Source organism: Platichthys flesus, chromosome 14 (genome assembly GCF_949316205.1).
Source record: "Platichthys flesus chromosome 14, fPlaFle2.1, whole genome shotgun sequence".
Lineage (NCBI taxonomy): Eukaryota > Metazoa > Chordata > Actinopteri > Pleuronectiformes > Pleuronectidae > Platichthys > Platichthys flesus.
This window is the reverse complement of record NC_084958.1, coordinates 9241929-9363824: the sequence shown is the minus strand read 5'-3', so window position 1 is coordinate 9363824 and position 121896 is coordinate 9241929. Positions and strand designations below refer to the sequence as shown.

The 121896-nt window shown below is 40.9% G+C and overlaps 6 protein-coding genes and 1 pseudogene across 8 annotated transcripts; 1 reads left to right on the top strand and 6 right to left on the bottom strand.

Annotated features, from left to right (window-relative positions):
* Positions 1 to 9312: 9312 nt before the first annotated feature.
* cdc73 (cell division cycle 73, Paf1/RNA polymerase II complex component, homolog (S. cerevisiae)) lies at positions 9313 to 30771 on the bottom strand. Its single transcript, XM_062404236.1, has 17 exons — positions 30617 to 30771; positions 29856 to 29961; positions 29654 to 29723; positions 29414 to 29476; positions 29129 to 29181; positions 28575 to 28663; positions 28242 to 28455; positions 25895 to 25993; positions 25508 to 25586; positions 22799 to 22863; positions 14853 to 14910; positions 13655 to 13690; positions 13415 to 13502; positions 11856 to 12017; positions 10557 to 10657; positions 10271 to 10412; positions 9313 to 10170 (listed from the first exon to the last, which is right to left on the bottom strand). The coding sequence occupies exons 1-17, from the start codon at positions 30745 to 30747 to the stop codon at positions 10134 to 10136; spliced, it is 1593 nt and encodes a 530-aa protein (XP_062260220.1). The 5' UTR covers positions 30748 to 30771; the 3' UTR covers positions 9313 to 10133.
* On the top strand, positions 11889 to 22248 carry LOC133968278 (beta-1,3-galactosyltransferase 2). 2 transcript variants are annotated; one of them, XM_062404238.1, is made up of 3 exons: positions 11889 to 12020; positions 12461 to 12508; positions 20189 to 22248. In XM_062404238.1, the coding sequence occupies exon 3, from the start codon at positions 20356 to 20358 to the stop codon at positions 21628 to 21630; it is 1275 nt and encodes a 424-aa protein (XP_062260222.1). In that variant the 5' UTR covers positions 11889 to 12020; positions 12461 to 12508; positions 20189 to 20355; the 3' UTR covers positions 21631 to 22248. The 2 variants fall into 2 exon arrangements, with proteins under 2 accessions (XP_062260222.1, XP_062260223.1); XM_062404239.1 differs by lacking the exons at positions 11889 to 12020; positions 12461 to 12508 and adding an exon at positions 17402 to 17867.
* Positions 30772 to 31127: 356 nt separating the features above from the next.
* ro60 (Ro60, Y RNA binding protein) lies at positions 31128 to 38721 on the bottom strand. The gene is made up of 9 exons (XM_062405299.1): positions 38582 to 38721; positions 36708 to 37314; positions 36092 to 36312; positions 34305 to 34451; positions 34066 to 34203; positions 33840 to 33956; positions 33410 to 33526; positions 33076 to 33222; positions 31128 to 32696 (listed from the first exon to the last, which is right to left on the bottom strand). Exons 2-9 carry the CDS (start codon positions 37294 to 37296, stop codon positions 32544 to 32546), a joined length of 1629 nt encoding a protein of 542 aa, XP_062261283.1. The 5' UTR covers positions 37297 to 37314; positions 38582 to 38721; the 3' UTR covers positions 31128 to 32543.
* Positions 38722 to 40495: 1774 nt separating this feature from the next.
* On the bottom strand, positions 40496 to 42134 carry LOC133968998 (regulator of G-protein signaling 8-like; annotated as a pseudogene).
* A 3807-nt stretch (positions 42135 to 45941) lies between these two features.
* On the bottom strand, positions 45942 to 47374 carry LOC133968887 (regulator of G-protein signaling 13-like). Its single transcript, XM_062405128.1, has 5 exons — positions 47218 to 47374; positions 47074 to 47127; positions 46919 to 46980; positions 46656 to 46822; positions 45942 to 46570 (listed from the first exon to the last, which is right to left on the bottom strand). Exons 1-5 carry the CDS (start codon positions 47298 to 47300, stop codon positions 46385 to 46387), a joined length of 552 nt encoding a protein of 183 aa, XP_062261112.1. The 5' UTR covers positions 47301 to 47374; the 3' UTR covers positions 45942 to 46384.
* A 4315-nt stretch (positions 47375 to 51689) lies between these two features.
* Positions 51690 to 53234, bottom strand: rgs1 (regulator of G protein signaling 1). 2 transcript variants are annotated; one of them, XM_062404886.1, is made up of 4 exons: positions 53188 to 53234; positions 52811 to 52890; positions 52550 to 52716; positions 51690 to 52290 (listed from the first exon to the last, which is right to left on the bottom strand). In XM_062404886.1, exons 1-4 carry the CDS (start codon positions 53196 to 53198, stop codon positions 52114 to 52116), a joined length of 435 nt encoding a protein of 144 aa, XP_062260870.1. In that variant the 5' UTR covers positions 53199 to 53234; the 3' UTR covers positions 51690 to 52113. The 2 variants fall into 2 exon arrangements, with proteins under 2 accessions (XP_062260870.1, XP_062260869.1); XM_062404885.1 differs by lacking the exon at positions 53188 to 53234 and adding an exon at positions 53101 to 53168 and having other exon boundaries at positions 52811 to 52895.
* Positions 53235 to 59730: 6496 nt separating this feature from the next.
* rgs18 (regulator of G protein signaling 18) lies at positions 59731 to 64882 on the bottom strand. The gene is made up of 5 exons (XM_062405050.1): positions 64713 to 64882; positions 64087 to 64191; positions 63812 to 63873; positions 62909 to 63075; positions 59731 to 61590 (listed from the first exon to the last, which is right to left on the bottom strand). The coding sequence occupies exons 1-5, from the start codon at positions 64832 to 64834 to the stop codon at positions 61330 to 61332; spliced, it is 717 nt and encodes a 238-aa protein (XP_062261034.1). The 5' UTR covers positions 64835 to 64882; the 3' UTR covers positions 59731 to 61329.
* Between the last annotated feature and the right edge of the window lie 57014 nt (positions 64883 to 121896).

Genomic DNA, 121896 nt, shown 5'->3' with positions numbered 1-121896 from the left:
AAATGCAGGAGTCCGAAGCATTGGACCCTTTGACTTTATTAGGTCACAAAGCCTCAGAACAAGTTGCTCCACTCTGTCCACCATCTAAACATCTAATGTTTAAACCAAAACAATGTTTGCCACTATGAGGGACATATGTCTAATCACACATGCATGTAACTTATTGTCCAAATTGTGTTTTTGGGTTATTTGAATCAGCACATAATCCGATCTATCAACCCCTGAGTCAGTGATATGTAATGTAAAGCTATTGCAAAGCTATTGCAAAGTTTACATCTCTTATATAGCTGTATAGTTTACAACGTAAATTATGTATTTCATGTGTAACATTTAAATTGCTGCTGTATTCCCCTTGCCAAGGAGTTAATTCCTACCTTTAGGACAGGTATGAGTGAAACAAGGGGAGTAGCCTTGTGCTACAGTAGCGTTAGAGGCCTGTTGTATATATAGATTGTCACATAGCTCATAGAGCTGAATATATAATACATATAATTTAACATATTTTATATATAGAGATGTATGATGCATGTTAGAGACATCATCAACACACTCATTCACTCTCTGTGAATCCTCTGTAGGATCTCCTGCTGTATTCTCACATGGGCTCATTGAAACATTCAGTTTTTACCAGGAGCCTGGTCTGAGAATCTCAGCAGAAAGTCTAGAGTCTCTCCCCTCCAGAGAATGTCAGGAGATGTTTGGAGTTCAGTGCATGTCTGTTAGTTGCCATATTTTGCCGTTGTATGCCGTTGTGTCAACCTGTTCTCAAACCAGGAGCATCAAATTCTGCTGCTTAGTCACGCCCCTTGGCGTCTCCTTCAGACGCACAAGGTATCCTTCCATGTCAGCTTTCAATCAGCTCCAATGTAAACCCCCCTGTGTCACATTTCAACGCCATCCACTGCATTCACCTCATTATTCTTCAATGAAACCACTGATTTACAATGTCAACCAACCTGAATCATTCTTTCCCCCTCACTCATGTTCTCATGGATTCATTACAGTTATAATTCATAATGTGACCATATACTGGTCATATACACTACAGTTAAAAAAAGACAGATATAAGAGGGATCCCAAATATGTGTCCATAGATGTACATGTACACATCTTGTGTCATTGGGAACTTCTATGTGACGTCATGTGTAAGAGCTCGCAGTGACGGACGAATGCACGAGCCCCCTCTCCCCCTTTCCAGGTGTGTTTTAGTATTGATTCACTGGCCATGATGATTTTATATTCGTAGGTAGGAAGCCTGCTGGGTTTTATAGAGCTGATTGTTAGCCTATCACTGTTTAAACCATCAATATCTACCTACTTTTTAACTGTAATCAACAATCAAGCCATTTTTACAGTAGGCTTTCTGTAGGAACTGTACACTATCCAAAACCGTTCTATTAATTCCAGCTACATGGATGACTTACATTTTCTTGTTTTCTACTGGTCGTTGTTTTACCAGAATTTACAAGCCAGACAAAATAGCCACTGTGTGTTTACATCGAAATCACAGAGTCATTCTTGAAAACTAAAGTTGCAAACTCCAGACTGTGACAGGTTTATTCTATGTCATGAACATATCTTAAAATGAACCAGGATTTACTTTCGACAAAGTTGGAACATTTCATTAAGCTTAGGAAATGTGGATTCAATGCAGACAGGTTCTCTGATTCTTCAGTAATTTCGTCTCCTCAATTATAGCATGAATGTTAACTCTCAATCTCCCTTCACAATTTCACCTTTGGCTTTGTTCTGTCTGTTAAACTCTATGTCAAACAGTAGCAATATATTTTCTGAGAAAGTTAACTTGTATCACTTAGTGTTTCGCCTTCATGAAGAAATGGTACTTTCTTGATTCTTGTTGTTCTGGGTTGTACCCTCATGGTTGAATGCACTTGTGTAAGTCGCTTTGGACAAAAGCGTATATTAAATGAAATGTCAGTTTCATTTAAAACGCTGCGACAAGTTCCCCCCCATGTTGGACTTCTCGGAGAGCAGCAACTCGTCATGTGGTGGGGAGAGCGGTTATACCACGTTGTCCGACACAGATCTCTGAGTTGGATGGAATAGTGTCAGAACTGAAAGGATAGATCAGTGCAAAACAAAACTGAATATAAAGAGAGACACAAATGAAAATCACTGAATACAGCAATAAAACTGCAGTTTCACTTGAGCATTATGTGTTGAGTCAATAAATCAACCTGTGTTTAACGCACAAAAGGGCTTGGCGGTTGGTAGCCCATAGTAAGGGTGTGGATGACCTCTCCGTCGCCATGGAAACCAGCTTTAGATTCCAGGATGTATAGGCCTTTGAGGAGGTCAACGGTGAACGTCTCTCTGAGCAGGAGAGTCTGAGGAAAGGTCTGGAAGGGTTGTCTGTGAGAGAAGGTTGGGTTTAAAAGTCAGCAATTGTTTTAACCTCCACTGGAGAAGTAATGTTTTTAATCTGCATTTGTTTGTTTGTTAGCACAAGTATATCAAATATACTGGATGGATTACCACAAGTTGGTGCAAATTCAGGAACTATTTTTAACTTTTTTCAATATGATGTTTTTCATCTTTCTACTTTATTTCTCTCAGAATAATTTTAGGGGAATGATAATTCAATCTGAGTGGGTGTAAATTGGTGCAGATCGAAAATAAAGCATAAAGTAATCAACATCCCAAAACACACCAACAGCTTCATTATCAGTGAATCAGATTGAGGCGGAGACCTGAGATGGAGCACTGCAGTTTTCTGATACATCCTTTTGTCCTTCCTCAGCTCCTCCACAACCCCCTCAAACTCCAGCTCTGTGGACGGACTCTTAGGCCTTGAGAACGTCATCTTCAGCGTCGCTTGCCTCTTTTTCAAATTCTTAAACAAGTCAGTTAAAAAGATCATACATTTTTCAGAACATCACAAATTTAACACATAGCATACCAATGAGACTTAAAAAACACACACATCCACTCACACATCATAACTTTTTTATAACCCTAACCCTAACCCCTATAATAGTTTCACAATACTGTCAACTGGCACCTTCACATTGACACAAGTCCCTGTGAGATTTGGTTTGAATCAACTTCAGGATGTGACGGAGCTTGGTAAAAAAAGATTATATGGTGTTAACAGATATCCCTTTGATTCCTCGACATCCTGTTATTTCTTATAAGTGAGTTTTTTTTTTAGACGAAGTATTTCCGGCTGGATGTTTTTCCCGAAATTTGGACGGGAGATGGCTCAGGATGTAGAGACGGTCGTCCACTAACCAGATGGTTTGTGTTTTGATCCCCGGCTCCTCCAGTCTGTTTTCCATAGGGATCTTGGGAATGGCGAAAGGTGTGTGAAGAAAATAAAAAGCTGTACACAGAAGCCCTGTAGGACTGTGTGTGTGAATGTGATGATGCACTGTAAAGAACTTTGAGTGGTTGATAAGGCTGGGAAATGAATACAGACCATGTAGCATTATTGTGTTGTTGTGTCTTCTGATTTGTTGGTGTGTTCCTAAAATAATGCATTTTCTCAACGTGTTGTCATCTAGATCCGATCTGTGATTTTCTGCATCACTGCGTCTGTTACAGAATTTCTCTTCTAGTTCTTGTGTGTTTATTTAACATTTCATCTTCAGAGCTGACAATTCATGTGATACTGCCACGACTGCTCAACTTCCATGTGTCAATTTGAGTTCCATGGCCACAAGTTCTTACTGGAAAATGTCTGCACTGGACAGATTCCAGGAACTGAGCCATGGGGATTTTCTGCATCACTTCCAAGAGCGACTTCAGAATTGACCCAGGGTCGAAGGGTCAGATTGTGTAAAAGACGACTGAGGTCGGATGCTGATTCGTCTTTCTACTGTCTCATCATCCCCTCGCAGATGGATTCGTTTGACAATTTCCTCTGGAGTTTTTATTTATCCTTGATATGTCACAGTACCCCTCACACCGTATACCAGTGGTTCTCACATGGTGGGTCGCACATCTGTGTGTAAAAGGAGAAATGGAAATGCTTCCCATGAGAGCAACAGTAAGCATTAAGGTAAACAGATGTAAGAATTGCAAAACCAAAAAACCGCAGCAATCACATTAAATATGGGTTTTGGGTCCTAAAAGATGACAGAGAGGAACCAAAACCTGCAAAAAAAAAATGTGGTTTCTATTTTGCATGCAGTGCTCTATAGGCAAGATGTAAATGTGCATGTGAAACTATAGTGGCTCATGAAATCAATGGAGAATATGGACCAAATAGCACGAAAAACATCCGGGCCACCTTTGGTTGACAGGCATTATTTTTATTGCTCGCTTGTGTCCAAGTTGAAAAGTTACCGAAAGCCACGTGTGTTACTGCAGTTGAGTGGTTCAAAGATGTGGGTCCATACTCAATGAACCAAGAAAAATGAGGCTGAACTAAAAGAGAATCACTGTCATATATGATCCGTTCATTATCACATGAAAACAAGTGAACTGAAAGAGGATTTAAAAAAAGAAAGAGTGTTTACGCCAGTGGGAAGAATAAAGAGCTTGTTGTCATAATGATATTCATTTGTCTGCTTTAGCTGAAGAAAACATGAATCATATAATCTTGAGAAAACATCTTCCATTTAATTTCGCTCCCTCCTAATTTGTGCAAATTGCCTCCAGATCCATCATATCTGCTTTTTTACAGTTTCAGCCAGAAGCCTGAACGCAGCTACTTAATCATCCACTGTGCAGAGTGAGCGCCGCCGCTAAAGAGCTCATTACTCTTCATTTAGGAAACGTCCCCCCCACACACACATCAGATGGTAATATACAGCTGCAGACGTAGGACAGGACACACAGGATCAGATACACGCACCTCACAGGGAACTTCGATTTTCTGAGTTTATTTTCCACGAGAGAAGAAGTTCACATGTGGAAGGTTCCTCCTGAGTTTCTGTTTGAAAGTTGTTTCACTGAGAAGTCCGAGTTTTTCTTTATTCTCTGAAGATCACAGAATCTGTGACACCTGAGAAATGGGGAGAACACACGCATTCGTAAAAAACACACAAACTCACTTCTTTCTCACTCACTCCCACTGAGGGGTGGAATGGAAAATGAAATGGAATGACCTGAGCTGTCTTATGGTCTGCGCTGTGTTGACCTGAAAACTGTCAGACCCTTTAGACTCCCCAAATGACTGAATGTATGTCTGCTTATGTCCAAAGGAAACACATGTAAATCAGTCTGTGTTTAGATTCCTCTCCCATCCAGTCTGAACTGGTTCTGAGAGATGGCCTTAGTCCTCCTATATAAGATCCTTGTATTTGACTGTCCTGCGTCTTCACTCTGAGATCCTTGTGTTGATCCTTTCTGCAAAAAGCCCCTTAATAAATACACAAAGACAAATATGGTGTTCCAGTCTGTTGTATTGCCAGATTTCCATCACAGGGGCCACCGAATTGTCCTTGGGCAAAACACTGTACCCTACATTGCCCCTAGTGCTGCCCATAGAGGCACTGTATGAATGTGAAGCCAGAGAAACCCACTCACCCCCCAACAGACCACACATTTCCCTTACATACACTCAGAAACTCACTCACTCCCCGAAACACTATCACACAGACATGTGCTTTTTTTTTGTTGTACTTTTTAGTTTTTTCCATCATAAATGTGATTTGTTAAACTCAGTTTCTCAACGACATCACCCTCCCATCAGTCTGTCATGCTCTGTACTTTGGCTCCTGCACGTCTCCATATGTCTAGGACTTGTTTACACTCACTGAAGTTCTATTTATTTTGTTACAGTAAGAAACTTGTAATCTGTTGCCAGGGAACTCGTGAAATTCCACATGATGCTATTGGCTGCAGCCAGTCGATTCTGAGCAAGCTCTGCTGCTTGCTTCCACTGCCTCCTTCAACAAAAGGCAGAGCCTGGTTTACCTCTCCCTTTCATTTTCAATGTACTCCATTCGGTTAAAGTGGGATTCCATCACCTCCTTCGATGTGACCTTCTCAAATTCCTCGTGGATCATTTGGACGAGAGCATTAAAGAGACGGCCCATCTTTATTTTGAAGGAGCCGCTTGATGCAGCTGTGCATCACGGACTCCTTCAAGCTGAACAGTCCGACAGGGAGATGGACCTGGAGAAGACCACAAGAAAATATTTAGACATAAACAACTCACATACTCAGAAAAAAACATAGTGATATTTAAATTCAACAACAACTCATAATTTGAGCAAATTGAGGTTGGAACATGCAAAATAATTACAAGGTGCTGAGTTATAAAAAGATTATAAAAGAAGCTTCCAGTCATCGAAGCATTACTTACCGTTAGGGGCTTTGGCACAGCTCAGAAGAGACTCCAACCAGAGTCTCCTCCCTCTCAAAGACCATCTCAACACAGTCCTGCTCGTTCTCCTCTGGGTCCATCATCTGGTTCTGCATCTGAGTCATGGGAGCAGGACAAACCTTCGGGGACAGACTCTGGATTGACCTACTCTTTCATCACAGGCTGTTGGGAGGGAGCAGGAGGCTGAGACTCTGCATCCTCAGTCCTCTGCTCGGTGCTAAATCTGAAGGCAACATGTACTTTTGGCTGCTCTTTGCAGGACGGGCTCGGTTTGAGCGGATCCTGTTTTGTCGCCCACGGGTCAGGTGAAGCCGTGCTTCTTGGCTTCCTGGAGTGGGCCACAGACACAACCATTCGTCTCCTCTGCTAACAACAGAGGAATTGGCATGAAGGTCAACGTGGTGTTTTCCTTTGCTCCTGCCATCGTGTCGGTGCAAAGAAATTGACGAATTTCCCCAAAGAATTATTTTTGCGAGCGAGGTAATCCAATCAGTTCAAAGTGCAGCTAAGCAGGTAACCCAAGGAAAGCTAGCTGAGGCTTGAGCTGCACTCACACACTTATGAACCCTCTGCATAAAATAGCCTTTGATTTAACTGATAGAAGACAGGGAGGTGACATGCAGTGAAAGGCATCATAGAAATGCCAGAAAAGCCTCCCATAGAAATGAATAAATCCAAATACTGCAGAAAAGGCAGATAGAGATAATAGATGATAGAGAGATAATTGAGAGATAATCAATCGATGGATAGACACACACACTCCCACTATTTTCTCCCTTATCACAGTAGTATCACCTTTGCATTTTACATTTATAACTGCAGTGGGCTGAGGGTTTGACCTACACTGAGTTTGTTACATTACCACAGAATGTTGGTGAGGAAAAGGAAGTGAAAATGGGCTGAGTCTCACTCAGTCAGTGACCTGCATTGAAGCATTTGTTTTTGATTCACCACTCAGGTGTTCAATGGTTTCCTCTCTATTTTGTCATGCATCTCTGAGAATTTACTTATAATATTATACATATTTTTTGTTCCTGTCTGAATACGTGATACTTTGCATACAGAAATTGATCAAAAAGTGTATATATATATATATATATATATATATATATATATATATATACAGTGCTGTGCAAAAGTTTTAGGCAGGTGTGAAAAAATGCTGTAAACTAAGAATGCTTTGAAAAATATGAATAATAATTGTTTATTTTTATAAATTTACAAAATGCAAAGTGAGCGAACAAAAGAAAAATCAAATCAATATTTGGTGTTACTACCCTTTGCCTTCAAACCAGCATCAATTCTTATAGGTACACTTGCACAAAGTCAGGGATTTTGTAGGATTGTAGTCAGGTGTATGATAAACCAATTATACCAAACTGGTGCTAATGATCATAAATTTCACATGTAGGTTGAAACATAGTCATTAACTGAAATGACAGCTGTTTAGGAGGCTAACAACTGGGTGAGGAACAGCCAAACTCTGCTACCAATGTGAGGTTGTGAAAGACAGGTTGATGTCACAGGTCAAACACCATGGCAGGACTGAGCACAGCAACAAGACACAAGGTCGTTCTACTGCATCAGCAAGGTCTCTCCCAGACACAGATTTCAGAGCAGACTGGGGTTTCCAGATGTGCTGTTCAAGCTCTTTTGAAGAAGCACAAAGCAACGGGCAACGTTGAGGATCATGGACGCAGTGGTCGTCCAAGGAAACGTAGTGCAGCAGATGAAAAATACATCAAGCTTATTTCCCTTAGAAATCGGAAGATGTCCAGCAGTGCCATCAGCTCAGAACTGGCAGAGACCAGTGGGACCCATGTACACCCATCTACTGTCAGGAGAAGACTGATCAGAAGTGGTCTTCATGGAAGAGCTGCAGCCAAAAAGCCATACCTCCGAAATGGAAACAAGGCCAAGCGACTCAACTATGCACGGAAACATAGGAACTGGGGTGCAGACAAATGGAAGCAGGTGCTCTGGACTGATCAGTCAAAAGTTGAAATATTTGGCTGTAGAAGAAGGCAGTTGGTTCGCCGAAGGGCTGGAGATTGGTACAATAATGAGTGTCTGCAGGCAACAGTGAAGCATGGTGGAGGTTCCTTGTAAGTTTGCATTTCTGCAAATGGAATTGGAGATTTGGTCAGGATTAATGGTATCCTCCATGCTGAGAAATACAGGCAGATACTTATCCATCATGCAATACCATCAGGGAGGCGTTTGATCGGCACCAAATTTATTCTGCAGCAGGACAACGACCCCAAACATACAGCCAATGTCATTTAGAACTATCTTCAGTGCAAAGAAGAACAAGTAGTCCTGGAAGTGATGCTATGGCCCCCTCAGAGCCCTGATCTCAACATCATCGAGTCTGTCTAGGACTACATGAAGAGACAGAAGGATTTGAGGAAGCCTACATCCACAGAACATCTGTGGTTAGTTCTCCAAGATGTTTGGAACAACCTACCAACCGAGTTCCTTCAAAAACTGTGGGCAAGTCTACCTAGACGAATTGATGCTGTTTTGAAGGCAGAGGGTGGTCACACCAAATATTGATTTGATTTAGATTTCTCTTCTGTTCATTCACTGCATTTTGTTAATTGATGAAAACAAACTGTTAACCCTTCCATTTTAGTAATATTTCTATGTATTTTGACAAGAGAATCTGCTGCAATCACGATGCTTTAAGGGCCTAGAGAAATGTCACTACTGCTGGTTCACCTCCAATTGGTACGCGTGTCCCGCCACCATTATATTTACACATGAAAGGATGAACACAAATAAAAGGGTATTCTGAGGTCACACTGACTTTGACCTATAACCACCAAAATCTTAATTTGAAGAAGTTCCCTCAAGGGACATGGTCATTAGAGATCATGTTCACAAGAATGAGTTGGACAGAAAGAACGCCTCTGGCCACCAGGTGTCACCAGCAGGAGGCATAAAAAACCTTTAAGGAAACTACCGAGAAAAAAAGTAGAACAAAGTAAACATTGACAAACTTCAAGAGGCAGCAGTTTGTTTCTCTGAGGCTTTATTGTCTATTTTTATGTGATGACTTAAAGCAATACTTGCATCGTTTCTCTCCTCTAGCGTGACACCAACAAAGAGGAAAAAGAAGACTTTAACAGGGTCATTGCATGACCCAGATGTGCTGAACCGCCAAAAACTGAACTAGAAACTGGCTGCTAGACTGAGATTCTTTTATTGAGCCCGAGGAGAGTAGCTCTCTAAATTAAATCCCTTAACTGCATCTGCCTCTCTGCTCGAACAGGTTTCATCATTTATGTACATTCAGCCCACAAACACCCAAAATGGAAAAAAAATATAAGTATAAGGGAGTCTCTTTCCTCAAACTGAGTGGCTGCACCGAGAGATCTTATCACATGTCTCTCAAGCTTAACATTTCTGAGCTGAATTCAAAATAATCAGTTATTACCACGGACAAACTCAGCTCCCCCTCCAACCCTGTATGTTGCTTAACATGTCATTTAAATTGTTTCCACAGTACGTTGCCTTTTTTTTATATAAAACATATTTTGGTATTTTCGTTTAACTACATGAAAACATTAGAAAACAATTACAACAGAAACACAAATCCCATAAATCTCCTCCCCAGTGTCCAGAGCAACAAATCCAGCACATTGCATTAGGAGTCCCAGAGGAAGTGCAGGAGGAAGAGCACCGGACGATCTGTCCCCCTCCTCCTCCTGTTGTCATGGAGTTTGTATTCGAAGATGGGATGGCAGCTTGGATGAGAGGGGATACCTCGGCGAGAGCTGGGTCTGGAAGAGAATGTATTTGTGGGGCTTTCGGGGATGGGCGCTGTGATCTGGGTCTAGAACCTGAGGTGAGCTTTGTGTTTCACCAAGTATCTGATGAAGGAGAAAGAAGGGAAGAAATGTTGTGATCAGGGTTTGAAGGCAAACAGTGGACAAACAGCTGTGTATATAAGAAGGTGCATGAGATAAACACCTGTCGAGGGTTTCCCAAAAACGCAGGAAGACGGGCCGGTCCAGATGGCGCCTGTGGTGACTCAACTCCAGGACGGTCACATCCCACTTCTGCACATTGGGGTCTATCTTTGCCTCGTCATACTTGAGATGAAAGGCTCGAACTGGAGGGAAAGCATCCGCACATTTACACAGAAGAATCCAGGCTGTGTGCAGAACTAAAAAGTTCATCTGCCTTTTACTCCAGTGAAAATTGAGATGTAAAACATGTCCTCCTTGTGCCTTTTATATAACAATAAATTGCTTACTTTTGGCAAAAATGTCGACTGGAGATCCATCGGGCAGCAGCCACGGCCAGCCCTTAAACTGCCAGGCAGGTCCCTGCACAAACACAGCCACCACTCGATCCCTGTAAGAAGAAACATCCTCCGGTTGGTGTCATGAAACAGAGGCAGATGTGCTTCACATCACAGCTGGATACAACTGGGATTACTGCCCAGTGGACGGATGCCCCACTAACCAGAGCAATGTGTTTTTTTTTCCCCAAACTCAAAATGAAAGGCAGATTTGAGATATGTTCAAGAGGCCAAAAAACGGTTTGTGTCCTTGACCTTTGACCAGCCAAATCTAAATCACTTAATCTGTGAGTGAACATTTGTGCCAAATTAAAAATAATTCTCTGAAGGCGTTTTTAAGATTAAACGGCAAAAAAAAAAAAATAAACTTAACCTTTGACCACCAAAATCTCTTCGGTTCATCTTTGAGTCCAATTGAACATTTGTACAAAATCGCATCACACAATTCTTGAGATATTGTTTTCACAAGACTGGACAGGGATGGACGTGAAAACATGGTGCCTCTGTCTGGAACGGGCGTGGAGACATAAAACCACGTTAACCTGCCACCAGTTCAAACTACTGGGTAATGTTTAACATCATGCTGCTTTTCATGCTCATTTTGTTCGTCTTGGCAGTGTGGGGTTCCTTGTAGATTTGAATCATTTTGCAGTGCATGGTTTATGCACTGAGGTTTGACATTAAAATGAAAGAGCAGCTATTGTAATATCATGAGATATGCACAGGGCAGGGAAAACCCTGGAACAACACACCCACAGGAAAAAATAACAGGATCCATTTCACCAAACAATAAAAAAAGAAACCACCTGCTCTTTTTACTCTTTTACATTTAAAATCAATGACTGGGACGACAGGGCGGTAAGGGTTTTGTAAGAGATTAGATTAACACTTGTGGTTCTGACACAGGCTGGCATTTGTTACCCCCATCCGATGTGTCAAACTGTAATTACTCAGTCTCATAGATGTCAACAGCTGAGTCATCCGGTGTTCTGACAAGTGGCTGCTTCATGTTATGACTAGTGCGAACAACCGTCTGTTGAGACTGCTCACACCCAGAAAGACTTTGGAGCTAAGAAGACCTAAACTTTTGGTGGGCAGATGACCCAGGAATAAACAGCGTGGGATTATATTTAGCAAACAAATTCATTTTTTACGGCATTTCATGACAACCGAGATCAAGCTCGACACTTTGAGCTTGATCATCTCTGGGGGACTCTCTGGTTTTTTGTAAATAAATCATGACGTGCTAACCAGTCCTGTGGAGCCAGTTTGAGCGGCTGGTCGATGATACGGTACGGCACAGTCACACTCAGTGTCGCGCCGCCCGGCTGGATCTGGTCTTTGCGTCTCTGGAGCAGAACCTCGTTGTCGCGCTGGATGCCGCCCTTCTTCTTTTCTTCTGATGTGATAAACCTGGTAAGACACAAACAACATTTTGAATCTTCTCATTTTCTTTTGCCACCCTCTACTTTGGACAATGTTACATTTAACAATTTCATATAAATAACAGTGATTTGAACGAATGGGTCCACTTGTTAAAAACCACAGGAAAGCACAATATACAGCATCCAGTCTTTTACTATAAGTTAAAAGAGAGATTTAAAATGTTTTAATTTGAATTTGTGAATTTCTCCCTCCAGTGAATCACTTCATAACAGTTAGTTACTGGCATCAACACAGTATCGTATTGTTCAGTGTAATGCTGACTGAACCTGTAGAAAGTTTGTGAAATTGAGAAGGTGACAAGTTCGATCATGTTACTCAATTTGTTTCCTCAGATTGAAAACAAAGCGATTCCCTGATACTGCTCTGTACTGATGGTGAAATTCTTCTTCTTTCTTGTATTGTTTTTTCAGAACCAGCTGCATAATAATCTGACCTTTCCTGAACCAGCCTCAGTTCAGGTAATAATCCCCGTTATTAAAGTGAGGAGATAAACGTTGTTACAATCTCAGTCAGGATGGTTTCGACTGAAGTGTAGTATTTAAGAGTCGTGATGTAATGATGTTGAGATATATTCTTTTAAAAAGGTTGAGTAAATTGCTTTGTTTAACATGTAGATATAAACAACTGTTGAATTGTTGCTGCAAAGTGGTTCATTTACATAGAGTTCATTTACATGGAGTTCATTTACAAGAACTCTTCTCACTTCTGGACTCAAACCTTATCACAGTTTCAACGTGCATCGCATATTATACTTCTTTAAAGTATAATGTCCAGGATTTACTAGCAATTACATTTGTCTCTCATTTGCCTCAATGAAAACTTGTTGATTGTTAAGTTCATATTTTGTCATCTCGTTACATGAGTGAGTGCCAGTGAGTGGGAAAGAAATACTGATCTAACTTTGTACATGTCGGTACCTGAAACCATTTTATGCTTCAGTTGAAAAATGTAATGTTGCCGAGCTTTGTTTGCTGTAACATGTAGTGAAATGCATTCTGAGTAGTTTGATGATTTAAAAACAAATCTTGTTTAACCAACTTATTTGATACTTTGTAATTTGAGAAAAAAATGATTCAGGTTACCCAGGCCCATTCTGTGCTTAATTTTATATTTTTTAAATCTTATAATCTTCTTAGAAATAATATTATCATATTGCAATTGCTGTAGGTCAATTTGTTTTTGGACCTAATTAATGCGTTTAAGAAATACTCATTGAAATTTTGGAATGAGCACTCTGCTCTCTCAGTATCAAGTTACTAGACAACGAGAACTAAGGTTTTTTTTTTTTTTCAAATTGCCACAAAAGTGCAGCAGTGAATGAAATAAACACAATTTTCTAAAGTGCAACAGGAGTGTATGCGTACTTCAGATCCTGCAGAAGATCCTTAGCATTGAGCATTGTGATGAGTGAGGTGGTGGCAGCAGGGATGATGACGATGGGTGTCCGGGAACCTGTAGGAAAAAAAATTGATGAAGAGATAAAATTAGATATTGAGTCGGACAGACAGATCAATAAAAGGAAATTATAAGAAGTAAAAGCAATAGACATAATGTATACACTAAATGGCAGCATTTTATATCTATATCACAAGTAAATGATGTACCTTTCTTCTGATTTGGTGGAGGTCTGGCTTGTGAAACTTGATAGGAAAAGACAAGGAAAATGTGAAAGGTTTATGAGCATGTCCATGTAGAAACAACTGTAATACAGAGCAGATAAGATAAGGGTTTGATACCTAAATTAACTACTCAGTTAGAGTGACGTTTATGTGCAAACATCAACTCTCAATAATTCCTCAGACAGTATAGCAGATGCCTTAATTAAAATGCTAAATACAATTATAGATGTAAAATATCTCTAATCTGCAAGTACTGTCTTTAAAAAGTATCTTTGGACTTTTTATCGATCATCTATTAATCTGTATTACAGCTTTAGGGGAAATCATCAGTTGCAACACAGATCGATGCTGCTAAGTTGTTACTCTCAAAATAAAATACAAACAGCGGATGAGCATCTTAAGGCGGCGTGAGCTTTCGGGTCAAACAGGAGTGTGATTCTTCTCAGCAAGATAACGACACATCTAAAAATAAACTGTGTGTAAATAGGCCATGCGTAGCCAAGCTCAATCTTACAAATCTATAACCTGGCCACTGGCAAGCCCAAGATCATTTTTTGAGAGAGGTAGCAGTCTGATCAAGGGCCAAACCCTTGAGGATGTCAGACAAAGGGGGAAAGCATCAACCTGACTGTGAAACATGAAGAGAAAAGCTGCTTTGTTACAGCGCACACTGTAGTTATTCATCATGTGTTTGAACCTGCCCTGCATGTCCAATATGCAAAGGAATGCAAGAGAAAGAGGAAGGAGCAGATGGGGCATCACAAAAAGCAACATAAAACAAGACTTCAATTTGTGTCTGAGAAAGTTACTCAGTCTGTTGTTGATCTCAGGTCCTTTCGATTGCAAAACATCAAGATGAATCCAGTGGAGGGAGACCCTTATACAATTGTACATCTTCACTCATTACTGGCTTTCACACAGTCATGGAAGATCCTTACACTGCTTTATTACATTGAACATTAGCGTTAGCCTCGACTCTTCATTACAAACAATTCAAATATTCAGTGTTGGCAGAGCTCTGCATAGACTTTTAATCCTCTGTTAACTGTGCTGTTCTATATGCAACCCACTATTTCTCGGTCCTTATAATGTATGAGACAATTAATGTGAGTAAACTTTCTCTCAAACAATCTCAGGAAGCCTGTGCATGAACATATGTAGATATTTGGAAATAAACACTTACCAGGACGAGGGACAGGCTGCAGTGCAGGGGTCTGGGCCTTCCGAGCAGACGCTCCTTCCTGGAAAACATAACATCCTAAGGTCAAATACATGCAGCAAACATACCATACAGCAAATTGCATATGAATACAATTTATTGCAAAAATATCAGGCTGTGTTGGTGTGAGTCCAAAAGCTTAACCTGGTGCTTATGGATAATTTGAGAATTGCAAGTTTTAAATGCCCAAAAAAACCTCATGCTCTAAGTGATTGTCCTTCTCTCATTTCAAGTCCCTATTGATTCCCTGTGTGTTTGTGTATGTGTGCATACGCAAGCATGATTATGTGCCCGTGTTTGATGAGGAGGAGGATTTAAAAAGTGGCCACACTAGAGGTCAGACTCATGCAGTTATCCATCATCCAGTGACATCCCCTCAGGCTGAGCTCACACTGACAGCAGTTCAGTGTCTAGACCGTCACAGTGTTGTGCTGCACAAAACCACACCACCAACAAAATGCTAAACAGAAACACATAAACCTAAGAAGAAAACTTCTTAATACATCAAAATATCAGCAATAGCACCATGGTTTCACAGCAATACTAATGAAAAGCATATAGATATTTTATACGATTCATTGGCACCGTCGTCCAGCATCGTCAATTAAAACCCTTCAGAAGGAGTCAATAGCCCCAAGGCTCAACTCAATCTAAGATATCATGATGTCAAGAACAGTAGAGCATTGGAAGAGATAACATTTGCATATCGGCCACAGGTCTAACGAGTTTTAATTAAACGACTGAACACTACACGAGTTCTCACCCAATGACATCAGTTCTTTTTGGAAGGATATCCTACACAATGAATGACCATTCAGCTTCTGGAGACAATTCATTTGAGTTATCTCCAGAGGCTGACTCAACTGAAAGATATGCGACAGCCCTGACAACATATTCCATGACTACGTCGATCCGCTGCTGCCCACCGGCTTCACCTCTCTCACACTCCAATTCAGAAGCTGGCAGTATCTGCACCAAAAAGCTGTTAACTGCTAACCACCAAAACACCAGTACAAGTAGAACCTTTACCAAGTTGCTGAAATGGCAGATGTGGAAACATCCTGCATAAGTTTGGACTTTCTGTCCAGAGAAGGAAAGAAGAGCCCTGCTGACGGAAAGGACAAAGATGGCAAGAGGAAGAGTGATAGAAACCAAGGTACAACAAGAGTGAACCTTGGACAAGTATTCTTGAGAGGGTTCAAACCAAATGTTTCGCTGGCATCATTTCTACGAGATCATTTACTAACAGAAACTGCCTAAGTAATAACACGACCGGGTGTGGTTGCTTTTTAAAAGAAGATGGTGTGCCACACACACTTTAGAAGTAGATCTGATGACGTTCACTAGTTTGACCAGTTTAGCATTTTGGCAATATGTTTAGCTTTGTAGGGCTTGCCATGCATTAGTTAAAATTACTTTGTTTAATGACTATTTCCCAACATAAAAACAGGTACCCCAAACAGCAGCGGGGTGTGGTTACAGTCTGTGTTTCTGACATCAAATAGTTTGATGCAGCCCAGGTTGAGAAGCAGATCTGTGAAGATCCACAAAGAACAGGAAACAACCTTTTCCGTTTTTAGAGTAAAAATTTGAGCCAGCGCAAACTGCTTATAGTGAACATGGATATAATGATCAACCATTTATATGTAACAAAGGCTTTGGACAAAATCATTCATTTACAAATGCGGTTTAAATTATTTGGTTATAGTGATAATATAATCAGCCTAGAGTGTTCATTTTGGGTCTTTTATACACGCTTTAACGATTATCTCATCCCGTCCGGCTCTCCATACATTGTCTAAGTTTACAAATACTGTTGTTTTGACAGTTCCAGGACTATCATGTAGAAGCTACGAAATTCGGTTACAGTAATCTACCTGTATATATTATCATGTTGAGATTTGAACTTTAATGCATCATGGAATTGAGCATGACTTGATTATGAAAATCTGTGGAGGCCTTTTTAAAAAGGTTGGCAGAATGCAACACATGGGATTGTGACTGAAAGACAAAAACATGCACCCCTCTTCCGCTCCCTTACTCAGGCGCAGGGCTGCTCCCAGACATACAGTAGTTGAATTAAATGACAATGTTTTAATATGAAAATTCAGGCAATTAAGTGTCCTAATCATCGCCCAACATAAGAGACTGGAACTAAAATGAGGTTTTGAGCTGCACTGTCCATGCATGCACAGGTTTAGAGGAAGAGGTTGTGGAGGCACTGACATGATTGTTTCACATCCCTCTCCAATTAGTACAAATCACGACAGATTGAGATAATGCTTTGTTATCCCTTTTGAAGAGTGGTCAGGAATTCATATAGGTCAGGAGACCAACCCCTCCCCCCACAACGGAGTAGGCAGCAACAGCAGCAGATACGGCATGACGTGGTAGGAGAGCGTACTGCCACCAAGCCTGGAGCTGCCTTGCAGAATGAATACAGAATTCACAGCGCTGCCTCCTGCTCCATCTTTCTCCTCCCCCGCTGCTCTCACCCTCCTAGCCTTAGTCCTCTCACAGACAACGAGACGGCACAGATGGGCCGCTGAATGAGGTGGGTTAGACGAGGAAAATGGCAATGAAAAAAAGGAAGAGACGCACATAGGGGGAGGGAAGATATTACAAGAGCATGTGAATCAGAGGAAAGAGAGAAGCAAGAGGAAACCAGCATTAACCTGGTTGTGAATCATCCAGAGAATAACCCAATCTTTCGACTGCTGCAGTGACATTCACAACATGGAGTGAGAGGACAGTGAAAGGACCCTCGCTAACTGTCAGCTGCTGACTTTCTTCTGCCTTCGGCCAGAGGAAGCATCGGCAGCAGCACGATTAGAGTCAAGCCACTGGGGACAATGCGCCAAAGACAGAGAGACTGCAACACTGGAGCTCTGACACATGTGCGGCTGATGCACACAGACGCACGTTTTCTTTCATGCATGTGGTAGATTACTGCAAGTTCCTGGAAGAGGACTACTACTGGTAAAGAACCCAATATTTGTACCTTCTAATTATAATAAAAGGCTGATGTCAAAGTAAATAATGAGGACCTAAACTGTACGTGAGATCAATACCGACGGATATGAGAAAGAAAGGAGTACTTAAAAGAGAACAGGTACGATTTTGATGGGAAGGTTTAAATAACAAATGCATGCCAACAAATAGTGCCACGAAGATATAATGTGAAGGGGTTTCCTGTTTTTTTACAGGAAACATTGGCTTCAATTTCTGCATTCAAGAGAGCCAACATACGTCTTTTCAGTGCTTCTGTTCTCACAAACCGGTCTTTGTCTTGTTGGGGTCCTCTAAGAGGGGAAGTGTGTAATTCAGTAAAGAACTGAGAGAACACACTTCACTTCATAGTCCAGCATGCAAAGATAGGCTGTTGTTTACCATCTGTGTTCTGTTCAACACCAAAGGAATGTCGATTTGTGAATGTAAAACATAATTCAGTTCATTTTTGCAATGAAAGCAACAATGTAAAAAAAGGTTTCAGGATGTGAATCAATCCCATGTACAAGATAAAGTGTTGACAAAAAATTAACTTTATATAGTTCTACATTAGCTTGCTTTAAATAACTTGCACCATCAATTTTTCATGGATGGTAGTTTAGAACATGCCAAAGACACAGAACAGACTGCTGACTTATCATTATCTATTGCAGTCAGTTTTCCAATCATCTGTAGAGCCACAACAGAAAAGCAGGAAGGAATATGGATTTTAAATCAATCTTCAACCTATTAGTGTTTAACAGTGGTCACCAGCATTTCGAGTCCAAGATAACTTTAATTCCAAACGTAAGCCGAGATCTACCACCCTGGTATTTTCCAATAAACCCCCTTAGGAGGTTAACACTTAAGATAAGGTTGAATGTACAATAATTAAATCTACACCAAGAGAGATGTGCAACTTATTCTACTCAATGGACAAAATTGAAATTAATATCAATTAATATTTACAAGCAATATATGTAGCTTCTTAGTTACACAACATGTTCTGCACGTTTTTACATATCTGCTTTGATTTGAATATGTCCACTAATATGAGTATTTCCCTGTATGAAAGAAGTACACTGTTATCAAATAAATACCAGTACTACACAGTATGAAGCTGTGCTTCATCCGCTCATTCAAATATTTCACGATAAAAACCAAGGGAATGGATTCCATCAACAGAAACACTGGACTGGTTTTATACAGAAAGTGTTGCAAGCATTTGTTTGTGACATAAATTCATCAGATAAACATTCAAACTCAGGTGAAAGATAATTTTCTCTGTTTATTCTGCTGTGAACCACAATGTTTATCTCTTTGACACATATGTATTTACAACTTTCCAAACCCATTTCAAAGTAAAAGCACTCCAGCGTTTCACCTTCTGAGTCCACTCATTTGTTCCAATGGGGCTTTGATTGTTATCGACAAGCCGACAGATGCGCATCTTCATACCTTAGAGTCCTGACATTTACTTTAGTACATAAACCAACTTGTTCTTGAAGGAAATGCAGGAGATAAAAATGCAACTCCACCGCGAGTAGTGGACACTCGTGTGAACAACAGTCAACAGACACACGGACAACAGACACACAGCTGATCATTACAGAGAATGACATTTCATAATAATATAGGTTGAAGGGCAACTGTCTCTATAAATGCAAATCCCCAAATTCAATTTATAATCACCTACTTATATTTATGAGGTTTTCCTTGTGACTGTAAGTGCAACTGGTCCCAGTGATCATGTTTGTCCCAGGCCAAATTAATCACTATAGGTGGTTGATAGTGACTCGGTAAAAATAACAGAATTTGTCAACTTAGACAAAGTATGGAGAGTCGAAGGAGATGGCAGGGCGCTCTCGATTTGGCTCGATTCTGTTAGCCGTTAGCATCGCGGAATGATAGAGAAAGAGAGTGTCCTAAGCTTTATCCATAGACAATGTTATCACTATAACCGGATGCACTGTGATGTTTTTGCTGTAAACAGGTACTAGAATTTTATCGGGAGGAAAAGACTCTTGCTGCTAAATGTGTACTTAACACATTGTGGCTTAATAGAGCTGCCTGATAAAAATAGTAGACATTAACCCAAACAATATTGCAGAGCATGAAACCAACAAAAATAACAAGGACCACAGTATAACGGCGAAGTGCTTGTAGTTCTGTGTTTGTCACAGAACAACATCTTTAAAATCCAATAAGAAAATCCAGCCAGTCAATATAAAATTGTTGATTATAGGTGCTTTCATGTGATATGCTGTATCCATTTCATTCTCATTTATATTCTCTTATCTCCTATCTTCTAGGACATCAACAAAATACCACGTGTATATGGAAATAGGATACCAACACAGGGACCAAGTCCATTCACCACGTAAACTTCCTTTTGTCTCTGGGATCAAGACTTGATCAAATGCTGCTGACAAGTGGACCTCAATGCCTCCTGACTGAGTAAACTCCTGCTAACGGAACTATGCAGTGGAGACGACGCCACTGCTGTGCACACACAGCTAAACTTTTGTATCTCCTTTCACTGTTGGGCGTACTGGTCTTTCTGGCCCACCAGGTGTGGCTGCCTAGGCTTACGGGTATGCCATGGTGGAGAGGCCATCCAGTTGTGTACGGAAGTGGGGGACTTCAAAACACAAAAACCAGACTGAATATGAGCTCCAAACATTCAATTTGGAGGTTTGACATCGTTCCTCAGCAGACTTTGAAGGCTGACGCCAACATCAGCCTCCATGAGAAGGAAGGCGTCTTTTCTTCTCGAGGCCCAAGTTCTGAGAACACCCTGGCAGCTAACACAAGCCAAAGTGGAGAGGGAGATCTTAGAGGACTGATAACTCAAGGGCCTTTCTCTTATGTTATCAATGAGCAAGACAAATGTGTGGAAAACAGACCTGCCCCATTTCTGGTGTTACTAATAGCCACTGAGGCTCGGAAGGTGGAGGCAAGGAACGCTATACGTCAGACGTGGGGGAATGAGAGTGTCGGTCTGGATCTGGGAATCATCCGTCTGTTCATGCTGGGGAAAAATGAGGGAGAGCTAGGACTTTTACAACAAAGGATAATAGAAGCAGAGAGCAAAAGGCATCATGACATTATTCAGCAGGACTTTGAGGATTCCTACAAAAACCTGACAATTAAGACATTGATGGGAATGAACTGGGTGGCAATGCACTGCCAACAGGCCAGCTATGTCATGAAGACGGACAGTGACATGTTCGTCAACACAGAGTACCTCATTTATAAGCTTCTCAGGCCAGAGCTATTTCCCAGGAAGAGTTACTTCACAGGAAATAACATGAGAGGCTTTGCACCTAACCGAAATAAAAACAGCAAATGGTACATGCCGCCAGAACTGTACCCAAGCGAGAAGTACCCCACCTTCTGCTCTGGGACTGGTTATGTCTTCTCTGGAGACGTGGCGATGAAGATCTACCAAGCATCGCTCAGTATCCCTCACCTGCATCTGGAGGATGTGTATGTGGGAATATGCCTAGCCAAGCTCCGGATCGAGCCCACACCACCGCCCAATGAGTTCCTATTCAACCACTGGCGGGTGTCTTACTCCAGCTGCAAGTACAGCCATCTGATAACATCACATGGGTTTCATCCAAATGAACTACTCAAATACTGGCATCACCTGCAGACCAACAAACACAATGCCTGCATCAACGAGTTTAAAGAAAGAGGGGGCAGGATGCATGCAGTCCAAAGGAATGAACAAAACAAGCTCAATAACTGACACTTTTTCACTCACACGCTCTTGTTAAGCCTGTTCACAATGGACAAAAAAAAATAAATAAAACACATAAAAATCTGGGTTTTGTCTTTAGTGGCGAAGGTACAATCGGCATATTACTCTGCCATAGTCACTGGTAACTGTCTACTCCAGCTCTGATTGGCAGTCAGGGGTGAACATAGACATTTTTGCCCCTTTCTGGTGTTATCACATTCGTCATGGCCATATCCTTGGTAACTCCTGTACCCTCTCAGACACAAATTCCACCGCAGTTCAAAACAGAGAGGCAAACTTGTCTCCTGGCAATGAGAACGGAGTAAATTATCTTTGTAGTGGGTTTGGTAAAGTTTAAGAAACCTGCATAACCATGTTAATTTTGATATAAAAAAGGGGACTGGATTGAAATAACTCTCATACGAAAGATTTGTCCACACTTTTCATATGGGAGCTCTGCATAAATGTGTAAAAACTGATGTGTGTGTGTGCTACATTATTGTCGGCAAGTATGTACAAAGGAAGAACACAGTTTCTATGTCTCGAATCAAACCACATCACCACTGTGATACTACATGATTTATATGTGCAGATACAAGTTCAGTGCCAATAAACGTTTAAAACTTGCATATCAAATAGTCAGGGGAGTCATTTTTAAAGACTATACACAATTAAGTAACAATGGACTTGGAGTTAATGTAACACAACAGATCCTCTTGTTGATTAAGTAAATTCTTGTTGGGACATGACAATGAAACCTTCTAAAGACATTATACAGAAAAATATTTGCTGTCTGTGGCTTCTGCTGATTCTCTTTGATACGGTGAAATGGAGTAGGAAAAACCAGCAGAATTTCTTTGTAATAGAATATTGAAAATAAGAGTTGGTGTACAAAGAGAACAACAGGGGTGCACTCACAGGCAAGCAGATGCAGATGAAGGAAGTATAACGCCAACATAAGCAAGTGCCAACTGAGTCAGGATCATAGCATTATGTGTTTACTGTCATAAAACACATAAGACTGAACTGTAAATGACACACTGAAAACTGGATTAGCGGCTTCCAGCACATACCAATGATTAAAAAGTGTCTCTTTCTACATACTAGCTAAATGAAATATAAACATGCGGTGTAGCGCTTAGGTAAATCCTCAGCCAACAAGAAGCCCAATTCTTACCGTCACTGACTTCAGGGTCATGCCGTGGTAGGTGCCCATGGTATCGATCTTGAAACCCTCCGTTTCTGAGAAAAATACACACAATGAGTTAAGACTGCTGGCAGATTTATTTTTTTAGTTTTTGTTGCATGAAAATATTATGCAATGTTTGCATCTTAATTGTTACACTTATGCTTAAGGAAACTTTGCAAATGCTCAACATTATATCAATAAAGTGTTAAAACAATTGGGCAAAGAGTTTAAACTGTGTTGTGACTACATTTGTTACAAATGGGGAAAAGAGGTGAGAGTGTAAAAGCACCAGTAAACCACAGTAAAATTCCTGATAGTTAGTACAGCTGTGTTGAACTTTACAAAAGCTGTGTTTGCTTTCCACACTCAGGTAAATGTTCAGCATCAGCCAAAGTTAAAAACCGTTCCCCAGACACAGGGGAGCACACGCAGCATGCAGTTTATGTTCATGCTTCCGGAGATTTTCAGCCTTCAAAGACAGATTGGGAAGTGTGGCTGTCTGTCTTTTCATTTTGTAACAGAGCTGAGGGAGGCCTAATTGAAGATGCATGCCTCATCTGCAAACATGCACAGAGTAAATCTCTGTGAATGCAACACTTTGAATGCAAGACAAGTTAACACCGGATGTGGGGGACTTTTTGAATGGGTGGAAATGTCATGTTTTTTCTGTATAACTTTCAAATTGCTTGTCAATGATGTAAACTGACTGTTTCCTAAACAATACATCATACTGTGCTGCTGTTGGCATTGTGTCTGCAGACTCTATCCACTCAAAACACTCACTAACACATCATAAACACAATATAATTATAAAAAAATTTCACACTGCTTATTCAGATTGTGGGAGCTCAGATAGCTGGTGTTGACAGTAGCTGGCTTAGCTCCAATAAAGATAGCATCTGTGACCTCTGTGTTGCAACATTTTAAAAATGTCAAGAGATCGTAAACATGCAAATAATTATTAAATCAAAAAGGCAGATGCCACTGTGGTATGGTACTTGGAGTTATCTTGTTTTAATGTTTTGTAAGCATCATCATTTGAGGTTCTGACTTGAATAATGTTGTTAAAGAAAAAATGTCTGGATCTGAACCCTTTAATATGATCAGCACCAAAATTGTATGAGTTGTTGTTGAGCAAGCGCCACAGCTCTTCACCAGGTTTGGTGCAAGGAAACGAGCAACATAGGTGAATACATAGCCTCCTTGGCAGAAGTACTTAATCAGGAGTTAGTTGCAGTACTTTAATAGTTGATATTAAACCTACATTTAATAGCACTATAAGAAGATGGCATTATATAAAGAATGAATTCTGATGCTTAAAATTATTCATTTACATTACTCCATAAAAGCCAGATTGTCTTTTAAAATTGTGAATGCAAAACACCGCTTGGTGTATTTTACAACTGATGATGCACAGATCAGCAGTGTAATGGGAATTTACTATCTGGCATGTGAGCCCATTGTGTTTCATGTCTTGCAGAAGTTGATCCTGATATCACCTGAATTCTATAGTGAGCTTTTGCACTATTGTGGTTCAACTGCATTTGTGCTAAGTTCCAAGAACTCAGCTGACTGACACACCAACCTAAGCATACATGATGTGATTTCCTCTCTCACACTTTTAGTATGCAGCCTATAAGTCACACCTTAACAGACAATCTGTTTCTGACACAGAACAATATGGTCACACTTGCAACCTCCACCCTGCCATTCTTAGTAAATAATCTATAAACACAAAATAATATGTCATATACATTAGGCCTAAATACATCAGGAAAACTTGTTTTAAATTGCATTGTTATATTATATTATTCCTTTGCTCCTGAATGTGGGATTTTTGACAATGACCAACACTGTATTTATCTCAATAATGTGGGTAGAAATTAAACCGGCAATACATCAGGGTTCTATAAAACCATGTATTGATGTAAGGAGTGGGAAGTCATTGTTAACCAAACACACTATAATGGTATCTCGATGGGCAATTACCAGAAATACATCATGGAAGAAAGCACTTGACTATTTGCAAATACCACAAATGTGGGTACTTTGACAGACACCCTGAATACTTTGACATCTATACATCCGTTAGCTACACCACTTGTTCCCTGAGGGTTGTAGGGGGATGGAGTCAGTCACAGCAGAAATGATCACAGAAATAAGATCTTGATTCAGCTTTAAAGACTAAATATAATAATCATTTATAGCTACAATGACATCAAACAAGTTCTCACAACTTAGTGCGGCATTGAAAGTGTGCCAAAAGTATTTTAGACAACCTGGGTCTACATATCCTGTTTTCAAATGGGTGACTAAACTTACAACTGGTATTAACATCTGTTCTGCATCTAGGTAATTAACTAAAGTCACTAGCCTATAAGTCTTGTTAGTTTGTTTTATAACCATTGTTGTAAAATGTGTTATAAAACAAAATCAATTTTTTGTTAAAGCTCGGGTACCATGGGCAAACGAAGCTACACTAATTCATTAGCTCCATTTTTTGTTTACCTGCTCTCTCACTTCTCGAGGAAGGCTGCTAAAATATGTACTGTGTTAAATTACAGCCTGCATTAACGTGTTAGTTGAAACCAGGTGTAATTGAGAGATCTGAATATAGCACACACTCTGTATTCCTTAACTACCACATAGTTTCTCCTTCATTGAGAGCAAGACTAGAGAAACAAGAATACAACTCACCCTCTTTTCCTTTGAATCGCTCCTGATCGTATCTGTTGTAGGCAGCAGGGACAGGCTGCTTGTTCCTTAAGGACGGGTCCTGAAAATTGCATGAAACACAAATAATGAATTAGTAACTGTCAACCTCTCTTTAGTTAAAACCTCAGTAGCAGCTTTTTATAGGGTTACAGATGCTTTCACGGGCTGAAAAAATGGTTTCTACAGCCGTTTGATTTCATGCTGGATTTAAATCCCACATCATTCAAACGTCATTCCTTATGGCCTGAGTTTAAGGCTATCAGTATACACACACATGTATTTTGACTGATGTTTCAAATTGCCTTGAAAATCTGAAGAAACAGGAATGTGAGACACAAATATATAAAGCAGAGTAAATTCAATTTGTACCACTTGAGTTGTGGTCTGTGCTGGTCGCTGCTCTGGTGCTCGGCCTTCTTCTCTGGCTTTCACTGACTGAAGAATGGCAAATATGTTCTTGGAGAAATTCTGAAAAGATGCAAGACAGATTTACAAAGCATTATTGTTTCATTCATCCTGTGTGTTTGTGTTATAGGATCTGTGGCCGAAGGCTGATGAAAACAGAAAAATCACACAAAACGTTCCATCACAGGAGCTGTTCAACCTATTTACAACTTGATGATATTTTATTTAACTCTATTTTTAATCAAAGGCATGCGCAGCAAAGTGAGTCACATGTTGGTCTTCACTGAATAGAACCCTGTCTATTACTGGAATGGCACTCAGTAGAGCACATATCTTCAGAAAACCCAAGAGCCCCATTACATTTTATCAAGCTGCACCTAATTTCCCACACACATAGTTATCAGTCCCCAAAACAAATCAGATATTTTCCATCAAGATCCATGAATAGTTCCCAGGGAAGAAAACAAACAATCAAAAGGGACAGGGAGGAAAACGACAACCTCCTTGGCTTAAGTTTGCAAGAGTGTCTTAAAGGAATAAAGGTGACTTTAGACAATCCTGGGCAAGAACTCTTCAATGTGTTCAGGACAAAAAAAAAGGTAAGATGAAATGTTGGAAGAATAATTATAATGTTGTTCATTGCACAGTGGGGAGCTCTGTTTTCATAAGGTCGTCCAGGGCCAGTACAAAAAGTCAGCCACAAATCAAGACAAGTGCGGATCAATTTCCAAAACAGATGAGGTGGTTTCTAATCAGTAAAAACTAAGTTGATAATTCTAAACGGGAAAGTAGACATAACACAAATACCGTTTTATTCCAACACATGCAGGCCATCTATGGATTAGGATTTGATGTCAATCATGCAACATCTCCGGAGAAAGTCTCAGTCAGGTACCTATACGAACACTGACACTGGTTTTGATGGCTGGTATAAGTCCTCCTGTTTTCTAAAGTTGCAGTCCTGGTAGCATTTATTTCCCTTGAATTTGAACTGCAGCTCAAATAAGAAACAGAGTGTGAAAAAGAGATTGAATTTTAAACTAGATTTACATTTTTATTTTTCATTGTAGCTGGGTTGGAATGGAAATTAAATGGTAAGTCATTTATATTCCATTAGAATAATAACTCTGACCAACTTGCTATATTATTGATTGACTTCATTCTCTGAGTATTTCAGCGGTTCATTAAAAATCCATCTTTTGAGCCAATACAAACTGGATAGAACTCATTATATTGCTGCCATCTAGTGGTTGTCATGTTGCTACATATTGAGGATTAGGTTTGGCCATCTGGAAATGTCCAATGTTTCCCCACACATACACAAGGATTTTGGCCCTGGGAGCTCAGCAGGTTTGGTAAACTAGGACAGCTGTTTTCAAACTTTGAAGGGGAACAGCTCCAAAGGTCGTCCGACTTTTCCAGCAAGGTCATATTCAAACATGAAAACCTAAACATAGGTTCATGTCTTGTTACATTTGTTATGGTTAGTCTTGGTTTCACATTGCTATTTAGTGACTGGACAAAATAATTTAGTATGACATATGTACGTCCTGTTGTGATCCCCTACATGGTCTGCATCTACGTGCATACATGCTGGGTTTGTGGACGGGCATATTGCTGACTGGAACTTGGTCAATTCAGCAGGTCGAAGTTGTCTTGTTTAAATGGAAACAATGTATGAACCCCTTCATATTGACAATTTATTTGCTGTAATATCATTATACTTTTACGAACAACATGACCAATTTTAGGCAAGATACTCTACACCAGGTTGAATGCAGCAAATTAATGCCCATGTATTTTAAACATGATGTTGAATGTAAGACTGCATAGCAATACTGCGAGCCTGGGTAGCTATCTCTTGAGAGAACAGTAAGTCCTCTGTTTCCTTTTCAATTGTTTAATGAGCTGAACTTCCTGCAATAGGTCAGAAAGTCTAAAGTGTCCCCAAAAAGTATTTTCACACTGTAAATAAACCAAACCCATGATTCAGTTTGAAAAATACTCTTTTACTCAAACTTGGTCAAAGGCACTTTGCACAGCTGTAACTTCGGTTGTGACTAAACTGAAAAGTCTGAAGGTCTGGACCAAACACGTATGAAAGAGCCCAAACTTAATTTAAAGTCGACCCAGCTAGTAGAAGTGTCAACGTATAATACTAAACCACTTTGCAGGCAAGGATACAATAAAACTCTCATCTGACACACACTGTGTATATAGGGAAATATACTTATTTACTTTGAGAAAAGAAAAACCTGTTTGCAGAAAAAGTGCTCTGTGATTGGATGTCATTTGCTTTAACCCGACTTACCTTCCCAGTGCTCTGGAGAATGGTTGTCCTGGTCCTCCAGACTCTCTCTCTGCTGACAATATCTCTGGTGACATCCACCTCTGCATCCACAAAGCTTCTCTGCTTCAGAGTTATGTCCTCATCCAGATCTGTTTTGATGGTGGAACGTTTCTTGGCCATAATCTTGGCTTTGATGGCAGCGATTTTCTCCACGGACATGGCCTCAGACAGAGATCTGGCGAAGGAGAAGAAGGAAATATACTTTTCATTTAAATGGCTCAGGAAACTGCAGGTGATAAACATGCCATTAATATGTATAACTCCCCACTGACAATGCAGTATGTTGAATGTTACCTGATCTGGTCAGTCTGCACGATGCCTTCCTTGTGGCCCTCCAGACGGGCAGCAAGACGCTCCTTGTCCAGACGCACACGCTCCTCATCCTTAAAAATCAAAGCCATGAACAAACTTGGTGAGTAAACTACAGAATAACCGACAAATTAATCTTACACACCAGGGATTGACCAAGGATTGTAAAATGAAAAAAATCTGTCTACAACAAGGATCCTTAAGGTTATTTATTTACCTTCAAGGTTGTTTATTTTGCCATGTATGTAAGATGGTGATTTTGTTATTGCAACAAAGTGTACTTAATTTATCACAAAATCTATATTAACAATTAATACGTTATAAGTTTATAAAATTGCATATAATTAAAATATTGCTAAAAAAAATTATGATTTGGAAAGCATTAGGTAAAATATGCCGATTGTCATCATTGTCATCAACAATACGTTGCGACCATGAGGCATTTAAACAATCCAAAATGGTATTGAACAACATGTGATTATTAATGTCATTTAATATTACAGTTGTTTTGTATGAAGATCAAATCCCTATCAACATACCTCAATCCTTGGCTTTTTGGCTTCAGAAGAGACTTCATCAGCTGCTCTTTTGACTGGGCGGAGGAACAAAGTAATTGCATTATGTCACTGTGTCTTTTGCCGCAGCCATTCACACGGAAATATGACAAATACAAAATTTAAAAAGTCAGTAAAAATATAACAAATTTGAACGTAGCAGCAATGGCCATTACAAAAGCCACCATTTAGTTAGTCATTGTTTCAAATAATAATGGTTAATCAAAATATGCATGAAGCTGAAAACAAAGAACTAAGGTGTAAACTTACCCTGTGTTGGCCGTTGCAAACCTATCTCTATAGGTGCACTTCTGTCAATACTCGTTGATGTGGCTGTAATTGGAGACAATTAGATCACATGTTAGAAATTCTTATTAGACCAACTGCAAGAGGGGCCTTATTTACAGGACTTTAAAAGTGGCAACCTTTACTGAGTCGCAACCTACAGGAAATCAGGACAATATGCCGAAACACAATTTACAAATCACAGATGATATAAATGCTACTTACAACTATCGCCATTGAGATACGACAGCAAGCCCTTTCGATCAGGTCTTCTGACAACAGGAATGTTCTCTGTCTAAAAGCAAACACATCAACACAGTCAGGCCAGCTGTAAGGAAGTCCGAAGAGAGGCTGCAACAGGGTTCTGGCAATAGAATTGACTTCATGACAGTTTGGCTCAGTTTGATAGTTTGTCCTGAAAACTTACTGCAGCTCTTCGAACATAGGATGGATGCGGAAGATGGACATTGTTGAGCAGGAACAAGATAGAGTCCAAGGTATAGTACTCCTTGGGCTGGCCCTCTTTACCAGTACTGAGGACACAGAAAACACAGGAAAAGAACAACATAAGAAGGAAGAAGAAAAAAACACTCAGACCTCATAATTAATTGATCACCTTGCAAACCACTAAAATCAACACTGACGGCTGCAAGTTTGAGCCAATGCAAAATCCATACACAGGTTCGCCTGTCAAATAAGCAGGAAACTATCTGGAGGTACTGAGCTAGCTAATCTGTTGACCCCCGTGCTAACGTTTTCAACAAGGCTACTAACAGTCATGAATGCAGATGCTTAAAATAATACACAACTCTTCCTTTACCCTTGAGCCAGTGGACCCCTGACTTCACGCACAGACAGCTCAACATTAGCGAACGTCCCCTACTGGATAGCAACACATCACTAATGCAAGTTGAGCTGGACGTCTCTCAAACGTATTTTAAGTTGAGAAAAGATGAAACTGACACGAATGAGTGCAGACACAGAGACTCGGGAGTCACTGCTGCATTGTTTAATTATAACTTCAGAGCAACTACAGAGTGTTTTAAGTTCCCAGGACAGCAGCGAGTGGTGGAGCTGGGTTAGCATCTGGTGGCTAGCGAGTGTTCGCGGTTACCAGCAGCACAAGGCACCGATGAGCTGCAGCCGCCGGCCTCCAGCCCTGCACATGCATCTCTAGCGCTGACCTACCCCCAGATTATGTAGTTGGTCTTGACATTTTTCGGCCAGGAGAACTCCCCGAATATAACTTCATCTCCTTTAGCGACGATTTCCTTTTTCTGGAAGTTGTACTGACGAAGAACGCTCAACACATCCGCCATCTTCACTTCTCTTGTTGTAGTGTGTGTGCGAGGCCCCCAGTTATTAATAGAGTGTGGCCTCGCAGAATGCCTGATCTGAATTCTACTTTATTTTTTTTAATGAGGAGACCCCCATGTTGACATACTTGATAGGATGGTTCTAAACACCGATTCCAATGTGTTTGATTAAATTCCAACGCCAATATCATTATAATTATTATTTATTTTACTAGTATTTGCCCACATGGTAAACATAGAACTGTGACAGCCCTGGTGCCTTGCTCAAGGACATGCCCCCTGGATAGACACTTTGGTCAGAGGAAGGGAGAAACCAGGAATAAAGTTATTAGTCAGTTGTTTGTAACATTTAAAGCAACAGAAACACATTTTGATGAGCAGCAAAGTGTTTATTATCTTGTGCCAGACATTCAGCTACAAATGTTGTTTTAATAATGATAAAACACACACATATTTCAGCTTAATAGGATTTTGACCTTTGGTCAAAAATACAGATAGGTCTTTACATTGAAAATGACAGTTATCAGCATGTGTGGAGGAAAACCCTTAACAGTAACATGTTCAGGAGTTTGTTCTTCATAAAGTGCGACTGACACAAGAGTAAATAAGGGACATGTTATGTGAATGCTGTCAGTATCTACAGCATTACTGCTGACTATAACAACAAGCATTTCCGCAGTCATTTGGTTGGATTTCACCAAAATGACTTGGCTCCTAACGCTACAGCCCGGTAAGAAGTGTGTACATTTTGTGTGTGGAGAAATATAAAGTGTGGTTCTTAAAATCTCTACTTTTACATTCAATTCATAATTTTTTTTGCATAATGAAAATTCATACATCAATCAATATCAATACTGTGATAGTAGATTCAGTCTGAGTAAACAATTGTTAAATAGCTATAAATTGACCTGCATGGACATAATGATACAGGAAAATTCCAATTGTTGTGCATAGCACTACGAATACAATATGAGAACAAGTCCATTCCTCCAACTTACAGTATTTCGATTTACAGTCCCAAACATTGGCATCATTGATTCACAAGGGAAAACAACAAGCACAATAATCCCCCAAAAATGTATCATTACGTTCAAGAGCACCAAGGGAATTATTTTTATAAAACAAATTCAACAAGAGCAGAACATAAAACTAAGTTTTGAAACCAAATATTGATAAAATTACATACAATCTCACCGAAGTAAATGCATGGGTTTGCAGAAACGGGATTCTACAGGTTTTTGTTTTAATAAAAATCTGTTCATCAAAATTAGCACTCCTCTACGATCACATAAATTCTGTAAGAATCATACCATCGCCACCAGGAAACCACAATAAAACACCTTCAAATAAACCTATGCTTTCACCACTTTCGCTACCATCCTTACTCTTAGCCCTTCCCTTGTTTAATATACAAAATCTCGGTATAAATTGGTGAAGTTTTTTATTGAATGGGTTAGTGTCATACTAAGAACCAACACAGGCACAGCCTGTCACACAGAGTACTGTTCGCACCTTACCTCAGCATGATTGTGCAGTGACACATCATGTCCTATTCCCGTCCTATTCTGTTTTTAATTTCGGAAAAAATAAATTCACATAACATTTCCAGAGTGTTTTCCAGCCCGCTGGACCCTTTGTCAGTTAATTTGTAAACAACATAATGGAAAAGAAGAATTGGAATTGTAAATATCAGCACCTTTTGGATTAGTGCTGCTTTAGGGCACTGTACGTGCTGAGTAAGCCACACTGGTCCACTCTGTGCCTTCTCTTTAAACTCCAAAACAAAGTCTCAATATTTATCAGATTAGATCCTGGGCAAGGTTGCGAATGACGCTCAAAGCTCCAAGGTCAAAGCCACAGACGCTTAGGAAACCCCCGTCATCTGTGTTTGAGAGGGTGTGTCCAATAGAAGTCAGCCCGCACATCACCAACTTGGACTGAGTTCCTGATTTCTGTTGAAAAAATGCACATACCAAAAATTGTTGGGTATTGTTTTGAGGAAAAACGCTTGAGTATGCAAGTTCACATTCACTTGAAAATTGATGGATGTGCATGTGTTAAATTAAAGCAAATAAACCGTGTTCTATTACCCAGCCATATTAAAAACAAACATCCATCTAACATTACATGAATAAGTGTGTACTGGTCAATTGCCAATGCCATGGAAGAAATTAAAAGTCAGGGATAAGCTTTAACATAAATGTGAAATAGAACCTCATCCCATTTGTCTGATTAAGTCTGTAGAAATTGCAGATGATTTTTTTCCTGGCCGTTATTTTCTAAAACAAGAGCATGGAGGTCAATTCAAAAGAAGCAAATTATTTAATGTACTTCTCTGTGCTTTTGTAGAGACTCCACTGGGCTGGCGGCAAACGTCCACAATGGGTTGTTGGTCAGAATAACAAATACATCGACTGATTTTCCGTTCTCTGTGGCCCACGTGACAGGAAGAGTGCAGTCTGTGCTTCCACCTGGGATCTGGAGCGTACAGTGGAAAGGTCAGAGCTCAGGGAGTCAAATATGTTTAGCGAAGTCAATGTGAACACCACACCTAACCTGCCTCACCTGGGCCGATCATTTATTAAAGGATTTGTAAATTATAATGGTTCAGAAAAACGAATTCCTTCAGTAATTTCTAACTCTCTGATGCTGTGACATGGCTCACCTTCACCAGTTCAACTGTTGCTTGTGCCAGAGTCATGTCAGCAGACACAGTGCATGGAACCACAGCTCCTTCAGAGTAGGCCAGCACTTGTGTGTCCACCTCTGTCCTTGCAAAAATCTGCGCAGACACAAACGTCAAGAAAAGATCATGAAATCCGTCTCACATTCGGACAGATACATTTTTTTCGTCTCACAATTCTCTAAACTAATCTGAGAGTCGTCACTGTGATGATACACAAGTCGGCTCCTGCAGGGCCTGAGCACTACATGTCCATGCTGCAAGGGAAATTTGTCAGGATCCGCAGTGTGTGTCAACAGACCGATTCCTCTACCTGGGCTTCCTCCATAGATGGGGCTGTCTGAGCCCTGCTAACAGACGCAGCTGTTCAAACTGCAACAACTACAGCTATCTAGCTTCGGCACTCTCTTACCATGGTTATTGCAGCAGCAGCGACAGCAGTGCTGATCGACGTTCCGGGGACAATGCTGCTCAGTGACGTGCTCACATCTACAGCCACTACGAAGCGTTTCCCCACAGGCTCCACATTCTGGGGGGCAGAATGGAAACAGTGCAAGGGATTACTCGTCTTATCTAATGCTACTGATTGCTATTCACATCCGATATTCACGAGAAGCTGTGAGAATGAAAGAACCTACCACAAAACTAGTGTAAAAGGCAGCGTCCATAGCTTTGAGGATGCTGCCGTCTGGTGTCCACTTAGTTTTACCCTGGTAGCCTTGGCCTCTTTTGTAGTTCTCTGAAGCCAGGAGTATACTGAAAGGGTGGATCTTTGCCTGGCCATTTCAAGATGGAAATCAAAAACTCAAGCACTGTCTCCTGTATTTCTTTTTTAAAATACAGCTACAAATGAATGAAAAACATTTAACGCTCCTACTTTTTTTAGTGACGCTTCATCCTGGATTCTGTCACACACAGCTTGTGTTTCTGAACCTCCTGTTTCAAGAATTTTGTTTGATGTCATCTTACCCAAGATCCTTAGCAACGACTGGAGAGGCATTTCCTTCAACAGAGCCCTCCATATCTAGAAAGAAAAAGATTCATTACAGATGATACACTTCCCATTCCCATATCTAGAATTGATTTGGACATCTCTCGTTCCCCTCCCAATAATCATAACATCTTTAAAATGTCTGCAGGGAAATGTTTATACTAGAGTGTGCTCAATGTATAGAAAAACCCATCATTGGTCGATACCAGGGGTCTCAAACTCACGGCCCGCGGGCCAATTGCGGCCCTCTGGACGATATTTTGTGGCCCCCATCTTAATATGAAAGTTTAATGTTAGTGCGGCCCGCGAGTTTTATATTGTAGCGGCCCGGTGTTAGCTTCTGTGTGGGACAATGTTATGATGTTCTGGTTTCCTACTGTGTGCCTGTCCAGTGAATGCAGCATGTATGTGAGTGACATGGGGGGCGGGGTCGTGTGTGTGTGAGAGTGAGTGCGAGAGAGAGAGCCGGAAGAGAAAAGAGTGGCTTTGGATGTGCGGAGAGCAGGAGGGTGAAGTTCATAGTTTTCCGCCCTCTTTCGCGCAGGTCATGATGTATCCAGTGTTTCATTTGTAAATCACAAGGTGCCGGAACGCGAAGCACATATGACAGTGCAGGTACGACGAGCACAGGTCCCGGAACGCACGTAAAACATCGCTTAAAACAGCACACACATGCCACTTACAATGCAGTGGGACTTATTTAGGCTATACTGCAGTGATGGTATCAGTCTTTGTGTCAGTGATTAATAAAGTGGCATCTTGAGCAAAGGCGACTTCTGTGTCCAGCGGAGAAAACTAGCGGAACACACACACGCACGCACGCACACACACACACACACACACACACACGCACGCACACACACACACATACACACAATTTGTTAAATTGAAGGCAAATTCAAGGGACACCACGGTTCCTTTACGCACACGCTGCGCTGTGAGGTTTTGGGGGCTTCTTTACGCAGACGGATTATTCTAAACTGCAGCAGTTTGTCATTGAGCTAATATCTACATTTTACAGTCTGGGTTGTTTTACATTATTATTTACACCTGATATGTGTGGATGAATTTGAATGATTTAGATTCCCTCATCCTCTGGTGGTGACATTTACGCACTGAGCCACAGACTGTACATGACGATGTGCATAATTATTTTGGTTCATCTTAGAAGTCTGCATTTGCTATTATTTTATGAAATTGTGATGCTGTTGTTAAGAAAGCTTTATATATAACTTATTAGATTATCTTGTTATTGCGTGGCCACAAATTAGTAATTCATCCACCGATGTCATTTTTTTTTTAAATATTCATATTAATATAATTTATATATTATTTTTTTTCGATACGAGAGGTACCGGATCTGGCAGCAAGAAGTAGGCAAGAGAAAGCATGTTCAGAAGAACCGTTCATGTTCTTCAATATTCTATTCATGTTCAGAAGAACCCATTGAAGTTAAATAACTATTAATAAGGACATTTGAGAAGTTTGATTTTTTTAGCAAAGTTTTTATTGTGGAATACCTGATGCGGCCCAGCCTCACCCAGATAATGCCTCCAGTGGCCCCCAGGTAATTTGAGTTTGAGACCCCTGGTCTATACGGAAGCTCTCAAATAATCACACACACCAATTGAAAAAACACACGCACACACACACACGCCTACACACTCTATCACCTGTTTGGACTTCAGGTGGTCTGTCAGGAGCTGCTCCCTCTCCAGTTTGTGCTCCTCTATCAAATTGATGACCTCTGTTTCATCACAACTGTGCTTGACCTTCTCCACCACTTCAAGATATGAAAGCACTTTGACGACCTCCTCTGGGTTCTCTCTGTGTGCGTACGCAGCCTGGACCTCTTTCCATCCTTTCGTTACATATTTGCTGATCAAAGTAATTGCTGGAAATACAAATGGTGTGATTATTAATTATTAAATGAAATAAAGCTTCAGTCAAATAATGACTGTCAGACCTCGATTAAAGCTCACACATACCAACAACTGATATTTAACTAACTGGTTTTCTAACTTGCAGTTTGCTGCTTATGTTGCCACTGTAGGGGCCACAAACATTATGCAATTGAAACAACGCATGAGAAGAGGGGCCTCTCAAACACTCACTTCAAGAAAGTAGTTCCCTCCCAATATTTTTAATATATTAATATCTTTCCCCAAAATGAGCGAGGACCTTCACAAGTTATTCGATGCAAAGCAGGGATGTAACAATGAGAGGTGAAAGAAAACGTAGGCAGTCTCCCGTCAACATGAAGAGCAACGTGGGCCTGTGTAAACTCACCTTCATTAGCTGGTTTGGTGTGAGAGAGCCGAAGCAGATCCTGGTGCGTCCATCCCTCTCTCTGTTTACATTTGGTTACAGCCGCAGCCAGACTCATGGCGTCCTGCTCGTTATACCAGTCGGACACCGCCTTCCTCAGGGCGCGTCCCCAAATCCCACACTTCATGCCCTCTTTCAGTTCCTTCTTATACTGAATGAAAGAAAACAGGTGGGCAGGGTTCCGACACACTTCCTTCACAGCTTTAAACGCTGCCTGCCTCGTCTTCAGCTCGGAATACTGGGAGCACAGGGCCAAGGCAAAGAAGGAGGCGTCGAGTCTGACAGCTCTGCCGTCCTGAGCGAACCTCTTGATCTCCTCCACCACCTCAGCCCCCCGGCCCTGCTCCAGCAGGGAGAGGAGGGTTTCAGCGTTCTCCATGCTGACACGACCCTCCTCCCGGGCCGTGTATACGTCTCCTTCCGAGGCATAGCAGAGGAACCGGCACAGTTTGACCTTATCGCTGATCTCCCATGGACAGCCACCGCCACCTGTTGAGTTCTGGGCATGGTTGCTCGATGAGGCTGCCGTAGTACTCCCCGATGGTTCCATAGTGAAACTGGACAAGGCCTGAAATAAGAAAAGCTGCTTTCAGACATGAACTCCAGAGAGTCCACACAATTGGTCCCAGAGCTCCTCCCTGGAGTTTCCCTGTCACACATGAAAAACCCAGACCACGTCCACAACAACATCTAATCTTCACTGCAGAGATTATGTGTTTTTGTTGACAGCACATCGCCACCGGCGTTGACCGATGTTTGTCCTTACGTACAAGGCATCACTTTTTCATCCTGAGATACTTCTATTATTTTTGTCATGTTCACTTTTGAGTTCATTTTACAAACATCATCAAAATGCCCACTCGCTGGAGGTGAGTCCTCTGGAGAATCTCCCACTAAGTTCTCATCTGATTTCACTTCCACATTATCCATTTATTTTACAATGGGTGCTTGCAGGAGAAACTCCAGAGACAGTCCGGAGTTTCTATTTCAGCCATTTGCGTTCTCACAAAGAGAGAACATACACTCACCGGGCAATAATGATTGACAGCTGGTAAAGGGACTCTTTGCTACTTCATCACACATAAGATACTAATAAATCGGGTTGAAAAATAATCAGTGGACTATCAACCACAGTTCAGATTATAAACCTGATCCATGTTGCAGCTGTAAGGGAGGAGTAAGCAGCAGGAGATAGAACGTTTCCATGCAGACATTCGTTTGAGTTCCAGTGAACAGCTGATAACCAAACAGAGCTGACTCCACGCGCTACTTACTCAGCGCCTCTGAGCACCGACGGAAATAGTTTAAAGCCGATTACCGGACATGGTGATACACACAAGACAGCCACCAGCCCCACCAAGCTGTTTACACACCATAAACCTAACCATTCATAACGCTAAGGTTAGATACAGCGGGACACCTCAGCTGCTAACCAGCCTGTAGAGCTCAGGCTCGCTAACCATCACCAGCTCAGGTGGCTAACTTAGTCAGGTTGGACTGGTCGGCTCGAAGTTTGTCAACATTAGCCCGATGGTGTTGTATGCATGTTAAATTCGTGCCGAGCAGGTTGTCCAGTGGGCAATGACCCAGGGTGCTCATGGTGTGTGTTAGCTGCAGCTGCATGCTCCCGTTAGCCACACGGAGGATTCAAACCCTCCACCTGAGCCCCTCGCCGGGCACCAGGACAGCTGGGCTCCGCTCGCACGGGATGGGCAGCTGGCTCCTCACGTCCCATGACATGAGCCTGCACTCTGTGGGTTCTACTGCTCCAGCCCAGCATCGTTCCTCCAAACACTAAGCTCGGCTAAAAGAGGATGGAAATGCTGGGAACTTACCACGATGTACTGCTCAAGTTTGCGATGAGGCTAAAAGCAGCAGAGGGAGAGAGGAGGCCTCCTGTCAGACCGTCCGTGAGCCGGTGCGATGCTGCAAAGGATGCTGGGATACAGAGTACTACCCATAGACTGTGGTACTACCTCAGCATCCTCTCAACCGCTGAAGTCTCAACGAGTATTAAATGATAATTTATGTGTCAGATTTTTTAATATACCCCCTTTTAATAATAAATAATAATGCAAAAAAATATAATAATTGTAATAATGATAATAAACCTTGTTTCTACAGTATCTTTCCAAACTAGAGTTACAGAGTTGTGCAGAATCACAATCTGCTTTTATTTGCCCGAGCAGGTTTACACATACAAGGAATTTTGCTGTGGTGTAATATAAACATTCCAAAAAACTGACGAAAAGATCAACAATCAATCAACTTCATTTGATTTGAACGGCCCATATTCACAAATCAACCATTTGTCTCATCGGGCTTAACAAGGTGCAGCATCCTCTGCCCTTAAGCCTCAACAAGAGTTGGAAAAAACGACCAAAACCTTTTGACAGGGTGAAAAAAAGAAACCTCAGAGAGAGTCACGTGGGAGGGATCTCTCTCCCAGGACGGACAGAGGTGCAATAGATGCCAAGTGTAACTGAGAACATCAACAAAATAAAAGTATTCACAGCATTGATTAGAAGAAACAGTTTGTAATATAATGGACAAGTTGTCAATGTTAAAATGAAGGGATCAGCAATGACTAATAAATTGAGTAGTTATTGTCAGTAATAGTCGAGTATGGAACAATCATCAGTAAAAGAACCAGCTTCATCTAACTGGACGTTTAAAGACATATTTGATCTAATTTCACCACATTGACTGCAAAAAGATTTTCATTATTTCACTATTAATTACTGATTCATTATTTATCACAGCTATATTTTTGTTCCTCCTGAAAATGTCCATTCCTCTGTGTTGCATGTGTGGACACATTATCTGTATGCATTCATACAGATTCCGATTCCTGATACTGCCTCTTTGTTCTCAACCTCTATTTTCATCAAATCTCAATATGCCTCTGGCCGGCTACAGAACACGAGGAGAGGCTCAGAGAATGAAATGGTGACGTTGAGTGCTGACCCAATGCTGACATTGCATGGAGACTATTCATGCCACTCTTCTCTCTGTGGAGGGCTGATGACTCACATAGCCCTCCTGTGAAGTCCTAGAATAATAATGGTTTTGATGGAGCCTGACCGACAGGTCTTTTCCACAGAGAACAATTTAGCTTGTCACAGTAGGAAAGATAAAGATGGCTGAACAGTGGAATTGCGAGAGAATCCCCAATTGGACCGTCCTATTATTCTCTTTACAACAAGACATTTATTTCTAACCGAACACAGAACGAATCCATCCACACAAATGTTTTTTGTGAAGAAAATGGCAGGAAAAAGGAACAGATTTACTGGAGATGATTTAGAAATGTGATTTCAAATGGACTGAAATTGAATGCTTTTGGCAGTAACATATATGTGAATCCCAATTTGAAATTTTAAATATATATTCTGTTCATTTCTGGGATTTTGTGGAAATGCACAATACAATACACAGCTGTTGACAATTGACACAAAGGCTCCTATCATCCAGCCTGACTGTGTTTGTACGTAACCACTGGGGGGCAGTAGCACACAGCCCGTAATATTACGTCATTCATTTTTTATGACACACGAGGACGCTGTCATCCGGTCAGCTGACTTATTCAGAGAGTTGAGCAACTTTCATGAATTTAAAACAAAATATATTCCATACCCCTTGCAGCAGCAACTGATGCATACGTGTCAAATCTTCTATTACTTTTATTAACATTGCAAACTCACAAAATACACAACAGTCCTGCAGTCATGTTCATTTCACAGACAGAGAGTCCTTTCATACACTATGTTGTTATAAACACATTTTTAGGGAAGAGGAAGTGTTTGCTCTGTGTCTGGCCTCTCTGTTTGTATCTGTATCAGACTCCGACAGGATGAAGCGGGGGAAGGAGCCATTCTCCATCAGGCCGTAGATCTTCTTCTGTGCCTCGACAAAACACAATGTACTTGGTTGCTGGAGATTCTGGCTGATGATCTCTCGGGTGCAGAAGTCTATGTTTACCTGTAAAGATATAAAAGAACACACATGTAAAATGAATGGACTAACAATTCAGACACTAAAGAAATCTTAAGACCTACCTTTTACTAGTTAACATTCCTGCTACCTGCATAATTTTTATTTGATTTATATCACCCATAATTTTGTCGCTCATTGTGTTGCTTAATTGTATTTTAACCATATTGTTAAGCAACATACGAAAGGCTCTCTCTCTATATATGGACTGGTTTGGTTTAATTTAATGTGTGGTACATATTGCACAGTATGTTCAGCCACCTGTATCATTACCACATCCGCAGAGTAACTGGTTGCTGTGGTTAATGTACAGTAAATGCATGAGGCTGGGCTGCATTTTTCTTACAACACATCCTCGTTCTTGCTCTCACACATTAAAATGCATTGAATACTCATGTGCAAAAAAAAAGGAACATTTTCCTTATGCCAAGCTTATATTTCGGTTTGAGCACACATCGCTGCACACATGTTCTTATGTTCACCTGTCTGGGGGACTCGTCGCTGATGAACTCTTCATAAATCCTGGCTGCTCTCCTCGTCAGCTCCTCTGGACTGTCACAGGTTTTGAACTCTTGACACGCGAGCCAGAATTCCAGGTTTTCCTCGCAGAACTCAGACTTCAGAAAGTCCCGGAATGCTGTACGTCCAACTGTAGCACAAGAAAAAAGCCTAACGTCACTATAAATAAAACCAAACCATAGCATTACTGTTGTGTTGCTTGAAAGCAGATGAACATTACATTTCTGTGAAAGAAGTGTCTCAAGGGATTCTTCCACATGGCTTACTTCATATGTTTCCTGTCTGTAACGTGGAAGAATAGTTACGTTTTGGGATTTATTCACAATAAATATGGAACAATACAATATGAATATGCAGTTTAATCAAATTTAAACCCACCTGTTGATTTTCCTCCATGATAATGGACTCCTGAGGAAATATTTCTGCACTTTTGACTTCCATGCGTTATGTCTAAATAAGAAAACTATGAGAATTAAAATGTTCAATATCAATTTGAGAATTAATACAAACAGCATTGGTTGTCAAACACACTGTACTTACATTCTCTTCGTATCCTGGGGGTCCAGAGAAGTCCTAGAGGGCTTATTCATGGTAAGATTTGAATTGCCCTCTCTCCTGTGCGAATCATAAATTGATGTCTCACTGAGCATGATGCCACTGAATCCACAGAGGAATGATCCTTAGATTTCAGTCAGTTTTGAACTCTGACTGAAACATCCTGAACATCCTGAACATCCCTCCACACCAATGGAAACGGAATCTGTGATCCGCCTCTGGTGTCTTGCTCTCTCTAACCTCTGCTGACATGCAGACTGATTGTTAAATACTGCAATTACAAGGAGCCACATGAATACTCATAGTGCCTCAAACCTTGTGCTCTTCCTGAACGTTTAATTATAGAACAAAACCTTGCTGTGTGTCACAACCAGCCCCCATCAGATTCTCCACAGTTAAAAGCATCACAAAGGCTGTTGAAAGTCATCCACTCCCTACGTCACTTAGCCTCACATTAAAGTCTGCGCTATTCTTAGTCACAGGTCAAGTGGTCATGAGTTTCTATGAGCAGTTTTGCTTTTTCTTTCCTGTTACTCCATCTTTCTTTCACAATCTGGATTACCGCCTCTCCACCGTCATTGGTGGGTCTTTATATTTGCCGATTTTTTATTTTTACTTTCTTTAAAATGCTGTGGATTGCAAAGTGTTAGTTCACATGAAATGAAAAGCATTTTAAAGTGGAAGAAAAGTTAAATGACTATTTAGCGAATTGACACTATAAATTGTTAATACAATTGAAATAAGTGTGGTCGTGTATTTGAAAAGGTGTGTGTAAAGATGAGCCTTAGAAAGTCGACATGCATTTACACTTGTATCTCTGCAGGTCTGTTTAAAGTTTAAAGTTTCCATCTGTCATTGACAGGGGAGAGAGAGAAGGCAAATTATGGATATTCAACTTCAAGGTAATTATCTTTGGGGACACATGAAATAATACCTCATAAATATGAAGCAAAACACCTCAAATTACTTTCTCTCCAATCTGACAAGTACCCGATAAGACATTTTAACCGACACTAAAGCAGATCATCAAAAGCCGCCTTAAACCAAATGAATCACAAATGGATGGAGATTACAAAATGGAGAGGACAGATTGCAGGCTTGAAAATTCAAGTGCATGAATAACAAAGAAAGACAAACAGTTGTTTTATCTAGTTTTCCTGATCGGTATGAATTATTAACTATTTGACACTTTTTCAGACCATTTTAAAATTAGTCACACAATAGCTGATCATCATATATCAATAAATCCTAAGATTTTGTCTCAGGATTATTAGAAGTCCTTTTTGGATGTTGTTCTTCAATCATTATTATAATCAATATTCTTGAATGTGTGAATGTGTGAATTATGTGTCAAATAAAAATAAAAACAAAGACATATTTCAAACCACTGCAGTGCACCGCCACATACATGTTTAAATCAGTCAGGTAATTCAATCAAGTATCAAATCTAAAAGTATCATTCTTAAAACAAATACAAATATGGATTTGCCAAAATTCTGTATTTGATTTATACAAATTGACAAGGGGGGACAGATATCCTCCCCGGCATTTAGACACTGGTTGTGGTTGAGGATCCAGATAAGTTGATGATGATTCGGCTGAAGACTGGAGGAGATTAGGGCGGAAGCGGGTTGCGCTCGTCACTGAATGACCGCTGACTGCGGAGGAGATGAGAAGGGATTTCAAGTTTGATACAACTGCAACATTGGCTGGAAGAGACTGTGGCAGAATCTGATTGGCCCTTTGGAAACGCTCACAATCAGCTGATGAATTAGCATAGAGTGAGAGAATTGAGATTGATTGAATGGCGGAAAGTCTTCCTGATTGAACTTATGCTGAACTTTATGACTCAAGACAGGCAACTGACAGAATCAACCCATTTAGCAAGCGTGGAACATTTTTTGTGTTTTGCAAAACCTGTTCACAAAGAGTTGACAGGCTTAACACAATGGAGTTGTCCAATGCAGTCTGTCCTGCTTTCACTCTAAAGATCAAATTAAAATATGACAATATAATATTTCCAGCCATGTTGACAGCGTGGCTCTAGGTCAGTATTGGTTCACCAGACTAAAATATACTTTACAGAGGTGTTTTGCATTGCCCAGGGTTTATACAAATGTTCTGTATCCAACTCTCTGAGATGTAATTTCCCCAATTATTTGTTCTTCTAAATAAATGTTGCAATAAAAACAGACCTGATGTCTTTAAATGGTTTAAGATGCATTGTTGTTATTATTATTAAAATAGACTTTTATCTGATGGAAGATTTCCTTCTTAAAACACGTTTCACCTGGGTCTGACACACGCCTGAAACAAAGCTTCCTCTGTTGAACTGGTCAAACAACATCACAGAAAAACCTTCTGCCTCCTGCCTCCTGCCTCCTGCCTCCTGCCTCCTGCCTCCTGCCTCCTGCCTCCTGCCTCCTGCCTCCTGCCTCCTGCCTCCTGCCTCCTGCCTCCTGCCTCCTGCCTCCTGCCTTCTGCCTCCTGACCCCTCCCTGACCTGTGTCCCAAAACACACGGCAGCTGTCACATCTAAATTTCACTCTCAATGGTTGAGTCATATATAGAGACTAGATACCCTCAAAGTTTAATGTCAGAGATGTTTAGATGTCATAAATCTATTTTAAGTGTAATCTGACAAATTGTAATTTTTGAATATAGGCCATGCAAATACAATTTACATGGCCGATACTGTGACCTCAGCTATCTTGTTTTTTTTAATAGCTTCTCATGGTCATATGACTGGCATATCACAGGATCATCTTGTTACTAAGGAACAGAGCAGGGCAAATACGGAAATGAGGACTTGTCAGGCAGTGATCCAACCATGTCAGTTTAACACATCAACTGCATCTGAAGAAGAAGAAAAAAAGAAAAAGTAGGTAGAGTGGATCTCTCTCTGGTGCCACAGTTAATTTGCATCTTTTACAGTCTGAAAGCACGAAAGTACTCTATTTGTGCAATCCTCCGGTGTGTGTGCTTGCGCAAACATGCACAAATGAAATTGAAAGAAGATGTGGTGGAGCAATTGGGTCTCTACACTAATTTCTGTAACCCTTAGCAGACTAACATGTGATGGTTTCCCACACACAGACTTCCTTTTGGGGATTTTAGTAATGTCGTGTCAGACTTCTACGTATCTGCTCTGGACTTTTAGTTTAGGTGAGATCGGCAGGACTGATAAGTTAGGCTGAATGATAAAACTAAGCCTCGAATGGCAGGATGATTTTGAATCATATTCATAAGCATGAAAGGCTGACGTCAAAAACAGCTGTGTAGGTGGGAGGTTGTGCGAAAGAATTTATTATTCATGTAGCCCCATCTGAAGGAGTTTGGGTAAAATACACAAACATCACCACGTGTCATTACAAGTGCAGTTTTACACATTGAAAACCACATTGAGCCTCATAGCATACAAGTACATTGCATCTAAACAGACCATAATTTAATGCTCTAGTGGTTTTCAAAGTTACCATAACTTTGGATAATTGGAACTACATGTACAAGAAATATTCAAGTTTTCTTAATGGTCACAGCATTTTTCCTGAAGGTCCAATGAGGAGCAGAAAAAATGAGACTCAGCACATTATAGGCTTTGTCACACACAAGATTAAAGGGTAAGAAAGGGAAATTGTACATTTTAGAGTTAGATGAGAAGATTGGCACTACTTTCCTGTAAAAAGACTAAATATGACAAGTGAAATCTACTGAGCTTAGCACAAAGAAATGGGGGATGCAGCTAGCTTGGGCCTGTATTGTTCCTCTGAGTTAATTTGAGATTGAAAAACTAACAATTGTTCTTTTCTCTATTGTGTTAATGACTTATTATAAGTATTAGTAGTCAGTATATGTATTTACTTAGTTATCCTGGTACAGTGACATACCACTCATAAACACTTTATGATGTTATGAAACATATTGTAACCACAAGTAGGTTTGAATCAGTGGGGAGGGGGGGGGGGTTATACATAAATGAATGAACTAAAGGGTAGGTGATTAAGTTCCTGGGATTTTTAAGGAGACGTGAGTCAAAAGTTTCAGAAACTGGACCTGGTTTGTGGTCTGATAAGAACATATTTTAGTCAATGCGAGACTCTACAATTCAAATAATGTTCTTAACACAGATTTCAATTCAAATAATATATTTATTATTAAATATGCGCAAAACAATCTTAATATTCACAATCATGACTCTTTCATAACAATGACATGAGACGTAGATACCAGCTCTTCAGTCTTGGGTGAAAGCAGGTAACACATCCACTTCCTGGCATCTCTCACAGAAAGTCCCTCTCACTGTTACTGTAACATCACTGCATCTCTGGGAAGTCTTTCGCTTTTATTTACAGGCACGATCACAACAGGTGCGACCGCAAAAACATGGCCTCTCTCTGGTTGAAAAGGGAGGCATGAATGTGCTGAACATTTCGAATGTTTTCAATGCTTTTGGCCGTGGTCATCACAAGACAAGCAACCACACACCAAAGCTTTTCTTAGGCTGTCCAGAGTTGGTCTCAAGCTCACTGTCACAGCATTAAAGAATACAATGTCCCCAGTGTCTCTGTTCTTTACATCTTCCTTGTTTCCGGCATGGAGTCCATTAGAGCTTGGTAAATGTCCGACTTGAGGAAACGTGGATAAGAGTCCCTTTCCATTAGCCCATGCACAATCCTCTGTGCGTCATCGAAGCACACTGTGGTGGGCGCCTTAATGTTCCACCTGATCAGCTCCCTGGTCTTGTGATCAATGTTAATCTGGAAGCATGAGGAAACAGGATAAGGACCGATAAACACTAAAACATTAGCAGTGGTGGTAAATACAGTATTGTTAAATGCCTACCTCTCTCGGAGCCTCAGCTTGGATGTAGCGTTTGAAGATCTTTTTGGCCCTCGACGACATCCTGAAGGACGACTTGATCTTCTTGTAGTCCTCACACACCTGCCAAAACTCGATGTTCTCATCGCTGAACTCGGACTTCAAGAAGGCCTGGAATATATTCGTGCCATCTTAACAGGTAGGAACGATGAGCAGAAGTTAGCCAGTGTAGAGAGAGGATACTAACAATGGAACCTAAATTTTGGACTGTTGACTGGGTAACTTACATTTGGATGACAAAAGTCTCTCTAGTGAGTGAGACCACTGGGACATTTCCTCGAAACAAAACCTGTAAAGTAAAGGTAAAGTGTCACTCAGACGTGTTATAAGTACGTCAACAGTTTGGAAGTTTAGCTTCCAGGTTAGAGAAGTTTTCACTTACCCCTCGGTGCTGGCAGCTCGAAGCCATCTACAGTGCAGTCGGCAGTTTCTTCCTCTGAATAAACAAACACTTATTTTATTGACGTGTTCGTCGGCACGAAACAGTGTAGGATCCATCATGCATCAGCTAAAATAAAATAGTCACCTAATCAGCCTCCTCTTCTTATCCTCCATGTCCATGTTGAGGTGCTGCAGCTCCCGGGGTGGTGATGTGACTACACTTGGCATGGCATCAGCGCTTTGTACACGTGGGACTGTTCGCTGAGTCGCTCCTTAGAACTGTGTATGAGGAACCCGCCCAGCGTTGAGTTATATATGTCAATCTGACGCTTGATGGGAGTATGGCGGGTGTCGTCACACGTTGTTCTGTACTAACCACAGAAAAAGAGGAAGCTGGGTATGACGCAGAGATACAAACCAACTGCAGCCACTGCTTTGTGCCTTTACTTCGCTGATGTATGAACCTGCATCATTACATGTTTGGTTTTAGGTCTGAGGATGCAAATAGGGCAGTGGAAAGTTCAACAGCAGATAAGCAAATGTTTTAGGCTCTGTCCCAGTTCAGACAGAGGGCTATTTCAGTCCTCAAATGCACATCAATAACATCTGAAACATGCAAATTAAAGACAGTGGCAAGTAGTACATTTTAGCTTTTACTTTTGAAAAGTTGTTGAAAAACAAAAATAGATTAACCTCCACCAAGGCTACCACCCTGTCTCACTATGTTGAAGAAACAGCCCGTTTATGCAGATCAGCTCCCTGTCCCATTCCTCCATTTCATGGATATCACTTCTGTCATTTTTGAGTAATGCTACTGACATGACATAATAAAACACATCCTCTGTGAATTGAAGACACTCAGGGGTTTTAATGTGTCGGCCTAAACTCAGACGAGAAGACTGACATCACTCTCATGTCTTTGTGTTAATTATATACTGCAGCCAAAGCCAGCATCCAGTTAGCCCATCTTCTGTGGGACACACGCTTGACAAGTGTTATGGACATTTTCTGGAAGCTGGTGAAAGAACTCAGGCAGCAGCTGATGTCTTATCCAGAAGAATTTAATGTAGACTTGATGCATGAAGGAGACCAGAAGGTGGAACATTTTACAATCGCTAACAGAGTAACATGAGCAACTATGACCCCCAATTCTGAAGATGTCTCCTCCAGCATCCCAGTATATCTCCCTCTGCTCGAGTCCACCATTCCAACAGCACATCCATGAATGGGTAGAATTGCTGTCACCGTCTATGTTACATGTAGGTGTTTGCTTCCTATTGGATAGTTAAGCCTAATGTATGCATAACTAAATCACATTGTGTCCTTACGTCTTGTCCCGGGTGTAATGCGCTAAAGAGTTGAAGATGGTTCCTCTCTGTCTGGAGCATCTGAGTTAGATATGAATGTAGCTAAGCGTAGACACTACAATGTGCTGTTGGTTGGGCCTTTATCTATAACCTGACCTTAGACAGGCACTATTCTCCTCTACAGATATAATATGTAATATACATATACATAATATATAGTGGCAATTACAGTAATGTGTGAGGATGGTCAAAAATTCCTCAACAACAAGAACCACATACAAATTTCTGAAGGAAACTTGATTTTAAGATTGAGAGCAACTTGGCCTCAAACCTTTGTGGCCGCTCCACGGCAGAGTTCAGTATTTCCTTGGGTCAGTTGGATCTTCTCTTTCTTCCAACGGCTTGTTAGATGAATGCAATAAGGTCTTGGTTTCAATGTAACAGCTTCCTGCCATTATTTGATCAGACAGTTAAGGCGCAGGGGAAGTACATTCGGAAAAACTCACCCACCACAACAATGCGACTCTGTGGTTCCATGGTATGAATCTTAGACCACCATGTCGCCCTATGTGTTTCCATTGAGGTCAGAGTTAGACGCAGAGGATTTAATGTCAGCTCTCTATCTCAAATAAAATAGATGCAAATGATTGTTTGATTCATTTCCCTTTTCATATGTTGACAGGATGTTTTAACAAAACAAAAACTTTCAACCATAGCCTGGAATTTTCTGAATTTTACAAGAGGAACATAAAGAGTCCCAACTTTCAGTTTTTATTATGCTCGCTTTTATTAAGTTCATAAATGTTCCTCTAGTTTATCCCTCTCAGTCGTTTTCCCCCTCACAGTGACATCGCAATAGTCTGAACTTTCCAGGTTTTAAGGAGGAATTTATATATTTGTTTATGTCTGTTCATTTTGGGTGAAAGCAAAACAGCTGGTAAACCAGATTTTTTTTAATCAGCTAATCAAAATCCTAAAGATTAGTTTTTATTTCGGCCTCAGAAAGCCTTCATATGTTCTTTCCACGCATCTCCAGTGGACTTATTTACCGTGACAACCGTATTTCACTAGAAGACAGCAATGTCAACCTGCTGATGGCGCTAGAGTTTAAAGTCGGGGGTCCATATAGGTCGGATTCGTCCTCTGGGGATCATGAAATGTAGTGACAAACCATTCACAAGATGTTGAGATATTCTGGAAGTGCTGGACAGATGGACCAATGGAAATTCAGTATCATCTTTAGGGGCCATGCATCAATGTTGCTCAAACCAACCTGTGGAGATTAAGCCTGAAAAGGCTGTTAACTTTCCCCTGACAATTTATTTCAACAGGGTAGTTTTCTGCTTCTCTTTTCTATTATTTTGTAACCTTTCAATTTGTGGTTTCTTTGATTCACGATTATTTTACCTAAATATCATTCCTCAGTCTGATTTTGTGTTTTAAATAGATGGTAGACAGTCTGTATTTAGATATGTATCAACCTTAAAGGCTTTACAGTACAAGGTGCATGCACCCAGTCACGTACACCACTTCTATATGCAACACTTTTTCTCTCATTCTAAAACAATTTGGCTTTCAGTATCTTGCCCAAGATTTGGTTTGGATTGCTAAACCGGAGGAGCCGCAGATCAAACCAGCGACATCCTGGTTAGTCGACGACCTGAGCCACAGCCGCCCCCTGCTGCTGGTCACTGTGAATACTTACAGCCTCTCGAGGGAGTTTAAACCCTTTTAGATGATTTTCATTGTCAAAACATTTAAAACAATTGTCTGCTGAAAGGCAAAAGAAAACCTGTAAATGTACAAATGGCCATGAATAAAAGCAACAATGTATTTAAACATGAGATATAACTAATTAAACAAGCTTATTTAAACTCATAAATGTATGTGTTTAGTTTAACAAACTGCAGATATTTAAATTTGAAGTAAAGTCTATAACTAAAGCACAGGAGTTGCTTTTGAGCCTGCACTGTTACACTGTCTGTGCTATTGTTTTGCTTGACAGGAAATGTTTTGTGACACAACGCAGCTGTTGCTGTGGTGACAGGAACATTATCGCAGATGTTTTATTTATCGGTTGCAACACCCATCTGTGAGTTTCCTCCATCAGCCGTTATCGCACAGACAAGTTTAACTTTGCACAGTTTCAGTCAGTTTTATATCGTCCTCACTTCCTGCATGCAACGTCTTGTGCAGTTACAGTCTGAGTGTGCTTTGCTACCAACGCAGGTTAAACACGTTTTTTCAAGCACTTTTTCTTTTTTTACAGTACTCGACAAATGTAACCCTCCTCCCACGGAGAGTCGGGTGAAACCAGAGTTGTCGACGCTAGAGGAAGTTGCGGTGAACTGTCTGCACAACACAGAGCAGCGTTTGCCAAACATGTGAAACACATCCTGAAATAAATCCCCCGAACATTTAACACCAGCTACATCAACAGAAGTCACAAGGAGAAACCACGCTGTGCCTACTTCCACTTTCCAAACAGAAAAAAAAACGAAACACATGACACAACCAATATTTTAAAGTTTATGCAAAATGGAGCAATGTTTTGGGAATTGAATGTCCTATGTTGTGTCGATTTAAATCCTATGCATTCATGAGTTAAATCCCTTTCTGAATCTGAACATAAAGTCTAATCTCAGCTGGAAAACCCTGGGCTTTCTGTTGTGCTTGCATGCCTTTTGAATTCAACATATCCTGAATAGAAAATTATAAAACAGCAATGCTATCTCACGATGCTGACACAACCTACATTAATCTTATTTTGAAAGGAGATTTACATCAAGCTCAATGAGCTTAGTGGGAGAGGCTTTTACGTTTCATCAGATCCAAAGTTGTGAGTTAAATCCTCTCAGATACTTTTTCATGATGAACAATTGTACCCACCAACATGAGAGTACACTCACATGCAACGTGAAGCACAAACCTAGAGTGCACTAGGCCCGTGTCTGCCACGTTAAGCAGATTTAATCCCTGAGGCGGGTTTGAATCAAAAAGTTGCTGTTGTTGTGCTTTAGCTGCTTGCAGACACACAGTGCACAAAGAGGAAGTTACTTCAGAAGTGAAGTTCTTCACTGAACCTCTTCTTGTTTAACTGATGATTGAGGGACAATGTTGCCATCTGCTGTTTACGAGGCCAACGACCATGTCACAGTACAGAGGGCTCTTCTCTGACAACAACAAGGCTGATTTGCATTATATTCAAAAGGGCTGCACCCAAAAGTCATATGACTGAATGTATTTAGTATTTAGATGTTTAGATATATAAAAAAGAACTTCAGTAGAAATAGACAAGAAACCATTTAATAGAACAGGCAACTGAGGCAGAATTTCTACAGCACACTCAATCAGAGAATATGATAAAGTAGATTTGCATAATCAATTAGATAAAGCGTTGATAATACTTTACAATAAAGGAATTCTTTTTCATTTCTAACTTCACGGAGAGAAAACAGATAATCAGAGAAGAATTATGTGCTCGACATCTTTAAAGATTGTTTTTTAACCTTAACATAATTAGAGAGATAAAGTATAATACAAGCCTCAGAGTCTCTTGAGCTTTAACTGTCTACTGAATCACACAGGTAAGGGGAAAGATAGCTCTGCTACACATTAGGGTCTGGATTGTATGGCATAAACCCGTTATCCACACTGAAATGAAAGAGCGCCGCAGCAGATCAGAGTCGAGATGATTGTCGCTGTCAGGCCGTCATATTCTTTTGTGAAAACAGTCACCTTGAATCAGCCCTCCTCAGGAGTCCTTGATAAAGATCCGATTTTAGGAACCGGGGGTAACAATCCCTGGCCATCAGGCTGTAGATGAGCTTCTGCGCCGTGTCGAAGGAATTCAGGGTCGGCTTGGAGATGTTCTTGGTTATGTTTTCTCTGGTACTGCAATCGATGTTGATCTGAGAAACAAACAATTTTGCCCGGCGGCATATCACAGCAAGTCTCTTCATCTTCATAATGGTCTTTGGGATAACAACTTGAGTGCCTTTAAATCAAATTTCTGCACTTTCACCACCACAAAAGGCACAGACACATGGCTTTATTGCAGCTACTATATCACAATAGGCTCACTGAATTAAAATTACAAACAATGATCATCTCGAGGCACTGCTCCAATTTGGACCACTGATATATTTTTTTAACCTTGCAGTGAATTACCTGTCGGGGGGCTTCTGTTTGGACAAACTCTGAGTAGATCCTGTTTGCAGACGAGATCATCTCTGGGACGTTCTTGATTTTCTTGTACTCCTCACAGGCGATCCAAAACAGTATGTTCTCCTCGCTGTACTCCGACTTCAGGAACTCACGCAAAGCTATCTGTCCGGCTGGGGATCGCAAAGGATGCAGGTAAAAAGTGCACATTCAAACAAATGTATCTCTCTCTGTGTGTGTGTGTGTGTAGTCAGAGGAGACTCTCACCTTTACAACTGAGGACTTTGTCCACGGACTCACTCCAGGTCTCAACATCCTCCAGCGGATCCTTGGGAAAGCAGCACAATCTACCCTTGAAAAGAGCATCAAGATCAATCACTAGCTCAGTTATCTGTGAACTCAGCACGCGGCGGCGCTCCTCCGAACCAGACTGGCAGGCCCATTCATTAATCATTTAAAGTGTCTGATAGGCTTCCAGATGACCAGTAAACATTCAATTTAATGAACTGAACATCCCCAGTTCACGAACAAAGGCACCATGCAAAAGTGTGACTTACAGTGACCGAAAAACTCCTTGGTAGTTTCCACATGGCTGCTGTCTGAAAAAAGGTAAAGGCCCAATGATCAAATATGCAGTAACTCACTTTATCGCCATCTCCACGTCCTCTACGAAGGGAGACAGAGATAAGATCCTGCCAGACGGAAGATGTGGTTGTGATTGTTTGGAAATGAGGGAGTCAAGTGACTGTACAAATCTAAATGACCCCCCCCCCCCCCCACACACACACACACACCCTACATGGATGGAATATATGGAAATCTGTATGCAAAGTGTTGTTGTTTCTGGGGAAGACGGGGCACCCTTCAGTGTCTGTCCCACCGGAGAGCTCGGCTGTGATTACAGATGACCTCATCTCATAAGCAGTGGTCACCACTAACATGGATGTGACAACACAAGATGGAAGATTAACCTGGAGAATAAATTGGTGAATCTAATCGTGATAAATCCAAACCACTGATAATCCTAAAAATCCACCTCATGACTTTGTGACTTCATTATTATTCAGCCCAGCAGTGAGGAATATAAATTATAGTGTGGACGCTGGAAGCAGATTGTGCTTCTGTGGTAGAAAACGACGTGTCATATCCAGGAAATATCCTCACCATAAACAAATAGCCACAAACAAATTCACTATTAAGGAAAAGGCTTGTTCTCCTGACATTTGCATGGCTGCAGTGTACCTTAGTGACCATGATTTGTTAATATTCATCCATGCATCCATTACATAAAGGTTATCGCTTTATCCTTTGAGGGTTAAGGCAGGTGCCGCGTAGGTCACCTCTCATCACATGGCCATCATACAGACACAACAAATCACACCTACGGACAATTTAGAGTCTAACCTAACCCCGATCTGCATTTCTCTGTGGGAGGAAGCTGGCATACCCGGAGAAAAACCCACAAGGACACAGGCGAACATGCAAACTTGATTTGTTCATATGCCTCGAACATTACCTCCAGTGGACTCAGGTGACCGGCCACACTTGAAACAGAAAAGTTCAGGATTGGACAAAAAATTCTCCTCCATAATTTAGGCAACCTCTGGCGCGACAGAAAAGTTAAAGGCAGCAAAACTCATAAATGCTCATTTGCACATGAGTAAAGCCCCATTTGGCTGAAACTGTTTTTCTCTACAGGTCAAGGTTTACTGACCTGATTTCAATCCCATTTAAGTGTGTGTGTGGGTAATTTTTCTCTCTCACTTCAGTAACACTCAAAGCTACAAGTACGCTCAGTTTTATTCCTGTGAACTGGTCCTATTGGTTTATTTGAGCTTTAATTGTGTCCTTATTCGTCTTTTTTATGCTATATGGGAAATTCATGGTTTTTCATGTTAACACCATTATTAAGACCTATGGGAGCCACTATAATGACAAAACAATGCACAAGGTTAAGTCATCAAGAGAGTATGATCCCACAAAGGTACATTAAAGGGGTTGTTGTAAAGTATCTTTTGGTTCAGCCTTGAGCTAAATGTCAATCTTAATGAATGAATAACACAAGAGCAATTATACAATGACACCGCGAACATGCTGGTGTTTAGCAGAGAAATGCAAACCACGTCCAACATATTTATTTAGCATGTTATCGCCACATTTGCTAATTGCCACTTGACATTAAGTACATCCGAGGCTGATTGAATACCATTACTTTAATTATAGTCCGGTCATTACCCGAGGTATCAGGAAAATGATAGTGCTATAGGAAAAGACAAAGCGTCACATATGTTATGACAATTCATCTTATTAAGGAGAAAATGTCTGCACCGATCCAATCCAATAAATGTTCGGGTAATCATTTTATTCAAAATCAAAAGTGCTTTCTGGCGTGAACTGAACTGCAAACCTTTTCCAGAACTTTTTCTCCAAAGCCCCCTGGTAAACTTTCTGGAGAATGTGGTATCTCACAGCTAGAAAATGCAGACAAAGTTCGAAAGACAACAAGCCTTAATAAGGGCAGATGCTGGTGTCCTTACAAACAAAGACACATGCGCAGCGGAATTTACATAATATGTTCTACCTCCTGCAGGCATCAGCCTTCTCCAGCCTATTCCAGGTACTGCCAGACCAATCCCTCCAGTAGACATTAAGATGTTTTACATTAGAGAATGGAAGATTTGACCTGCTGGTGGTTCTGGATGAAGGTCAGGAGATTAACAAAAATGGCCCCCTCTGATTCATGCTCACGGAACGTGAATGTTCAAAATGTTCATTTAATTGTTGACAAACAGATGATGCGTTTTGATGCAAATTTTGTATGTAAACTTGATTGGGAGATAAAAACATTTGCTCCAGTGAAAAACAGTTGACAGGAAAAGGTGTAAATTCAATTTTCATCAGACACACTCACCACTTGAGCTAAGTGGGCGGCTGCATTTACATAAAGTCTACTGTGTACAATTCAATTTCCACCAATGCACATTTACTTGACTGATGTTGAAATGGCACGTGCTGAATGTGTGGCATTCAGCACAGTACCGTACATTTTGTTTCGTGTTTACATGACCTTTTATTCTATCATGATGTTTTCCTCTGATTTAGAACAGATGAACACAAGAGCGGTGTTTGCACGACACAGCACAGCGACAGAGAATCACATTATGCTCATCATATAACGATGAGCTGTATGTGGAGCGCTGTCCTCCGCTCGGCTGGATGTACACAGGTCATGAGACACAGTCATTGGTAATGAATCACTGAAAACGTGTCCAGTGCATGTGAACCCGTCCTGACCTTCCTGACCACTGGTGGACAGACACAAACCAAGAATGCAAATTAGAGCAGGTGATGGAAAACACCCAGGCCGCCTCTATTTGCATCTGTGTGGACGCGCCAAGCTGAGGAATTTGTTTTTCAAAAAAGGCAGCACAAGGAACGACATGAGGGCTTAGTGTCGTCTCTGGTCTGTCTCCGCAGACCATCCACAATGTCTGGTCCTGTTTTCATTCCATGCTCCTTAAATCAAGTGTGAGCATTTGTGACCACCCAAGGACAAAAGCGTCTCCTGGAACCCAGAGAAGATTTGTTTAAGGGGCAGTGAGTCATTTTAATGCATCCATGATATTTCACCAATGATACAGCACTTTAATGGGACTTTATACCAAGTTGCACATTGCCCATCAAACACAGGGTGGCACTCCAGTCCACTTCAGGCCTCCACACATGGTTTCCACAGTACCGTCCCCTCATGTGTCCACCTTTCTCTGTAACTGGTGACGGCGCTGAAAATGTGTGTTTCTCCTTGCTGCTTGTTTTTATCCATTTGATCATGAGTGGGGTTTTGACCCTTCAGATGAAGCCTCACAAGTCCTGGACTGCAGGTGGGAAGTCGCCGAGTGAAGATCTAACTGAAAACCTTCCTAAATTAGGTTTCGAGTCCCTGAGCACGATTCAGTAAGCAAGCATTTGATTTGATTAGACAGTGTCTTGCCTCTTCCAGATCCTCGAATGACCCTGTTTTTTTTTTTATCTACTCACTCTTTCAGCAGGTGATTCAGCAGTGAGACAAATATTGATGAGACTGAAACAAACCTTTCCATGACAGTGAGAACAGGGACTCTCCAAAATTCACTGTGTCAAGATTCTTCTGCATGACTTTCCTGCTCAGACAATCTCTCTCCTCTTTCTTGCTGCACATTGTCACCTTTTTTCCTTCCTTTGCATACTGAACATGGTTTATATGTTATATTATAACATTAGTGGCTGAAGAACTACAAGGATTATTCATTTGAACTGACAGTGAAGACATTAAATGCGCAATACATAGAGGACGAATATCTGTGAATCACTGCTGTGGTAATCTTCGAACATTTGACAATCTACTGACAATGACCCGCTCCAGTGACCGTGCAGGATCCCGTGTTTTCCTGCTTCAGTGTTGCTATAAGGTTGTGGCGAGTCGTGTGGATCATCTGCAGGAGGCACGGGGGAGATTTGTGTTCTGTTTCATGGCTGAAGTGAGATGACCTGACGGGGCAAACACTCCATCACTCCAACCAGCAGGTGCCAATTTGGCTTGTGTCTACAGAAATGTAGCATTTATTTACAGACAAATAGTCTAATGTGCACATATAGTACATTGGATTGGGCCTGTTGTTTGTGAGCCTCACACATTCTCAAAGTTCGTAGAGGCAGAGAACCATACACATTGATTAACAGAAAGGAAAAACACATCACACACATTTACTAAGGTACTAAGACAACATAAATCAAAGGGAGATGACAAATTACAGTGTATTTAGCTTGTTTTTTTTTAGCTACTGCTGCCTTCCAAGGCTCAGTCATGCTGCCTTTACTTGCCAAAAGAGAAACAGCGCTTTCAAAGAATATAACCATCACTGCCCACATCCTACATTCATCCTTTACATTGGCATGGTTGTTGAGCGATGTATCCAGGAGGAGGTTGTGATAGTGTACTTCTTAGTAAAAGTGGCAGTTTTCCCTTGTTCCAGCTATTCTCCAAGTCTCTCCTTAAAAAATTCTGCCATTGTTGAAATTTCGTCATTTCACTTGAATAATTGGCGACACTGCCCCCCCATGATTTCCTCTAGTACTGATCTGATTCGTCCATATCCATACATTTTCAGAAGACGTGCAAAATCGGACATTGAACATAAATGAGCCGTTAATGTTTAAAGTCTTTCACATTGACTGCCACTAGATGTCACTCTGGAGCAAGAAATCCTGGATTAAACCAAATAGTTTTGTTGACCACATTTTTTGCCATCTTGGAACAACACCTATCTTCCCGTTATTATTTGCTCAGCAAGAGGGTTTTGAAGCTCAGTGAAAGTGGCCATTAAACGTGCAAGATAATAACTACTGAATAGACGATGGCAAACAAAAATCATTCCAGCATCAGCCATCAGCCGAAATGTTTACAGTAAGCCTTCTAGTAATAGCAACATTCATCGTCTTAGTTCACGGTCACTTATGAAAGCAGACATGCATAATTACGCCATAGGCCAAGTTAATATGGTTATAGGCAACCTAGCTGCCAGGGACTGTGTGGCCACACGAGAGGAGTAAATAACAAGATAAATCCCAACAGGCACCATCTGATCCTTTATGGGACAGAGAGCTGCACTGAGGAGATCTACACTACGGTCTCGTTCCAATTCAAGTCTATTTTTAGGTTTAATTGGTCAAACACTACTTGCCTTGCATGTCCTGACAGCACACCACTGTCCTGTTTGGCCTCACGTCAACCCCCAAAAAATGATGATAGAAAAACAATAAGAAGCTGTTGCGTTTTATATTCTCTTTAACAAGCTGCAGATTCAGAGTTCATACAGGTCCAATGGCTTTGTTACAAACATGGTTTTAGTAGCTTTATTCTGAAGAAACTGGCTTAAGGAGTTATTTGTAGCCTCAAGAAACATGACAGTGATTTATTGATGGAAACAAAGACACCTTCAGAGTTGTGGGAAGATGTTGATTAGGTGTTTCTCTAAATATACTTCAGACACCGAAGTACAAACTCGTACCTCAGGTCTGAACACAGCCTCCTGTTTGCAGTTGCACTGACATTCATCTCGGTCTGTCGATATCATTGCAGGGCAACAGCATCTAGTGCAAAGGGTTTTGTGAGAAGAATTTCACAGCTCAATATATGAGCCTGGGAGTCAGCAGATCTGTTACTACATTTGTCTCACGTGGAGTCAATTAAAAGCTTGGATCGGACATAGAGGTTTTAAAAATGGAAACCTGTGGTGTAGAAGTTTGCAGACTTCAATTGATTTGGCTTCGACTGAGGGGTCTGTAAAAAAACAAGCCAACTTTTTTGGGACAATATGCAGCTAGCAGACAGCTTACATCAGATCTCTTTGCTTTAAACTTCTAGTTGACTCGTATTCCTTTTGTGTTACAAGCCTCATAACTTCAGGCAAACTGCCGTCTTTTTCTTTTGTTTCCCTTCAAAGATCCCACAAAACATCCTTAACTTGTGATTTCAGAGGCTTTTAGCGCAGAGTGAGACACAAATTTAAATACCAATGGGGAAAGAAAAAAGAAATCTGCCAGCAAATTCTTAGTGGGCAACTAGTCTTCATCTGGGATGAGTTTTAGAAGCCAGCTGAGCTTCTCCCACTGCGAACACATCATTAGGGTCTGCCCCTCCTTTCCTGATTATTTGTGTCAGAAGCCAGCGGGACCTGCAGTATATTCATGCCACTGTCGTCTACATGGATGCATAATTAATGGGGTCTGTGAGGTATTCCACGCAGGTTTCTGTTAAATAACTTTAGCTGAGGTGGACTTTATTCTCTGAAGGCTACTGGAAACCCTGACATCTGTGTTAATGAGCTAAACCGCCTTGCTTGAATGTACTGGGATATGGTTTTTCTGCAGACATATTCAGGCGATCGGGGGGGGATCACTGACGGCTTGGAATTAATACGTGTTTGTCTTGGTAAGAAGTATAGTTTGTGCATACATACACAGTAACATGAATAATTCTGTGCTAGAGTGGGTAGAGTTGATAAGGTCTATTAATTTTTCAGTGATTTGGAATAGGGAGCCGCACGCGATCACAATTTCCCCCACTAGTGTAATATGCACAAATTATGACTCACTTTGTCACATTTAGAAGTGGCCTTTCAAACTAAAGGCCTCATTAAAACGACTTTTATAAGAAAGTGTTTATTTGAATTATTTCACATATTATGGTATGTACATTTACGACAGCAAGCAACACACATATGATCACAACAAAGGCATAAATAATGTTAGATGGTAGTAAACTGAAAATCAGCAATCATGATTAATAAGATATTAGTATTCAAATATGATCCATGCATATTTTGTGTGTGAGAAGACATTATAATTGTTAATAGAAATGAGAGATCAGTATCCCTCGTTAAAAAGTATCAGAGCTGTACATGGCTGCAGGTTTCCACTGCAGGTGAGACCTGAGGCAATTTGGACTGTGCGAGGACTAAAATCATGAATATGTTATAATGTGATATGGGCAATTTATATAGACTAAATGAACTGTAATTATGTGGCTGTCTCTGGTTTGGAAGATGAGGAAATGTGGCATGTCTGAGGTCAGTGCGGAGGCCTGTACAGTGGAGCTAGAGAGAAGCAGTAAGAGATTCTGTCTACCGCTGTCAATGAAGTTTTGTCAAGAGTTGAAGTACCTGAGGAATCATCAGGTTCAATCCAGAAACTGTTCAGTGCCTCTGAGAAAGACCCTGACTAGATAGACTCCTCTGGTTTTATACTGATAGACAGACAGATACTCTATTATCTGTGTGGCCACATACTTCTAACTGGCCAGAGGGCCTTCGCTATTTTCAGATAACCACAAGGCTGTGACGGAGCGGCCTTGTAACCTTTCTAAATGCATTCTTACAGCTGAAAGGCCAATGGTGTCATGCTCTTATCGAGCTGCGTAGTCTAGTACTGAAAGAAAAACTACATCTGAGGAAACACACTCATTCGCTTGGTTGTCAAGATTTAGATGAGAAGATCAATATCACTCTCGTGTCTGTATGGTGGATTTCAGTCAGTTAGCTTATCTTAGCATAAATACTGGTAACAGCAAACTAAAACGAGGTTGTGATGAAACCAGTGACGACTCCAAGAGGTTACTGGAGAAGAAACCATCTGGTGCAGAGTGGAGTGGCACAAAGTGGATGTGAAATAATCCTAGTGATGTTTTCACTAGTGCGTTTCATCTAAATTCAATGAATTGATAGAATGGGCGCTTTATATTTAAATACTTTACAGAGAGCTGCAACATGCACCTTCGCCACTAGATGTCACTAAATTCTACACACTGAACCTTTAAATAGAAAAGATGGAACGTGCAGGTGTGTGACTTAGTGAGTGTAGTGAGTTTCAGATGTGATGTTTGAATACTGGACAGAGCAAGGCTAATTTCCCCCTGTTTCCACCATTTAAAATAAGCCAAGCTAACCGGCTGCTGGCTTTAGCTTGTCATATACACACAGGAGAAAGGTATTTACCCTCATGTGTAACTCACAGAGAGCAAATAGATGTATTTCACAAATTATAAAAATTATTGCCTTAATTGTATGTCCCTGTAATTTGTATGCATAATCCCCTATGACCCCTGGGGCTATACAGAAAAAGAAAACATATGCACTTTACAGAAGCAAACCTGTGAATAATAAAGCTCTGTGCTCCACTAACTGTGCTGCAAATCAAGGATTATCTCCTGTTTAATCTGTTTCACAGAGCGACCGACTCCGCCCAGGACGTTACAGCTGCCAGGACGAGGGTTCAGTGGTGACCTCGCCTCGCTCATTGAATACACAGGAGCGTGACCTTCTGCGAAACATGTTGGCCCCGGGGCCTCTCTGCCTGGTGAGACGCATATAAATGTCAGAGTGCAGGAACCGAGGGTAGGAGTCCTTTTTCATCAGGCTGTAGACTTTCATCTGTGCGGCTTCAAAACAGCTCTTGGTGGGCTGTGCCATGTCCTTCTTGATGGCCATCTTGGTGTTGTAGTCAATGTTGACCTGAGAGAAATCGTAGTAATTAAAAAAACGTACTCTCTATCAAGACAAATGAACTACACACATTAAAATGTATAGCCAAAAGAGTGTTGTATGTGATGATGCATCTTCTTTTGTCCAGATCCTAATACAAGAGCTTGGGATTTTTGTGTCTTGAATGGTAAATTTGAGTAAAGCTCAGAACAACACAGATGGATTAAGGTTCTGGCAGATAAGTTTCTCACTGAAAATATATCAAACAGTGACAAGGAAGGGGAAACTCCAACTTCCACAGTGAGTTGCAGGTGTGAATCAAAGCCATTAAAAGAGATAGAGAAAATCAACATGTACACACTCTTCTTCCAACTCAAAAAGTGAAGTTTAGTTCTCTATAACCTCAGACGATCTTTCCCACAAGGACACAATCGTTGTCTACCAATGTCAAATTTTCTTAAAGGTTCATGTGAACCGAAGTTTAAATACCTTATTTATGACCCTGATCTTTTGGTGAGGTACTACTGAGACACTGCTACAGGACTCTATTATTAATATAGAGACATTCTAATCCTCCTGGATATGATCACAGCTAATACACATTCATTTTAGACTGAAAAGTATGTTAACACTCTGGCTTTTAGTTTCATGAATGAGTTGTTTGTTTAAAAATTCTGAGTAAAAAATCATGATTATGACATTTATAGCCTGTGAATTAACTTGTTTCCTTTAAAATTAAACTGCTGTATCTCCCACCAACGATATTGAAGGTAAAGTTCATTTAAATGAATGAATTTACATGAATTAAATCACTTGTGCTAGTAAGTGCTTTCATGCCACTGCAGTATGCTCCAAACAAAACGTCCACATTCACATGCACAGTCATCTCAGACTGAGAGTGTGTGGGTGAGTCTCTCGTCAGCCCTGCAGAGGAATGTCAAAACCTCAGCCCTGACACCAACCTATGTAACGGTCCGATTCGCTGGAGGCCCTGAACACATATCGCATGGTGGTCACATCATTCACACAATAACCGTCTCGCACAGAAATAGCCCAAAATATCCAGGTCTGCAGTGCAGTGTGCAGGAGGTGACCTCAGCGAACTCCTGCACCTAATGATTGTTCACAAAGGTCAACCTGCTGCAGGCTTTCCACTGCACAGAGCTTTCTAATTCGCCCACTGTTATTTTCATTACAATGCCATAAATATTTTAAACCTCATAACAGCCCACGTTGACAAGTGAGCTAAATAGAATGCTAAACCACCGGGTTGTTCAAGACTATACAGACGATTTTTGCTGCATTGCATCCATGAATTTTTATGATAAATAAGCATACCAAGTCTTACCTCTTTAGGGGCTTCCGATTCAATAAATACTGTATAAATACATTTGGCTTTAGACAGCAGCTTTGTTTCAGAATCAATGGTCTTGAATTCTTCACAGGCCAACCAGAACTGAATGTTCTCCTCACTGAACTCTGTCCTGAGGAACTGGCCGAAGGTTTCCACCCCATCTGTACACAAAACCACAAACAAAAGCAGAAACAGAGACACTGTTAGTGATGGAAAGTAGATCGCTGTCAAACATGTAACTCTGTAACTTCTCTAATAATGTCGGAGAATGAGCCTCAGAATTGAGGATGCTTCAGGGCAAGGGACTCTCAACACAACCAATGAGTCATTTTGCCAATGAAAATCAACCTTGTTTTTAGATGTTTTTAGAAGTTTCTTTGGATTTGTTTTGAATGTTTAAGAAATGTTACATATGTATCTTAAAGGATTTAAAGGAGTTTTGGCCATCCTTATATCCTCATCCCGAAGTCTAATTGGCCTGTTTAAACCGTATATTTATACATATATATATATATATACACACATAAATAATAGCTTTAATATGGTAAAACAGTATTATTCATATACTTCATCAAATATATATTTCCTAAATGAGCACATTCAGGGGCCCACACTGTTTCAATGTGGCACTGAAGTGCAACGTCTGGGTCTATGAGGAAGTAGAACAGTTTCAGTTTTACTCTATGTGCCAACAAACATTAAAAGCTGTACTGAAACTCTCGCTGCTCTTCTCTATTAACTATTTATTGCCTCAGGCACTTCTTAGCAGTTTACAATTCAAATGGAGCCAACGGCTTGTCAGCAGGTGAAGCTGTTTTTTTTGGGGGCGGGGGGGGGGGGGGGGGGGGGCAGCAATTCAACACAACGTTTCTGAAAAGTTTGAGGCATTAGTCTGACCCGAGTGCTTCAGCAGTTCTTCAAAGGAGTCGCTCCACTGCAAAGCTGCCTCTGGTGAGATGCTGGGAAGAAAAAAAAATAAATCAGAGATGCAGTCAGCTCTTCCTTAGTGATGCAGCAAAAATGTTTAGGATTCTCTTGAGGTGTCAGGAAGTCATGTTTCTATAAGTGTGCAATGAGTCATGGAGAGAGCTGCATAACTGAGGTCAAAACATGAATAATACTCCTCCCCAAACAACGTTGCCTGTACATGATATTAATGGATGTTGCCTCACTTGCTGGCCGTCGGATTTGTCTTTTTATGGGGACTGACGTTTTCATGGGAGCCCGACTTGGTGAGAAAAAGGCTTAGTCGACTCTTCCTCTCCTTGTCTTTCTGTCTGCAAACAACAGAGAAAATACATCAAGTTCCACAAAGTGTGCGTGAGCTGCAGCTGCGGCGCTATTCACCAAATCAGCAACTTATCAGAGAAATTACTCCTCGCAGACGCGTCTCCGAAGTGGCTCACACGACACCCCATAAATCACTCACAACCCTTTGTGCCGCAAAATGCGAGACAAGTCACGTTTGCACATGTGTTCAAACAAAGAGCCAGTGGAGAGTCATCACGGAGGACGGCAGCTTTTTAAAAGTTTTCACAGGCTCAGATAGAGAAGTGGCTGTCAGTCATCCTCACACAAGATTGTGTATAAAAGCATCTCACACTGTAGCTGTAAACCTGAGGTTGTTCTTGAGTAAAAAGCTTCTCCATAGAAAAACAAACTTCTGCTTTGTCTTTTTGTTCGACCATTTAGTCCATTTCTTAGATTTCTGACATTTTCTGCAACAGTAACTCTCAATAAAATAACTTCAGAATCAAAAACACATTTTTAATTAACCAAGGTTCACGCACACACCAACCTGCTTGAATCGTCCTTCATCTTTGGTGCCTGCAAGTGCTCTGGACTAAGCATTTTGAAATATGCTTCCTCCTTTGGGGCCATGTAGTTGAATTGAGGAAATAGAAAAAGAAGTGTCTCCATGCTCTGTTTGTATGCTGCGTGTAAAGCGACAGGCCACAAATAGCTCGCCAACATTTTAACCCATCATTTCTTGAACCGCTATGTGCTTTTATAAACCTCGCTCGCGTTTTCGTTTCCTATACCTTTATGCGTTACTTCCTGTAACGGTGCAGACGCTCACAGCTTCATCAGTACCAGAGAAAAGCCCCTGGGCTCAACATCCTGTCAAGTGTTTTACTCAGAATTTTGAGAGAGTTGGCTGTTTACACTCATTCACAGGAGTCAACACTCTTTTTTTTTTTGCTTGAGGTAATATGTTGACATTTTTTAAATGTTGGCACACATTTTCAACATTTTGTTTATGCTGATGCAATGCGCTTGTGTGGTTGACACATGAGTCACATCAAGCAAGTTGACTTATTCAAGAGATTGAGTTTATTAGGGAACTCTTGCACCTCGAGCAAGGCCAGACACTGGATGGATTGAGAGAATGAATTGCAATTAATAAAATACACAGAGTCTGGGCTGAGCTCTTTCCAGAACATCAGAGCCCTAATGGAGAAAGACAAACTCGCTGTGACACGGTGGAAGGCAGCAGGGAATAGGTGCGTTCTGGGCTCAATGGAGACAAATGTGATGTCTCTGTTAGAGAGACTGAAACCGTCTTTAAAGATACCAGTGGAATAACCCGACAGTGCTTCTCTAGTTCTGACAGAAAGAAAGTGAAAAATTGTATGTTGCTTATTGTTACCTCACTTGGATGTTTGACCTTCAACGTGCAGAGTGATCATGTGCAGAGTTTGACACTGTTTTCTCTGCACTTACCTTCAATCTGAGTTTAACATCATATTGTGAGAGTCCTGGTCAAATAGGTAACACACACAAGTCTGATGTGCACACTTGAAGCCTCCTGAGCAAGTAGAATTGAAACCACGATAGCTTTAACCATAATTTTATGCCAACATAATTAATCTACCAACAACTGGGATGAGTGTGGACCGAGGCAAACCTTCCCGGGCCGGCTTAAGACCATTTTGGACCAAACAAAGTCAAATATCTATTTAGCAATATAAGCTTTGACGAAGGTCTTAACTATGACTCCCAAGGTGCATTTGAGAAAGAGGTTTAAAATCACAAAACTTAAATTTAGATTTGACTGTGTGTGATTGGAACCAGTTGGAGCCATTTCCAATTGGAACAGGTTTGAAATGGCAGAGACTAAGGTCACATGATTTGTTGTTTCCAGGAACTACTTACTGAGAGATGCGGTCAGACTGAAAACTTGATGGCATAAACTGAGGCAAAGACAAAAGAGTTAAAAAGATTGGAAGTAAATATTATATATCTCAAACTTTATTCTTATTATTTAAATTTGGATATGGAAAAGGGAGAGGGGTCTGGAGGAGAAGGATGGAGTTCCTGGTAAGTTGTGTAAGGGATGTGTATGAGCTCCACATGTGTGCTTAGTCTGTTGGTTGCTGCCCGTAGCTGTTAGTTGTTAGCTGTTAGCTGTTAGCTGTCGCCGTTAGCTGTGGCTAGCAACCAGATGGATTGTCTGAAGACTTTTTCAGACATGAACTTTTGAAACTGTTTGGAGAATTGGGTCTGCACATATAGATTCCACTGTTTAAATAATATTTTTTTATTTAGCATTGGTGTTGGGCCTTATCTCCAGAAGCTCTTGAATCTCATTGTCTTTGTCCCTGTAATTCGATTCCCTTCGAAACCGATCATCCGTTTGACTTTAAACGTTGCAGGTGTATTGCTAAGGACCCAAAGAAGTCCAATGTCGAGTGAGTCACTGTTCAGGTGATGCCCTCTAGAAATCTGCGATATGGATTTAAACAGACTCAAGCAATCAGCCCCCGCCGACAGGCCCATTTTGAGAAGGCCCTGCACTAGTTGATTAAAAGAGACAAATTCTGTACTGCAAATGCGTGTGTGCAGCTCCAGCCCAGTGGTCCGATAAACTGAAGCTGCAGTATCCTTTCCCCTCAGGTAAACAGCAGACTGCTGAATCACTGAAACCAAATTAAATAGCAGCCATTTAGCTTCACTGTATGTATTTGCCTCTTGTCAACATACCAGATGAGAGCACCAACAGAATCAATTCACAGAGGCAGCCAAGAAGGTGCTCCCACCAGCTGGGCACAAAAGATTAGGCTTGTTTTATTTGAGTATTTTGAAAGAATATTTCCATTTTCCGTGTTCATTTCCTAACTGTAACCTACTCCTGTGGTTGGTTCGCCAAACAATGAGAGCATACAAAGAGGGACTGTGCATAGGACCATTCTTTCTAAATAGTCTATTTATGATGGGCTAACATTTGGAAATGTCCTGTCTGAAATGTCACTGAACTAAGCATTTCATATTACCTGCACACCTTGGTCACACTAATCTGAAATCACATGAAGTCTGGTAGACATATGTTCCCCAGTGTGGCCATCATTGCATTTATTTCCTGTATATCTGCATCTATAAATAGATATGTACATTTGTGGGAAGAGATAATATGTCAGTTGATCTAGATGAGAGTGCTTCAGATGTTGTTTGGTGAAAGGGGAAGTGATAAAGTCCAAATAGCAAAGTGCTGACACGGGTGAAGGGGGAAGGGCGGCTGTCGTTACTTCCTGTCTGAAAATATCTGTTCACATGTCGGTCTACAGTCTGCCATGGCCTGCGGAGTGACATCCCACCTGCGTCAGACAAAGACGAAAAACATAAAACGTACAGACCCCATTAAAGCATCCGACACACACACAGTCATGTCTCCATGACTCCAAGAGGACATTACATTGACTAGCATTGATTTCCTGGAGACTAACTCTAACCCTAACTCTTACCATAACCTTAACCTAAACTTAATAATGTCCTTAACATTTTCTGAGTTTTGTTGTGCGGACTACAAATACACATACACAACAACATGCACTGGAATCTAGTCCACAGCCTTAACCATGACCAATTCTTGCCATACTCTAAGCTTAACCGAATCATGATTCACAACTTACCACAGACTTTAACCAGGACCTCAAAAATTATGCTTTGCCTCTGATTTGGTCGCCATGAGGTCTACTGCTCATGACAAGCTCAGTAGTATACCGGATTAGAGACTAAAAAAGATTAAACACACACACACACACACACACACACATACACACACACACATACACACACACACACACACACACAACCACACACAAACAACCATAGAAACAAAGTTAAGTTGTGAAATCCCTTGAAACTGCCTCACATTTACATAATTTGCTTTATTCCCTTTATGTTCCTGCATTCAAATGCCAGATGAACAATATGCCTCTGCGGAATTGCCTTTATCTAAAAATGGGACATGGAAGAGAAAGAAGTTGTGGGTGCTCATTGGAGAGGCCAGGCATCGATAAGGCCTTGATCTCTCCCTAAGACGGTACAGTATGTTAAATCAGGGCGGACGACTGGAGAACTACTTCCATTTCTTTTGTTATCATCTGCCATATTAGACAGTCTATTTAATGACATCAGCTTAGAATTATAATAAGCTTCTATCACACTCCTGATATAAAAATGTGCGTTATCTGCTCATTCATTCAGTAAATGGCTTTCTCCCCCGAAAAAGTTTTATCTGATAAAATGTATGTCAGCTTGGAAATGAAATTTCACGGCTTGGTTTTGTATTTCACCAGACTAATGGGGTATCTGGTCTTAAAAGGCTATTGTATAAGGATGATAAAAGTGAGGGTGGCCAAGGTAGTGTTCCCTCGATGGTAGAACAGCATTTGATTTTCATGCCGGAGACCAGTTTGTGCTCTGGTGTTGCCTAAACCTTACTCTAAGTGAACTATGTCACATTTCTCAGTAACTGTACCATAGTGACCATGTACAGATTTGGTGTGATTGAATTTTATGTATTGAATATAAGAGGTTATGCAGGGACATATACTATAGTAGTTTTTGTCCGCTGATATAATTTGGGAGCGATCTGGACTTCTAACTCGGACCATAAATATAAATGAAGCCTGTTGAGACCTTTGCTTGTTTCATCCACAGCGTCCACCTTCGGGCTCTGACCCAAAGAGGTACTGATCTCCCTCCCTTATCTTTTCAGATGGGAAGTGACCAGGTAAGTGATAACTTGGTATTTTGATGTGCTGGCCACTTAAAGCTAGGGTTGGTAATCTTGGAAATTCTAAAAAGAGCAAGCTACACTGTGGAAAAAGTGCAACCGAAACATCCCGACCACTCCCATTGGTCTTCTCGTCAAAGCTACGCCCATATTATTGCGCACTGACTGACAACAGATAGACGCCAACTTTCCCATGACTTGCTCGCTTACTTCTGGCTATCAGTGTCTGTCTCTGCCGAAGACTGCGATCATGCCCCCTGAGAGCACAGGCAGGCAGGTTAGTGACAGACAGGTACGCCAAATTTCATTTGGACCAGATAAAATGGTTGGTTGAGTTTTTTACAGTACTTCAAGGGCCACTCAAGTTTTCTTTACTTGGGACGGGAGGAGGATTTCAATGAAGAAGATAAAAAGTGTTTCAGGAACAAATAACCAACCCTTACTTTAATTAGCTACTCTTGTAAAAAAAACAATCCAATACAGGAACCCTGCCATCGCATTGATTGCTACAGAGCTCATAATTTTCTGTTTCCTGTGATAATGTCAATGTGTGAATTCTATAATGTTATCAATAGAGGTCATTGTTCAACGTGATTTTGCAATTCACTTTACTCTATTTAGTTTTTTGAGACACCTCTGAATAGAATGCCGTCAAATACAACATAAAATAATTACATGATAAAAACCTATCAAAAGTGGACTGTAGCAGAACAGAACTGTAATTTGCATTGGACTGGACAGGTGTAGCTATAATGAAATGAAACTAGTTCAGAAAAAGAGAGATTTCACTCGGTCACCAAGGGATTCAAACGTGAGTGTGCTGAACTTCAAACCAACCTTTATTTGCAAATCTCTTGCACTCCCACCCGTGACGTATTTGCACAAGTGAAGCTCAGAAAGCTATCATGGTTGGCACCTTTGTGCTGCACATTTGTCATGCGCTGCAGCAAACTGGAATCAGTAGTGTGTTGTGCTGCTTTTCAGCTTCAGGCTTGCTATCGTGCAGATGGTGTCGCTAGACTAATGACACTTATGGGTGGTTTTGTGTGCTTGTGCAGTGAATGCAAAACAAAAAGTATTGCAGGAAATGTAACCTGATGGGCAAAACTGGGCTCTTCTTGTCTCTAACACGAATCCTGTTAAATTAACACAAAAGCAGTCCATTAGAGGCCTGAAGTCTTTTCATATGGTCCCCACTCAAAGCTGTCTTCGGGTCCTAGATCGCTGAGGAGTGGTTCCATGGAACAAGTGGACAAACAGGACCAATTACAGACATATTGGTTATCTTCCATGTAACAATATTGTATGGTAATTACAGTTCAGAGAGACAGATTTGAACTGGGAACCTTCTTGCTGTAAGTAAGGCTACAGTGCTAACCATTTGTATAGATAATTACACTTATATGGCACTTACATATGTCATAAGAAAATTCTGCTTTCTTGATTATTGTTGTTCTGGGTTTGTACCCTCATGGTTGAATGCACTTATTGTAAGTCGCTTCTGATAAAACGACAGCTAAATAAAATTTAATGTAATGTAGATACTATACACTATATTCTAACAAGACCTTGCACACACCTTTACTCCTACGCTCTGTAGTTTTTCATCATCTGGTTTCTTTTCTGTCTTTATGCATTTTTAAAACTTTTTAATTTGACTTCCTTTTCTTTTAAATGCCCTTTTTAATACGTCTGTTTCTTAAAATAAGTTCTCTTGTTATTTTGAATTACATTTTAACATTTTATTTTCATCTACTATTATTGTCATTATGATATATTGATGTATAGTACTATAGTAGTAGTATATTGTAGTGAATTAATGTGAGAAAAAAATCAAATTCTCTTAAAAATATCCCCCTATAAGCTGTGATATTATTTTACGCAATGCCATTTTTCTACAATCTCTCCAAATGCAAATGCGAAATCAGATTTTATGGATTCCTCTCAAACTCATGAAAGCTTCTATTTTGACATAAAGTTAGTTTAGCTTATTCATATTATTTGATAAGCTGGTTTGTTGGCTTGAAGTTCTAAATCCGTTGAAATCACCCTGTGCGTTTAAAGGGGTTCCACAGCTTCACACAGAAGTGTGGGATCTCCCTCATTAGACTTTACAAGAAGGTCGAGGGCTTTCAGGAAATCAGCTCTTAGCTGACGCGTCAGAGAGGCAGATGGCAACATGGCCGCGTGGTGATGACATCATTTCCCTGACACTGAGTCACACAAGTTCTTCTGCAAGCTCACAGCACAGCAGTGAGTGAGAATGGAGGATGCACAGGAAAGCAAACCCGCGTCTGCTCAGGTTTAATGTGAAACGGCTTTAATCTGGGAAATGACTCATCAACATACAGAGATTCTTGAGTCTGTAACTTAGGAAAAAATAAACAACATTTGAAGTGTTGGTGAGACAGAGCAACATCAAACAATAGCCTGAAATTCAGAAGGTTGTCATTTATATTATTTACTTATTTACTTCCTGCTTTTATTTAGCTCAAATAATTAATCGATTGAGATTTAAAAACTAAACTAACAATAGTAAATTAATTGTGGCCCTAATTGTAACACTATCATGGAACTGTGCTGCCCATAAGTGGCCATCTGGTTCCAATGAACAATGCTGCCAGCTGACCCTCACTAATGTGCACAGGCCAGCATCTGGTTTGTTTACCCGAGTCTTGCATAAGATCCTTTGACAAGCAAAGCAGACTCCCCGCCGCCACCCGACGAGGAATCTTTACCAAATCAAAAGCTCAACATCATCAAAACATACTCAAGACTGTGTTGGATTTTCTTAATAGAAATGGAGCTTTCATGGCTTTCAGGTGCAGGGATATGAAAATGTATTTCCCTCAGGTAGAAGGTTTGGATGGAGGATTTTTTTTGTGTGTGTGTCTGAACAGTTATCATAAGACACGTACAAGATGTACTGTCTACACTTGGTCTGTGAGCCAGGAGCTTAATCAGACTGGGCTTTTCTGCCTGCTGCTGCAAAATGCTAACTCCTTCCTGATTACCATACCCGCTGCTGGAAAGATCGTTTTTCACATTTTATTTTTTTTCTTCTCTTTTTGCCGGTGTGGTGTTTCAAATCAAAACGGACCAGCCCGCCTACTCTAAAGAACAAATTGGCTCTGCAACCGCCGTTTCAAAGGCGAATATCAAATACGAGTCAGATTCCAGCACTCTGCCTCCCAGTGAACAGTACATATGTTTTCTGCTGACAGTCCAAGATTTTTCAAGACATTTATGTTTTAATGTGAGTTCAGTTCAGGTTCTCATCCAACTCAAGTTCAGTTCAGTGTTATCCTGTTTTAGGATGTTCTGTGGCCATATTATCAGAAAGAATTTAAATGTGTGCTTCTGGAATCTCGGCCGAGATACAAGTTAAGGTGATTTTGCCAAAACAAGGCCTGAGATGTGTGTGTTTAATCCCCCTTTTTAAATGCAGTGTTTCTTTGCGCAGATTGCTCTGAGTGATGTGGTAGCAAAAGGGCTTGGACAGAGTTCTTTATCATAGGTCTATATGAGACTTTCAGAGTCTGTCCAGTAATCAGGTCCACATGCCAATAGTGATGGATTCCACTCTGCAGCGACTCAGTGCCAGGCTGCACGCAGAAAAGTGAATTTACATGGCCAAGCCTTTCTTGATCAATAAACATTTACCCCTGAGGAGAGGCTGCATCTGCAAGTCTCTTTTTATAATCCCAAAACTTTTCTATCGATATCTAAGAAGATGCTCGAGTGGGACGACCTCTCGGGAAGGTTGTCTTTTGTCAGGTATGTTTTGTCGCTTAATAAAACGCAAAATTTTATCTAGTCACATCCACATGTCTTGATTTTAATTCTTGGTCTAGTCAGAAAGATGCGGCTAATACTGTTAGACACTAAACAAATGCCAACAGACACACAGCCGCTGCAGCTGCCAAAACTATAAGGAGGCTAATGATAATGCTGTAAGGGATCATTTTAATCAATTTGCTGAAAGCATTTGGCGCACACTGATTAAGCCGAGGAGGAAAGCAACAAATGACTGCGCTCTTCAGGTTAGATGAGGAGGAGGACGCTCCATTTCAGCGGTGACGGATGTCGCTGCACGCCTGGACGCAGGTAGACTGCAAAAACTTCTTGACAGATGCTTGATATTTCACGGTGGAGCCACGCCGGAGTCAGTGTGACTCCAGCGCAGAATAAGAAGTAAAAAGTAATACACGTTTGACTGCCAGAGTATGAGAGGACAGACTCTGTGAGACAACATCCCCACGGTGTGATGCAGATTGGAGTATTGACTGTGAAAAGCTTTCCAGCAGGATAATTATCTGTTGTCCTGTTTCGTGTCAGTGCGATATTTCTGTTTTATTACAACTACAAATTAACCCTGTCATCCCTTGTCACCAATCATAGAATGGTAATTTTAAGTGTAAATTGATTGGATTATAACAACATGTCATTATTATTATCTTTTATGAATAAATCCTGACTTTCCTCTTGCCTCTCAGTGAATCTGTTGGAACCCTGTTGCTATCTCTCCTGTGCAGCCAGGGGGAAAAGGAGATAACATGTATCATGCCTGAAAGAAGTAAAAGAAGGGGCCGTTTATTTTAAATTCACTTTACGGCCCTCTGCAGGGAGGTCAGAGGTCAGTGTCAGCCAGAGGTCAGCAGTACAAGAGCGGGTGGGGGTTTCAGTGTCAAGCTCAGGGACGCTCCTAGAAGATGGTTTCTCACTGTATCGTATTAAGGTCAGTGACCTTGCTCTGTTTGCCACACTGCTGCCCAAAAGTCACCTCTGAAACACCTCACCCAAAAAAAATGCAATGAATGAAATGCATTAATAATTAATTAATAATATCACTCTACATCTGTTTCAGAAATCAATTTAAATAGATTGTGTTCTGCATATTCCCAAGTAACTGTTTCAGTTATACATCAAAGCAAGTACTAATTGATCAATATGGCTGTGCAAAGAGATCTGGGGTATTTAAGATAGAATATAATACAATTTATAAGATGAATGATATAATATTGCACGGTAAAAGAGGTCAAATAGATTAGCTGAAGACAAGTAGTTTCAGATCTTTAACAGTACTGTCATGTCACTTTCACCTCACTACCCGCTATTGTTAACTCATTATAGAGGATGCATCCTGATATTTTCATTCAGACTATTAATGGTAAATCATCAAAAGCAGCCTCAGCGCCATCTGCTTTCCCTCCTTCATCCCTCCCTCTCTCTCTCTCTCTCCGAGTTAATCTGAAGGTCTGGGGGTTTCATGACTCATCACTTATGTCTCCCCCCCATCCCTCTTTCTCATCTCTCATTCTCTCAAAGTTCAGCTCACCCTGCTCTCACTTTGTGTTTGGGCGAGTCTGTTTAGAGTAAATTATCTGGCTGATGGTCTGTGAAACGCTCTGTGGCCGATGAGCAGCGTACTATAAACAGAGCGTTATCAGCGAAATCCCTCTGCCTGCGAGCGTGCGAGGAGGGAAGCGTGGTTAATATGCAAAGAAACCAGGTCATAGATAAAGCTATCCATCGGTCAAACTGGAGACTCCTGCAGGGGGATGAATACACTCTCTGTCTTCTGGTCGATGTTTGTCTCGGTTTCAAGTAAATCAAATTCAGCCCCATCGTTTAAATTTGATCTGTTAAGTTTCAATATCACTGAATAAATGTAGAGGTCAAAAACACATTTCCTACTGAGGATGACAAAAGTAAGGATACAGTCTGCAAAGTTTGGGGATTATGTTGAATTAGATCTTATAACAGTTCTATCATTTATTTAATAATTAAGCCACAACCATTTTTACTCTTGTACTGATGAGCGTCTGTTTTCAATGAGTCATTAACGACTCCATTTATCATCTGCCATGGAAAGATAAAATTAGTCAGAGTGACTCAGCAGCCAACACTGAATATACGTCTCTTTGCCAATTACAATAAAAAAGATACCAATGATAGTAGCTATTGACTTGTATTATTGATGCCATCAAGTCACAGTACAAGATACTACACTGACAATGAATTGGTCCCAGGATCCAGATAAACAGACCATGGTATCTGTAAGTTAGCTGCTCCACAGTTTTCACAGTTTGATAAACTCCTCTCCCAAACAGTTACGAGCTAATAATAGTTTTTCACCCATAAGTACGAGCGACAGACTTGTCAAGCTTTGGGTTTCTGAACGTATCGGAGCAGTGTGCATGTTCGCATGGAGATGGAATCAGAGGGAGACTTGTCACCTTGAACTTTTGAAGGATTGTTTTTGGAATTTATAAGTTCATGCATTGTTTAAACTGTCAAATGTAAGCTGCAAACATTACTGTGTAGACATGTTTTCCATCTGTATATATAATCATTGTGCAAGTTGCAAAAGTAAGCATGTCCGTTATTTACCTACAGAGAGGAGTGCCACTTCCAAGGCCAAGCATATTTTTGGTTAACTTTTGTTTTTCAGGTTATGGACTATATTACCTGTTTGAGTCATCCACTGCTTCACACTCAGCAACTCCAGACAGACATGTCGGTTTAACGTCATCCTACAACACACAACAAACAATGGACAACAAATCTAGTACAAAATATCTTATCATATTTGTGTTCACATGTTTAGTATTGCCAGAGGATTTTATAAACATTTAATTGGCCTTTGATGGAAAAAAGTCCAAAGCAGTTCAGCAGTTTCTCACAGTTAAAGTCCAAAGCTGTTGATCAATGGATCCACTCTGGCCTCATGCCTATTTGGACTTTGGTTATTCTGAGACAGTGTCTCCTGATTTAACCCTTTATTCCCGTCATAATGACTGTGACCACTAGAGGGAGAGAGAGAGAGAAAAGACTGATGCTGTTTACATGTGGCTCTTAGATGATACACAACAATGAAAAATATTTGAACGTTTTTAAAAATGGACGACATAACAGTTCCCCAAAGATCCAAAGCTCCTAGATCACCACCTGGTGGCTGGGTCGAGTGGTAGTCATAAACCCCATCACCTCCATGTTAGTGGAGGGGACATTTACCTAACTAAAAAAGTCAAAGTAGTCAAGTAAAATATTCTCAAGATGGTTGCGGTCAGTTTGGGTTAGCCCTTATTGAACTGATATGTGTTCGTTTTATTTGATGCTTTAAATATTGGGAGAAACATCATGATTGACAGCTGACAGGGCCTCACCACCCTGGATCATTGCAACCATTGTTACTGCTCAGACTCCAAGGTGGGGCCATCCGTATTCGGTACGTTTTGGCCGTATCCAGTTGCTGTCCCTCTCTGGGGTCATCTTTTTGGAGGTAGTCTCGGATCTGACATCATTACCACTGTAAACTCCATATGGAACCTGCTGAGGAGAAAGCTTGAAACGTGTAGGCGGTGTGCCTTCCCCCTCTCAGGGTGGTCTTTCCCTTTAATGCGAGTTAAGTAGAAGTGAATACTGACAGCTCCTCACCCCTGTCTATAATGAATTTGTAAACCATAATGTCCACCCTATAGAGAGACATTAGATGCTACCAGCAACCTCAATTCCCCCACAACAGCTAACAACAGCGGACCTTATTATATTACACCGTGATGGTTAACACTGCACTTTTCAGCATCGCCGGCCCACTATATGGCATTGAATCTCATTAGTAATTCTAAATAGCTTGTGCTCTAGTTAACACAAGTCACCGGGGTCTCATTAAAGTGTTTTTAATGAATAAAGAAGTGACTTACTGTGCTCCGGTAGTGACCTGCGAAGGTTTAGAACATCATTAGAATCACCAGACATCAAAGTGTGGGCTGATCCTGGCTGATTACCGGGGAATGTAAACAAAGCCCTTTTGAAAAATAATCAAATAAATATCGAGCCCAATGTGGCTTGTTTACAGCGCGTTCCTTATTGTAATTATAGTTCGCATTAGGCAAAATACCTCCACACACACACTGTGTAGTTTCCTCCGCCGTCATAAAGCATCTTTAAGTAAAAGACAGGGACGAGTGTGGAGGCGGAGGCACGGTAATGGGTTCTGCTCCCTGTCGTATTACACTGATGACCCCCCCCCCCCCCCCCCCCCATGAGTGTGTCAGTCCGTGCATTCTGAAAAAAACTCATCGTTACTCTTAATGTCTTCTGATATTTTTCATTTAGAAAAAAAAAGGGCTAAATGATTCTAGCTACCATGTGTACATCGCAGCAGCACATCATCAGCCTCGTCGGGTATTAATACATTGCATTTTGCATTAGTGGAATTAAAGCGCTCACTGACCTGACACTAATGCAGTTAGTTATGAGTCCGTTTCATTTATTTAAATTAGCAAGCTTCAGAAATATGACAAGACGGAACGTATAACCCTGTCGTTTCCTGTCAACCGTGTTAGATGTGGAAAAGATCCTTTGGGTTTTATTTTGCTGGCTGATGGAAATTAAGTGTTCCTGCCCGCTGATGAAAAATCTAAAAACAGACCATCAGCGCTGACTGATGAAACAAAGAAAGGTTAACAGAGTTCAGCAGGAAATGATCCCAATGCATTTGTGTCACGACGGGTAAAGCCAGCTCCTTAATGTGTGATATTCAACACTTCTAATTTCCCTTTATTTACTCTGTAATTTGAAACAGCTTCATAACATGTGCACGATGATGTGCCACGTTTGTTGTAATAACAATTGCAGATGTTTGTAATAAAGTCGCAAACGAGCCTCCTAAATGAGAGTGCGATGGTTTGGATTGTGAATAATAGACTTTCATGTTGTTTTGTAAATAGTCCTGAAAGTTAAGAAGCTTCGAGTGAGGAACCGAACCTCAGGTTGCTGCAGTGGAGTCGCTTTTTGAAATCGTTTTGAAATACAAAAACAAAAATTCATAATGACCTAATGGTTCCACATCATCATTTCACAGTAAAACACTTTATAATGGTTTTAATTCTGGAGCCTTTCTTTGTGGCGTGTCCTTGCTGTTTCACAGGTGCTCATGTTTCTCTGCAAAAAGTTAATCTAAATGCAAGATGTGTGAAATGGAGTTTCTGAGTTGATGAGAGATCATTTTCTCTTTGAATACTGTTGCTTTGGCCTTGTTTTAAACAGGTGACCTTTCAGATTCCATAGTCCATCAGAGGCAGATTTTATTATTCCCACTCACATACTCATGTTAGACTTGCGGCGTTTGTGTACTGACAGAGGTCATGGCAACTTGAACAATACATAGAGGCCTGCAGAGTTCTGGTCTGTAGGAGCCACGTAACCCTGTTGAGCATTTAACTGAAAGATAACTTTGAAAAATGAGCACGGATGTGGATGTTTCTGATTGTGTCCGCTTCGGTCTGGTTCGTTCTGCGAGACCAATCAACCTGTTTCTGTACAGCTAAAGAGAATTGACTAAACAAACAAAATGTAACTTTTCTGTAAAAATTCAGTATAGCTGCCGTTTGAATCTGACCTTTCTCTTCCTGTCGCCCTCCATGAAGAAATGTCATGTTATGCGCTCCAACAATGCCCGGTGAGAGAAGTGGACGAATGGGTGTACGGAGGCCTGAGTCCTCCTGCAGAGCCTGCGGGTTCGGTTCGATTCCGCCCCAGCCCTTTGCTGCGTGTCCCTGTTCTCACTCCTCTCCTCTCAGTAAAAATAAAGAAGGAAAATGCCAAGAAAGTTGCAGCTGTAAGGAGAAAAACAATGGTCTGTCATCACTTTGGTCCAGATTCTAAATTACTCAGCAAGGACTACCATTCATTTTAAAGACAAGCATGGTCTGCAGGGGTGAACTTACTAGACTATTGTGATTATCTAACATTAAATTTGTATCACGGGTCAGACACTGTCTGTCCATACAGCAGAAGTTGAAATGTTGTCTTTGCTCGTTTGTTATTTCTTGCAAAACTTTTGTACGTGGAAAACAAGACAAGCTGGACCGACTTGGATTGACCAGGGGACATTGCTGCAGCGACAGACGACAACACTGCTGGACAAATGCTGCTTTCGTTCCCAAACATTTTTAAGAAGAGATTTGGAACTCAAAAAGCCATCTATGCAAATCACCCCCATAACCATGCATCTCAGATCTTGCCCTTGCCGAGATGTATCAACACAACATCTCTCCCGCGGTGGAAGGAGTGATGTTTTGCCCTAATTAACCTACTTAGATTATGTCCAAGGCCAAGATTAAATGATACCTTTCATTCTGGGCCAGCGGTCCGCCTCATTTGTCTTCAGGACACAGTCTTCTCCGTTTTAAGTCAAGGGTAAAAGAACAACACACTGGGTGGTTTACCGATTGTGTAACTCAGAGTCTGGCCAAAGCGCACTTTTGAATTGATGATTTATGCAACACTCGTCCAGATTCTTCTTCTCTTTCTTGTATTTGTCCCCGTGTGTGTGTTTGTGTGTCTGTGTGTGTCCATCCTTGGTATTCATGTGAGTCCATGAGGGACCTGTTGAGGAACCTCCCTCCTTATATTCAGGGGGATTAACTCCGGGTGTGATAGAGTACGCACTTCCTCTCCATCAGTCCCAGTATAAGAACTAATTAACAGGCAAGAAAATACGTTCAGTCCGGAAAACTCTTTCTATTCAGTTCAAAAGACTCGCAGAGACCCACTCATCCTGAAAATGTCAGTTTGTGCCCAATAGATTTTTTTTCTTGGCAAAGTGAATTAGTCAGTAATTCAAACTGTGTGTCAGTCAAGCACTTGAGTAATGAATAAGTAATTGTGCTGTTTGGTATCTGAAGGGGGAATAGATCAATGGCAGAGATCTTCAAAATGCAGCCATATCACTCACTGACGGAAGAAGGGAGAGCAATTGACAGATGAGCTTTAAACCTAAATCAGAACGGCACGTCTCTGCCTCTCTGTTTTCTCAGCCAGGACTTTGTGACAACTGATAAATAAGACATGTTTTGCATGCAGTCAATAATGATTGCTGGGTGGTGCGACTCGGCCAGGCTGATACAACAATGAACTGTTTTTCAGGCGATATACCGCACACTTATATAAATTAAAGCAATCTAAGACATCTAGTTAAGCGTTCAGCAAAACTGTAATAAATCTTTCCTGCTGTTATTTTCTCTCACACCTGGCTGCTTTAGATTCCACTCACAGCAGACCTGGGCTTTAGACAACAAGGGGAGACTGATCCGCTGCAAGTTAACTCATTTAGAAGAAAACACTGAGTCCAGACCACAACACAGGGGAAGTTTCAATGTGTGGTTTGTTCTACAGAGAAATAAACTCTGAAGGCATTTTCATTCTTAAGAAAACTTGATGCTGTTTTGATATGAAGAGATCTCGAAAGTACTGAAACAACTGAAAACCATAGAAACAGAGTGGAGCAGATCCAGTATCTGTGATGGTATCGATTACACATTTAAATAATCACTGCGTTATGATATAAAAAAATGTGTGGGATTAATGTCGGCCTCTTAACTGAAAAATAAAAGTTGCTCTAAGGTCATATTTTTAACTTTATCCAGAGATTTATTAGTCTAAAGATGAATTCCATCAAAAATATAAGAGGATATATATAAAAATACATATTTTTCTAATATAAGAACTTTATGCCAAGAAGAATTGCAAGTGTTAACCAATAGCTGAAAACAGTTTGACCTGTTATATCATGGTGCGATTTTGCTATTATGAAAACTATCCGGGTTTATTTAATTTATTTGGGTATTAACAACACTGAATTAAAAACCTACATTTGATAAAGAAACAAGCAAGTAACCCATGATTAAGAGATTACACCTAATCATAAAAACACTGCAACTGATAGGACAAAAAAAAGTTAACTAAGAAGAACCTTTCACATTCACTTTCTGTGAAGATTCTTTGTTGTCAAAGTTGAGAGATGACAGGAAATGAGTGAACAAAAGATTCAACAAAAGGTCAGAGTCCGACTCAAACTGGGGATGTTGCAGTTCACCTAACCTGGATCTCCAAATAAAGTTTCTTATTGGATCAGGGATATTTCTCTATTCTTCTGGAACACAGAGAAAAAACTTCAGTGTTTCGGGCAAAAATGTATAAGCAAAGTTTGTTTGTTGAATGGATGCAGCATTGTTTGAGCCCCTCTGTGTAATGTTTTGTGTCATGGCAGACCAAACGGCAATGCAAGTATATGATTTGTAGAAGTTGGTGAAAACATGTAGACTCAAAAGATTATATGGTAAGAATATGCCTGATCTTTCTTTCATTAAGATCTATGAATGATTTCCTGGGAAAATGTTGAAAGTGCTCGCAATGTTGGAGAAAAAATCTTTGGATCCAACCACAAACTGAAAAAGTTATTTCCTGACCGTTATCTTCCACCAAGTTTCATTTCCTCCAGTTGTTTTTGTGCAACCCCGCTCTAAAAACTATTTATTTTTTATATAATCTTGTTAACAAACATGCCAGAAAAGCAAAGAGGGTTGAAAACATAAGCTCCTTAGCAGAGGATACAAACTAGGAATGGAAAAACTGAAACTCTGGCAAAAAACAAGAGATGAAAACAAACCAGCAAAACTGAAGCCTGAGGAAAATCCAGGGAGGTAAAAAAACTCGAAGGTAATTGATTGAATTGAACTGACGAATAAGATTTGTGAACATATTTATACATATATATACATATAATATCAATATATTGATTATGTAGAAACGATAACTGGGTTTACCTTAGTGAGAAGGTTCAAGCTCCACCTCTGATCTTCTGTCTGTGGCTACTACATCCTCCGTCAGTGTGCCAGACGTTGATGGGCCTTTTTCCTTTTTCGGTTAAGACTCGATGATGTCAAGTAGCGTAGCATATTTCTTGATGGTTTTAAATGGGGCACTTCCTCATGCACTCCTCACACACTCTGATGTGTGCACGAGCCCAATAAGCATGTCTGTGATTAGCCGGTTTCGTGGTTTTGTTTTTATCAAGTTGAACTGTGGAACAAACCCGTTCACATGATCCGTTTGTATGTGGACGTACAAGTGTATTCAGGGTTAAACCTTCCCAGGTCACTGAACACCTTCCCCCCAACAAAGTTCTCCAAAGCAGAAATATGGAACCAGAACTCATCCACATCAAATGCATTTGTGGCTTCGTCCAATTGCAACCACTGGTCATTGATGGGTTGGAGACGATCTGCTTCCATATAAATGAACTGTGACACTTGCTGCATGAGTGGAAGCACAGAGTGATGCTCTGCTCGTGCATCAGGATCGGTGGCAGTGGCAGGAGAGAGGCATACAATGTGGGTCACAAGGGCAACATCAAAGTCGAGGGGTTTCTTGATTTCTCTGCAAGCAACCCGAAGAAAAAAACGTTGCCGATCTCTGATCGCTGGACCTGCTGCATCATTTTTACACCAAGGTACAAAGTGTTGGGTGGTGCTTTGAGGTGTCAGTCGCATCGATCAGATCCACTGTGGTGTGCAGAACATAGTCCCTATTCATGAAAGTCAGCAAGCGATCTTTGTGATCTGGCATATTTTGCTCCTCAGTGAAGTAATTAGCAACTTTTTACTCTGAAAATATTGATTCATGTCTGTAAACCTTGGCAGAACCCACTCCGGAAAGTGGTTAGAGAGATTCGTCGATCAGTGAATGAAAAATATTCTGTGCAGCATTGAATCTGTCCTCGAGCTACTGTTCAGTGAAAAAAAGCCAGAGAGTGGGGTTGGACATGACACAACTCTTGGGGCTTGCAGACCTTTCAGACACGTTTAGCATTGCTTTTAAAGTATCCAAAGATTTCTCCAGCTAAGTCCTCGGATAGGCGAGGCAGCAGTTTACAGGCCTCACTTGCACGCTGGTGTAGCGTGTGACAAATTCAGCGCTGCACTGTGATCCCTGAGGAGTTAATCGTTTCTGAGCCGACTGGACACAGAAACCATCATTGTGTTGCACGCATCAGACCCAAACCCCGATCTGTTTTCAAGTGGCACGCCTGACTGTGAATGACTTCATTTCATCATAAAGCCTTTTGTCTGTCACTGCCTCTCCATGTCTTTGTTCATCTGAAAAGATTTCCAAAAAGGTGTCTGAACCCTATTTGTGACCTCATCAAAAAAGCGGACAAAAATGCAGAAGGAATTTATGTTTCATTTGTCGGTTGAATCATACATTTTTCCTTTTCAGGTTCTCTGCAAACATTACGCTGTTGATCTCGCCATTGGTCCCAGACACTTCGTTTTCTGAAGTTTTTTTGGGGATTTTGCGAGATTTTCTAAGAACGGTTAATTCAGGCACAGATGTAGAGATGTACATTGCATCAACACAACCCGGCCTTAGTACCAAAGCATGTGATAGGGTTTAGCCACCCAGTAAGATTGGGGCTGCTTTCCCATTCATGCCTGTACCTTTTTGCCGATGTTTTGGTTTGGGTTCATCCGACACGACTCTGCCCTCCTCTTCGCCTCTCTCCTATCCTCACCTTTCCCTCCAGCACTCAATTCATCAATGTGTTCACTTTTGTCTTAGATACAAACACTTCAAAAGGAGGGAATCCCGAAGAGTGCATGTGAGAGGTGGGAGAACGTGATCCTAAAGCACAAATGGCAAGATGCCACTTCAGTAAGTGAGGGCAAGTGATGTCATGGGCATGTCGGGAAGTACATTTAGCCCTATACAAAGTGCCGCAAAATGACCAAATGATCGCACATTATAGGACTGTTTGTCATTATCGATCATACAGAGGACAAAATATCGTACCAATATGTTAAATGGCTACAGAGTTTCCTGGCAGTTTCTCTTTCACACATGTATGAATAATGACAGGTGCAGGAAGTGATGTATAAACTTTGCTGCGTAGATCCAGGTCCTGTTTACAGAAGCCTGACACCATCGCCAGCTCTTATCACCACAAACTCCCTTGACATCTTTGTCGGGGTCATCTACGTGTATGGCTCTGTTTTTCCACCGGGAAGTATTTGTTTTCTTTTTGTCTTTTCTATTTTACGCCTGTCGCGTTTTCGAAGCGTCAACCATCCCCCCAATTTCCTCGCGTTGGATTCAGCGGGGATCCCCTGCTGTGTTCAAACATCGACTTCTCGATTTCTATGGACTAGGATTAGGAGGCAAGGCAGATAACTTCTGCAGAAACTGCGGAGGGTCTAAGTCTTACATTTGCGTTCACACATGCACCTCCTCTGTAGAAAATACAACTCTTGCAGGGGCTGAAGCTGCATTGCTTGGCAGAGGAATACAACCAGAGGGTCCTAACCTTTAAATGAAAGACAATAATCACTCAAAACTGGAAATTTGTCATTCTATCTTGGCAGCTTAAGTGAACCGTGCAAACAGATACCAAAATGCTTAATTATTATATATCCAGCAAGAAATTCTACATTGGTATAAGGAGGAATCATTAATTCTAACCCTTCATGGCCCTTTCTCTACACTGAACTGTGTCCTATGTATTTGACTACAGCATACCTAAGTTATTACGATAGAATGTAATGATGTCAACCTGGGGATGTCTCTGTTTTCAGTTCTTCCTTTCCTTTTGTTTTGTTTTGTATTAGGCTATGCTTGTAATGTTTTGACGCCTGCTGTGTTCTGCTTAGATACTTCAAAAACTATGAAAAGAGTTCCTCCTTACATGTTATTAATTCTCTATAAGTGTAACTGTAACCATGACCTAATTAAAATATGAAGATTTAATCAAAAAGTAAAAAAGAAAAATTCTTTGAAAAAAAAATGCAGATTAAATATGGGCACAGTAGTAAATCTTGGGTAAGAGGGGTTCAAATAACTCCTAAAGCATATGCTTCCTCGCTCTATGAAGAGAGCAGAGGGCTAAATTTGGAATCATCCCCCACTTGTTTTCTGCTCTTTGTTCCTCATGAGGGAAAAGTTGAAACAAAAGTGTTTTCTATTCTTGCAGTCGGCCGCAGTCTTTTTGATCTAGGAAGGAGCGCGTGTCCCAGAAAGGATCCCCACTGGGAGCGTGTTGATTGCCTCATGCTGGAATGCGATACCCATGAATAGAGAACGCGCTGCGGATGACTGACAGCCGCCTTAAGGTGAGAGGAGCCGAATGGGGACTTAAAGGTGTTTCAAACCCTCAGACTCAATGGGAAAATGTGCGCAGACTAAGCGAACGTGTGATGTTCTCCACCCTCCGCTCAGATCATCAAGAAGGCATCGGTGCCACAGCTAAAAAAAAATAATCCCATTTTGCATTACAGGCCTCAAATCACCGCTGTATACTCAGTGCCAACGTCTTCTTGTCAGTCAAATGATGGAGCCTGAGCTGTTTTGAGGAATCAAGTGATGAAACCTCCTATCCTGTGCTGAAACAGTAAAAGTCTTGTGTATTCTCTTAGATGTGTGGGCGGGGGGGGGGGGGGGGGGGGGGGTCCAAGGGTCTCAGTTGACATTATTGTTTCAACAACACAGGATTAAAGGCTGCCAATGAGTCTTAAATATTCAGAGAGCTGCTCTGACCGGCGTCGCCACTGATGTTCCTCTTTCCAGGGCAACGAGCCGTCGACAGATGAGCGAGGAAAACATTTGAGCTGCTGCCACTCCCTCCGTCGTAAATATCTTCTTTTTTTTAAAAGGTTGAGCCTGCTGTTGTGCATCAAACGAGGGCCAGATCATTCGAAAGAGCGCTGATTCAAAAGCGGGAAATGTTTTGAGGTCCGAGGGCGGAGACAGGACCTGTGGTTCAAGACGAAATGTGTGAGTGTTTGTAAGAAGTGCTGGGAGTAACACGCATGAACACACACATTTGATTAAACGCTAGAACATACGACATGTGTCAGGAAATGAGCAGGATTTTCAACATGGACGAGTTTCCATTGAACCATCATCCATTTTAAAAAACAACTCAAGAGTAAATGAGTGACAGCCAAAAAGCTAGAAGTCGTAAAACACAATTACTTTGCTACATCTGCACTAGTTTGTGCCTCCAGCCCCAGCGATTAGGTTAACATTAAAATTGAATTAACAAACCACAAAGCTCATTTACTGAAAATATGATCTTCGCTTGCTCTCCATCTGTAAATCCAAGGTTTACATATTCAAGTTTGATCTTCCTGGGAAATTTCCCAGACATTCACTAAAATGTTACAGCTCTATCAAGCCTTTTATGGGAAATTCTGCCTCAGGTTGATGTTCTCATTGATGATAGAAAAAAAAAAGTTTCATGGCCTAATTACAAGTTATTTTAAAGAGGTGTTATTTTTTAGAAATGAATGATGACCTTCACAAAGGAGCGCCTGCTGTTGGCTGGATAACTAGGAAATAATGATTTCCACGAGTTGTTTGTGGAAAGTTAGACTGACGGCAGCGGAACAGTGAATATCAGCTCTGAAATCAATGGATTTAATGATTGTTTGTCAGCGTAAATAGCTCATAACTCCGGTTTCACGTACATTTTAATGAGGCGAAGTTGATAATGTCGAGTGATATAAAGAGCAGTGAGGGAACTATATAAGAGATAATAAAAAAAGTTTCATTATAAATAGCTTCAAAAATAAATCCTCCAAGGTTTGCATTCACTAATGAGACAGGAATAGATCATAGAGATATGTTACCTTGAATTGACCATGTTGCTTTTTCTGGTAAGTTACTGAAAGTGAAGGTGAAGTCAGCACCAACTGTTTTCTCAGGTTTTGCAAATGAAGCTTTATTAGCATTGTGTTAAAAGTATAAAAGTATATTATAAACATGCAAATTAAAATTAAAAAGTGGTACATCAAATTGTTGGGATTGTACAACACTATTAATGTCTTTTGACAGAGACTCTAACCTGTCCTATTAAGCACCTAAGAATGCTTAATAGGATATGACTGCCAAATCTCTGTGGTGAGTCAAACTCACTAAATCAAGGCAGGATAGGACCGGAAAGGACAGGATGATAGAAGGTGAAATCTTTTAACACACGGATATATTGAATTTGAATTCAAAATGTAGGCATCCAGTCATTCATCTACTAGCCCTTCACAGTCGTGGAATTTAGATATTCTGCCAAAATCTGCATGATGCAATTTTGGGTATTTTATTGCAGAGCTGGATTCAAATGCAACTGTCGGACAGGCTTATGCAGGACTAGCAGAGATATGCACTCTCTAGTTAATAGTGGTTGAAGTAAGTTTCAACAAGTCAACAAACAGCCTTGAAGAATCATCTGACCTCTCAAGTATGTCGGTGTGCAGTGTATTGCACCATGGGAAACCAACTGGGCCACAAAAATCCCTCTCTTTCGCTGCCCGAGTCATTTATCTCCACTCATTAAAAACATCATTTTGAAAGCTCCTTTATCTGACTCTTATTGTAACAAATCTGGATGGTGAGGTTTATTGAATGAAAAATTCCTCCCAAACGCAGGGACCAATTACGTGAATGTGCTGTGCAGGTATTAATCACTGACCTCGAAAACCTGAACAATAATGACCTTAAAGTAATAAGTATTGAGCAGCCTGGAGAGTCATTGGCCTGCAATGCCCTGCCTGAGAAGGGTAAGAGATGGAGGTGAAAGAGAAGAGGGACAGAGAGCTCTCTGGGCTGCAGCTGCCAGCCCAGCACCTATCATGGAATAAAAAATGCACCTCTTATCTTGGATTCTGTGGCCTCGGCTTGATCTAAAGTGACTTTGTAGTTCCAGAACATTATCCTGCCTCTCCGCAGCCATCAGTGGCATCGGCCAACACACAAGCATTAATTATAAATCCATTAAAAGGGCCAGTTCGTCAGCAATGCAGCCATTATCAGATGACATGTCATTATTTCCCCTCCTCACTGCAGCAGAGAGCGGCGCGGGCGGCTGGCGGGTTCACACACAAACAACTCGTCGGTTTAAGGGGGCTGGTGGGGGAACACATAATGCATGCTGAGGGGTCCGCAGGGTTAATGTCTGACAGTGTGATGACAGAGGTTGAAATATTAATTACATACATAGATTTTCAAATCCAAAGTTGCTCATCTCACAGAAACCTCAGGAAAAAAAACTGGCAAGGGGACAAAATAGAGCAAAAACTAAAACATCTTTCACTGTGTAGAATACACACTGCAAATGAAAATTATATGTAAAGAAATGCAGAGCAGATATAGACAATACAAGTAAATGCTGCAAGGTGTACACGGCAGAATACAGTTTATTTACCTTAATGAATAACAAGCTGTGATGCAAATATCTCAAAATGTCAAACTCCAATTTTAACAGTTCCTTTTAAATGCCGATTAAACTCCTTTTTAATTATTCTCTGGAGTCTTCAACCATTCCATTGTCTTGATCTATTTAAGGCATTCGCACTGTTGTCACATTGACAGCGATGTTGACATTCCTGCTCAAATCCTAGCATGTACTGCGATAACATGTCAACCACAGACTGCACATTAAGATGGAGGACACGTCTTCATCCCGCTATCGAGAAATGAAGCCAAAATACGAGAAACATTTAACTTAAATTTCTTTAGTTTGGCCTGTGTCCAATTTGCTAAAAAGGAGAAGGCAAGTTAATGACCAATACTGCAGACGTCCACCAGATGGTGATAGAGACACTTTGGCTTCACTTTTATGGAGCTTACATGTCACCCATCTTTAAATGCAGTCAGATACTGAGGAAGAGAGTTTGTGAGACATTTGAAAGAGCTTGACATTTGACCTTTAGCCTGGATCAAGGTCAAGATTGTCAAATTGAGGTAACGAAGTAAACATACAATAACATATGCAGTCACGTTAAATTAAGAACTTAATACAAAGCCCAGCATAGAAATACTGAACTTTTTTATCATGATTTGTTACTGTTAGTAAAAAAGACTTTGGATCAGAGATGAAACTGTTGTTCCCACATCACTGAGCCTTCACATGTGTTAGTTGTCTGCTGTTGGAGCTGCTCAGATACAAGGGCTCAGATGTTCATCACTACATCAACTGGGAAGGGATCATATGTCGGTGCCAAATCATTCTGCAGCTTGTTTGTGTAGCAGGTGGACTGTGTGCTAACAATAAGATCCAAACCAATCCAATTAGATTGTTGTTGTTATGCAGCATTGATGGAGTGGTGCAGCTCCGGAAGAAGGATTAAGCCTCGGGAAACCACGTACAGAAGGTTTTTGTGCAGATAGACGTTCATAGCAGTGTTGTCCGCTGTTGGGTAAACAGCTTTATGGTGTTTATAGTTGAAGGACTTAAATGAGGCAGACATAAGCATAAAAATGCATGGAAAGTCATTTCAACCCAAGACGACTCGAACGGCGTCGCCACTCGACAAGATAAAAATGAAAGGACTAATTAGCGCTGTGCAGATGGCCACCTAAAATCAAGTCCTTCCTGATAATAAAAATGAAGAACTACTGGGTGGAATTCAAATCCCCTCAAATCTTCAGCACACCACCCCCCCCCCCCACCCCCCCACCCCCCTTCTATAAAAACCACGGCATAAAACCACAATGAAACAGGAAAATCTGCATGTAAGAAATTAGCTCCAGGCTTGTCATAATTTCTCCTGATTCATGCTGAAACATCTGAGCCTCGGGGCTGAGCGCAGGTCTGAAGGCACAGAGAGAGGCCGTGCAGCCTGCACCTGAACCTTAAACTGCCCTCTATTAAAAGACTTCTGTTCTGTCAATGTTTAATATATGAGGCTCTGATGTGTACAGTAGGTGCCACTCTCTGCTTTGTTTCATCCTTTCCCTGGTGGGGCTTTCTGGAGGGACAAACGATACCCACAGTGTGTATTGGTTCCTGTTTCGTCATCCTCCCTCCCTCTGTCATCTGCCACCTGAGCCTTGATTCTCATCAAGTTATTACCTCACCTCTGCTGGGCTTCATTATGTCTTCAACAGATTAACTTCAGCGGCATGTTGCGTTTAAATACGACTGATACTTGCATTATTCAGCATCCTTGTTTTTTACAGTATCCCCCAAAAACTTCTCCTCTTTCCCGACCGGAGCTGTGGTTATTCACAGCAGGTGCTCCACACGTTGAACATGTGGTGAAAACAACAGCTCCACATGTGGACACTCGGAATTAGAGTAGATCCATGGACATGTTTATTTAAATATAATGAAAAACCAGTACCGAGAAATATGATGTATTATTTTGTATACTTATGATCATAAGTTTCATCATTACGTGAAAACAAGATGTCAACCAATGACCTTTACGTTGGCAGAGCTTATTGCTTGAGAGAAAAGAAGAAATTGATACCATGCTCTGTAGACTAATTCTTTAAAGGGATTACTTAGCATTAGCATAAATACTGGAAAGCCGGGGGAAACAGCAAGCCTGTCCAAAGATAGAAAATTCCAGTTTTAAGGCAACCAGCCAAGTACCCACCGCAGATTGTACATAAAGGCAGCAGTAAAACCAGGTAAATTTGATACAAATAATAAAAGTAGTGATGCCTCTTCTTCTTTTTGAATGTTCTTCTTGTCGATATTAAACAATTTACGGGTTGCCAGACTTCTTACCTTTTGTCAAGAGCGACGCCAGCTGTAACAGGCGGCTGACTGCAGACACATATTTACTGTAAAAACCGGACAGTCCCCCAAGTATATGTCAGAAAGTCAGAGAATAACATCTGTCCCCAAATGTCAAACTACTCATTTAAAACACTTCTCAACAGGTAATGGATGTTACTTTAGTGTAGAAAATGACCATCGGGACAAAGCAATGAAAATCCATTAAATCATTATCTAGGGTGGCAGGGGGAGCTGGAGCCAATCCCAGCTGACATTGGGCGAGAGGCAGATTGTACAGTGGACACGTTGCCAGGCCATCACAGGGCCGACGCAAGGTTTCAGAGATGAGTGAAATGCCGGAGCCAATTCTATAGATCTTACCCGGACCTTGCCTTGCTCCCCACAGTTGCGTTCTCCACAGCAACAAAGAGGTGGAGCAACCGGGTGCAGCAGACAGAGGCAGGAAGTAAGAGATCACATAATCATGTTTACAGCACCCCTGACATCTTTGTCGGTGTTTACCATGTGTGTATCTCTGTTTAGTCACCAGTAGATATTTTTTTTCATTTTTTTTTCATTTTTGCATCTGTCACGTCTTAAAAGCATCATCAACGCCACCACCCACTCCTGGTGAATCCAGGCGGGGACCCCCTGCTGTATTCTCACAGCGGATTCCTCCCCCTTCCTATGGACTTTAAATTAGGAGGCCAGGCAGAGAAAGTCTGCAGCAACTGACACTGACTCAACGTTTACCCTTATCTCCAATCTGCATGTCTTTGGACTGGGGGAGGAAGCAGGAGTACCCGGTAGAAAAAGTTATAAAGACCCTGGGGAACATGAAAACTCCACTGGAATTTGAACCAGGAGCTTTCTTGCTATAAGAAGACAGTTGACAGACCGTGACACAGAAAGTTTAAGTCATCCAGAATCCGTCCTTATACATTGAGGATGTACCAAACCATTTCAGTGGTATAGATCCAGGTGTATCCAGATGTGTTTCAATACACCTAGCCAGGTTAGCCAGAGGATAACAATGATTGTTCATTGCCTATTAAAGTTTTCTTTAGTGAGAAACAAGATCACCTCCGCTTTAGTCCTGAGAATGATAGTAATGAAATTTAAGCTGTTCAATAATGAAAACCAACAAAAACAAACAACTTGTAAACTTCAACTCTTCATTTACATTTTATTAATTAAGTGTGTAATTTACAACAACAACACTCAATACTAACAACTAGACGGAACCAGGAGGAGCAGTGGCTGTGTGACTTCAACTGCAATCACCTCAAAGGACAGGCCCTGCTGGTGGATATATACGCAGATACTGTAAGGACAGCTCTATGTAAGGATAACTCAAGGGTTACATAGAGTTTTTATGCATCTCTGTTTCAACATCGGCGTGTAATTTAGCAAGAAGCGTAAGTGTGATTGTCCACCGGCTGTTTCTCGCTGTTGCACTTTACAAACAAACAAAAAGTACATTTCCTCTTTTCCTGTTTTTTCCCCTCTTACATTTCATAATTGCAGCACTCCCTGGTGACTCACATTAGTCGGGGATGATTAGTTGAGCCTCGTGTCAGTGTGCTCTGACATTAAGGCTGCGTCGAAATAAAATAAAGCATACAAGAACAGGACAACTCGACCAACAGAAGGCCACCTGGAATATTTCATGTGCTCTGAGCTCGTTCTGCCTCAGCTTGTACCTGCAGCTGACAGCTCGGCAGGAAAGGTGAGGAGTGTTGAGCTCACAGGGACCACGGAGCTGTCAGATTGGGTTACGGCTGCTCCCCGACATGAACTTGGAACATCCGGGCGAACATCACGGCCAGCCTACACAGTGCAATAAAAAAAAAACGAGAACATGGCTGTTTAGCTGCGGATCCACCTCTAATCACCCAAGTCAGGCTGTATGTGACAGTGTCTCCAGATGGCAGTAGGTAGGGGGACGCGGCCACATGACCACATCTTTCTCTGCGGCCCTCACTGCGAGGAAGACGGCAGTATGCTTGCTGTCTGTGCTGACAGATTGCTGAATAAAAAGCCTGTCTAAGTAAAGCACAAATATCTGTAATGAGCTCCATCTTGCATTTGGCATACAGAGAATGTTCTGCTCTTTTCCTGGGTGAGCAATATTATTTTTTAAGTTTCCCCAATCCCTGCAGGGAACGCCACGTGTTCGGCAGATTCCTCTTAATATATGTGTTGCATATTCATACCATATAGCATATCAATGAGGTCTAAACCCGGCCTCTTGAAGGATGCTGCCGCTTTCAATCTCCTTGTGTCCTGATATATAATTTCAGATGTCTTTTCTGCTCTTGAACGGCTAAATGTGATGCACTGCTGATTAATTCCCTGTAATTTGAAGAGTTTCTCCGGTCATTATAACAGTGAACTCAGCCATAGATACGGTGGCCCTGAGAGCTCAACGAACAGCAATTTAAGAAAACACATGCAAGTTGACAAAACACAAGCAAAGTAAGAAAACATCTTCATCAATTTCAGGGTTGCCGACCCCTGTGTGGAACCAAATTTGTATGATGTATTGGACGTTTTTGTGTCTCCTGTGGCAGCAGTGTCCATCCCTTTGAGCTGTCCTCTGGAAACACTTCCGTTGTCGTTTCTCCTCTATTTGCAGCGCGGTGCTGCGCGTTTGTGTATTTGCTGCGCACTTTTTGTATTTGCTGCGCATTTCGGTAAAGTGTTGTGTTGTGAAATTGATGAAGACGTTTTACTACTAAGATGTTTTACTACATTGAGGCACCTGAATGTGGATGTGGAAAAAGAAGCAGGAGAAATTGCAGGATCTAAGCGAAGAAGGTAAAAGACAGAAAAAGGAAAGTACAAGTACAGCTGCAACCGAGCCGAGCCGGTGTTTAAAGGACAGTCTGCAGGAAGCAAGCCTTGGAGGGCTCCAGTGCTCTGCACGCATTGAAACTGTTTCTTCTTTTATATTAAGATTCGCTTCTGAATGATACTCAGTGTGAATGTTGTTTTATTTCTCTATCACCAAAAACCCACAAGGCTACATGACCCACTGGGTTTATTGCATTCAATCTGCAAGAACATCATCTCATCATGTAGAAAATAACCACAATCAGTTGTAATGGCACGCTGTTATGCATTTAAATCTTTTTTTATTGGATAACCAGAGTTCAAAACAAAGATTTTGATGAAATATGTCAGACTAGTAAATCATAATAAGGGTGCACGTAAAAGATTACATTGAAAACAGCGTAATCCATGTGATCACAATAGACAGAAACAAGTGTGGAACAGTGATGAGACATCTCCTCTTAATGGAGACGGAGCCATCTGGTGAAACTCGGTCTGGAAAGCGCACCAAGCAATCAGGACCTTGTTGTCAGCTGCCCCGGCGCACTGTAAAGATCAATCCACCAGCCTGGAGGTGAGCATTGCACGAGATGCGGGGTGACAAGGCGGAAACTGACATAGCAAGCAGATGCCAATGCCCACGCCAAGACGCGCAGCAGGAGAACATCAATAGTGTCGTCTTGGCTTTCATCAAAGAGTTTGTCAGGAAAAGAAAATGTGTCTGTGCTTCCTCGCGGCCCCCAGAGATTTATTTGTAAATGTCACACTTGTCAAATCATCAGCAACTGTGTCTCCAGTGGATGAAACGGAACAGAGAAATCCAGTGGAGGCAAATTCCGGCTAGCCTGCTGTTATTGATTTATTTATTTATATATTTATTTGGTTCAGGGTCAGGCAGGAAATAACATTCAGAACATGCACACCCACAAACACACAAACACACACACACACAAACACACACACACACACACCCACACACACACACACACACACACACACACAAAGTGATGTCTCATGACTTCATGACTCAGGGATGGGTTAGGGTTAGGGTTAGGGTCGCAGTTAATTTAATACTTAACCTAAAACTAAAACTAAAACTAAAACTAAAACTAACATAAACCTTAAAACATAGCGTCACATTAAAATGGAAAAGTCTTGATAATGTGAGTATGTCCTCACAACATGAGCAACACCTGTCACATAGACACACACACAGACACACGCACACACACAGACACACACAGATGTTCCAAGAACAACCTTTATGCTACACATCAGCAGACAGGCAGTATTCACTTCTCAGCCATATCTTGTCTTGTCTCTCATTAAAAATCTTTGCCTGGGTGACACCATTCTGTCTTTAACCAACTGTGACCGTGTCGTCTGTCCCAGGAATCTGTGAATAATCTGTGACGGCCCATTGTTTTTTTTTTGTGTCTTTTCTTAGCCGTGTTCTCACTCTCAAGTAAAAATAGTTTTCGAACTATTTGCCAGAACTCCAGAAAACATTCGAAATATGAAATCCGTTTAAGCAGACAAAATAACAAATTGCAACTGGGAATAAGACCAAAATCGTAATGAGATATCCTGTTTGCCTGATTTATTTTTTGACCGTCGAAGTGACAAACAGGAGCTTAAGAGCAAAACATACAACAAATCTCCCACCAAAACAGCAGAGCGAGCACCCTCAGAGACGACGGTGAAAACAACAATTAAAATGTTCCACTTCATTTCAATGCCTAAGAACATTGTCAGAAATCCGTTGTTTTGGTTTCATAATATAAACGATGACAAAACACTTCCACCCCTGTCCTGAAGTGAAATTTAGAACATTATTCCATCCCTCCATCCATTCATGGGTGGGGTCTATCCTAGTTGACATTGGGGCGAGAGGTGGGGTGCACCCTGAACAAGTCATTAGCGTATCACAGGGTCGGCACACAGAGACTAACAACCACACACACCCACTGCAAAAGAGCCTCAATCACCCTAACCTCCAACTGCATGTGTTGGAGCTCTGGGAGGAATCCAGAGAAAAGCCATGCAGACTCTGAACCATCCTTCCCTTTGAGGCGACAGCGGTAACCCCCTTGAATTGAAATAGTTTGATTTCACGGCTTAAATCAAAGCACACCAGACACAGAGCAAACATCAGATTTGAACTCTCTGTTACTCAGTATTTTCTTCGTTTTTAGGAAGTAAACAGAAATGTATACTGTGACAGTGTAAAGACCAACGTGATGTTCAAATTAGAGACGACTGTATATGCTTATCATGTGTTTTGATCAACCCTGCCTCTGCATTCCATGTTTATTTATTTATGGACTGTTGTTTCCAATTATTGTGTTTTGGAAAATGTAACTGCTGACGGGATTATGTTTCGAGGCAAAGTTTTTTTTTTGTATTAATAAATTAGTGGAATCGAGCAGGGCTGTCTATATCCACGTTTCCCAGTCTTAAAGCCAAGCTGCGAGTTGAATATTTACGGGACTGACAGTAACACTGAATTTCTTTGTTGTTTTACTTGTTGGAAACTAATCAGCAGCTAATGTGCATCTTTTCTTAAGTAATACAAAAGTAACAATAAAACTGAACAATTAACAAGAATTAACAGCCTGTGTTTGTTTGACTCCTCCAGCCAGTGCTGTCAACACACACATACATCAACACACATTTTGTGTCATACTCATATGAGGTCACTGTGTATCACATTTGTATCACACATTAAAATGATCCTCTTGAGGCTTTCTGCAGATCACTCTTTCAAGAGAGGCCACAGTGACATTGACATTTGACCTCCAAATTCTAAACATGTCCTCTTGAAGTCCAAGTGAATGTTTGTTCCAATTTTTAAGGAAATCCCCGGAAGTTTGCCTGAGATATCGTGTTCACGTGGCAAAGACGTGATTTGAAGTCACAGTCACAGTGACCTCGACCGTTGACCTTTGACAACCAAATCAATCAAATCAGGTCTTCCATGAATCCAAGTAAATTGTTGCACCAAATTTGAAGGAATATCCTAAAGATCTTGTATGTGTTATCATGTTCAAAACAAGAGGACAGATGGACCAAATAAACACTGGCTGACATGGTATAACAAACTGGAGCAAACACAGGAGACATTGAATGTAAAATGTATAAAATGAAAACTGCTAACCTTGTATATATACATGTAAATTGTTTAGATGAAATGTTTTGGCTCCATGCGAGTGGCAGGGAGCATCCAGACTGCTTCAGGATGTGAACACCCCAGACTTCCCCAGACACTTTAAACAGGCCCCTAATATGTCTGCAGTGGAACAGGCCAACTCAGCGTGTGGGTCATTAATCAAACAGTTCATTGTAGCTGTGACACCGTCATGACATTTCTGCATAATGACTGCCACAGAGGTTCAGCAGGTGTAAATCACCTCTGCTTGTTAATTGTGCAGTGACAGAGGGTGACCCAGGGTCTTTGCTCGCTTCTTGCCCCGCCCCTCCAACACTAATAGCATCTCCATTGCTGTATAACTTTCATTATGTGGTGTTTGTGTCTGTGGGAAAATGTTTCAATATTAACTAAAAGAAAAATGGGGCAGTGAATTATTGACTCAATGGCCTTGTTTTCTGCAAAGAACACATTTTTATTACGTGCACACACTTCAAACCACCAAACACATTCACAGTACATGTGTGGCGTTCAGGATCAGTTTTCCCGAGGGTCATAGTGTATGCCTTAGAGTAAGTAACACACATTCACCAGCTTGTTAAACAGTAGCCATGGGCCTTTAACATAGCTGAAGTCCTCGATCAAGGCAGCAACACCTTACCATGTGTGTGGGTGTGTGTGTGTGTGTGTGTGTGTGTGTGTGTGTGTGTGTGTGTGGGTGTGTGTGTGTGTGTGTGTGTGGGTGTGTGTGTGTGTGTGTGTTTGTTTGTGTGTGTTCCTTAAGACTTGCAGCATAATTCATATGAAAACAACCATCTCTAACATTTTATTGGCATTATTACAAAAGGGCCCAAGCTTAGTCCCGTCAATACATACCACATCCTGACAACTCCTCCATTACACAACCCTCCAACTTTCGATGGTGCAGCGGTAGAAATTCACCAGAATCCGAGGAGACAGATGGGCCTGTCTCCTCGGAAGAAGAGTCGCTGATGTGATTTCTTGACCAGGGTTGAGATGTTGAGGGTCCAAGAGAGGTCCTCAGAGATGTGGACACCCAGGAAGCTGGTGACACGCTCAACCTCCGTCCCGTTCATATGGATGGGGGGGGGGGGGGGGGGGGTGTCCACAATGAGCTCTTCGGTCTTCTTGGTGTTGAGAGCCAGGTTGTTGTCGGCGCACCACTCCGTCAGATGCTGGACCTCTTCTCTTTAGGCCGACTCATCATTGTTGCTGATGAGGCCAATTACCCAGGCTGATTTAAGACATACTACACTGAACTCCATACATTCCTGATGTCAACTTGAGAAGTTGTGTGATGACGCAGGACGATGAAGTCTCTGGCTCTGTACATTTTCTAAAACTTTTCCAGCCTCCTGTTGAAGATTTCTGAGTGAGTCCGTGGGGAGAAAATATCTGGAGAATTCAAAGCAAGCAAGTGGACGTGTCGGTGACAGACGCAGAAGTGAAGAAAAAACAAAGAACATAAAAATCTCAGGATGAAAAAGAGGTGCCATAGAAGATGGCGACAAAGATTTCAACCAAGACAGACAATGAGATTTTAGACATTTCAGCGGGAAGGGCCGACACTACTGCAAACAACGCTCGCCACTCATCGTCTGAACGCTCTGGACGTTTTCCTGATGTCATGAACATGTCTAACCCAGATTTCTTCAGCTGCATTCATCATATGTGAAAGGAGGATTCTGGAAAATGTCCATTTCCGTTTTTTCCGACATTTTCTGGACTTCAAATCTGAGGCTCTTTTCCATATTTCTCATGAAAGTTATCAGAAAACTTTGGGACAATCAATACATGTCAGTATCAAAGCAATTGAAACATAATTTAAAATTTAAATATCCAAACATGCTGAGCTGCACCTTTGACTCATCCTGACACGATTATTTTTGACTTCTTTAATCGTAACAGATTAAAACACAATAGTAATCGAATCCACATCGCTGCCCTTACTGCGTTAGCTTCTGATTGATATCAGTGTCAAACTTCAATTCCCAAGATGAGTGATGCCGCTTTCGCCCTTCGACTTCACCGTGTCGTTAGTCACTCGGGAGCGGCTTTACTTGCCACCGTGTCAACACGGGCACATGCTGTAGCGCTGCGGAGTGTCATTGAGAATACATGGCACCAGACCTTGCTTTTTTAGTCCCAGTCCATCCATCAAAGCTGCTTCAGCTCCGATCACGTCAGCTGAGCACCACCCGCGACGACGACTTGCTGTTTTGCTGAAAGCGGCTGACCTTCACCCCGCTTGAACCCGACCACCGACTAGTGATTAATTGCCAAAGTGATGATCCCAACACACGGACAAATTTCCCCACAAGTTGTGTCAGTTGGATTCCACTTTCCAATATCTGCACGGTATAAAATACGCCAACATGCGGCATCTGATGGATGAAGGGTTTATGTGGGCAGTGGCCTACTTGAACGTGAAGCCTGAGTGTGTGACTGATGGCTGCATCCATCACTGTAGCATCATTATTCAAAACACATCAAGGAACTATCAGGAAAAGTGGGTCAAAAGTAGCAGAACTTGGCGAGTGGACTCATTTGACACGGGAGGGTTTTTCGATGGAGCATTTGAAGTTTAGTTTTTGGATCTCCGCCCTGTGACAAATCAGAGCAGCAGTGGAGTCAGCGCAGTAGCTACATTAACATTATATGGGCAAAGCCAAGAGCCAGCATGGCAAAGGTGGAATTCACCTCAGGGCCTAGAAAGTTAACACATGATCCTACAGTGGAGGAATACCTGATGAGGACATGTTTATATGTATGAGGGCTGCAGACACTTTATATATCCCAATGAAATGTTGTGGCAGATGGTAATTAAATTCACATGCCGACATGTTAACATGTTGCATCTATGTGTGTGTGAGTGCGTGTCTGTTAGTGCGTACATGTGTGTATGGGTGTTCATGCATGTTTGACAAACCCCAACAATGTTGTGAGTGATATATTTTCATGTCCTTCTTTTCTCTTCTTATTTTCCCCGGAATATAATAGTAATGATCTGAATTATGTTTCCACCTTCTGTCACTAACTTGAAATTATACCCCGGTGGCATGCCGCACTGAAACAACAATACAAACATCTTAGATGTGCAGAGTTAATGACGACATTTATGAGCGCACAATAAACCATGTGTTACAGGGAGAGATCACAATGATGCAAGAATTCAGGGAAGGCAGTTTCATGCCCTGAAATAACCTGGTAACCATAAAGAAATTGCATATTTTTAAACTAGGTTTGGTATATTTTGAATAAATTAGCGAAATATGAATGCAGCCTGAAGACCTTCGGTCAGAGAATTTACGGTGACAGCGAAGTGAAGGGACATCGTCTCTAGGTACAGCAGATGACATACTTTATGTTAAGAATATGCAAATGTCTCTACACTTTATAAAAAGGTTTATTACCTCCACTGAGACCATTATGTTATCTTTGTTAGTTTGCTGGATCTCACAAAAATACTGAACTGATTTTCATTAAATGTTATGGCCAAAATTTGGACCTAAAAAAGAAGTCATAAAATTTGAGGTGGATCTGGAAGAACAAACCAGATCCAAAATAGTTTTTTCACTTTCTTCAACATGTTGTGACAGAAGAAAGCCTAAGGGATATTAGGTGATCTCCGAGTACCTTTCTATCCATCTATCAATCATCGATACAAATTACCCTTCAAAGGTTGTTGGGGAACCTGAAGCCAATCCCAGCTCACACTGGGCGAGAGGCGGGCTACAGAGCGGACAGGTCGCCAGTTTGTCACAGGGCCAACATACAGAGACAAACCATCATTCACACTCACACTCACATCTACAGTCAATTTAAATTCTCCAATTAACCAAACCCTAATCTGCATGTCTTTGGGCTGACGCAGGAAGTAGGACTAGTTGGAGAAAACTAATGCAAACATGGGGAGAACATGCAAACCCCACACAGAAACACAGAAGGGGGATTTTAACCAAGAACCTTTTTGCTGTGAGGCGACAGGGCCAACCACTGGACATGGTTGGAAACCTATAGTGTTAGTAAATTAAAGTCATTAAATACAGTAAAACTGAACAGCGATCATGATGCATAGACACATATTTTCAAAAATCCAAACATGGTTCTGTTCCAATTCTCCAATGTGAGGATTTGATACTTTTCTGATTCAAGACACGGTTTCAATAAAGGATTACACCAGTGAAAACCCTTCTACATGAATTCATAATAGAAAAATAATAATGACAATCGCTTGACTTGCCGATCTCTGCTTGATCCGAACTGCCTCATCCGTCATGCTGCCTCCTGCATTCAGGTGTGAAAAGATGATACCGTGGTTAGAAATAACAACTTTGGAGCCACACTTTTCTGTGATATTACACTATTGCTAAATTATGTATTTCCAGAAACCAAGGAGGATTGTTTCAGCTTTTGAATGTTGTGTCTCTGATGCTTCTTGTTGCCCCCGTGCCAAAGTAAGATCTATAGCTCAGGTGAAAAGAAAAGAAAAACGTTTCAGTGACCTGTATAAGTTTAGTTGAATAAAATAAAAATACTGCTTTATAATAAAAACCACATATTTCAAAAAAACGTTAATAATCCAAAGGCCTCATGTCAATTTTGCTGAAAGAAAGCAAATTTTTAAAATATAAAAAATCATAGTGTTCTTTAGAAAGTTATTAAATGGAGACGGAAGCCAGAAGGCAGTGAAGGCAAAACCATCTAATAAGCAAGGAGCAGAGAAGATGGAGGGAGAGGAGAGAACATTTCTTTATTCAATTAGTTTTTATTCAGAAATATTTTATATTCACTTGTATTAAGAAGCAGAACGAGTAAGCGGGGCAGAGGGGAAGGGAACAGGGTGTGTGCGTGTGTGTGTGTGTAGGGGTACGTGTGTGTGAGTGTTATTCTTTGATTTGACAGCAGCTTCTGCAAAGGTCTCTAAATGGGCGATGGAATTTATTGGGTCAGTTTAAGCCTCTGTTGTGTCGATTTTGAGGAGGATCAGAGGTTGAAAGAGTCCAAATCTCTGTACACATCATTTGCTTTGGTTCAGAGAAGAGGCTGTATCCTCTTTATGTGAAACGCTCTCCCACAGCTCTGTCAAATAAACTCAAGTATCCTTTCATCAACACACAAATGCGTTCAACAGAGCTGATCTCACACAGCTATGGAGAAGTTAAGAGCTGGTATTGTTAAAATAGCCTTTTCATACGTTTGAACCCAGTGTTATGGTGCTTTGATGAAGTTTGTAAGTGTAGTGTTCCCACATAGAACAGCAGACCCTGGATGTTTCCACCATTTATTCATTACTTTAAGGCTTTACTATACCTCATGCCTAACTTTATCACTGTTCTCTTTATCAAACTATTTCAAGCATTCATTCCTCTTGTTTACAATCCCACTCATTCACGTAGAGTCTCTGGGTGATGTGTCTGACCGAATATATGGATTAATATTTTCAATACAACCTTAATTTCTTAATTCCACAATCTCACCAATCTCAACAATGACACAAATGCACTCGGTGGTGAACCAAGGGGTCAAGTCAATTTGACCTGTATAGCCCAATATCAAAAGTCACAACTTAACCACAAGGGGCATTTTAATCTCTACAGCATGAGGCCCCACTCTTTCCTCAGAAACTTGAAAATGAGTACACCTGCTGCACAGATGGGATTTACTGCCTCATAGTAGCAACTTCAAACTATTATAATGGGAAAATTGAAAACTCTGACAACTCGTCCTTGCTGATGAATCAGTTAAATGCATCCAGATGTTCATCAAAACTGAAGAAGAAACCTATTCAAACACACACACACACACACACACAAACTCCTGTGAGCTGTGCCTCTCTGAGGAAGGGACGTGTAACAGCAGGAATAACGGTTCAGCCACTATTTTACCACCAGTATCTTATTGTTTATATTTAATTACTTCATATAATCAGAAAAAGATGGAACATTCCATTCATCAATCAACGACTGGATGTGTCTTAACTTGCAGTCATAACTGAGATAAAAGTAGAGCATGGAAAAGAATCACAAAATAAGAGCGGCTGACATGAATTCATCTCTTCTTTCTGTCTTTGAAAAGTGAAAATCAGGTCAGAGCTCAAAAAGTCTGCTTTGAATTGTTTGGAAAATATAACAGGATCAGGCGTATCATATGACCCCCCCCCCGAAACAAACTACCTTTATTTCGAGGGTGGACTGTTGTACCTGTCAATCATGACAGCTTCAATGACAGAAACCACCTTGGTTCATGTCTCATCCACTTACATTGAGGAGGCAGGGTAATGTCCTTTATGACAGCCAGCCACCAGGGGGTGATTGAGAGGATTTGGCTTCACTTTTGGGGAGCCGTTGTGTCGTCCGTCTTTATTTACAGTCTACTGCTCCAACACAAATAAACATGATGATAAATAAACCATCCATCAGTGACCTCATGTCTATTCCTTTTTGTTTTGACTGTCTCCCTTTAGGAATTATCTCTGCACCACAGAAAGAAACATTCATATTAATAAAACACAATATCAAACACAAAAAACAATAACGGACAAACACGATTGAAGTGAACTATTAATTATGCAGTAAGCTAGCTCAAGTCAGAACCTTAGCTTTAGTTAAGCTGTTTGATATCTTGTGCTTTTAGGTTCTTAAAATGTATACAGGCATTTTTTGTGACATGCAAAACTCTATGGTCTAATTAGGGGAACAGACAGAGCAACGCTTATGCTTGTGATCGCAATTTATTATGTGCCCCTGACTACAAACCATTCGGAGAACAGTTTTTTTACTCTATTTACCAGAACCAAACTTATGCTGCGTCACAAACACACACAAACACACACACACACACACACACACAAAGACGCACAAACAGATTTGACTAGGATACATTAATTGATTGACACACAGACTACACCATCAGTGTTTGATTCAGATGTTTAGTATAATTATGTTTTAATGAGAAGAACAGTACATGGTACACATCTATGTAATCTATGTTGAAAAAGAGTTGATCACAATCATTAGTTTAATTGTGATGAACCAAAGCTCGACGGTTTGGTAAATTATTATTAACTAATAATTGTTCTATATGGGCAGGTCTGCAGGATTTAAAAACAAAATTCAATAGATACAATAGCCAGCTGGCTCTGGAGGACCCTCAACCCCCCCCCCCCCCCCCTCCCTCCCTTTTCTCCTGTGTGACCTTTCCTGACTTTGATTATATTTGATGGTAGATTTTTGAATTATGTATTTTATCCACTGCTGTTGACTGAATCATAGGCCCTCGTCATTATCCACAGAGTACGTATATATATACATATAAATGAAGCTTTGATGTAAAGCACTTTATCATCTTTTTTTACATTTTTTTGTGTGGCTTAAAATTCTTTTGGCCATGCTGAAGAATCATGAGAGACAAAAAAAGAAACAACAGTATTTTCTCAAAGATCAAGAGTCGTACAGGGGGAAGAAAATCTATTGAAAAGACATGAGAGAGAAACGTGTTCATTGTCCGTCCTATTTGATACCAAACGCTCAAGTTAAATTATGAAGATAAAACAACTTTTTCTACTCACGTCTCTCTACGTAGCTGCTAGCCTTTTCGAAATGATACTGTGGTGTTTAAGAAGTTTGTTTTTCTCTTTTTCATTTCATTTTTCCAGGTGGCCATTGTTGTCAGATATTATCATTGTGTGGCAGTCGATTTATGAATGTGAGCCAGAGATTACGCTCACTATAGCATATTATCTATCAAACCAAAACACTATGTTATCCTTTGGGAGATTGTCAGCGGTATAATGTGTAAACTACTGAGAGAAAGAATACGTCGCCCCTCTCTTTTGTATCCTTCCCTGGGACATAATAATCCATATTGCCTTAAATTATTCTTTAAGCTTGTTTTATTTATAAGTGTATTGAGCGTTCTCATACATCACACTGCAGCATGCTTTTATGCCAATCAACAGCAGCCACCGTCTGAACTGAACACAAAATTGACATGAAAAACAGGAAGCTTTGGTGCTACAGCAAACATTTTTATATTAAGTCACAAAAAACTGACGGCAAGGATGAGACATGACCACGAGGAAGAACCCAATAGATGTTGGAGCAAACCCTGATGATGATGCTTCACATCCAGAGTTTACATAGAGTTGTTTTCTGCCACAGCAGGCAGAAGTTTTCAGCGAGACGAAAACAGCCCTAAAAGTCCAGGACAGAATGAGTTAAAGGGATAGACCACAGAAATTTTATAATTCACCCATTATCACCATGATAGTGGTTGAGTGCTTGAGTCCACAAAACACTTTAGGAGCCTCAGCCAAAGTGGCATCTTCAGAAGTAATAAAACAACAGAAAAAAATCATAACATGCCTCCATACTGTTCATGGGGTGTCATCCAAGTGTCAGAAAGCTGAGGGTATCAGAGGATTATTTTTGGCTCAAACCTGGTGTAAATAAAGCCATCAGTAATCAAATATGAATGTGGCGGCTTGCGTACACCAGAGGCAACTCTATTTACCCTTGAGACTCCAAAAGTGTTTGTGGAATCAAACACTTCACCCACCCCTCCATCGGCATAGTGGTAAGTAGATAATGAGTGGATTTTCATTTTGTAGGTGAACTATCCCATTAAGTACCTGACTACCTGAGGAACTTAGAGTGTATCCTCCAACATCTATATTATTTTACTGAAGAGCTGGTGGAGCCAACATCGGAGGATGAATTTTAGGCTAGCATCAGGTAGAGGAAAACCCCATACTCCAAATGAATGCTAACGTGGCTTCACACCGGAGCTCTTGATCCAAGCTAATACGCAGAGCAGCACACATATATCAGTGGATGAAAAGGAGCACTGACACTGTGTTGTTGTGCAGCAGCAGTCCATTTTCAGTCTGAGGTGAAAAGTGACCTTGCACCTTGACAGCTTTGAAGCCATTGAAGCCTCAAACGTTGTTACTGGGGTGTCAGTGACTTTGTGACCTACAGGTAATCACTACAAGAGCCTGAGTCAGAAGAGAAAAATACATTTCCTGGTGACGCTCAAACTGCGATAAACCCTCTGAGAATATCAGTGACCTAATCATTCCAGAATGAATTTATAATTTATTAACCGGACATGTTAAACCAAGGAAACTCAAATAAATTGCATTAAAATTACATCTCTTTGCAGCTGTAACTAGGGGGGAATACTTTTTTTTATATGATATGGAAATATTATAGAAGGAAGCTACATTAAGTTTATTTTCAATTATTAAAGAGAATATCCCTTAGTACCCAAAGGCTATGAATTTAAGAAGCTATTTCAAAAAGAAAAGAGATGAAGGCAACGAGGCACAGACGAGGCTACGGGAGGTGGAGGAGTCGTCTCTTGTTGCTGAAGCAGCCGATGAAGCAGGACATTTGAGAGTCACTGCCCCATCTACAAGCGCATCAGGTCGGTGAAGAAGATGGATCTCAGCTGGTCAGTGTAGCTCAGTGGTTTTCTCAAGAGATGTTATCACATGAAAAGCAGTGCAACCAAACCACATCTTTATTTGTGAGTATACCTTTGCAAATCAGCATAGATACGAGCAATACCAAGAAACACAAGGTGTGCAATGGAAGAGAAGGTCGAACCCTGTTGATGGATACAAGTGAGAGAGCAACAAGAGCACAGCAGAGGAATGGATGAGGCTCAATGATGAGAAAAGTGTTATTGGAGCACAGGATACTACAGTGGCTGGGATGTCTCACACAACTGTATTAGAGGAAAACCCAATTACAAAGGCAACAAGATAGTTACACAATCACAACGGGAGTGAGCGACAACCGATGACAATAAAACATGCAGTTATCCAACATGATAACATGAAGCCGGCTGTGCAGTGATGTTAGAATTAACGCTGGGTGGTTACATCTAGCTTTAGTTGATGAATGAAATGTAAGTTGTACCGATGAATGAGACATAGCAATATTAAGGTTGATTTATGGAAAGTCATTATTTTGCACACAAGTTTATTTCATTCATCGACCAAACAAAACAAGTTAAATGCAAAAGGAGTATATAGAAGAATATTCCTATATTATCTGCACCTCTTTCACAAGACATTAAATAACAAAGCAACCAATTCATTAAATAGCCCACTGTGTTTTTGCTTGATCAGTTTGTCAGTGAGCATTAGAATTGGACTTGAATCAATGGCGGTGCTTCCATTGTGAGGCTTTGGCAGCTGTAATTTTCACTTTTGCATTTGCGTCTCCTGTGTTTGTGTGAGATGTCTAGTCCACCGAATAACACGCTTATTGTATTTAGGATATACAGAACACGACAGTCTATTTGCAGAGCACAGTGAACCATGTTAAGACGTAAAAGAACCGACAGCCGATGGTGAGCAGCTGATCCTTGAGCGAGGGGAGGACACAAGTGGGGAGGCAGAGAAATACAAAATCGAGAGCATACAATCAACTGGCAAGAGTTGGCCACAATGAAAATACCACAAAGTGTAGTGAATGCTCTGCAGAGAAGTGGTGGTCGGACTGGTCCTTATATAGAGCAGGTGAGTGTGTTTGGATGAGGAGCAGGTGCACGGAGGAGCAGGAACCAGGGGTCAACCAGGGAAAACACACACAATCTTACCAACAACCACAATGAGAAAAAAGGACAACCACTTCACAATCCTGAAAGATCACGCTGCAGTAAGTCATGAATAGAGAGAAGGGCCCATCTGTTCCTGCGTGGAGTTTTAGCCTGTGCTGTTGTATAAGCTGATAGTTTTAAAATGATTAAATCTATGTATAAAACGGTGCTTAAAAGAAGGCTTGGATGCTTGAATAAATGAGCTGATCACTAGCTCTCGTGGACGAGTCGCCCCTGCAGCAGCCGCACGTTTGGATCTGATGTAAACCTTTTCCTCTGTGACTTCCCTCGCTCTCTTTCCCCCTTTGAGACATAAATTCGTTTTTATCAATAAAGGCCATAGAAATATATTTATAAATAGGATGTTATGATCAACTCGTAGCATCGAAAAGGAAAGATGGATGAGGTGGATTTTGTTTGGTGCATCCTCCACGTCACTTTCCTTTTTTTTCCCGAACAGTACAGGTGAGATCAGAGGAGGATAGGAGAGATCAGAGGAGAGCAGGTTGAGGGAGCAGACGAGACGAGGAGTGTAACGCCAAAAGAGCGAGGGAGCTACTGAAGAGGGGAAGAAGGGTGTCAGACGGACAAGAGCGAGGAGACACCGTTTGTCATCGTTCAGATTTGTCACAAATCCAGAGTCACAGCAGAAGCAAAGGCTACAAGCTCAGGGTTGGTCAACATTCCGAATTTAACAAAGCATTGTAAACATCAACAATCAGGCAAGAGACTGCTTCAGCGATGTGAAGGCTCATATTGCTCTTTTACTCCTGCTGCTAAATATAAATATAACAGTGAAGGTGAACTACGAGTCAGATGACGCTCAGTTTGTTTATTTTGATCTAATGCTTTGTAAGACCAGGTGTCTCACATCTCTAATATTCACTTTACTCATTTTATTAGAACCAAGTTCTTATGAATTATGGTTACAAACGGTCACACTTAAAAACAAAACAATGCATTGAGAGTTACAGCTACAGAGCTGAAGGTTGTAAGCAATATAAATAAAGAAACAGAATGGCACTAAGTAGAGTGGATACCTCCACCCAGGCCCAACAGTCCTGTTAGGAAACCATACATAAATTCATTAATCAAGATTATTTCGGGATCCGCTCCAAATTGCACACACCCATAAATATCAGTCTTCGTAACATGACTTTGTTTCCTTAAGACCCATGAGTTACTTTCTGAGAAATGCAAAGGTTGAAAAATGCCCTATCTCACAATGTTAAAGAAAGTGAAAAGAAGTCTGTACCCCCCGATGCAGATCCACACCAAAATGTAATGGTTTCTTTCTTGACCAAAAAGGCATCTTTCCTCCAACTTTTTGTAATTCTTCCAGTAGCTTTGGTGCAATCTAGTGCATAAACTATCAAAACAGCAAACAATCAGACAGGGGTGAAACTTAATTATGGAAACCTGCAAACCTTTGAAGCACTTAGAAGAAAAGGTTTTGTAGAAATGTTAAATCCCATATATACTCCTTCTTACAAAATTGAAATCCGATAACGAGCAAATTAACTACAGTACCTGCCCTGATTGAAAGAACACAAGCTCCATTATTCATGCACAGTGTGAATATCAGTACACGTATGCTTGGTTTGCGTATGTATGGACTAATACATACGCATAAAAATGCATGAGTAATTATCTGTACAGTTGTATAAATATGTGTGGGAATGTGTGTATGGCGATAATATGCATAGGTGGTGCATGTAAAACCATTAAACGCTATTATATGAGAGCAGCAGTGTCTGTTATCTGAGATGTGTTTATATGGATATGTGCATTATTGCACATCTGGGCAATAACGTCATCATGAGAGCTCAGTGTTGAACATATGGTGCACTAACCTATAGCGTTGCCAAGGAGCTGAAGCTATAAAATCACAACACATTAATTAATGGTGAAACTTTGACATCGATCACATTAAAACTGAGCCTCTCCCTTCCCACAGAACACAAGTCACATGAAGCGCTGACTCCTGCAGTCATTATAATTGTACGGTAGCTGCATTTATGATCCGTTTGTACATTAATGCAAATTGCAAAAACTCAGGCGTAATTGTGTGCTTTAACATTCTTTATCTTAATAGTCACTTCTGGACAAAATGCACTTTGTAACCCCGGCGCTGGATGGAAGTGCGGGCTCAACAGAAATGCGGTAAAGCTAGTTGCATTTATTCCAATGACACCGAGAATATTTCTGACATTGATCTGAACCGAGGATTGTGCTTTGTTGTTTTTGTTCTTTGTTATAGTTGAGCTCCTTTGTCTCGTCTCTCACTGCACATGGTTTATAATCACTGCCATCAGGCTTCTCTGTTATTGCATCCCGGCCGTTGTTGCCAGCAGTGAGCCAGGGCAAAGATGGGATTTTCTTTTGGGTTTAAATGAATTATTTGCAGCTATTTGTGCCTTATCCCTGCAGGCGATGGTTTCATAATGAATTGCAAAGGACAGTCTAGGTGTCTATTTCGCTCAACAAATAAACATTAGTAGGAGACACAAAACAGAACTAAGTCGTTTTGAAAAGTAAAACGGGCTCTTCGGCCTTCAGGCTACCGAGCCATGAACACAATTTGTACAATGGATTCTCATGTAAACCCGATTCACCTTTCAAAAGCCGTAATTAATGTGTGAGTAACATTTGTTGCTGTCTAATTTGTAAAAATGAGGCTCAGGCTCAAATATATTCCTTTGAACGGGTTAAAGAGGTTTTGAGAAGATGGAGGCTATTTGTACGGCATTTATATTCGCAAAGCTGTTTTCCTCAAGGCTTTATTTGTCAATCAGAATTATTATAAATGGAATTTGTTTGTAAACGGGAAAGCAAACGGATCAGCACCCAACAGGACCAGTGACAGGATCTTCTGATTCAACTCTTTGTGATGATCACCTGCTGTGGACAGTTGTGAAATGTCAAGGAACTGACCTGAGTGCAGCAGCATCTGCTTCAAGTGACGGGGACTGATGGAGGGGTTTGTCTGCCCGCCGCACTTGTGAGACTGGAACACAGATGCCGGCTGCACACAATGTAAATGTCAAACCTAAAGTGTGTGACACTGTGATTCGAACATGGCTTTAAGAGAGCATAGGAAACAAAGCACGTTTGCATGCAGATCCAGGTCATTCACTGTGACACCTCCAGCAGCTCAGAAGGTCAGAGGCTGAGTCACGGCTGCCTGTGGCTTGTCATTCGTCTTCTGAAGGGAGGGAGGGGGTGATCACATCTCCATCGACAGTATAATAAATACAATATCATCACACACATGCACACACTGAGAGATTAGTATGTATAGTCATTGGTGAACATTTTCACAACACAAATGTACTTAAGTACTTCCCCCTACTGACTACAACATGGGACTAAGTTTCTTTTTCTGGGTAGAGAATGCAGAAGGAAGGAAATGACCATGACATGACATGACGTTGTCTTTCCAAGTTGACATTTCTGCCGTCAGCAGCTTTTACACAACTTTTTTTCATCCTGAGACGTTTGTGTTGTTTCTATTCTTTTCAGTCAAGGCCTCAGCACACCCCCTGGCTTTTCAAGAAATGTTCCTGCTGAATTCTAACATTTCTTAAACTCATACACTTCACTGGGGAAAAAAGTTCTGGAAAATACCTGAAGCAACCGTCTTTCGGAGATTTACGTTCTTTTCACCTCCCAGTCTGTCACAGCTGTCAAAGCTGCTGTTTCCACATATGTTTCGGTCAGTGGTCTAAATAATTAATGAGATGAGATCTCAGAAGGTATGAAGCTCAAATGATCCCACTCCTCTGCTGTATCCACTCTTTTCTACTTTCTTATTGCTCTACACCCCATTTGATACCGATACTGTGAGTCCTCCATGCCGATAGGAAGTGTTTCTGATGTTTTTCCTTTTAATCTGCAGACAAAATGTGAGTGTGAGCTTATATATGTGTGCGTGTGTGCAGGGATTGTAATTGTGTGTGTGTGTGTGTGGGGGGGGGGGGGGGGGTATACACAAAACATTTCTTTAATTTAGCTTAGTGAAGCATGGGGACTCACGCCTTGCACCGGTGCTCATTTCAGACTCCCATTTGTATTGAATGTTTGGAATGCAGATGAGCTTCGCTGCTGATATTTTAGAACTGGCTGTTTGGCTATGTCCTAATGAGGTATCAGTAAAATGGGCTTCTATTATACCAGATCTGGCGCTTAGAGGCAAGACACAGAGAGACAGGGAGGATAGCTATAATGAGCTCAGACTGGAGATTTCCCAATTTAGATATGCAGATTAAAAATCTTGTCACTAGTTGTGATAACCTGAAAAGTCGTGCATTAAGTGGACCCATGTCGCAGTTGTTCTGACTTTAAAGCGCTGCCTCATATGTAAAACTCTGTGCTGAGCTGAGCTGCAGATGGTAACCTCCCTCTGAACTAATATTTGTTCTTAGATCCGGCGGGAATTTCACTCTGACTTAAGGCTCTGTAAGCTAGACGGCATCCATCTACTCCTCGGGATACTCACACACACTTTAAGTAAACATACACCCACACACATGCACACTTCTCTCAGGTGTCCTTTCTCCAGAGCTCCTGGGGATCCTGTTGATCGATGATGGCGTCCTCACCTCTTGACCTTGGCAACGAGCATCTGCCACCTCTCCTCCAGCCTCCGACAAGCCGAGAGTCAAAAAAAAAGGAAGAAAAGGGAATACAGATTGCACAGGAGTACGTTTTGAAGAAAAGCAAACTTAGAAAACTTTGGTAGAAAAACACAAGGGGAGAAAAAAATGGAAATTGCACAGGTGATATTTAAAACCCCAGAGACTCGTAAAAGCATTCCACTTTAAAACAACAAAAAGAAGCTGGAAAAAAAAAACCACTTTGATTTCTTTCTATTCATGTCCTTAAAGTTTGGTCATGAGAATGATTAAAGCTATAAGAAATGTGAATCCTTTTGATCAGGGAGCTACTGTAAACAGGCTGTTGTGTGTTATTGTAATGCTCAGTCTGCTTTCATGTGAGAGCTGCTCTAAAAACATTAAGTGCTTTGTGGCAATTTCATTGAGATTCCAGTGTTTAATGTAAGTAGGGACGTAGCACTAATGCACCCACGGCTTCTCTTTCCATTTCCACAAGTGCCACATCGGCAGACTCACACCTGCCGCATCACTGCCTCCGCACCTCTGATCTGTATGCTGGTCACTCTTATTCACGCATTAGCAGTAATAACTGACAACCTGCAGTCAGAGAGACCTTTGCAGAGGCCGACATCACGCTTTGACGCTTTAATATCAAGGCGTAAATAAATTTCACCCTTTGGGAAGCATAAAGATGTTGTGGTGTTTGCCCGTGGGAAATTTGTGATCTCAGGTCAGTTATCAACAATACGGAGGCAGAACAGTATCTTTCTCCTTCCTGATAAAAAGTGACAAATGGCCTGAATAGCCACTGAACAGCATTTGATGCTGAAACCCACTCGTCGCCGTGCAACACACTTCACACAGGTATCTGAACACTTGATACTTTTGTGTGTTGATGTGGATCGCCCTTGTCCTTCGGTGAACCTGTCCACCGCAGAGAGGAAACAGCTCAGCTCGTGTAGATCCAGACTCGGGTGCTTAGATTCTAACGACTCATTAACCCAGACAGAGCGTGCAGCTCAGATGCCTCTGGGCCACATCGGCCTGGGTCTCACACAAAGCCACTCTGTCAACGGCAAAATTCACTAAATTCTAATTTAATTTCACACAAACAATTTAGCGGCGGGGGGGGGGTATGATCTGCTGTCGGGATCATGTTATTATGGGTTGGTTATTGACCTAAACCTAACAAACACCAAGATAAACAGCTGAGTTCATAGTTCTAGGGTTGACACCAACGATCAAATAGTGTGGCACGTACCACACAGGTGTAAATGTCATTTCCCAATTTGTTCCCCATTTATTCCTATAAAAAAAAAAGAATGAACCCACGAGAACATATTAAAAAAAATGTTTATTTTAGTGGGAAAAAAAATTAAATCGTTTCAATTAAAATGTGTGCTTTCATGTTTAAAACAGTCAAATGTTGAGCCCCATTGGCTAACATGTTCCCCATGAAAATGCTAAAATGCTGTTGTGGCAGGTGTTGTGACCTTGTCGAGGTTAACCCTAACCCTAACCCTTGTTCACCATCATGTGATCCTTTTTACATTTTAATACACACAAGGTAAAGCAGAGATCAATGTGAATTTGATTACTGTTGTGACTAAAGTATTGGACAATTTTGACCTGTATGCTGCTAGTAATTCATATTTACAGCAACCTACAACAGGAGACATTGATTTTTCTCACTCAGAGCTGCAAATCAAAAGTGGGGTAATCCTGGGACTTGCAAAAATAAATTGTCAGAGTCATTACACCATGTAAAATGGTGTAATTTGACAAAGTAGAAGTGGATCTGGGAATAACTACAGATGTATGTGAACCTTGTATCAGTAGGTAGTGTGACTTCTCTATGGGTCGACTCTTCCCTTGAACCACTATCCAAAGAAAAACCTAATTTTAAAATTAAACCCCTAATCCAAAATCCTAATCCTCAACTATCATCTGAGCTGGTTCAAGCGAGGACTGGCCGGAATGACCTCACGTCCTGAAAATCCAAATCCAAGGCTCAAAATGACAGTCACAAACAAAACTAGTCTGTTATCTCTCTCTCTCTCTCTCTCTCTCTCTCTCTCTCTCTCTCTCTCCCAGATTGGACACACTTCATCCACTGGACATAATCTTACACCCGCTGTCACCAACCTCCTTAAACCCCGGTACATGAAGATGCGGGTGCTGTGTGTGCTGTGTGTGTGGAGCACGACAGACAATCAGTAGTGGTGGAAGAGGTTAATGAGGGAGACCGGGCGCCAGTGACAGTGAGGGGAACATTTCCATATAATGAGTAGTGTGCTGCAGACAAGTGGAGCATTGAGTGAAAAGACAACATTGCCTCTGTGAATAGTTGCCTGCAGATTTTTAACTGAGCCCTGAAAAGGGAAGCAGGAGTGTTTACAGCAGAATTGCTTCCTCTTTTAACAAGTTTCCGACAGGTTGTGAGAGGCTGGGGCACAGATTAACTGATAAGTAGACAGATAGATATACACAGAGTAGGGGAATGGGAGAAGAGGAGCACATGAAAAGGGCAAACACTTAGAATTCAAGTAAGAGGCTTAGTGTTAGTCCAAAGAATCTTTTTAGTGTCCTTTGGTTCTTCATGAAAGCTGACAGGGCAGATTATCCTGACATCAAGGGGGTCAGAGTGAATGTCATGTCAGTCTGTGAGCACAAAACCCCACAATTCCTCACATCAGTATGGAGGTTCACTGTGGCGTAGCTCACTGCCAAATATGAAATGTTACATGACATCTTGATCCTGGTGAAGATGTGTCCTATTTTTTTTTTGTTCTGAGACGAGCTGTGCTTCGTACAATAGAGAGGCTTTGTTGGAGGGAAATAGCAACATGACTGAGGGTCTACAGCCACAGTAGAGGGACTAATGGGATGTTCCCACACACACACACGCAGCAGTGCATGGAGCTAAAAGCAAACGCCAGCGTGATAATACATCCATTGTGACCATATTACTATGCTAATGTTGAGCAGGTACTGTTCGATATCTATAATAAAGGGCCAGTGTAGGAGAATGGCATAAAATCCCCATGTCATATCTTCGATGGTTGGAAAATCAAATGAACGTAATCAATACAAATGCAAAATAGAAGGTTAGCACATACCTCAGCCAAGGGCCAACAGTCTCCTTACTTTCCATCACATAGATATCAGTTTGGTAAGTATGTTTACGTAACATTTCATTTCGTTTAGCTGACGCTTTTATCCAAAGCGACTTACAATAAGTGCATTCAACCCCCGAGGGTACAGACCCAGGACGACAAGAATCAAGAAAGTACAATTTCTTCAAAATAAAACAAAACTACAAAGTGCTATAAGTAAGTGCCATTTAAGTGCAACTACATTGTTAGTTTAAAAAAAATTTAGTATTTTTTTATTTTTTTGATTGAAGGTAAAGTCGGAAGGGGTATGTTTTTTTAGTTTGCGGCAGAAGATGTGTAAACTGTCTGATGTCCAGATGTCGATGGGGAGCTGGTTCCACCATGTAGGAGCCAGGAGAGCAAACAGTTATGATTTTGCTGAGTGATGAGCTTGCAGTGAGGGAGCAACGAGCCGATTGGCCGAGGCAGAGCGGAGTGAACGTGCTGGGGTGAAACGTTTGTCCATGTCTTAGTATGTCTTTTTTCTAATCAAGATCCATGAATTATACCCTGGGAAACAAACGCAACAACCTATTGCATTGTTAAAAAACCAAGTGACAAAAACATTCCTGGATCCACCCCTGATGTAGATCTACACAGAAATGTAATGACTTCTTCCCTGACCCATACATCATCCCTCCGCCAAGTTTCATGGTGATCCATATTGGTAGTGTTTGCAGAATCCTGAGGTAAATTTCTCATACTCACTTGTAGTTGCAGTGCAATTAAATCATTATGATACCAAAAATATTGAGATGTGTTCACACTCAAAGCCTCAGGAGTTAAACACAAAGTTGACGGAGCATCCTAACACAGCTGAGTTCCTGTTCACAGATGATATGCCATATTGGATTTTTGAGCCGTGAAGTGCAAGTTGCAGTTTGCAAAGTTGATCAACTCTCTGATCATCTGTTTTGACAAAGCGCAGCCACAAGCTGTCTTTGAAGTGGTGTCACTTAGTCTTCATCAACACACAGTGAATGTTCAGTAAAGTGTTAGTCAGACACAGTAAGTTTGAAGTTGTGAAACAGGTTTGTCCCTTCTGCTGTTGAAAAGTAATGTCAGAATCTCATGCCTCCGCGCCGCTACAGCCAGTAGACGGAAGCATCATGTTTTTGGTTTGTCCGTCTGTCCCATTCTCAGAACTTCTCAGAATATGGTACAAAAATTCACTTGGACTGGGATGAACAGATGAGATTTTGGTGGTCAAATGTCAAAGGTCACGTCTGTATTTTTGGGCTTGCGAGGGTGATGTCTCTGGATCACCATCACCAATTGGATTTCGGCAGATGATTTCCCTTACCCCTACCAAACAGGTTGAAAGACATCTGTAGAATGCTAAAACATACATAGAGAACTCCTTCCCCACTGTTTAACTACTTAGAAAATTAAAACAAAGTATCATAGCATATTTACCAAAGTTACGAGATCATTATAGGAGAAAAAAGGATGTATCTGTCCCTGACCTTGCAGCTAGAATACATCGTTATATATTCTACTGGTATAATGAGCCTCTGTTTTTTTCCTGCACAGGATTTTTTTGGCAACTGAATCTCCCATCTCAAGCAAATTAGTAACACAGCCTAATCTAATGAAAGCTGAAGGTCATGCATTGTTTCAGAAAAACTGCCACCTCTACAGTTTGGAAAAAAGTTCTGAGGTGCTCTGGAGAGCCAGCAAATGGTTTTATTTGGAAGCAACAGTGCCACAGGTTTCCGGGTGTGTGCACAGCTTTGCCCACAGAGAGGAAGAATAAAGGCTGTTATCAGGTGTTTGGATTAGATGTGATGTGATGTGATGTATTCAAATGGGAACACAGCGACAAACTCATGATGTTTTCTTTACACGTGTTAATGCGCCACTGACCGAGGAATAATTACATATTCACCAAAGCTCTGCAAAACGTTTCCCGTGCTAAGGCTCGCAACAACGACACCATGAGCAATTAAGATGCAAGGGCAGCGTCACAAGTCTTGTCAGATCGAACATTCATACCATTCATTTCATTCAATAATGATGACATTGCTTTTTTCCCATATGACCAAGGTGACTTGAACAGCCCATCAAATAGTCCGGCGTCTCCTTGTGTATGTGAGCAGGCGTCTGTCTGACTGAACCACCAGGGGTGATAAGCCTTGTTTCTGAGGCCAACTGTGTCGATCAATGGAGCGGCCCAGCACGAGCACAGCAATTTCATTAGTTGTTTCACGGCCGCAGTAGAGAAATGAGTTGTCCTTTCAGTAGAATTTTAAAAACAATACAACAGAGTGAAAGAAGGAAAAAAAAATCTTCACAATGGACCAGTGTTTTTGCATGTTTAGCTTCAGTCCCCATTCCTCAGAGTGTTAGGGTTTCTTTCCTGCTCAGCCACTTGATTCTTTTCACTTTCATGGAAAAGTCAAGTTGCAGAGACTTAAAAACTTGCTCGAGATCGATAACCCATCACGGAGAACAGCAGACAGTGTGTGCTTTTTGTTTTTGTCAAGGTTAAGTCGTAATGCAATACACATTTTTGAATCCAGCTTACACTCGCATCACTGAATTATAAAAAGCACTCATCATGTTTACTTTGATAGATTACTTATCTCAAGTAAGGTCAAGTCTTCACACAATGCAATATAGTGACTTAAAAAGAACACGTGACAATGTGCCAAATGTACAATAAGAAATGTGCTGTCTGAAGTACATAATCCAATAAAAGACAAAACAATCAGTAGATAGTAACTAAGAGGTATTCTTATATAGACATAATAGCATGTAAACTTTAGATGCAATTTATCCTACTACTATACAGTCAAAGTTAGCCTTGCAGAAAACACTGCACAATAATTAAAACACACAGAAGTCAGCTTCATAAAGTCACCTTGTGATATGTGGGTAAAAAAGAGCAAACAAGTTGAAACAGATATAATATTTATTATTTCTATATCACGAGTATGTAATTGTAGCTTCGTGGCATCTTTCAGCTTCTGTTTTGGTTTCCACCTTGCACCTTTATTATTTTTTTTTCCAATCCCCCCAAAAAAGCAATGTAATTTAATTTGATAATTCTGTAAACAAAAATATTAAGAAATGACTATACTGCATATAGCTAACTGTTAAGTTCAATATTCCTTGAGAGAAATAATGTGTACGAAAGAAAATCTGAGTGAAAGGTTTTTTTCTTGTGTAATGCACACAATGCTAACTCTATCAAAAGCCTTTAGGGTGAATGTTTCTGCAGTGAGCGATGACATGCCAACATATGTCCCTGATCATGAAAGAGGACTTATTATGAAACATTGCTTCTATTCTGCAAAAAAGAAATATTTTCTTTTGTCTCGACTGTTACAGAGAAAAATTAGAGATTGAAAGTAGAATTTGTGAATTATCAACTAGTGCTCTCCTTCAATGTATTGGTCCAATAGGAATGATCCCTGCATGAAAGGAATTCATGAATTTTTTTCTTTGTGATTCAAGATGTTCAAGAAGGTTGTATTTCCTTTTACACAGGAAACAATAAAACAATGAACCATTATTCAAGTCTAGGTTCATGGTTACTGCTCGACTACTATTGGGAAAGGATTTTTCATTGATCTGGTGCCTTTTCAAAGCATTACAAGAATATAAGAAAACACGATGGCTCACAAGGATCGGGCTGTTTTGTGTTCTGTGTGTTCTTTTTACTTTTTCTAAACTCTCTCACCACAAAACATATTTTTATTACCTAATGCAAGTAAACATGCAGAAGTTTTTACACACAGCTCACATGCAAATCCTGGAGTCAGTTTCAGTTATGAAATGGGAAAGGCAAGGTTAAATGATTTTTCATTTCATTCATCTTTAAATACAGTGAAATTATTAATCAACTTCCCAGTAATGATCACATTAAAAAGTTTATAAAAAATAGGTAGAAGCCTTCCTGTGAACACAAAGGTGACCATAATATCCTTTTTGAACTCTGCTGACTGCATTGAAATTGAGATCTTAGTGAGAGACCTTAATTTACATAAATTAAATGTAAGATATATTGTTTCTTTGTGTTCCCTCCCCAACCTCATGCTCTTACTGTGTTTAATTCTTTATTGCAGGGTTCAGTCAATGTAACTTGGCCAAAAGTGAATTTAAACTTTCAGGTTTTTCATTCATTTCAAGCTTCGGAATTAGAAAAGGCAACCACTGCATCAATTATTTAAAAGTTAAACCAACGTTCAGAAACAAAGACATTAAAAAGATAATAAAAACATGATTTGATATTAAGAAACTTAATTTTCTCACCAAGTGATAGAAAGAATTGTCTGTATTGTAAATATAAAGCTACAGCCAGTAGATCTATAGGTTATCTTTACTTAGCTTACTCAAACAAGAAGCATGGGACAATCCAAAGGTTTGAACAGAGCCAGGATGGCTTTTTCCCCATTTCCAGTCTCTGTGCTATGCTAAGCTAACAGCCCGCTAGCCGGAGCTTCATGTTTAATGTACAGACCATAAAGATGGACGACGTGTCTCCTCTTCCTCCCACTATCTAGAAATGAAGCCAAAATATCTTAGTAACAAATGCTGCCATGTTGTGCCAAAGACGTCATGTGGAACCAGAGAGACACGATTTCTAAAGCAAAAAAATGGGAACTCAAACCCGACCTATTGTAAAAAGGACGTCAACATACATCTGTATAAACATAACTTCAGTGTGATAAGAATGAGCCGAAATGACAGAAAAGGTCTTTGACAAATAAAAATGTACTTTGACCTTTTAGTTTTTACATGTCCCATCCATTGACATAGAGGAGGCGGTTTTAAGACCATTACTGGCGCAAGCCACCAGGTGGCAATCAAGACGCTCTGGGTTCACTTTTGGGGAGCAGTCATGTTATGCATCGCTTTCTAAAGTGTGCGGTAAAAAGATTGGAATCAGTTTTATTACCTCCTTCTTGCAAAAGAGAGAAAATTGAAAATGTGCACAGAAAAATATGCGAAAGCATTTCTTCATAACTTTATAAATTAAAACTCTCACAACAGAAAAGGATATCGGCAAGGACACGCACCAGGCTCAAGTTACCAGAGCAACAGCCCTATTGTTTTCTGTGTCTGAGCTGCTGTAGTGGAAAATTCTGAATTATTAAATGTTGTATCAATGTGTCGACATATACTGTCTGCGTAGCCCATAACAAAGATGGTTTAGTCCAGCAGGGGGGAAATAAAGCCCTGTGACCCTGCGTGCGACAATGTAACATCCATACTTGATACTGTTGACATTGCGTGAGAGCTTCAGGTGACTCTTTTGAAGTTGTGGACAATCAATATAAAAAAAGATTTCCGACTGATTCCCCACACATGCTTCTGAATAATGTCAGCTTTTCACGTTTGTATCATATCACACAATATTGCCTTTTGTTATACTTACCTTATATAATGACATATTCAAGGAAAACCTTTCTTTGCTGGCTCGCTAGCTGGCAACATATAGGCAGCATATAAAAGAATCAAACGTTGACTCCCCTACAACAGAGAGAAAAGAACTGCGGGAGGTTAAGTGCTTTTCCATAAAGAGCTAAACCCAACAGCTCCAGTTCACAGAGCACTGGACAGCCTGGTGATCAAGTATACCACTCCTAACAGCTCCTGTGAAATATGGGGTGATAAGGCCAGAAAATATGTGCAAGAAAACCTATGATGTGTTTTTATTCTGGTATATACTTTACATACAAATCGAGATACAGCTCACTCCAGTGGACTTCCTGGGCCTCACCATTTGAATCATTGAGTTAAGACACTGGCAGTATCACGTCCATGAAGATTAAACTGGCTACTCTGAAGTATTCACTTGTCTTTGAATGAGAGAAGAAAGTTAATGATTCCGTCTGATGGTCAGACTTGATTTGGTTGGAACAGCTGAACCGACAAAGCATTTACAAGGTACTCGCTCTTCTATAGTACTTCTAACCTGTAGCAGTCATTTTGAACAGTAATTGCTACGGACAATGCTACACTTAATTCAGATTATAGTAATTCAATTTAAAATGAGGCTCAACCACAAGGCTCCTGACCAAAGAGAGAGGCAGAGCATGCTGAGGATTAGGACACACATCACACAGGTTCATAGGAGGGTGGTAGGGACTGATGCCTGCTTCAGTGTAATAATAACATTATGATCTGCATGTTCTGAAATGTTGCCTTGTGTGAAGTGCTGTTTGAATAAAGATCATTATTATTATCTAAAAAAAAATGCTTAACCAACATGCTAAGTAATAAAATAATATGGGGGGGGTGTAAAAGGGGAAAAAGTAAGACTACAAGATGATAATTTATTCAATGCTAAATGGTATTCAGTGAGATATGTAAATAAACATGTTGTCTTTGAAGTGAATTTATTTACATATGCAGGTCACGGTGTCTTTGGTTGTTTTTAACTACATTACGGAGGAAATATATAATGAGATATAACATTAAAGGTTTATGAAAAGTGCCAACACTTAATTGGAGTCCTCGAAGGAAATAGATTGAACTGTAGCTCTCAATAATTACCCAGGAAGGCCGTGCAGCGCGTTAATTCACATCTATGTGTAATGGTATTCAGCGGCACCAATCGTCTTATAGTGCATTCATCAGCATCTCTATCACGAGCCTCTTTAAAGAAGAGAAAAGCCGCTTCATTTCCTGAGTGGTGCTGCCGGTGTTTGGTTACCTTTTCCCCGCGCACAGATGTTTGTGTCCTGTTGTGTGACAAGCTTTCAATGTTCTAGGTCAGCTCTCCAATGCTCCGGTTTGACACAAGAATGAAAGGGCATGTACAGGGAAAGAGCAAAAATAGCAGCTGGGCCACAGAAGCCAAAGCTTTGACAAAGCCTCGGACATGTGTGTTCCCTGACCTGAATAATCAAAAGAGCAGCAGAGCTCTCAAACAGGTAGACCCCCGGACATGTTCGAAAATAGCTCTGTTTTTCTATCAACACTTTAGATATTTTATTTCACTTACTTACAGTGAGAGGAACAACTGAGATGATGCACCAACAGAGCAAAAGGTCTTACAGGGAGGCCAATCAAACCTAAATCATTCATCAGATTGACATTTTCCTCATTTTTATGTATTTTAATAAATTTAAACTTATAGATCAGCCACACATGTGAACAGTTATAAATCAAACTAGATTTCATTGCACGACAAAAATAAAATCTCAGGCTTACAGATTAACCAGGTAGGTTGAACATGTTTATAAAATGAAAAGCTCTGCACACGATGCCCAGCACACAAACA

Excerpts from the sequence above, each read along its gene's own strand:
- LOC133968278 (XM_062404238.1), top strand. The coding sequence starts at position 20,356 with ATGCAGTGGAGACGACGCCACTGCTGTGCACACACAGCTAAACTTTTG.
- cdc73 (XM_062404236.1), bottom strand. The coding sequence starts at position 30,747 with ATGGCGGATGTGTTGAGCGTTCTTCGTCAGTACAACTTCCAGAAAAAG. Across the intron at positions 12,018-13,414 it reads GATCTTCTGCAGGATCTGAA|GTTTATCACATCAGAAGAAA; the intron begins GTACGCATACAC and ends GTGTCTTACCAG. Across the intron at positions 10,658-11,855 it reads AAACTGGCTCCACAGGACTG|GGATCGAGTGGTGGCTGTGT; the intron begins GTTAGCACGTCA and ends TTCTTCTTACAG.
- ro60 (XM_062405299.1), bottom strand. The coding sequence starts at position 37,296 with ATGGAACCATCGGGGAGTACTACGGCAGCCTCATCGAGCAACCATGCC. Across the intron at positions 34,452-36,091 it reads ACCACCTGAAGTCCAAACAG|ATATGGAGGGCTCTGTTGAA; the intron begins GTGATAGAGTGT and ends TTTTCTTTCTAG. Across the intron at positions 33,527-33,839 it reads CTGCTGCTGCAATAACCATG|ATTTTTGCAAGGACAGAGGT; the intron begins GTAAGAGAGTGC and ends GTGTCTGCGCAG.
- LOC133968887 (XM_062405128.1), bottom strand. The coding sequence starts at position 47,300 with ATGCCAAGTGTAGTCACATCACCACCCCGGGAGCTGCAGCACCTCAAC. Across the intron at positions 46,823-46,918 it reads GAGACTTTTGTCATCCAAAT|ATGGCACGAATATATTCCAG; the intron begins GTAAGTTACCCA and ends CTACCTGTTAAG. Across the intron at positions 46,571-46,655 it reads AAGCTGAGGCTCCGAGAGAG|ATTAACATTGATCACAAGAC; the intron begins GTAGGCATTTAA and ends TCATGCTTCCAG.
- rgs1 (XM_062404885.1), bottom strand. The coding sequence starts at position 53,133 with ATGTGGAAACTACCAAGGAGTTTTTCGGTCACT. Across the intron at positions 52,717-52,810 it reads CAAAGTCCTCAGTTGTAAAG|CCGGACAGATAGCTTTGCGT; the intron begins GTGAGAGTCTCC and ends TGCGATCCCCAG. Across the intron at positions 52,291-52,549 it reads AAACAGAAGCCCCCCGACAG|ATCAACATCGATTGCAGTAC; the intron begins GTAATTCACTGC and ends TTTGTTTCTCAG.
- rgs18 (XM_062405050.1), bottom strand. The coding sequence starts at position 64,834 with ATGGAGACACTTCTTTTTCTATTTCCTCAATTCAACTACATGGCCCCA. Across the intron at positions 63,874-64,086 it reads ACAAATCCGACGGCCAGCAA|CATCTCACCAGAGGCAGCTT; the intron begins GTGAGGCAACAT and ends TTTTCTTCCCAG. Across the intron at positions 61,591-62,908 it reads AATCGGAAGCCCCTAAAGAG|GTCAACATTGACTACAACAC; the intron begins GTAAGACTTGGT and ends GATTTCTCTCAG.